Source organism: Sphaeramia orbicularis, chromosome 8 (genome assembly GCF_902148855.1).
Source record: "Sphaeramia orbicularis chromosome 8, fSphaOr1.1, whole genome shotgun sequence".
NCBI lineage: Eukaryota > Metazoa > Chordata > Actinopteri > Kurtiformes > Apogonidae > Sphaeramia > Sphaeramia orbicularis.
The window spans coordinates 39532803-39656173 of record NC_043964.1 but is presented as its reverse complement, the minus strand read 5'-3'; the positions used below and the strand labels follow the sequence as shown (position 1 = coordinate 39656173).

The following is a 123371-nucleotide window of genomic DNA, read 5'->3' as shown; positions in this document are numbered from 1 at the left end:
CCCGGATACCAGAGGGTTAAAATTGTACTTACTTCTCTGAAGACATTTCAGGTTGTTCATATTTGTTCAGGTTATTCAATTTTTTTGTGAACTTACACTTTATTTTAGTGTAAATACATGAAAATATTTACATTTACAAAAAGAAAAATTTGGAGTTGTCATTATTTATATTTTTTTATGATAGTATTTTACTGGTCCTGCCCACTTGAGATTGAATTAGTCTGAATGTGGAACCTGAACTAAAAGGATTGTTAACGTCTTAATGTAATTTTTGCATTTCACAAGTTCATCCCAAGGGCCGGACTGGTCCCTTTGGGGGGCCGGATTTGGCCCCCAGGCTGCATGTTTGACACCTGTGCATTAATTCCATCAAAATGTGGAAATAAATAAGATAAAATGCAGTTTCTCGGCTTTTCAGTAAAATCAGATGTGTCTTATTTGGATGTTCAGAGGCTTCAGAGTGAACATGGAAACGCTCAACTTTCTTAACAGTTTAACAAATGGCAGTGGATGCAAATGCTCATCTTTATGTTCAATTAATGCTATATTTTGCTGAAAAATTCACTTTTTCCTACACATTTTGCTGTTTTGAAATAATACCCGTTGAAGTTACTATATAATCATAAATTAAATATTAAAAAAATGTCAAATACAGTGGATGACATACACTGAAAGTAGAAATATCACATAGGAAAGGTAAAATGTTGAGAAAAATTCATTCGGAAGTTGCTGCTGAAAGTGTTTCTATGTCTTTAAAGGATTAAAAAGTTTTAACGCAACATCACAAATTCAGAAAAATATGTTATAAATATATCAGAAATATAAAAACAGCAATGCTCAAAGACCTTAACAGCCAACAATGACCAAAAGCTTCGACTGGAATCATCTGGAATTTCCCCTTGTGGGACAAATAAAGGCATATTTTATCTTACTGATCTAAAATGTCTAATAACTTTTGATCCATTAATTCCATCAATATGTGAAAATAAATAAGATAAAATGCAGTTTCTCAGCTTTTGAGTAAAATCAGATTTGGATGTTCAGAGGCTTCGGAGTGAACATAGAAACACTCAACTTTCACTGTTCGATGTAAACATTCATTTTTATGTTCAGTTAATGACAAATTTTGCTGAAAAATTCACTTTGTCCTTCACATTTCGCTGTTTTGAAATAACTAATGAAGTTACTACACAATCGTCAATTAAATAATGGAAATGACCTGATTTTCACTGAAAAAATGTAAAATACAGCAGTTGACATTGCGCTGAAAACTTAGAAAAGGTCCAAGTGAGAAATTCATTCAGAAGTTGCTGAAGTTTTTCTAGGTCTTTAAGGATTAAAAGGTTTTAATGCAACGTCACAAATTCAGAAAAAATCCTGAGACCCACAACCTTATTTTTCAGGGTGATTTACTTATAACTTCAGCAGGAAAACAGTTTGAGTTGTTATATGACATCATAAAAGCAGGGCTACAATCTGATCTGATCTATAAAATATCAAAAAACTGTGAAAAAAAAGCAGTGTATGTCCTTGACTGGCCTGTTTGGTCCATCAGCCAAAAATGGAGTTTATTGTCTGAAGAATAAAGAATCAAGAAACTACTCAGATTGAAGAGGCTGGAGTCAGAGTATTGACTTACCATATTTTAAAAAAAAAACAAAAAACTGAAACACATAACAGATGTCAATGTTGGAATTGACAAGTTATTGATTAATAATGACAGGTCTACATGTGTATATCGTGTAGAAAAAGCAAGACCGTTTGTTCTTGTTACCTCTCAATCACTCGTACACACACACACACACACACACACACGGGACTAAACAAAAATACAGGAACATACAGAGCTGACAGCAGCAGTTTTATTAGAGCGGGACAAAAAATAGAGTCAGCTGCTGTAAGATGTATAGACACCTCATTCACAAACATACACACAGGGCATACGGTGTGGGCACCCTGGTGGGCAGCAGTGCAAGCGAAGGGTCCTGAGAGAGAAGATCAACAGACAGAACCAGCCCCCATAACAAACAGTAAACATGCCCAGTGTGTAGCAGGGGTCAGAGAGGTCATTGCTTTTTGTTTTCCTAACATCATTACAGACACTGGAGTGTTTTTTTAACCTGTAATTCTGTACAACATAATGAATGAAATGAAAACAGAGCTACCGGTAACATGAGGTGTCTGGATTTTCAACTGTCCTTTAATAAGTGCATGAACGGAAATATGGAGAATTAAAAAAGAAAAAAAAACAAACAAACTTGATGGTCCAAAGGGAATCAACCAGACATTCAAATGCAAGTAAGTTGTGTGAACAGAATGTGGAATACATTAGGAAATATTCAAAGTAGAAATCTATCCTTTTTACTTCTTTGTGTCACTCATCCTCCAACCTGGCATCTCTGACAGGGAACATTCCACTCGATGCAACAAAACAAACTGCTAACATTCAAATAAACATGGAGCTAAATAGCTGAACCGTGAACATGTTTGTGTTTATTTATGATTGATGATAGCCAAGCAGCCCTCTGGGGACTCGTACACATTTCTATCACGTCTGATGTTAACAAAGGACATTTTTGTTATCTTCTGTTAAAGTTAAAAGCAAAATAAGTAAAAAAAAAAAAAAAAAAAAAAAAAAAAAAAAGTAAATTAAGTTTTGTACTGGGAAGCAATGTAAATTTCGAGTAAAGCCATAGCTTGTCTCTCACATCTTTAAATAAATTACTGAATGGGGTTAGCCAGTGCCAGCTGGAGACGCCACTAAGTGACATGACTGAAAGTAGAGCTGAAATGGAGCAACCCTGTGTGTCTAACCACACACACAAAACTATCAGTATAATCATCTTCAGAAAGTAAATAAACCTTTTTTAAAGTCACCTTCAATATGAGATATAAGCCTAAAACTCCTCTGGGATGTGGCTGCCCAGGAAACAGGCTGCAGGGCTTTGACAGGGCTGTGAGAGCCACGGAAAACCCACCCCATAAGTACCAACGGCAGGCAGAGCAGGAGAAGAGCCACGGGCTAGCTGATGATACGACTAATTGACTGCAAGGAGGGGAACTCCTCGCTCTCCCTGATGTGGAGGGTCTTGTGGGAGTTGAAGTCTTTGGGGGCCAGCACCTGTCTACAAGTGGGACACACCTGGCAGTCCAGCTCAGCAGCAGCATTAGTGATATTAGTAGGACTCTGCCAGGCATTCTTCTTGTTCTTGTTTTTCTTTCCTCCTCCAGCTCCTGACTGTTTCTCCAGTGCCTTGCAGTCTCCGTGGGCAGTCAGGAGCTCCTGCTGCTTCCCAGTGTCCGGCAACAGCACCAGCAGCTCGTTGAAGATGCGGTTGAAGTCCTCTCCTAGTAGGTCCTTGCAGCTGCGGTGGTACTGGGCGGCTGATATGACACCCTGGAAACAATGAACAGCGGGAGATTGCAACCCGTGAACCCCCTCTGTTCTGGTCTTAGCTGTCCACAGAGAATAATAACACATGGATAGTGGTGTGGTGAATACCTGTCTGAACTGTGCAGAGTAGTTTTTGAACTGGTTGAACTTCGACTCATCGTTGTGGAGGTACTTTCTAATTGACTGGATCAGTGCCAAGTTCCTCTGCTGGAAGTCCTCTGGTACTCGGTAACCCCCTAACAGCTCAGAGGACCTGAAGACAAAACATTTCACTCATTGATCAATAAATACTCAGGATGTACCAATCACAAAAATACAGATACTGTCATTTTAAATAACCTGACAAAAGATGCCAATGTATTTTGCTTATTATATTTTTGTTGTTAAATAATTTGTCTTTTCGCAGGGAAACAAAGTAGCCTTCATTATAGCAAATGTAATAAAATAAAGATTTTTTTTTATCATGATCTAAGAGTGCCTGTTGATGGATGTACAGTCACAAGTAAATGCTTATCTGATGACTGACGCTGGTCAGACACTGACTGAGCAGACAGTGAATGAGTTAATGTTCACCAGTTCATCTTCAGATATGCATTAACTCTGCAGTCCTGAAAATACTCTCCTTTACTAAAATAAGGTGAAAACCTGGCTAAAATTGTTACATGCTCCTTGTACATTAATCTAGAATAATAAGCATTAATAATTCTGGTTGTGGTCAAACAGTCTAGTCCTGCATCACATTGTCATTGAATAACAGACACAGAGGCACAGGAAGTTATCCCTGCATTGCTGATGACCTCTGCTACCAGGCACTAAAAACAAGGGAAGATGCAACAATAGCCACATCAACTAATCAGTTTGTTATAATATGACCATCTTAGAAATGTGACCGACAGTATTGACACTTAGATCAACAAATCCTGTTCCAGACAAACTGAGAAGAGATGCATGCATAAAATTAGAGAAAAGCTAACATGTTCATCCCAGACGGCGGAGGTTCCACCACATTGCTGTTGAGAGGGATCCCGGTGAAGCCTGGTGGAGGCTTTGTGGCTGAGACCCCCAGACCGGGTGGAGGTGGGGGCACGGTGGCGGGTGGAGAAGGAGCTGAGGTCTTCATTGGGAAGGAAGTCTTGAAGCCTGAAACATTAAAGAGTGGTGATTGCACAGATCACGTCAACAAACTGAATCTACTCAGTTCCTGTATGGCAGCTCATTCCCATAGCAACATGCACAACAGACATTACACTTTACCTACAGTTTACCTGAGATGTTTTAATAAGGGTCAAATTAAGCTGGCAGCACATTACAAACACAATAAAACTGTCCTGCTTGGACTAACACTGGACTAAGTGTTACCAAAGGGCTACGTATCTGCACCAGCAAATTCCCCAAAATATCAAAAACTTTTCATGATGCAATTCTGAATACTCTATATAGATATATATAACTCTTTCGGTGCCAGACAGTTAAGGGGCTAATAAGCCTTAAAAGTGCAACAGAATTTGGCCGTTTGTCAGTATTTCGTGTCGTTTTTATAATATCTGAAGAATCCTGCAGGAAACCGCTCAGTAACATCCGACCGATTGCTGATTAGATTCAAAACGCACCGGACGCAGCCGATTCATTATTGATCGTAATTTGCATAATTTATTCGGTCGCGTGACCTCAAATTCCCATCTGATTGGTCTCAAAAGGGGGACACAGAAAGAACGTCATCGAAATGTGAGAAAGAAATGGGGGTGGATGGTTTGTTTGTACACAAATATGGCGTGTTCTCCAAAGCCGATCTGATCGGCCTGTGGCACTTTAAAGGTTGTATTCGTAAAGCCGATTTAATCGGCCCATGGCACTGAAAGTGTTAATAATATGTGAGTATTATAATAATATATATATATATATAATAATATGCAATATAAAACCCTATATATACTAGTCTACAAACTGTAGAAAATTTCAAATGTTTTCATTAGAATGTCCCTTTTCACAGTTTCCACCATGTGTGTTCATTGCTATCATGACAGCTGTGTTGAAGCAATAAAATTACAATAGGCAACAGGATATTAATATTGACACACATCACACTACATAGAAGCATAGTTATCTTTCTATGGCAATACTTTAAGGACTGGTCAAACTTAAAAAAAAAAAAAAATATATATATATATATTTTGCTGATGTTATTCTGCTGTTACGTACCTGGTGGTGGGTTCTTGGTCATGAGGGCAGGAAACTCTTCCTCCTGTTCAAATGGAGGATCTGTGTTTTCAACAACAGTCTTCTTGCTAATGGATGGTGATTTCTCAGAGTAGCCATTAGCTAATCCACTACTAGAGGCTGCTGTCACAACACCAGACAGAGGTTTGTTCCAAGTTTTCTCAGGAACATTCTCCTTTTGTGCTGTTGTTTCCGCTGGAATCGTTTTTGCGATTTGTGCCGTATCTGTCACCGAAGACACAAATGTGGAAGGAGTTGTTGTGTTCTTCTGCTGTTTTTTCTTCTTGCTGGCTTTAGAGGTAAGGAGGTCAATGTTGGTGGTCGAGTTTATGGGGGGTGGGGCTGCGGTGGAGGGTTTGCTGCTGCTGCTGCTTCCTTTAACAGTAAGTAGAGAGGAGATATCTAACATGGTTGGCACTGAGCGGAACTCCTGTTGTGTCAGTCCTCCAACATCATCGTCAGATGAAGGAGGAGACCGGGTTGGTGCAGATTTCCCATTCTCCCCTACTTTCTTTTTTCTCCTGGAGGATGATGAGGTGGAGGAGGAGGAGAGGAGCTGAGGGACTGATGATGAAGATGAGAGGGGAGGGGTAGGTCTGGAGGAAGCTGGGGGATTGGGGTTGGGTTTAGCTGCAGCAGTATGGCTGGTCCAAGCAGAGTTTGTGCCTGCTGTAGGTTTGAGGGGGCGGACTTTGGAAACAAGAGCAGGGAAATCCTCGTCCTGGAAAGAGGAGCTCTTCTTGGGTTGGGCAGAGTAAGCTGGGGTCATGGGGGTTGAAACAGCAGCAACTGTCAAACTGGGGAAGTCGTCTTCCTTCAGAGCACCACGAGCTGCTGCTCCCATCGCAGGAGCTGGCTTTACACTGGAAGAACACATGCCATAAACATGTAAATCATATTGCAGACACCACAGTGAATGATGTTTTCAGGTTGTAGTGTTACCTGGATGCAGCGGCAGTGGCTCCCAATGCTGGGAAGTCATCTTCTTCCCCTGGATTTGTGCTCTTCATGGTTCTTACTGTTTAAGAAGACAACAAACAAATCAGCACCAACTCTGTTTAATGTCACACTACTGATACTGCATCTGCAGAGCCTTTCCAAAACCCTGCAGCTAAATTACTGACATGATATGTAACAAAGCTGTTTTACAGTTGTATAACTTTGCTTTAGGCAACGTGAAGTGGAATTTGGGTTTGTCTTCCCCCCTTGCAGTGAACACAGTAATCACACAGAGGTAAGGACCAAAACAAGTTTGTTTTGTGGGCCTCAGTGAAGTTATGGACTTTAACTTAAATATTATGCACATTCTGTCATGTTATGGTTTTCTGTTTTGTCATTTTCATATTCACACTGATCATGGTACATGCTTTTTAGTCAAGTATTCAGGTTTTAAGATTAAGCACTAAAAGAGTCCATGTGTAAGATAACAGTCTGTTCAGTATATGACAGATGACTGAAGAACACTGATCCAACACTATAACCAGCTCCTCTTTGAAATGTCCTATGTACTATGACAGCTCCCTCAAAGAAACAACACACTATGACTGACAAATGGGCTGAGGTCCTAATTTGTAAACCTTACCTAAATTCATTAAAACACAAGTGACATTAGCTCACTTCTTTCTATTGTTTTAAACTTTAACCAGTGTATTTTTAAACATGACTACCTGTAGGACAAGCAGGATAGAGGCATATGGACCAAGTTTAATCTTTGCATAACATGATTTTTGCATTTGTACCATTAACTCATGTAACTCTTCTCTTCTTATTTCACGTAGTGTCAGCCTAAACATAGGCGGACATATTACTGACAATATATTTGAGTTTAAGTCTTGTTTTTTGTTTTGTTAATGTATAACTCATTAGTTCTTTAGTTAGTTCTTCTTGGAATAAAAAAAGTTTTGGACTTAGTCTGGTAATACTGTTAACAATATCAAATAAGGTTAGTTCCACAGTACATGTTGGTTAAGTACAGAGCACAATGTTTCTCTGATACAAATATTCACTAGTGCAGAGCACCACACGTGCTTCCTATATTTATCCTCTTGATCAGACTCCACATACACCTGAACATTAAGTGGAGTTTATGTTCTAACATGGACATGTCATGCATTTGGACATAAATTTGTTGACAACCAATTTGGACAAGAACAACAGGCACAAAAGTACATTAAAATCATAAACCAGAAACCATCTGAGAAGTCCAGAGTTTCTATATTTACCTGGAGGTTTGCTGGACATTGGTCCTGTCCTGTGTCTGGGCTCTTCTGGTTCTGCTCTCTCTGTTCTCTCTTCTCGGCAGTGTTTGGGAGCGCTTCTCTCCTGCACTGCTCCTCTCTCCTCTTGTCTACGCATGGCCATAGATGCTCTCATTGCAGCAGCCACATCCCTGTCCTCTTCCTCTCTGTGTTTTCATATGAAAGCATCCAAAAATCAGAACCAACAAACACTTTTTCCCCATCAGGCATGATTTCAGAAGTATTTGTTGAATGGACACCAATGAAATCCTGCCTTTTAAATCCCACCATCATTTATACCTACCGGGAATACCTCCAGCTCTTCTGTCCCCCCTGAGGCCTCCCTCTTCCTCCCCGATTCTGACGTACCTCCTCATAGTCCTCACCTGTTACCAAACCTGTGGACACAACACATTTTTCACTTTACTGTATCCAAGCTACAAATAGCAGTGTTACAATGAAAGATGAGGCCGATAGACATCTTCCCCCACCTTCATTTCTCCTCTGTTGTCTTGGGGCATAGTTGAACTGCAGATCGATGTGGCGATTTTGACGAGCCTCTGCTCGGTTTTTGCTGTGTGCTGCAGCCTTGTGAGCTTTGTAGTCGATCTCAGTGCGGAATGCATGAGTAAACTGTTCTGTGGCACAACGGCCTTCCTCGCACAAATAGTGACTTTCTCTGAAGTGCTCACTCAGGTATTTGTAATCACTGTTGATGACAGGGTGAAACATAGATTGTGAACAAAATAAGTAGTATTTTTGTGTGTAGGACCAAAGCCAGTGATGACTGAGTATTTGCAGAAGTGCAACAGAAGCCTATAACCAAACAACAGCTAAGGTAGAGCTAACCTGTAATATTCCTGGGAACCATCTGCATCACAGAAATGGCAGAAGTAGTGGTCTCTGCGCAAGTGTTTAAGCAGCTCATCATTGTCAAGGTAACGTTCATCACAGAACTTGCAGAGCGGGTGTCCTCTGTGACTGGTGTCGTCTGGGTCCCCATGTGCTCTGTGACGTGCCAGTTCCTTTCGGTTGTACCACTTACGCTCGTGTGAGAAAATCTGATACAAGAAAAAAAAAAAAAAAAGAAGACCTTAAACCTTAATTTTTTTCACATCCTAATATTGTTTAGAAGAGTAACAGGGTAAATAGCTTTACTCCTCTGCATAAAATTATTAATGAATATTTTCACTACACTGCTTGAATTTAAAAAGATTTCCAGCCACATAAAATATTTTAAATGAAAAACACTGGTATTTTAATATATGAAAACTACATACTGTGTTAGACACAGGAAAAATTCAGACCCTCAAAGTAAACCTGGTATTTTCTTCACAACATAGTTTGAAAAACACAATCAACAGTGTGCTCATTTTGAAGGGACCAAATATTAAACTATATGGTGTAAGATCTTGAAATGACAAGTTCTGGAGTCTATGGTTAACCGCTGCTTGTTAATGCTTCAATAGTAGAAAATGTTACCATCAATGCCACTATTTTATTACTGATCCTTTATTACTCATCATATATGTTCATACTTAAATACATAAAACTATATGTGTAAAAACTATTTTGTGTCATGTCCAAGACATGTCATATGGGTTCAAACAGGCTTCCAGCCGACTTGTTCAAGACGGCAGACATTATTATATAACTTGTTTGACAACAGTTGAACGTATGCAATATGCTGTTGGAATGTGCTGCAAGCACTATGTCTCTGTGGTGTTACAGTAGCAGTCATTTACAATTAGATCCCTGAACACTAAGTGATCTGCCTCTGGACAGAGTATAGTACATACCTTCAAATGTTTTGTGCAGAGTTTGCAACAGAAAAGCTCGTGCTGCTTCCTCATGTGCTGCTCCAGCTCCTCGAACCTGGAGAAGACCTTAGGCTCTGAACAGCGGAGGCACTCAGGCAACAGAAGATGCCTGTAAAGCACACACAAATACAAAAGGTAAGTAAGGCAAAAATAAACTCTGGCACATTATACAGACTTTGTTAAATACATTTTCAAAGGCCAAACAAGTCACAAATGCAGTGGAAAATTGTGATTAAAAAATGTGACCATTAAACACAGAAGCTCAAACACTGGTATGAAATTAAATTTGACACTTGGAGCAAAATCTCTCAATGACATTGAGTTGTCCCTCAAGTGGGTTACATTTCTATTGGTAGTCTATTGTCTACGGACATGGAGAACAGAAAATAAATTGAAGCAGTACCTGTACTGGGCATAGGTTCTCTCATCACAAAAATAGATGTCATGCTTCTTCTCACAGGGGAACTGTTGGTAGGGAAGAGCTGAGAAGGCCTCAAGCTTTTTCACGAAGATCACCTGAGGATGAAAAGGCAGAAAATGCTGAACACCTCAAATACTCTTAATACTGACATGATTAAAAGAAATGAAAACAAAAGATGTTCAGAGACAACACGATGTATCTGGAACACTGTATACCTATAGTTGATTAAGATGAATATTTAAGCTCATGTACAAATGCTGTCTGACAAAAGATTACTGTGTTCATTGTAGAAACCGCCATATCACTAGCAAAATATATCAATTCACAGTATCTGCAGTCTATATTTGCTAACAGTCAGCTCTGAAGGGAGTGGTATATATAGAGGCCTACAGTGGCATGACACTGTCCAGCTGAGTTGACATGTTGATTAAAGTCCATTTAAGCCACCTGAGTGAAAGAGCTTCCACAATGACTGGGGTGCATGACAAACACAGATCAGCGTTATTAAAAACACTTACAGACAAAACAACCAAGAAGTCACAAGTAATAAACAGAAGCAGGTAAATCATGTAACTAATATGATGGTAATGGTGGGTGAACTTGACAGCTCACATGTTTTGAGACGTGTACTTACAGCCGGCTTTATCACAAGCTCATTCATATAGAGTAAACAAAACAGAGTCGAGTGAAAAGTCACACAAGTGTCTTACAGGTCTTACAGTTTGTTAGCCAACACTGTCTACTTACCTCTTAGGTGGAGCCGACTACACTAAGCTATGCTAACAGAATGCTAGCTTAGCCAACTTAGCTCAACCTGTCGCTAATGGCGGCTAGGTGGAGGAAAAAAAGTGCCCTGAGCTGTTGACAGACTCTGTGGGCTTGTGTATATTTTAATCTTTACTCAAAATGACACAAGTGGGAAAGATATCAGGCTCATTTTTCACATATTTCCAACAATAAAACCATAAGGACGATGAGGCCTAGTTAGCACCGCCCGCCGTCAGCACCGAGGCACAGTAGCGGAGGACGCCGTACCTTGTCGAGCTCCTCCCGGCAGACGGCACAGTACTTCTGCTCGCACAGCACCCTCATCTTGGTGGAGCAGCGGTAGCACACCGGGTGGTCGCATTTTCCCAAGGCGAAGATGTCGACGTCTTGGCAGCACAGGACGCAGTGCTTCTCAGTTTCCTTTGTGACTGTAGTATCCATTGTAATATAAAAGGCACAGGTCTCTGTTATTAGGCAGCCACAGCGTTCAAGTGCTTACGTAATTGTGAAAGTCGGAGTCACTGCCGCGTCTAGTAAGTGTGCGACCTGCGATTTGTATAACATGAGGATGGACCAATCCCACAGCAGACACACTCCACGCACACCTATCACACGTGTGTCAGTCAGTGCTGGCAATCAGGACTTTTCCACGTGTGGACCATGGTGGCTGCCAGTGTCTGTACTGCTGAGGTTTTACATACTTGAACAAATCATGACATGCCTTAAAAATAAATGCAAAACAGTTAACCCTTTCATGCATAGTGGTCACTACAGTGGACAGCTGTTCAAAAGTGTTGTTCTCTTGTATATTTATGGATTTTGTCGGTTTATTTCCATATCAGCCAACACAGTGGACACTTATGCATCATCCCATACACTGTGGTTGATTGATTGATGTATTTATTTCAAATATAAATGTCAAACAGAAGAAAATAAATAAACAAAACACTTAAACATAAGACATATAATACATATTCGAAAAGGAGTGAGACGAAGTACAACTTATAAACTCCCACCCCTTCTCCTTATATAATTAATAACAACAATAACTTTCCTAGTCTAAGCAGATCTATACACTATGCCATAATATGACTGATACTTACTAGTAAATAATTAGGTTTCTGGCTTTATATTATTATAAACATATATGATTTACATAAACACATAATACAATAACACATATATGTAAATACATATTCATACACAGATCTATACACACATATACAGAATGGGGAAGCAAAATTTACAATATTTTGAGGCAGGGATTGAAAGACAGTGTATGACCAATTAGTTTATTGAAAGTCATGAGAATTTATTTGCCACAAGAAAATGTACATAATAGAAAATGTTTTTATTCTATGTGTCCTCCTTCTTTCTCAATAACTTCCTTCACACTCTTCCTGAAACTTGTGCAAGTGTTCCTCAAATATTCGGGTGACAACTTCTCCCATTCTTCTTTAATAGTATCTTCCAGAGTTTCTCGTAATAGTTTTGCTCATAGTCATTCTCTTCTTTCCATTATAAACAGTCTTTATGGACACTCCAACTATTTTTGAAATCTCCTTTGGTGTGACGAGTGCATTCAGCAAATCACACACTCTTTGACGTTTGCTTTCCTGATTACTCATCTGGGCAAAAGTTTCTGAAAAGGTATGGATAATAGTGTTAGGTATGATTATGACATCGATATATGTTTGGTTTCAAAACAATTGCCGTAGTGCCTGCTGAGGAAAAGCAACTAATTGTTCATTGTAAATTTTGCTTCCCCACCCTGTACACCCTCATATATACACACACACATACACACCTATACATACATTTACACACACTTACCACATACTTGTACATCTTTAGAACACCCAGTGATCCCCAACACCTCCCTCATCCCTGTACCTCTGAAAAATTGTGTCTTTGTACCTCTTTTTAAATTCTTTCATGCTTGGACATTGCTTTAACTCTGTATTAAATCTGTTCCACAGTCTCACCCCGCTGACAGAAACACAAAAACACACTGAACTGAACTGTAATTCACACCATTACTGTAAATGTGCTGTTCTAGAAAAACCTGATGTGCAGAAACATGTTTGAGTGTAAACCTGATGTGCAGAAACATGTTTGAGTGTAAAACAAATTCAAATTGTTATTAGACTATAATTAACCTTTTTTTTTTTTTTTTTTTTTTTTTTTTTTTGTAACAAAAAGGTTGTTTTTTTTTTTGGCAAATTATCTCCATGCAGGTAGGTTAAAATGTGAGAAAACATCAGATTAGCAGTATTAATGTTTTTATTTCATAGTTTTTATGCAGTATATCAATAAATACATGTTTCTTTGCTTCTAAAATTAAATGCATGGTGTCCAGCTGAGTGGATATTTTTGTAATGCCATGAAAAATAGGTTCATAAAAAAATTCAATCACATTGTTTGTTTGTTTTTTCATGCCTAAAGAGGAATTAAAATCTTGATTAAGCTTCTCATAATTAATGCATGAAAGGGTTAACACACTCCACTAATAAAACATAAAACAATCTAATACAGTGGTTTATCTTTGTCTGGGGTGGAAGAGATAGTTATAAAATAGACATAACAGTGTAAAAAACAGTCCTGCATTCAAATATTACTTATCAGGCAGGTTCCACAGATCACACAAATGCATTATTTTTACAGTCAAAGTTACCAAAACTCAAAGACATCATAGAACTACAAACAACACAAATCATATTCAAAGCCAAAAATAATCTACTACCAGGAAACATACAGAAATTATTCACTGAGAGGGAAGGGAGTTATAATTTAAGGCACAGGTGTCAAACATGGGGCCCAGGGGCCAAATCTGGCCCACCGAAAGGTCCAGTCCGGCCCTTGGAATGAAATTGTGAAATGCAAAAATTACACTGAAGATATAAACAATCCTTTTAGTTCAGGTTCCACATTCAAACCAATTCAATCTCAAGTGGGTCAAAGTGGTAAAATACTATCAAAATAATATATAAATAATGACAGCTCCAAATTTTTCTCTTTGTAAATGTAAATATTTTCATGCATTTACACTAAAAGTATAATTTCGTAAAAAAAAATTAAATAACCTGAACAAATATGAACAACCTGAAATGTCTTAAGAGAAGTAAGTACAATTTCAACAAGATTCTGCTGTTACTAAATGTTTTGTGTATTTGTAGATCCACTGTGATCTGTAAGTTTAATGTACGTATGCAAATGATAAACTGAAGCAGAATATTGTTAAAATTACACTTATTTTTTTCAGTTTGTTCATGTTATTCACATCTTTTGAAAGGATAGTTTGTCGATGTAAACCTTTTCATAATTTAAATTGACTTTTTTTGCTCTAAAATATGAGAAAAGTTTGGAGTTGAGATTATTTATATATCATTATGTTATTATTTTACTGGTTCGGCCCACTGCAGATCAAATTTAGCTGAATGTGGCCCCTGAACTAAAATGAGTTTGACACCCCTGATTTAAGGGTAGATTTAACCCTTTCATGCATAGGTCACTACAGTGGACAGTTATTCTCCAGCTGTTCTCTTGTATATTCATGGGTTTTGATGTTTTAGTTCCATATCAGCCAACACAGTGGACACTTATGCACCATCCCATACACTGACATTTATACCATTACTGTAACTTTGCTGTTCTTGATAAACCTGATCTGCAGTAACATGTTTGAGTGTAAATCAATTGTTATTTGTTAGACAAGAAGGTTTTTTTTGGATATTATCTCCATGAAGTGAGTAATTACTAGCATTAGAATATGTTAAAATGTGAGAAGACATCAGATTAGCAGCATTAAAAATGTTTTTATTTCATTGTTTTCATATCACTTTCTGATATTGGGTTTTAAACACGTCTTTACTTCAAAAATTAAATGCATGGATATTTTTGTAACTCCATAGAAAAAAAAACTCGATCGCATTGTTTTTTTTCATGCCTAAGGAGGAATAAAAACACTGAAGAAAAAAATCTTGACTAAGGTTCCCACAATTCATGCATGAAAGGGTTCATTTCAAAATTCATAGGGTGCGCACTACTAGGAAAACTTTTAGTATATCTGTGTGTGGTGTTAAAGTGTGGAATAGACTGAGGGAGGAGCACAAGGAATGTTCAAACATAAGACAATTCAAAAACATTTAGAAGAACATGTTTTTCACAAGATATAGGGAAGAGGGTTATTAATTGTCACCATGTGTTCACTGTTGTTTATGTATATATTTCCTTCCTTGAGTTAGTTATTATTTGTTTATTTATTCGCTAGCACAACTAAGAAAGGCATTGGTAAAAGATTATATGTGTATTTGTATGTGTGTATATGTATAAACGTATACATGTGTGTATATGGATGAATGAGTGTGTGTGTATGTGTGTGTTTGTGTGTGTGTGGATAAATATATAAATATAGAAGAGTAATGTAAAAGGAAGAGGGACATATATTATTAATAATATTGTAGGGAGAGGGGGTGGGATTAAATAAGTTATACTTCTTCCCACCCCTTTTCGGGCATGTAAATGAAATTATTGTGCTTTTCTTCTGACTAAGATTGTTATGATTCTTGATATTTGTATTATTATGTATGTTTTGCAAGTGCATATATGTTAAATTTCATTGCATGTTCGGAATAAATCACTCAATCACTAAATCAGCAAAGTGTGTCCTAACAAATACATGTAAGTAGGGGTGCGTATTGGCAAGAATCTGGCGATACTATAGAAATCACAATACTATGATGACGATACGATATATCACGATATATCATGATACTGTTAAAAAGGCAATTTTTTGTTTGTTTCTTTTTTTTTAAATTATTATTTCCTGGAAGAATTGAATTACACCAGAAATATGCACAAATACTAAACACATTGTCATTTGATCACAACAGGATCTAATGCAGTGGTTCTTAACCTGGGTTCGATCGAACCCTAGGGGTTCGGTGAGTCAGTCTCAGGGGTTCGGCGGAGGTCAAGACACACACTCGACAACAGCAGAAGTCACACTGATTTGCAGTAAATATTCATTATTATTGTAGCCTGATGGAAATTAGGTGATGGGTGTGTGTTAAAATGTTAAAAATGATAAATAGCATAAATACAATAAGTTCATTATTGGAATACATAAGGTTAAAAATTAAAACCATTTCAGTGTGGTAGTATTAAAAAAGGTCATGTCTTTGTGAAAAGGTATGGAATTTGTTGTGAGTTCATGCACTGTACTGGTTTTGTTCTTTGAACACAGTGATGTTAATGCACGGTTCATTTTGTGCACCAGTAAAACATACCTGTGTCTTGAATTTGAAAAAAATCATATTTTATTTTTTAATAAAGAAAGGTTCGGTGAATGCGCATATGAAACTAGTGGGGTTCAGTACCTCCAACAAGGTTAAGAACCACTGATCTAATGTTATATCACAAAATTTTCCCCTGTTAAAACTTAAATAATGTTTTACAGACATTACAGTTTAAGATCCTGTTTAAATGTTCATATTCTATTAGTTCATACCTAACATCAAAACATTATTTTTGTGCAATCCCAACAAAGGAACGAACATCTGCCTCTCAGACAGTAAAAAGTGCTTTTAGGATGCTTCAAATAACCATTATTTAACAAAACAGTGTTAAATAATGATAAATAAGAGATAAACAAAAACAAGAATGAACCTCCACCATATCTGAATTTGAATAAATACCTAAAAATATCAATACAACACTTTTTAATATCGATATAGTATTGTGAAATGAAATATCGCAATATATTGCTGAACCGATATTTTCTAACACCCCTACACGTAAGAGTATTTGAATGTTTTAGTTTAATAAATTTAGAGGTGATTCTAAGTTTTTAATATTTTCTGAGTATATTAGTAGTATACTGTTGCATCTTACTATATAGACATATTACAGGTCTATGCTTTTTGATATAAGAAACAAAACCACAACAAAAACTGACTTACGGTTGTTCCAAAAGGTGCAAATCATGTAGCATAATCTTTCTGTAAGAATTTGTAATCTTAGATTAAGTTCTTAATTTAAGAAACAAAAGCACAATATTTCTCTCTGAACTGTAATGGAGTAAAAGTATAAATTAGTAGAAACTGTAAGTAGTGGCTCTAATTTGTGTATAGGTATAAAGTCCTACTCAAATATGTCTAATTTAACCTCACATTAAAATATGTATTTATCTTTTCCTGTGTGATTGTGGTCAACTGAACTCTGGTGTACTTACTTTGTGATATGAAACAGATCCAGTCATACTCAGCTTATCATCCTAGCAGGATTTAAGGCCGGGTGTAATTCATCATCTTCAAGTGTAAAGGAAGCATTGTCCTTGGTGCATATATTTATGCAGATTTATATCTAATCTTGGTATTTTTGGTGACATTTGCAGGCAAAAACCTGGTGCGCAGAGTGCTATGAAATAGACTGATTAGTGATGTTCATACCCCCGTCTCCTTAACAAACAGAGCTCAGCTTATCAAACTCAAACACACTATAGTTATCCCTAAATTTTTGGGTCAAAACTTAAAGGTTACAGGATCAAATTTCAATCCCTACGGAGTCTTCTATACAGGAATAGTACATCACTTCTGTGATTCTGTTTATAAGGATATATAAAAAGAAATATTTCATACAGAGTGAAGTTAACTTAGATGGGTACCAGGTGTCAGTCAGCACCTCATTTGTGTGTTGTTTATTTAGACTATGTGAAATATGTTTACTAGAATGGAACATCAGCTCATTCCATTCTTGTAAATAAAGCAAAATATCTGCAGATTCTGGTTCTTAACAAGCAAAGTCATATTTTAAAGCTTATACACTTTAAGTACAATCAAGCAGCATAATAGTGTAGCATGTAGAGTACAGTGAGAGGGGAAACTTAAGTTCATAGTGTTTATTTGGTGACATATTTGCTATGTGAGATCATTAAAGATGTACTGTTTTCATAAAAAGTCACAGATATCAAGGACATGTAAGCCAGGTGGACGGTGAGAAAAGCAAACAACAGTCACTCAGTGCAGGTGTCCACGTTTATGAAGTGTTTCTCTAGTTAGCGGTTCTTGTAGTGGGAGTTTTTCAGACCCATGACTCTGAAGGTGCAGCTGGCAATCTTCTCATAGAGAAGGAACATGAGGGCAGCGGTCAACACTGTCTGCAGCAGCTTGGCTTCAAGGCCTTTGAAAAGACCCAACATGCCAAACCTCCTACAGCAGAAACAAGCATTAACATGAGAAAATGATCAAGATTTACTGATATTATATTATTTTGCGCATGCTAAATCTTGTGTAAACACCAAAAAAAGTTATTTGTCATACATGTGTGTACTCACCTCGCTCTATTGACCAGCAGACACTTGATAGTCCTTAGACTGGACAGAAGTTTGGACTTGTCTGTTGACTCATTAAACTGACCAAACTGTGATAAATAAAAAATCAGAGGTGTCAAAATTCACATTCATTACTCAGGTAGAAATATAAATACTAGGGTTTAAAAAGACTTCTGTAGAAGATGAAGTATCAACTCAAGCATTTTACTCAAGTAAAAGTGTAAAAGTACTGGTTTCAAAACTACTTAAAGTATGAAAGTAAGGGGAAAAAATGCCATTAGGACATAAGCTTATGCGGCACCACAGGGGCCTTTAGTGCACTACCCCACCTTCACAAAAAACATTTTTCTAAAGGTCATAATGAGTATATGTTATATTAAAATGTTAATGTTGAAACATTTGGGATGCACTAGGCTACCTGTTTCAGCCGCATATATGCCCATTGAAAATGAATGCATTTTAGTACAATGCAAATTAAAGAACCACATATGTGTACTACTGAGCATTAACATGTGTTTTATGGAGCAGAAGATAAGATGACTAGTTGAATATAAGTACTGGAATGGTGCAAAAAGTCAGGTGTGATGGATCGCATACAAACCAATAGGATGTCGGAATGGTATATGTTTATACTCCTCATCCAACCACAATCAAATTCTCTCTATTTGGATGGTACCATTTATTTGGATAGTTTTTTTTTTTTATTTGAACGATGTCAAGCCAGAATGAAAACAAGCCGAAATGAAAGAGGAGTAACGAGGCTATTTTTAAAACGTAAGGAGTAGAAGGTACAACTAATTGCTTGAAAATGTAAGGAGTAGAAGTAAAAAGTCAGCTGAAAAATAATTACTACAATAAAGTATAGTTAATCAAAATTTCTACTTAAGTAATGTAATGAAGTATTTGTACTTTGTTACTTGACACCTCCGAAAAAAAAAAATATATTAGGCTATAAAGTTTGTCTTATTTATTGACCTCCCATATTTACTTTTTTTTTTAATAGCAGCTCAGTATTTTTCAGACAATATGCAGTTTTTTTCCTAGAAGCATAAGATAATATCAAAGAAATCAGCTATTCTGCAACATTTTGCACATTTAACACAAGACATACAGAAATATAAAGAAAACCTACCCTAAGAATGGACTGTATTGTTTGTAGTGGGTATGTAACCGTGGTGGCAACAGCTTTGGCCACAGCACCGATGATGAAGACCTCAAGAGATGACAGCTTGAAAACAGAAAGATGGAAAATTCACAATTTGTGAAATAATTAACATTAGATCTATATTGGTGCAGTTTCTTGGCCCTTTCTATTCCACTTTTTAGATAAATAAGAGGAAACTGGAGTCTTTCTGGGAAATTCTCAAATGAACAAATGTCAAATGTTCATGGTGTGAAATCATGCAGGCACACATGCTCGGTCAAAGTGTCTGGTTATGTCAGTCTCACTTTTCCCTCTCTTCTGTGCTCAAGCCCAGAGAAATCATGTGAACAGAATTACCAAGTCTCTGGATATTAGGAGTCTACTCATCCGGATGACAGGATGACTAAAGAAACCCTTCATCACACTCCACTGATTAATTAATTACACATGTTTAATTATGTATCCTGTCTGTTTTCCTGTAACATACTGTATGACTTCTGTAAATGTCAGTTTCACAAGTTAACACATTTTCCATGCTTCATCGGGAACAGAAATAATAGAGGAATCTGTGAATAGTGGCTGTTATATCATATATGTCTTATATTTAAAGTGAACTACTCTGTGTGTTTATGGTTAGATCTTACCTCCCTAGGGACTCCTCTCCTTAGCTGCCTTTTCAGACCCTCATAAATCATGAACTGGATGGCAGGGTTCATCACAAGCAGCAGTGATGGAAAGGTCCCGTTCCACAGAGCTCCCACTCCTTCATCACGGATGATTTGAACAAACGCATCTATGAAAACAACGGAGAAAACAGAAAGACTAGTACGCCTTTAGGAGAATATTGTGTGTGGTGAATAAATACTGACAGATGTATTTATAACAATGACTATTTACCCAGGATGCCAGAGTAGTTGGTGGATCGTATGTCTGCATTACGAAACTTGGAACCCTGAAGCTTCAGCCTGGTGTTGACCACCCACAAAGGAGTAGTAACTAAAACATTTACAACACCTAAAAAAAATGAGGAAAAAGGAAGGTTTAGTGGCTGACAGGCACGAAACCAAAACAGAAACTCATAATTATTCATTCTAACATTTACATATCTTTTAGTATAGTGTTTCTAGTCCTTGAGAAAGATAAATGTGAACTCTAAACAGAAATTAATATAGGGAGACTGATATTAAATGAGACGAGAGTGTAAAACAGAAAAGATCAGAGGTCGTGCTGTTCAGTCATGCAGAAAAAAGACATGGAATCCAACTGAAAATTGGATTAGACATAGTTTCAGTGTGTCTACAGAAGAAAAAAACAAGCCTTTTAGACTACAGTGAATGGCCATTTCACCTGCAGCAATGCCTATGATTAAGTCAGAGCCGGGTGTTGACTTCTGTCCCTTCAGCCAGCCTGCCTTCAGACTGTGGAAGCAGTAGAAGTAGACAAAGTTGGAGCAGCACAGGCTGCAGATGACAGGGAACCAACCTCTGTAAGGAGCCAGACTAAAGAGAAACCAAAACATAGGAATACATGAGACACAAGTGGATGTTTCCACTTCCAATGAACAGAATCTCTGTGCCTGATTAAGTGTAGTATACGTATATTAACACAGGCAGGTTTGCCATACATAAAATAAAATATCTGATTTACTAAGGTTATTTACTCACAGTCCTTCCTCTTTTATAATTTCTGCTAGAATTGCTGGAGTAGATTTGGCTTTCCTGTTATCATCAACTGAGTACAAACAAGATAAGGGTGTTACACATAGTACAGTTACACATTATATCAGTTACTGCTTACTGCTCCAAAATCAGACCATTTATTACCTTGAAGTCTCAGTCTGGCAGTGTCAAGTGGGAAGAACACAGTCATCGCAGTCACACTTCCCTAAAAAAGGCTATAGTCAGTACACAGTAAAACCCCATTGGAAAGACTGCATCAGACAATTATAAACCGAAACCATACAATTTAGGTCATTTAAGTGTTTCACTGTATAAAAAAAATATAAAATATCATATGATAGCGCTGGTTACATGTTGTTCTAGCTGCTACTGAGTTAAAACCTTTAGAAATTTGCGCATATTGGGCGATTTAATGCAGCATCTGTGCAGTAACGTCACATCCAAAACCAGCTTTATAAATATAATGTTGATATAAATACGAACATAAAACACAAACACAGAAATGAAACTGTTCGGCTCACCATTGCTCCTGACACTGCATGGACCAAACTCTCATACGAAAACACCTCAGAACTCATTGTCACCAAGGTTTTTATTCCCTTTTTCTTCCACTGTATTAGTCGTAAATAATAAATTTAATGGGTCTTTTCCCCCGAGTCTTTCTTAAAAATGAAACTACTGTTACCGCCTCACTCTGTTTTGATACCTCGCTTCCGCTGACGTAATTTACGTAGAACACCGGGTTGTTCTGGGTAATGAAGTCCGATTTTACAAAACGTATATCCCTCCATCGCTATTTTATCTAGATTTTCTGACAGTGAAGAAATATGTAACTTTTGTAATTCTTATCCTGAAACTACTTTACACTTATTCTTTCTTTGTGTACATTCTTCTGACTTCTGGTCTAAATTGAAAACAATCTTATATCTAAATGTAATGAAAATATAGTCAGAACATCTGAAAATGTACTTACATATTTTGAACATGACATACCTAATTTTGAATTTATTGTTAATTTGATCATTTTTTTGGGAAAACTTCACATACACAAAAGTAAATATGCCAAAACACACCCAAATGTTAAAGTCTTTATGACTGAATTTGAAAAATATATTAATTCAATGAGATTTATCTTTAACAACAAAAGCACAATCTGACAATATATAAATAATTCTTTAAAATGGACTGAATTTACTCTCTGACGTATATATATATATTTTTTTCTTAGATATTTATGTTTTAAATTTGCTTTTTTTTTTTCTTGTGTCTGTAAGCCTGTGCATTATGTTAATTTATTAGTCTAGATGATTTTTCCTTTTGACATCTTGATGTTTATTCAAATTTCTTGATGTTTTGTATGCACATTTATTTTTAATAAAATTGGGAAAAAAAAAAAAAAATCTGGGTAAGGCAGTCCTCTTCATACTGTTACACAGGAACTTCCAACATGATGCTAACATGATGGAACAAATATTTTATTGGCACTGTATACTTAACTTAATAAAATCCTTAAGTATAACAGGTTACATAAAACATTTTACTTGGATTTCTTCAAGTATGCCACAGACATGAAACATGCAGTCAAAATGATTAGACCACCCTTGTTTTCTTCAATTTCTTGTTCAATTTAATGCCTGGTACCACTAAAGGTACATTTGTTTGGACAAATATAATGATAACAACAAAAATAGTTCATAAGAGTTTAACGTCAGAGCTGATATCTAGTCATTTTTCATGGTTTTCTTGATAATAACCAAAATCACTTCAGTTCCTACATCAATATCTATGGCATTGTACTGCCAAAAACAGTCTTTTTAAGCATTCCATGCTTTCTTTTCTGTCTGTTTTAATCACATGATACACACAGGAGTTAGTACTTGATTGCATAACCTTTGTTTGTGATAACTTTTGATGGTCTAATCATTTATTTCGTGAAAAACCAGGTTCACCAGACAAAACACAGATCAAATGTTTTTCAAGTCAGAGGCAGACGTATTGTAGCTGTTGCACATAAAAGTCAAAATTAACCACTTGGCTTGAAATTGCAGGTATGTGTATACAGGTTAATTCAGATAACCAGATAACTACACAGCATAGATTGATTACTTATTGAGTTATTTCACTAGAACCAACCCCTGAACAAGTCACTTCCTGTCATCAGCTTCAGTGGAAAAGCTTAGTGAACAGCAATAAGCCCGGATATTGTCAGAAGTCGGACCTGTCAGAGTTATTAGTGCGGGGCAGTGGCATTTGCTGTAACCTGTGTAGTTACTCCAACTTCCACAGGGTGTCTACAGGTGTTAGTATATTATTATTGTATTGTAGCTTCAAGATGCTTCAATAACAGAACGTAAGAATTTGAGTGTCTGTGTAAGTCACCTTTTTTTTTTTTATTACCCTAGCATAACGGATAAATACATATGCATGAGTTATTATGGCTTTGTATTATTATATGGTCCCATGAAGAGGTAGATTTTATGCATGAATGTGGTTGTTATAGTGAGTTGGGTTGATCCATATTAGTAAAATGATCATATTTAGCTTTATTGATCAATTGGTTAATGATTTATAACATCAGAAATACAGACTTTCCTTTCACAGACCATGCTGCTTAATGAAATTCACAAGAATGTTCATGGATATTAAGGCCCCGCAATTTCAAGTTCAAGCCTATTCAATGACTTGTAAGGCTCAATAGAATTTTTTAAGACCTGCAGATATCCTGCTTCCATTTCATTTTTTATAGAGTGCAGGTGATCAGCGGATTTGAGCACACATGCTTAACAGGCATCATACGTAAACAGCTAAAATAAATAAAAAAATAAATAAAAAACATCCTTAGAGGCCCCCATTAATCTCCAGCCCACTGACTCAGCCACTCTTGACACTGCCTCCTCTGCTCCTCACTCTCCTCCTCAAATCTCTCTTTCTTGTTCGCTTTCCTTCTTTCCTCCTCCCTCCTTGCTTTCTCTTTCGCCTCCTCTTCGACCTTCCTCTCCTCCTCCAGTCTGTGCTCCAGCAGAACCTCCACAGTGTCTTTAAGTGTTCGTAATGAGCGCTGCGGGAGCCACTTGGGATCTACAGTAGGAACAAAAGGGTCTTCAGCTGAGACCAGTAGGGGCTGGGGTTGCAGGGGAATGTGGAGCAGGTGGGCATGCAGCATCATGCGATACGGCGAGTCGTCTGCTCCGGAGCTGTAGGTGAAGTCCCCGACGATGGGGTGACCTATTGCACTGCAGTGGACCCTTAACTGATGGGTCCGACCTGTAGGAAAAGCAAAACCTTTTCACAGCAGGAATTATAATATCAAAATTTCTTTAAACCTTCATAAAGAGGATGGTATACTCAATTTAATTATTTAACCAAGTATTTATTATATTATAACTTACATATGCAAATGTCAAAACACATGAAAGCAAATCAAAGCAAAAGACAGATGACATGTCCTTTACTTGGGTTTATACTGTATGCTGATGTTTTTCCCTCTCAGATGAAACACTGTTTAGGGAAAACATAAATGAGAATTGTTATCAGAGTTATTATATTGAGTATTTTTTACTTTTAATTTTTTACTGACGTTTTTATTTTTACTAAACATTTTAGTTTGTGATTTCAGTTCAGCTTCAGATATTTTTACAGATGCATATAAAGATTTATTTTTATGGACTGACTAATACTAAATTAGTTTGAGTGTCATTTTAAGTTATTCAGCTATTATGAGAAAAGTCTTGACTGGTTGAAGCTGAAATATGGAAATATGATTTTTACTTAAGGTCTTATCTTGTAATAATCTGTTTTATTATTACATAACATGAACTATGAATTTGTTGATTTTACCAGCAATTTTGTTTTGCTTTACTTTGTACAGCATTGTTTAATTACTTTATGTTGATGTTGTTTTGTGTCATTACCTGTGAGTGGCTGCAGCAGCACCTTAGTCACAGGGTCTCCATCATACAACCCATACTCCAACACTGTCAGCTCAGTCCGGCAGGGCTTCGGGTTCTCACAACCTGAAGAGAGAAGATGAGCCACAAGAATTACATGTATTTATTTGTGTGTCTTTTATAATGTCTAGTAATGAAAAAGTGCCTGTGGGCAGACCTTAGAATATCTGTAATAGATGTTGAAACAGGCTTATAAATGTACCTTCTGTTCCTTCAACACACATCATGTGTGTTTTGCCCTCGGTGGAGTTTTTCCCAATGGAGAAGTCCAGTGTTTGTGTTTCTTCCTCCACCCAGCCACGTAACTATAGAGCAGAAAAACAGAAACTAATACCATTTCCTAACAATTGTTATTAATTGGGAAAAATCCTCAATTTCAAATATAACTTTGAATAAAGCTAAAAAAAATTTTAAAATAAAGTTTATACAGGGTGGGGAAGCAAAATTTACAATATTTTGAGGCAGGGATTGAAAGACAGTGTATGACCAATTAGTTTATTGAAAGTCAGGAGAATTTATTTGCCACAAGAAAATGTAAATCATAGAAAATGTTTTTATTCTATGTGACCTTCTTTCTCAATAACTGCCTTCACACGCTTCCTGAAACTTGCGCAAGTGTTCCTCAAATATTGGGGTGACAACTTCTCCCATTCTTCTTTAATAGTATCTTCCAGACTTTCTCCTAATAGTTTTGCTCATAGTCATTCTCTTCTTTCCATTATAAACAGTCTTTATGGACACTCCAACTATTTTTGAAATCTCCTTTGGTGTGACGAGTGCATTCAGCAAATCACACACTCTTTGACGTTTGCTTTCCTGATTACTCATCTGGGCAAAAGTTTCTGAAAAGGTATGGATAATAGTGTTAGGTATGATTATGACATCAATATATGTTTGGTTTCAAAACAATTGACGTAGTGCCTGCTGAGAAAAAACAACTAAATGTTCATTGTAAATTTTGCTTCCCCACCCTGTATATAAAAAAAACATGAAAAATATTCACACATTCACACACAAATGGGACAGTCACTGCGAGGAGAGGCGCCAGTGATCAAACCACCAGCTTTCAGGTTTATGGATGACTCTCTACACCCTGAGCTACCGCCACCCTTTAATGTTGTGTAACATGAGCTAAACCACAGGTGTCAAACATGCGGCCCGGGGGCCAAAATCGGCCTGCCAAAGGATCCAATCCGGGATGATGCAATTTTTGAAATGCAAAAATTATACTGAAGATATTATCAATCAAGGATGTTCAAATCATTTTAGGTCAATTCAATCTAAAGTGGGTCAGACCAGTAGAATACTATCATAATAACCTATAAATAATGAAAAAAGCTCATTTTTCTCTTTGTTTTAGTGTATAAATAAATAAATAAATAAATGAATGAATGAATAAATAAATACAATTCTGCCAAAATGTTTACATTTACAGACTAGTATGTGGAATTGTACCAATATTCTGCCTGTTACTGAATGTTTTGTGTATTTGAAAATCCACTGTGATCTGTAAGTTGTGATAAAAATGATAAACTAAGGCATAATATTGTTAAAATTGCACTTTTTTTTCAGGTTGTTCATATTTGTTCATGTTATGTTCAAATACAGTTCCTAGATGTAAACATTTTTATTACAGAATTTTATTTATTTTTCAGAAAACATTGGAGTTGACATTATTTATCAGGTCTTGTCCTATTATTTATATTATTTTACTGGTCCGGCCCACTTTAGATCATATCAGGCTGTATGTGGCCCCTGAACTAAAATGAGTTTGACATCCCTGAGCTAAACTATTGAACTGTTTTTTTTGCTGAAATATATTATTGGCATTTTTAGATGTACATGCACATTTGAGTGATATTGTTTATGATTCTCACCAGAGCGAGGTAGGCTTTGGTGACAGTGCGGTCCTTGAAGCAGCGATAAGCCTGGCCAGCAGCAGCCTTATTGAGGGCAACACAAAGAGCTCCACTGGTGGAAAAATCCAGCTGATGACAGAACCTAGTTGGAGGTGAGAAACAAAACGACAAAATTACTCTCAATTAAAAAAACCATTGAAGTCATCACAAAATCTTACACCAGTCACCAAAGAATTACACACCACTACATTGTCCTTTGAATGAGCAAGAAAACACATAAGAAAAAAAAGATCCTTATTTCCATGCAGCAGGGGGATGTGACAGCCCATCAACTGTTTCATATCAAGACTCATTCATTCATTCTTGGGTTGATGTGAATTTCATTCTGACCTGAATCCATAGTAGGTGCTGGGGTCTGCCAGTTTGGGGAAGTGGTGTCGAAGTTGTGCCTGCACAGTGAGTTTTTCATACCACATCTTGCTGTCAATGCGAATGTCCCAGTGTTTGTCTACCACGATGTAGTCATCACTTTGGTACAGAACCCGAAGGCTCTCCAGACTGGCAGGCTCTGTGGTCATCACCTGTTCTGACATAATTCATGCAGCCCTGTGGAAATAAGGCGATTTTCGTAATATTTCACCTTGAACATTTATTAGGGTGTAGGTTTTGTTGTGTCGAATTCTATTCCCTGCCGAAAACTGCTCCCCCTTCCTAAGTCAGCCATGAAGAGGACAATGTGCACCGAATTCATCCTGTCCCAACTTTTTCTCCTTTCTGACTGTAGGGTATGAAATTAACTGTGAATTATTCAACCTCTTAACACCATCATACCTGTGTAGCAATTAAATAATTAATAAAATTGTAAGACATTGCAGTTTTGTTTTTTTTTTATCTGTTTAATATTAAAGAATGTGCAAACTGTAAGGTATGTAAAACTTTCTAAAGTTAAATCTTAACATAACACACAAAATATAGAACAATATAAACAGATATAGCCGAAAACTACATCACCCGCAGCTGGGGATGCAGTTTTCGGCATGGAGCAGAATTCGGCATCAGATATTGCCAAAAAAACGCATCCCCCATCAGAATTAGCTTGTGAAGCTAAAGGAGTGAAATTACTTTAGCAGCTCACATTTGGAGCTATTCAGGTGTGACTGGGTGAATTTGGTGCACTTTGTCCTCTTTATGGCTGACTTAGGAAGGGGGAGCTGTTTTCGGCAGCTGCTGGCGATGCAGTTTTAGTGATTTATTCTGAACATGCAATGAAATTTAACATATATGCACTTGCAAAACATACATAATAATACAAATATCAAGAATCATAACAATCTTAGTCAGAAGACAAGCACAATAATTTCATTTACATGCCCGAAAAGGGGTGGGAAGAAGTATAACTTACTTAATCCCACCCCCTCTCCCTACAATATTATTAATAATATATGTCCCTCTTCCTTTTACATTACTCTTCTATATTTATATATCTATTCACACACACACACACACACACACATACACACACAAACACACACACTCATTCATCCATATACACATATATATGTTTATAATCACATATAACCTTTTACCAATGCCTTTCTTAGTTGTGGCAGCGAATAAATAAACAAATAACTAACTCAAGGAAGTAAATATAGACATAAACAACAGTGAACATATGGTGACAATTAATAACCCTCTTCCCTATATCTTGTGAAAAACATGTTCTTATAAATGTTTTTGAATTGTCTTATGTTTGAACATTCCTTGTGCTCCTCCCTCAGTCTATTCCATACTTTAACACCACACACAGATATGCTTAAACTTTTCCTAGTAGTGCGCACCATCTGAATTTTGAAATTAAATCTACCCCTTAAATTATAACTCCCTTCCCCCTCAGAGAATAATTTCTGTATGTTTCCTGGTAGTAGATTATTTTTGGCTTTGAATATGATTTGTGTTGTTTGTAGTTCTATGATGTCTTTGAGTTTTAGTAACTTTGACTGTAAAAATAATGCATATGTGTGATCTGTGTAACCTGCCCTGTGAATGATCCTTACTGCTTTCTTTTGTAGAATGATTAGTGGATGGATTGTACTGTTGTAGTTATTGCCCCAAACCTCTGCACAGTAACTTATATATGGAAGAACTATGGAACAGTAGAGAATGAGGAGTGATTTGTGATCCAGAACCTGTTTTGCTTTATTTATTTGTTTGTTTTATTTGCTTTAATATTTTTTTAGATCTTTTTTGGATGGTTTTTATATCGATAATGAAAATATACAGGCTGTAAACAATAACATGACCGATAGTTAGGTATAAACAAATGCAAATGCCTAAAAAGCTTGTTCGGTCTGACAGTTTTTCCCCTTAAAAATACGTTCCTTCATATTAAATTACGCCAACAAACGTGTCCTCTAAATACAAATAGTAATAGTTTGGTTTAGAAGTTGCATGTTTTCGTCTCATTCCGGACTGATCAGCACGTTTGCTCTGCTAGCTACAAATGCTAACTAGCCGGCTGTTAAACTATCTTTTGGAGTCATAATTCTGCGACTGTGTGTGTATCTGTCTGGAATAACTTTACCAACTAATGAGTGATGATTTCTTTCTGTAACATACCATAAGAAAGTGAATATCTCCATGAAATCACACAGATGTAAACAAACCACAAGTGGTACCAGAAGATGCGCGGAAGTTGCTTCTTCTTCTACTGTTTAATAATGTGCAGAATAATGTGTGGTGCACTGTGTAGAGCAATAGCACCATCTACTGGTTCAAAGAATCACAGACTCCCATAGCGTGAAGTGAGTTCATCTTATGATTATTCATTACATGCTTAATTATATCACGAGCTGTGATTAGTGTCATTTGTTCAGAACAGACACATGAATAATATAGACATAAGCATGTGCATTTTTATTATTTTACTTAGGATTTTATTTAGGATGTTATATGAACATTTGAATTATTTGTCCTTTGTTCCGGCTTGAAGTCCAAGGACAGGAGTGAGTATTTAAATGTTATTATGTTGAGTTATTTGATGATGAGAATGGGAGAGGGATTTAAATAAGTTTTTCTACTTCCAACTCCTTTTCCAGTATAGATGAATGATTTTGGAATTTTGAATTTGCATGTATTCTATAAATGTTCGAAATAAACAAACAAACAAACAAAAAAACAAAAAAAAATGATAAAATTTTTTTGTGAGGAACGGTAAAGTTGGAAATATTTGGTTCACAGTTTTGTAGAGGCATTGAAGATCTTAACCCATAAAGACCCAGTGCTACTTGTGTGGCCATTCCCAAATGAAATTTTCTGTATATTTAACCTTTCTTAAGTGATTTATCACCATTTATTGTAATATTTATCCTCTTTGCTTTGCATTTTTTTCAGTGAGAATCATGTATTTTCCTTCATGTAATTCACTGACCATGTAGATCACAGGTGTCAAACATGCGGCCCGGGGGCCAAATCTGGCCCACCAAAGGGTCCAATCTGGCCCATGGGATGAATTACACTGAAGATATTAACAATCAATGGTGTAAAAATCATTTTAATTCAGGTTCCACATACAGAACAATTAAATCTCAATTGGGTCAAACCAGTATAATATTATCATCCCAATAACCTATAAATAATGAAAACTGCAGCTTTTATCTTTGTTTTAGTGAAAAAAAAGTAAAATTACATGAAAATGTTTACATTAATAAACTATCCTTTCGCAAAAAATGTGAATAACCTGAACGAATATGAACAACCTGAAATGTCTTAACAGAAGTAAATGCAATTTTACCAATATTCTGCCTGATACTAAATGTTTTGTGTATTTGTAATTGTAATGTAAGTTGTAATGCACATGTGTAAATGATAAACTGAAGCAAAAATATTGTTAAAATTGCACTTGTTTTTCTTAAGACATTTCAAGTTGTTCATGTTATTCAGATTTTTAAAGAAACATTGTAGATGTAAAAATAATCATTATGTAATTTTACTTTTTTCACTGGTGTTATTTTACTGGTCAGGCCCACTTGAGATCATACTGTGGTGAATGTGGCCCCTGAACTAACATGAGTTTGACACCCCTGATGTAGATGTTTGTAAAAGCTCAGATTAAAGCGGAGGGTTATAATATCAGAAACAGAGAAAACTGAAGAAAAAGTGACATTTTCAGTCAAATCTATCATTAACAGAGCACAAACCCAGTGTGTTCATTCACTGTCATTGATCCAACTCCATGGGTTTTACCGGTAAATCAATGTTGTAGAAGATGACAGTGTTTCCATGGTAACTATGGAACCTATGAAAGTCCAAATGGCTCATATCTGATGACCATGAAAAGATGAATAACTGTATTTTACACCAATTATTTACATGGATTGATAGACTGATTGATTAGTGGATTAGGTATTTAACAGTTTAGATCAGTAGATGATTTTGGTCGATGGTGGATGTTTAGGTCTTTAAGGGTTAAAAACATGAAAAAGAAAAGAATAATTACGTTCCCACCAATGACCAAAGTGAACTGTTAACTCAAAGGAAACAATGAGACCAGAATCAAAGAAGTCAATGAACTGGACTGCTGTAATCACATTTGAAACAAAAGCCGATATTTAATTTTACAACAGAAACATTTCTCAAGATAAGACAAGGTAATGTATTAAATGGATGGGGATTTAAACCCTCATTATTATACATGCTGGTTAACTGATAGTTTAATCCTTAACCTTCTAAGACCCAGCTAGGGGTTTTCTGTCCACATTTGTCCACAAGATTTTCACAACTTTATAAAAAAAAAAGAAGAAAAGAAAACTGTCCACCACAAAGGACATGCCATAAAAAATTTAAAAACTATATTTGAAAAAACTGTTGCATCGTTATGTTTCCAATATAGGCACTTATTTAATAAAAAACAAAAAAAAACTTGTACTTTACTGATATTCCCTGGGTCTCAGGAGGTTAAAGACCTAGAGGCATTCTTGTGATGACGTCCATATACATTTCCGTCTACAATGAAACTTTCCTAAGTGATTTATCATAAGTGAGCCACACCAGTAAAATAATAACAGTGAAAAAAGTAAAATTAAGCTACTGCGTGTAATATACCAAGTTTTCCTAATCTGTTTACTATTGGTTATTTACATTATTAGGACTTGTAATGGCAAAATTACTTATATCCATATGTATTCATATATATTTTCATATATTTCATATATCATATAGGCTTCTAACTGTGTTTCAGATATATTCATGTCACTGTGTATTATAGAGCATTTTTGACCTCTTTTGTGTTGTGTCCAGAGTAGATGGCCAAACCAACATTTCTCACAGGGGTCTTATCTCTAAGTTCCTGACACTAACCAAAACACTTTCGACACATCATAATTTTCTCATGGGAGACAGAAGACCACATTGTGATTTGTATTTTTGGGTTCAGACCATCTCAGTCTTTTGTCTGAGTGGTATCTCTTTCTATGGAGCTCCAAATAAAGGGATTTCTTTGACACTGAACATTTGAACTTATCCTTCTTTATTGAAGACGAATTAGTAGAGTAATATTTTTTCCATAACAGACTCTAAACAGGTGTATCTTTATCATTAAAGAAGCAAAAGTGATGACTTATGTTGTATAAATGAGAGATCGGGGTGGGATTTAATAAGTTTTCTTCTTCCCACTCCTTTTTGAGCTTATTGAATTTATTTTGTTATTACTAGTGTACCCAGCAGTTGCTATATTGTCTTGATCATTTCTATTTATTAATGTATTTGGTCTGATATTAGTTCCGTGTACACAAATGTTTATTTTTTTCTTCTGCTCAAAACAAATAAATGAATGCATAGATGAAATGAATGAATGAATGAATGAATGAATATTATAAATGCATGATTGTATGTTGGAGCCACTTATATTATTTATTAACTCTTTCCCCGCCAGAGCATTTTCCAGTGAGTTGGTAGCCAGCGCCAGCCGTTTTGGTCATTTTCACTAATTTTGGAGGCTCACTGAAAATGTTGTGTTTGGAGTATGTGAAACACTGAATATATCAAAAGAAAGAACAGAACTTCAACTTTTAAACACAAAAAACGATTTTATTCTATCTTTATTTGTTCGTGAGATATGAACATTTGAATATTGGTCATTTTCAGGAAAAAACTGAATTGTGAGCAAAAAGCTGAGAAAATTGCATTTTTTTCAAAGATATTGATTTTCAAGATAAAACTGATTTCCTATTTACATTGTTGACTCTTTCTCATTTACCAACAGTAACACTGTCTTCAAAATCACAAAATAAAATAATAACAGCAATAATAGTAAGAAACAGCTCTAAGATATCCCATCATTCCACAAAATGTTAGTGGAATCCACACCAAACTTTAGACCAAACATCTTCTAAAGCACCAGGTTCCTTCTAAACTTATCACATTTACATACAGCAGTTATGAGTTTTTCTCATATTAATTTAGTTTTTTTGATATAAACACTTCCATGTTCCTAATTTTCAAGAAAAAAAGAAACAAATTCACTAAATACTGTAGATTTCTGGCCTTTCCTTGGCTGCACCAGGTCCTCCTGTTGGACCACCTGCTGTGTTTGATCTGGAAATAATTATATGGACATCTAGTTATTTATCTATGTATGAATATATGTATTTATTTATTTCCTACTAAAGCCAAATCCAACAGTGTCTTCCCTGTGTCCTGCTGACATTCTACAGCTGAATCTGTTCTGTGTCCACAGTCTGAATCTGAACTCACTCTAACAGATGAACACTAGCTGTCCTTTGTCTTGTCCCATGTGTGTGTGTCTGTCTTCTCCTTGAATGTCCTCTAGAAATGTCTCTTTTCTCTTCCTCCTGTCTGTCATTTTCTCCGTGTCGCTCTGCCCCCCCCCCCCCCCGCGCACCTCCGTGCCGGACCTGAGCCGCTCCGTGTTTCCCGTGTCGGTCTCCCTCACCTTCTATTTCTCCGTTCCTGTCTCTAAATCAGGCATGTCCAAAGTCCGGCCCGGGGGCCAATCACGGCCCGCGGTCAGATTTAATACGGCCCACAGCTTGGGTTTTATATTATATTATTTATGGCCCGCTTGGACTGTTGATCCGAGTCCATGAATCATAAAAGGTTCCAAATGCAGTTTCTCCTTTCACCTCATGGTGGCAGCACCACTCTAACTCTATCTGGCTCTGTGACTTTGCCGTGAACCCTTTTCGCTCATTTCTAACCATGGCGCCTGTAAATAAAAAAAGGAAAGTTGACAGTGAGGGCCGCCGCTTCCAGGAGAGATGGGAATTGCAATTTTTTTTCACTGAAAATCGAGGTGATTGTGTTTGCCTAATTTGTCGAGAGCTTGTTGTCTTGTTTAAGGAATTCAATGTAAAGACACACTAGCAGACAAAACATGCTAACGCATAGGACAAGCTAGCAGGGAGTGAGCGTTCTGAAAAAGTGAAGCAGATTCAAGCTGCTTTAAACTCACAACAGTGACTCTTCATGTGAATCTGTGAGGTCAATGAATTCGCCACCAAAGCAGGCTACCAAGTTGCCAGGTTAGTTGCCTCTAACTGCTGGTGTTATGTACTTGTAGATGTGACACAAATATTACTTTCTGAATGATTTTGTGAAAGACAAGAGTAAGAGTCATATGTTTTCATCTTAAACGTTAACAGACTTTACATTACTGAGTAATATATGAGTAATGATTACTCATATAAGTCATGTTTAAAATGAATGTGGGGTTAAGATTTTTATCAACTTTTTGGAAGTTTAAGATACTCTATACAGTTTGTTCTATGTAATCTGACTCCAGATGTGAAAGGAAGGCAGAATTGTTTTTTTTTTTTTTTTTTTTTTTTTTTAAATTTGTTCACACCTGAGTGGCGTAGATCTGGTTACATTGCCATTAAAAAAAATTATATTGTGACAATGAAAAATAAAATTATTGTAGAACAGCTCATTTATATGTAATTTTTACTGTTTAAAAAATGTCTGAAGGGACCACTGGCCCCTGGCAATGTCCACATTATCAGATCTGGCCCTCTTTAAAAAAAGTTTGGACACCCCTGCTCTAAATGGTTCTTCTGTGGCTCCATCATATATTGAACTGTCAGACTCTGTCTCCATAATCATCTTTAAGGCTTTTGAAACTGCGCGCGGTTCCTGCACAGTCTGCATTTCCTCATTCAGTGACTGCCGCTGGATGCGTTGCCATGGGATACGGAGACTCCAGTGAGAAAACGTTAAACCCGGTCTGTCATTTTTCCGAAAAACCTGCTTAATTGTTTGTTTTTGGACTAAGGAAAGTAATTCACACGATCCGCAACACCTCCAACAACAGCATAATAGTGAAAACACGGATTGACGGAAAATCTCGTCATTGGCGGAGAAAGAGTTAATATTTTGGATAATGGTAAATCAAAATAAGGCAAATGGTCATATTGATTAATGAATTATGATTGATTTCATATTGTTTTCTGCTGCTCACGCCCTCCTCCTGATCGGACCGTCCTCCTCCTGTGATTAGGGAGAGAGGACAGCTGGTTCAGGCCTTTTGTCTGACTGTCATGAGGAAGGAGTGAGGAGTGAGACAGTTTATCTACCACTAAATATATTATATCTGCTTAAGAAGTTTTTTGTTTGACTATTATGAAGTTGAAGTCAACCACGGAGAATATTTTTGTTGGTGAAAATAAATTTTGATCATTTTTGAATATAGAAATATCTCCGCGAGTGCTTATGAAGGAATTTAATGAGTCATAGACCTCCTCCTCAGACTACTCTGCTATTTTTTTTTTTATTTTTTACCCTTTTTCTTTTTGAATGCAAGAGTAGCCGTATCATTGTATCTACAGCTCATCTGAGGACACATCCTTTGTCCATGCTTCATAACCCACTGTGACCCCTGTGGAGTTCTCCTGTGACCACACACTTCCATCACTAATAGTACTACACTTATACCAGGCTTTATACCACACCCACGTGGCTACACTCTGGTCTCCTCACGCAAACTTTGTATAAATTTAACCTGCAGTGCTGGCATTCTTCAGTTTGACACAGGGGATGACTTTCATTGCATTTGTTTCATCTGTTTCTGCACCGTCAGTAAATACTGTTCCAGGTCACTCACCCATTACTGGTGACATCTATAATCCCTCACCTCAGTTTCACCTTGACATTTTTACCCGAGTGCATGAGTGTTTTACTCAGCACGTATTATTCCTGTCAGCTACAGCACAGAACCCAGAGCTTTGTTTTTATTTTGCATTCTTATTTTAATTTGTGTTTCTTATTAGATTAACTTCAAAAATTGCTGGACTCCATTCAGATATTGATTTTTTTTTTGTCCTGTTGGTTTATTTTATCCATCATTTACTCCTTGGTTTGTGTTTGATCATTTGGCGATGATCTTCTAACTTTATCATATCAGTGACAATAGTTCAGGAACAACCTATAGTCAGCTATTAAAAATATATGTGATCTACCCAAGTATTTAAGTGTATTTTTCAGGTTTTAAAAGCAGTATTTTCTCCTCTTTCTGTGTCTGTCTGTCCCTGACAACTCAACAACAAAGACAAATAAGTGTGAAGCTATTTCCTCATTTCTCTGAGCATGTATTCTCATGGTCCCAGAGATAATAACACTGGTCTACAGTTATTTAGAAATGCTTCAGAGATGAAAGTGGCAAAATTTTACAGACTTTAATAAGAATAATTGGTAAACAACTGACGAAAGTGCTAGCTGGCTGATATGTTTAATCTATATGATAAAGTGCTTTTACATGTATATAGGTTTTTGTACATTTACACAATAGATTTATAAATATTCCACTAGTTTAACCAGAAAAGTGAATGTGTTTTTATTTGTAGACAGTGTTTAATTTTCAAAAATTCCTCATTTTGACCCAAAATTGTATCTTAAACTACAGCCAAGCAGCCTTTTTTAACTTAATATTTCTTTATTTGAGTGCCAAACTTGGTAAACTTTCACTACTTTTATTCTGGAGTCTTTTTACTCATAGACCAGTGTAATAAATAAACAGATGATGGTTTAGAACAAACTGTGCTGAAGTTAAATCAAGTCCAGACTCTCCTTGTAATCCTTGAACACAGTCAGGTTGGACCGTGTCAGCTAAGAAGATCAAGAATTATATCATTGTCATTTCATAAGCTCATCTAGCCCCAGCATCTGTACGTGTTAGTGCACATGTGTAAGTGTGAAAGGAGTCCCTACAGCGCCCCAGCACCCTGTCTGTACTGTTGTATTTCTGGTAATTGTTGTATAATATCTGAGAGCATCTCAGAGCTGATTGGTAGATTCCTATGTTTACCTGTGTATACTAACCTCTCTCTCTCTTTCTCTCTCTCTCTCTCTCACACTCACACACACACTCAACCCATCACTCATGCATGTGACACTACGTAGTTGCACTGGTAATCGCAAACTTTTCGGTCAGATGACGATGAGAGCGGAGAAAAGCAGATGAGACTCTAACGGATCTGGAAAACACCATGAAGATCCATTATTTGCTGTGGACATGAATGATGAATGTTGTGTTTTTGTGACTGATCAGCTTTATTTTTAAGTATTCCATCATGATCCAAACCATATTTCAAGAGGAGCCTCATACTTAACCTCAGACTCCACCTGGACTTTAACATCTCCCTGGATTTAGTAGTTCTGTGTCCTGATCCTGTTCTACTTTGGATTTGATCTTTGTACTCTTTAGGAACCAAACTGATACATTTTTCTTTAGTTCAAGCTTTGACTCAAACTACTCTTTCCTCCAAAGGTGAGTGGACAGAAGAGACTGTGTTGAATCTTTCCTGTGTTTTTTTTATTTTATCTTCATTCTGTGCACCATGCCTAAGTCATATCTCCAGGCTCGCTGCGATGAGCCTATCATGACGTCGGACTGGGGTGTTCCTCTGCTGCTGGCTCTCCTGTTGCTGGCGCTGATCTACGCCTTCATATACCTGCCCTCCACAGCCCAGAGAGCCCTGCTGGAGCAGACGCTTCGCAGCAACAACACCACCGCCATGACCACACCTGGCAAAGAGGAATGAACCGACAAGATGAATAAACTGAGGAAACATGACGGAGGGATTCATGTGTGACACGCAGACATGTTTCACAAACATCCTCTGCAGATTCTGTGCATTTATTTGCACTCATGTTGGACAGCGTCACTAAATGAAGCCGAATAAGTCATATCACATTAATGCCTGTAAATGCAAAATCACCACTACTGTATCTATACTGTATTCTCATCTTTATGTGGAATGATTTGTTTAAAATGATATGTATATACTTTTTTTTTTCTGTTAAATTAATGGACTTCTTATTAGAGTTGAATTGTTTTTGTTCTGACAAATATTTAAGTTTGGTATTTTGTCAATTTTACATTTTTGAATGAACATAACTGGTAAATACCTTATTTTAACCCTTTCATGCATGAATTATGAGAACCTTCATCAACATTTTTTGCCTAGAGTGTTTTTATTCCTCCATAGGCATGACAAAAAAAAACAATGTGATCGAGTTTTTTTTTTTTTTTTTTTCATGTAGTTACAAAAATGTCCACTCAGCTACACCATGCATTTAATTTTTGAAGCAAAGAAAGATATAATTAAAACCCAATAGGGTCAAAGCACAGTGATGTCCCGTCAGAGAGTGAACATTAATTGATTGCCATTCCAACATTTATGTCAGTATAAAGTAACTCCTTGTTTTGTATAATCCCTTACGGTCCAACTAAAGCAAAAACAAATTTAAAAGGAAAAACGTGGGTGATTTAGTAACACTAATCTGTCAGACTGTCTCTAAAATGTCCCATCAGAGAGATTTCGAACACCGTGTTTTGACCCAATAGCAGAAAGTGAAATGAAAAGAATGAAATTCAAACATTGCTAACTGCTGCTAATGTGATGTTTTTTTCCCCCACATTTTAGCATATTCTAATACTAGTTATTACTCACTTCATGGAGGTAATATACAAAAAAAAAATTTGTTTAAAAAAAAAAAGAAAAAAAAAAAAGGTAATTACAGTCTAACAATTAACAAATGATTTACACTAAAATATGTTACTGCAGATCAGGTTTATCTAGAACAGCAAGGTTATAATAATAGTATGAATTGTAGTGTATGGGATGATGCATAAGCAGCTGATATGGAACTAAAACAACAACAAAACCCATGAATATACAAGAGAACAGCTGCAGAATAACTGTCCACTGTAGTGACCGCGATGCATGAAAGGGTTAATAACACACTTCATCCCTAGATATTAAAACAAAACATAAAAATCTTCAGTAAATGTAAAATTAGGGTGATATGTTCGAAGTCCCATTATAACATTTTGTTTTTGTGGTTTTTTTAAACATTAAGATCTTATCAGTCATCGTTGTAATTGATGTATAAGCGCCAATACCTGTTGTGTTACTATTATTATTTATTACATTTTAATGCCCTCAGAAACCAATTAGAAAACAGATGAATGTCTAAATGAATCATCTATGGACCTTTTTTTGGCTCATGGTAAATGGAAAAATGATGTGTTTGTATTCTACATTAAACATCTGTTGGGAAAACAATCACATCATGTATTTGGTAAGGTTGGGACATTTTTAAAAATGCATTAAAAACTAAAATAAGGTATTTGATTTATTAATTAGTTTGACCATTCATTTAACTGATGAAAGAAAATGGTTGTAGTTTGTAAATACATGCACATTTAGATCTTAATGCTCATATTCACCTCAGTGTTACATGACCTTTACTTTACTGTTGAATCATTTGGGAACTGAAGACAGTAGTTGTTGCACTTGCGAATTTTTTGTGCATTTTTGATGTTTACAAGACTCTATCTGTGCAAAACAAAATAACCACTGACTGAAGGGAAAATATGTCAATACTCTTTTTATGTTCAATCGTCATCCTGTTACTTGATACCTATTAAACTGCTACTCATTAAATGTGACAGAACAGTGTTACTTTTTACATTCTATACACACACAAGGCTTAGTGAGTGTGCTGTAGTCATCAAAATCTAAATTTCTTCATATCTATATTAACCCTCCGGTATCCCGTCCAGCGAGGCCCTTACTAAGCATCAAGTGTGCCTTTTTGGCACACTTGTGGAATAATGTCAAAAAAAATGTTATACAGTTTGTTTTTAATTCTTTTACACTTTTTTTCTATTTCATCAACTTGAGCTGTAAATAAAAATACCAAATACTCAATAATTGTCACATTTTTACCCCTTTAAATGCCGTGTTTGTAATGTAAACAAACCATTTTTTTAAATGCAAAAAAATACAAAAAATTAATTTTTTTTCCATATACTACATAAAAAGTGGATCACATATTATTTGATTTTTGCAGCCTGGCATATGTCAATGATTAACTCCAACATTGGTTAATTTGCATTATTATTTTTGGTGCTAGGTCAAATGTTCAAAAATACTAGCATCTGTCACCAAGTGTGCGTAAAATGCACACCTATAAATCAAACTATTAGATATTATATATTGATTTATTTTTCTGCTCTAATTTGATTTTATTTTTGTAAATCAAGGTCAACCCTAATCATACATATCAAATAATCATTCATTTTAGATTTTTTTAGCCCTTTAAATGATCTCTTTTCATCATGATGTCACTACATTTTTTATGCAAAAAACACAAAATATGTTTTGTTTTATTTTTTTCAAAATACAACATAAAAATTGGATTACATATTATTTGATTTTTGCAGCCTGGCATATGACAATGATTAACAGCAACATTAACAACGTTAATAGATTAATTCAGACCCTCACCTCTCAAATGAAGCCCAGATATCAGTAAAAGCAGGATTTATGCTGTAATGGCTTACAGATAAAAAAAAACAAAACAAAAAAAAAACAGTGGTTATAATGGAAGAAATAGTGCATTTTAGGCACACTTGGGAGACAGATGCTAGTCTTGAAATTTTCTTTTGTTTACAATGTGCACATTTTAGTTTGTGGCCAGAATTTTAAAGATCATGCTCAAATGAACAACTTTTGAATTCTAACCTTATTTAAATTGTGAAAAATAATATGAAGTTTTTTAACACGAAGTGCAAAGTGTGCCTAAAAAGTACACCCGGATACCAGAGGGTTAAATCTACTGATTATATTTTTTACCACACTGGAAGAAAAATCCAAGGCATTCTCTTTAAACATTAAAATGCCTTTATTGCCATGGCATGGTCATATCAAATGTTTGACTTCCTGATGAAGGCTTGAAGCTGAAACACGTTGAAGTGTTTTTTAGGTCTAGATATGACCATGCCGTGGTAATAAAAGCATTTTAATGTTTAAAGAGAGTGCCTTGGATTTTTCTTCCAGTGTGGTAAATACTTTTTGAATCCCTTTTTCCAAAGAGCACCTCTTTTTTGGTCCGAGAAGCATTCCTTCCCAAACATTTTTTGAACTGATTATATGTTTTCACTTAAATGAAGGTTCAAGCAAAATAAAATGTCACAGATTTACATTTTTATGGCATTTGAGAAAATTTTGCAAACTTTTGGGACATTTGCAGTTGGTAAAATTGTTTGAACACATATTAAAGGAACTATATATTATATAGTTCCTTTATATTTCTGCTTTAGAATATAAACAAATTAAAAATAAACCAAGTGGTGCCAGTCACAACAAACCCCACCCCTTGCACATATTTTGCCCATTATAAGTAAATGGGAAGATTTTAAAAATTCACACAAAATTTGAACTTTGACCTACTGTTCCTAAAATCTAATGAGATCCATTCTGGGTCACTGGCAGTTTATAAAGTCAATTTGATATGAATTCAACCAATAATTTTGCTGCTACCAACATGTGAAATTTTGCCCATTTTAATCCTTTCATGCATAATGGTCACTCCAGTGGACAGCTATTCAACAGCTGTTCTCTTGTATATTCATGGATTTTGTTGTTCTTTTTTTTTTTTTTTTTTTGCACATATCTTTATTAAAGTTTTAAGACAATACATATCTTTTCTGGCATGAATTGGTAACATTATGTAGCATAAACCCCCAGAATCACAAGCCCTCCCCATAGTTTTCACACAATTTATCAGAAAATTCATGTTTCTGTGCGTCAAAAATTAAACGTGTGGTGTCCAGCTGGGTGGACATTTTTGCAACTTCATGAAAAATACGCTCATAAGAAATTTTTTTCATTATTATTATTATTATTTTTATTTTTATTTTTATTTTTTTTTAAATTATTATTATTTTTATTTTATTTATTTTATTTTTGTATTTATTTTTCAGAGGAAAATTTTCAATCACATTGTTTTTTCATGCCTAAAGAGGAATAAAAACACTCAGGAAAAAAATTTGATTAAGGTTCTCATAATTCGTGCATGAAAGGGTTAAGCAAACTAGCTTGTTGACCCGTAGGGATCCACGGGTTCTAGATGAGGCAGTTTATAAACTGTTGTGTATTTGTGCATGCTGTACCGCATTTGTCTAGCAATCACTGCCAAAGCGTTGTGAGTACAGCAACATATTCCAAAATTCCTAATATCTCCCAAAATACTGGTCCTATCAACTTGCCATTTTCACAAGTCTGTTCCTTGACCAAAAATACAAGTATGACAAATCGCAGCAGTCAGCTCTGTATGAATTTTGTGTGATTTGATGTATGATGTATGTGTGCACACATACATGCACGCACGTACACAGAGGTCACTTGGTTTTTATAATATAGATGGGGAAAAAAAAGATTAAAAAGATTCATAAAAAATGGAAACTCGGATGTACTTTTCCCAAAATGTAATGACATCTATTCTGGGTCACTGGCAATCTATAAACCAAATGTGATATGAATTCACCAATAATTTTGCTGTTATAGAATGTTAACAAACAAACAAGTATTCGGGGGGCAGGGTAATAATCAGAATATGTGTTAAGAATAAACAAAATTCCTCTGTTATGCCAAAGACACCACTGGTTTGGATTGCAGTTACACACTGAACGTATTCACATCAACAGGGAGAAGGATTTATGTGACCACTAGAGGGAGTAGTGAGTCATTCTGCCAGACTGCTGTGACACTGAAAACTGATGCCAGCTTCCACAGCCCAAAAAAGTGACTCAATTATTAAAAGAAAGTAGAAGCATTGCTATTGTTTTCCTAATTGGACACAGCTCTAAAGAAAAAGAGTGGAGTTTGATGCTAAAGTCAGTGTTTCTTCTACACAGGTGAGTTTGATTATGAAGCTTATGAAGGTATAAAATTATTATGTGATGCATTTTTATTTGTTTAGTTATCGTTCGTTGAGTTCTGACCTCATTTGGACATTTCAAAATGGATCTTTAATGCAGCTATTGACAACACAACCAATGCTAAAAAAAACAGAGATGATTCATAGTTTTACTGTGGCTCTTTGTCTAAAAACAGAATGAACAGAGCTATAATGTCAACTATCAGCTGACACGGCACATGACGATAGTAAGAGATGGTGTTATGTTGATCTTGGTGATACACTGCAAATTATTTGGTTCTTACCAAGATAAAAAAAAAGTGTTAGATAATTTATCTTGTTTTAAGAGTTAATTTCTTATTTTATTTCTTTTTTTATTTGGGGCAGCTGTGGCTCAGGTGGTAGAGTGGGTCGTCCAATAACTGAAGGGTTGGCAGTTCAAATCCCGCTCTGTACTAGTCAGTCTGTTGTGTCCTTGGGCAAGACACTTCACCCTCCCTGCCTCCAGTGCCACCCACACTGGTGTATGAGTAGTGGTCAGAGGGGGCTGTAGGTGCAAATTGGCAGCCACACTTTTGTCAGTCTGCTCCTCAGCAGCTGTGGCTACAGGTGTAGTTTACCACCACCAGAGGGAGAATGTGAGAGCGAATGAATAATGGATCAATAATGTAAAGCGCTTTGGGTGTCTAGAAAAGCGCTATATAAATCCAATCCATTATTATTATTATTATTATTATTATTATTATTATTATTATTATTATTATTATTATTATTATTATTTAGTATTCAAACATCTGTAGACATGCTTATTTCTAGATTTAACAATCTAATTCAAGAAATCTTATCAAGTGGAATTATCTCTCTGCACAGACAGATATTTCACTTATTTTGAGTGCCTTTTTTCCTCATATTTAATGTTTTTACCAGGGGTGTGTATTGGCAAGAATCTGGAGATACAAAACAAATCACAATACTAGGATCACGATACATCATGATACTGTTAAAAAGGCAATTTTTAAAAAAATGATTATTTCCTTGAAGAATTGAATTACACCAGAAATATGCACAAATATTAAACATATTTTTATTTGATCACAACAGGATCTAATGCTATATCACAAAAATTTCCTGTGTTCAAACTTAAATTATGTTTTACAGACATTACAGTTTAAGATCCTGCTCAAATGTTCATATCCTATTAGTTGATAACTAACATCATAACATTTTTGTGCAACCCCAACAAAGGAACTGACATTATTTAATAAAAGTGTGTTAAATTATAATAATAAATCAAATATAAACAAAAAAGAAAAACAAAAAAACAAAAATGAACTTCCACTATATCTGCATTTGAATAAATACCTAAAAATATCAATACAGTACTTTTTAATACCGATACAGTATTGTGAAATGAAATATCGCAATATATTGCAGAACCAATATTTTCTAACACCCGTAGTTTTTACCTTATTTAAGACACCCCTTTTTTTTTGCAGTGTAGCGTAATAAAGATGAGTATGAACTGTAATCTTTTTATTTTATTCAGTGAGTGATACAGTGTGTGCATACAAAACATTGATCCGTTGGCAACCATGGATGTCTTCATTTACATGACATCCACATGTTAAAGTACAAATACTGCATATAAACCCTGTTATAGGTCAGTTACTGGAAAACTACACTGCAAAAATTAAAATCTTACCAAGTATGTTTTTCTCATTTCTTGTCAAAATATCTCATCACACTTAAAATAAGACAATCACCTAAAGAGTAACTTTTCAGTGAGATATAAGAACTTATTTATACACAATAGCTCTGGAAAATTTTATTTCAAGAAATTTCTCACTGAAAAGTTACTCTTAAAGTGATTATGTCTTATTTTAACCTTTTCATTCATGAATTATGAGAACTTTAGTAAAGATTTTTTTCTTGTGTGTTTTTATTCCTCCTCACACATGAAAAAAACCCACAACAATACAATCTTTTTTTTTTTTTCATGGAGTTACAAAAATGTCCATGCATTTAATTTTTGAAATAAAGAAACATGTGTTTAAAACCCAATATCAGAAAGTACAGAAGAGGATTAGGGCCACTGGAAAAAAATACAACTAGAAGCACTCGGAGAGCGCAGACCTCCGCCAAGGCTGATCAGCGGCCCCCCCCCCGTGGGCCCCCCCCACCCCCGATCACCACCAAAATTTGATCATTTCTTCCTTATCCCATTTCCAACAAACCCTGAAAATTTCATCAAAATCTGTCCATAACTTTTTGAGTTATGTTGCACACTAACGGACAGACAAACAAACCCTGGCAAAAACATAACCTCCTTGGCGGAGGTAATAAATTAAAATAAGGAACAATATATATTTTTTATTATTATTATGAGAAAAAAGTCAGGATTCTGAAATTAAAGTCAGAATTCTGAGAAAAAAGTCAGAATTCTGAGTTTAAAGTCAGAATTCTGAGATTAAAGTCCAGTTGTCCTAATCCCGTTCTGTAATAAAGTAATATGAAAGCAATGAAATAAAAACATTTTTATTGCTGCAAATCTGATGTTTTCTCACATTTTTAACACATTCTAGTCTTAGTTATTACTCACTTCATGGAGATAACATGCAAAAAAAAAAACCTTTGTGTCTAACATAAAACATGTTAGTGCAGTTCAGGTTTATGTAGTTACAGTATCAGTTCTATCAGTGACAGTGTATGGGATGGTGCATGAGCGTCCACTGTGTCGGCTGCTATGGAACTAAAACAATCAAACCCATGAATATACCAGAGAACAGCTGGAGAAGAACTGTCCACTGCAGTGACCACTATGCATGAAAGGGTTAAGTGTGATGAGATATTTTGACTAGAAATGAGAAAACTACACTTGGTAAGATTTGATTTTTGCGGTGTATGATTACTCAGTGCAAAACAAACATGTTAACTCAGACACCTTACTGGTTTGTTTGAGTTGCCTTTATTAAAAGATACAGGATACATGACTAGCTTTGACATTAACATTGAAGATGCAGCGCTTCGTCGTTACAGGTTGAGGCGTGAGACACAGACATCTGTTTCCAGTTTTCTGCGCCTTCAGAAGTTTCCCTGTAAATACTGAATCTGCATGAAATGGCAACCGATGACATCTGGATTTTGTGCCAGTATCTTTTCTTTTAATCACATTAAACTTTACAATAAAAAAAAAAGAAAGAGAGAATCTTGCTAAACCATGCAACACCCAACAAGCCAACATCTACAGTTAGTCTTAGATCACAATGAATTCAAATGTTATTTCAATGTTCGATATGTTCAGCAACAATGACAATATCATATCCAAAGATTTAACACAGTACAGATCTTTTTATTATTATTATTATTATTGTTTATTTAAGGGGAGAATAATCAATCCCTTAACATGTTTCTCTGTTTCCATCTCATTATCTTTGAGCTAAATGCTGACTTTTATTCACATAATGTGTCCTATACCAGAGAGGTTTAAAAAGGGCTAATTTTGTTCATTTTTTTGCTGAATGAATAGTATCAAATCCTAAAGAACATACATGCATGTCTTTCTACAATATACACAGTCCAGTTACAGTCTTTAGTTGGTCTGCTTTTTCCAAAAGCTCCACAAAGACTCAGTTGAAATGCAAACAGAACTTTTAACACAAGAAAAGCTGGAGTTTAGGGAACATCTTGCAAAGAATACGTGATTCTGATTTTATATCCTCACATCCCAGAGTTTTATTATTCTTTTACGTCTTGAACTGAAACTGTAGTTGAAAGTGATACTGTTTGTGTATGTGTGTGCTTTTGTTTTTTAAGTAATGTAACTTAAAGATAAAACCATTGACAGAAAAGCAAACAGTTGTATAATCAATAAACAAATCCAACAATTTGTGACTTTTGACAATACATAACTCAAGAATACAGACATAATATATAAACTGCCTTTAGCAGTTACATTTTTGACCTGATAAAATACAGAAGTATGGAAAAGCAAACAAAAACTCAGCCTTTTGAACCATATTTCTTCATTGCTTTTCTCCATTTTTCCACACCCTGCAACTGACTTCTCTGTCTCATCTCTTTGGGAAAGTCTGTTAAACAGATTAAATGTTGTAAATTTACTGCACACATTTCAGTCCATCTCTCAATTAACTGAACAATGTTGCAGTTTATAATGGCTTTACATTACAGACAGTAAACTGATCTTTCAGGCTAATGTTGACGGTCACTACAGCCGCTTTGCAGTTTGCTGTTATGTGAATTATATTTCACTAACTTATTCTAAGGCTGTGCCATGTACAGCATATGCATGTGTCCATTTTTATAGATCTGTGCCCCAACTGGCTTCCTTTAACCATCATCCTCTGCTGCTGCATGAAAGTCGGACAGGAATGAAAAGGACAGTGGGAAAACCTGAAACTGACAGGACAGTTTTAACCCAAAAACTTCAGAACACACAGACAGATGTAGAAGAAGGAGGGATATAATGCCGATATTACAGACAAAGAGAGGTTGTTTTCTCTTGTCTAAACGTCCCGGTTGCTTAAGGGTTTTATAAGACCTGCATTAAATACACAAGGAGGAGCAGAGAGGGATGAGGCGGAACAAAGAGCAGGAGAAAAAAAAAGACTGGAGTGAAAGTCGGGAAAGGAAAAGTGTCTTTCCCTCTCATGATCTCTGCTTCTATTCATCCCAGTCCTTGCTGATGTTCAGGTTCCACTCCCAATCCAAGTGGACCGTCTTATCGTCATCGATGAAGCGGGACCTGATCTGATAGCAGCCACGTGATAATATGCCTTTGGGCGCCTCATCGAGGGGGGATACATATTCATGCTCCTCCACCCGGGGACCGTAACTTCCAACCATGTACGACTCCTTGTCCACTGCAGGAAAACACACATGGTTTATGTTTAGTTAGTTTCTAATGTGCACATATAGTTTATATAAGAAGTGTGAAGACTGTGTAGGGGAGTCATTCCCTTAACCCAGGGGTGTCAAACTCATTTTAGTTCAGGGGCCACATTCAGCCCAATTCGATCTTAACCAGGCAAAACCATTAAAATTATAGCATAAAAACCTATAAATAATGACAACTCCAAGTTTTTCCTCTTCATTTTAGTGCACTAAAAACATTAAATTATGAAAATGTTTACATTTACAAACTATGTTTCCACAAAAAAAGATGTGAATAACCAGAAAAAATTGGAATTTCTTAAGAAAAATAAGCTAAATTTTAACAATATTATGCCTCAACTCATCACTTGTACATGTGCATTACACACAATGTGATACAAAGATAATATTGTTGAAATTTTGAAGTTTGGAATGTGTAACTAAAACAAGAATAACGTCTACAATATTATCTGTCAACCTATTAACACAACTTACAAATCGGATCTACAAATCCACAAAACATTTAGTAACAGACAGAATATTGTTAAACTTGTACGTAATTTTCAGGTTGTTCACATTTTATTGTAAGGGTTATTAGACTATTATTTTACTTTAGATCACATTGGGCTAAAACCAGTTCAACAACTTTGACTGTTAACATCTTCAGTGTAATTTTTGCACTCCATAAAATCATCCCGCGGGCTGGATTGGAACCTTTGGAGGGCCGCATATTTGACACCTGTGGCTTAACCCAATGGTTTCCAACCTTTTTTGGCTCGTGACCTCATTTTAACATCACAAATTTCTGGCGACCCCAGACATTCAAAACAGAGACATTTTTTTGTTGCTAAAATGAATTTGTTTTTGATCATGTAATAGTTTGCTATACTATGTTGCAAATAAACATTAATTTTAGACAACATTTAGTCTATATAATGTATATTATTATGGACGGAGGCAGAAAAGCCAGGTGTAGATCAAAGTTATAATAGTTTTGGATTTTTCATTATAGTTTAGTTTTATTTAGTTTGACTTTTTTTTCCCTCTAATTCAGTTAGTTTTAATTAGTTTTTAGAGCAGGTTTGCTAGTTTTTATTAGTTTCCGTTATTTTCTAAATGCTTTGTTTTAGTTTAGTTTTAGTTTCTTGATATCTTTTATCTTCTTCACTGTCATATTCAAATAAATCCCAGACAGGACTCTGCTTTCTCCCAACTTTAGTCTCCATGTTTCCAGGTAGAGTGGGGATGAGAAGACGACTGTAAACCACAAATGACGAGAAGTGACGGACCGTTAAATATCATACGGTGCCATATCATATGAGGGAAATGAATCGATTTTATATCAATCCGACATTGACAAAGACGAAAACAAAGGAAATTTTATCCAGAATTTTTATACGTTTTAGTTAGTTTTGTAAGCACATGGTACAGTTTCAGTTAGTTATTGTTTTTTTCTTTTAATTATAGTTTTTATTTATTTCAGTTAGCAAAAATGTTTTTACAATTCTAGTTTTCGTCATTTCGTTAGTTTTCGTTAACGATAATAACCTTGGTGTAGATTACTGCACAAAGTGAGAATTTGATTTTCCTTGGTCAGGATATGTACAGTCAGTCCAGCTTGGATTTACAAGGCTGACAATTAATACTGAACAAACAAGAACTCAAACTATAAGCACACGGTCACATGACTGGGTCAATCAACATATGCCCTCTCAGATATTATATCCTGCATTTTAAGTGAACTTGATTTTTGTTAGGAAAAGTGTGTGATGTTTTAATTATAATGAAATATATATTGAATCATTCAAAAATAGATTCTATAAGTATTTTTTTTTCATCAATTACTAGAAATTTCAGGCAACCTCATTTGAATTCCTGGCGACCCCATGTGGGGTCCCACCCCCAAGGTTAAAAAACACTGCCTCAACCAATAAAAACCCAGTGTTACTTTTATGACAGTTCCCAAATGAATTTTTATCTCTATTTAACTTTTCTTAAATGATTTTTCACCATTTATTATAATATCCTCAGTATTTTGCATTTTTTCCAGTGAATATCAGGTATTTTCCTATATTTAATATACTGATTGTGTAGATGTCCAAAAAAGCTCAGATTAAAGTGGAGGGTTATTATATCAGAAACAGAAAAAACTGACTTTTTCGGCAAATATATCATTAATTGAACATAAATCAAGTGTCGCCAACCGATGTTGTTTATCAAACTCTATGGTTTTTACTGGTGAATCAATGTTATAGAAGATGACAGTGTTTCCATGATAACTACAGAGCCTCTGAAAGTCCAAATGGGTCATATCTGATGACCATGAAAAGATGACAAACTGTATTTTACACCAATTAATTACATGGATTGATAGAATTAGTGGATCAACAGGTATTAAACATTTTTGATCAGTTAACAATTTTGTTCGATGGTGGATGTTTGGTCTTTATGGGTTAAATAAATACAAATAAAAACAAAAAAATCAAAGGTTGATTCCTTCTAAACAACCAATTCTACATTGAAAGGTAAACGTAGATACATGACATGAGGAAAATGTTCGCATTAAAATGTGATCTGGACTATGAATATGTTTTTGAGATAAGTGGGACATGTGATGACCCAAACAGCATCTAAACAGATGATGTCAGGATAAATTAAGCTGCAACAAAAAGTAAAAATACAGGATTAATTAATGACCAAATAACCTCCTTTCAGGAAACAAACAGACTTCACAGTGGTTTAGATAATTATAAGACTTTCAGCCACTGAAGAACACTGTTCTTTTGTCCACTGTACTAATTGATGCTTAGCTCTGCACAGTGAAACACTAGGCTTCTGTGGACACTGTGTGGGCTATGAAAGCTTTTCTACCACAGAATCACAAAAGATGGGTGTAACATTTATAATGAGCTGTGGGGAAGTGTATTCGTTTGCTCTGTGTTTCATGTCACACACTGTGTAGATAGGATTTGTGATGTTTGGTGTGTTGTTGTGAAGTCTGAACCCAGTTTACCTCGTACTCCTTTTCTTGAGGTCACTTGGTGGTACTTCAAACCAGGGACGATATCTCTGTTCACCTGTAGAGATAAGATAAGATAAGATAAGATAAGATAAGATAAGATAAGATAAGATAAGATAAGATAAGATAAGATAAGACAAGACAAGACAAGACAAGATAACATAACATAACATAACATAACATGAGGAAAAAATAAGATAAGATTAGATAAGATTAGATTAGATAACATAACATAACATAACATGAGGAAAAAATAAGATAAGATTAGATAAGATTAGATAACATAACATGAGAAAAAATAAGATAAGATAAGATAAGATAAGATAAGATAACATAACATAACATAAGACAAGGCAAGATAAGATAAGATAACATAATATAACATAACATAACATAACAAGAGAAAAAATAAGATTAGATAAGATAAGATAACATCAGATAAGATAAGATAAGATAACATAACATAACATAACATAATATGACATGACATGACATGACATAAGACAAGACAAGACAAGATAAGACAAGATAAGATAAGATAAGATAAGATAAGATAAGATTATTTAATATAATATTTAATATTTATTAGTCCCACAAGGGGAAATTCGAAGTTTACAGCAGCAAAGTACAAAAGCACACAAGAGCAAAAGAAGTGCAAAATCAAAATAAAGACAAATCAAAAATCAAAAAAGCTATATACAGTTTACAGCTGTACATATGCTGATCATGACACAGGTTGGGTAGGGATATGGTTTATTGCACAGAATTATTTAGAGCAGTTTCTGTTGTGGAGCCTAACAGCTGCAGGAAGGAAAGACGTGCGATACCTCTCCTTCATACACTTTGGGTGTTTCCTCCTGTCACTATAGGAGCTCCTCAATACACAAATATCACATGATGGTAAGACTGTGTGTTAAAGCCCTTGTTATAAGAATTAGTTAAATAATGTAACTGGAACAAACTACCAGTGGAGCTTATTATGTCTTCAGACTGCAGCTTAACCCTTTAACCCCTGAGGCATTATTCCAGGTAAATGTGCTGCTGTGAAATGTCGTCTGTTTCAGGTTCATAAAAGCTGCTGTTAGTATGGGTTTGTGTTCCTTTTCTTCCATCGTTTTGTTTTACTGTGTAATTTAGGGTCAAAACAGAGTGGAATAACAGAAAAAGACAAAGAGAGGAATTGAAGTTTGACAGATTTTTACTCAATAAAGCACTCAGACTGTACATCAATAAGAGATTTAGGACGTTGAACTTGAACTGTGAACTGGAACACACTGAACAAGTTTTTGAATTTTGGCCCAGTAGTTTTTGTTTTGGGGCTTTTTTTTTTTTTTTTCTAAATCAGTCCAGCTACATTTTGGCACCTGGTTGAACTCCAAAAAGCACTTACACAACCAAAACTCAGTAAAAACACAGTAAAAAAATGTAAAGGAAAATCACCACAACACTGTAAACAACAGTAAAAAAAAAAAAAAAAAAAAAGACGATAATTTTTTAGTCTCTACTGTTTTTAATCACAGTTATTTATTTATTTATATATAGTATTATTGTCTTGTATCTTTTTTATTATTATCATGTGGTGCAGAGTAGTAGCCCCACCCAACAGCAATTTCGTTGTAACTTTTGTGCAATAACAATAAAGGCTATTCTATTCTATTCTATTCTATTCTATTCTATTCTATTCTATTCTATTCTATTCTATGTAAAAAGAAAAAAAAAAAGAAAAAAAAAAGCCGAAATTCACTCCTCTGTGTTTTGCCACCCATTACACAGGTGGTGGTGGTGGGACACTGAGCATGCTCGATATCTCTGGAAAGACCAAGGTCTATTCTATCAGCATGTTTTGAAATTTTTCCTATTGAGCAAATGGTTGAGTTTTTATGAATATTTTAAATAAATCATACATTCAGAGCGCTCACCATAGACACATTTGGGTTTACAGTCTGTTTTTTTAATGACAGTGTAAACAGCACATATCACATGGTGTCTGCTCTTTTCAGTTCTAATCTATGCTACTTCTACATGTGGTCCTGACCAGAGACAAATGCATTATTCATCTAGATTCTAGACTGCGATTCATTACAGCTTTTTACTAGTGAGTCACTTACATGCTGTCAAGTGGCTTAAATGAGCTCAACTTTAAACATGTACAGTAGTAAAAACATCACGCACATGAATATATCATTAAGATGAATCTAAAAACACATAAGTAATTGAAAAATGATTTTTCTGCACAATGGCTGTTGATCATATTTATATATTTTAGCTAAAAGTTTTGTTTTTTTTTTTTTCCTTCTGCTATTAAGTTTTTAAACACACACCACCTACTTTAGATTAAATTGAATTTTTAGAGGTTTTATTTACTGGATTTTAGGTAAGAATCTTTATTTGTTGAATTTTATCATGGATTTTTAGCAATTTGATGATTTTATGGGCCCATATGTTTCTGAATGTTTCCTGTCTTCTATTGATTGTTGTTGTTGCATGTGAGAAAGCGTCTAATGAAGAAATGATCTGAACATATTTATCTCCACTAACTGTTTGAATGTTTGTACTTTTTAGACTTTGACTTGTTCACATTGGAATCTGATAATGACATTTAAAAAATGTAAGTAATAAATAAAAATTAAGCACTGATGCTGGCAGTGGGAACATACCCTTAGATTTGAACCCTAACACAATAACTTACACCTGTTTCTTATCACTAAGTCAGATTGCAGTGTTAATTCTTTCTTTCTTTCTTTCACCTGGTTTTTATATTATTATTTTATGTAGAACACACTGAATTGCCTGTCTATATAATCTTGTCTTAACCCTTTCATGCACGAATTATGAGAACCTTAGTCAAGATTTTTTTCTTCACTGTTTAGCCATGAAAAAAACAATGCGATCGAGTTTTTTTTCTCTATGGAGTTACAAAAATATCCATGCATTTCATTTTTGAAGTAAAGAAACATGTGTTTAAAACCCAATACCAGACAGTGATATGAAAACAATGAAATAAAAACATTTTTAATGCTGCTAATCTGATGTCTTCTCACAGTTTAACATATTCTAATGCTAGTAATTACTCACTTCATGGAGATAATATGCAAAAAAAAAAAGAAAACCTTCTTGTCTAACAAATAACAACTGATTTACACTCAAACATGTTAGTGCAGATCAGGTTTATCAAGAACAGTAAGGTTACAGTAATGATCTGAATTACAGTGTATGGGATGGTGCATAAGCGTCCACTGTGTTGGCTGATATGGAACTACAACAACAAAACCCATTAATATACAAGAGAACAGCTGGAGAAGAACTTCCCACTGGAGTGGACAGTGCATGAAAGGGTTAATATGGATATCTTTATTATCAGTATGATTATTATGTATTAATCAGACAATAGTAAATGTTAATAATAGAATAATAAACACATTTTCTGTTAGATTATGAGACATTTACATGCACTAATAACAAATCTGTAAATAAAGCCAAACAAACACATTTTCTGATTCAGGTAAATTACATATTATGCCATTGTTAAATCTTTACTGAGCTCTTTGCTTGTTCTATTAAGATAACTACTTCTTGTTATTGTATTTAATAGGGGTTATTAAAAGATGAAATGAGAATACCTCATTATCAGGAATAAATATTTTAATAAATAGACTGCATTTATATAGCACCTTACTTTAGCATATACGAATATATTTTGCATGCACTTAGTAGAATAACCTAAGCATTAGATAAAACCAGCTACCCTGCAGTGTGTGGACTTTGATTCATATGCAACAAAATGTTCAGCCCAAAGTTAACATAAACCCAGACTTCATGCATTTATCATCCACTCATATCATTCCTTGTTCGTCCAGCAGGTGTCCTCGCAGCTGTACTGGAGTCAGTTTTTCTCTGAGCTGTTTGGTCATTCTCTGCACATCTGCATTTCCCTTCAGGGCCATGGAATACTACCACTAACCGACACTCTGACCTCTTTTCTTATTGTAACCATGCTCACTACACAAATCTGTGTGTTATAGCAGAGACACAGATAACTCTAAGGAGGTTCAAGAAGATGAGAAAGAGTAAAGCAAAAAAAAAAAAAAAAAGAGCAACAAGACAAAGCAAGAGAGGAACAGAACAAAGAGAAAGACAAAAGTCCAACATCGATGGGGAGTGAGAGGCTGAGAACAGTGGCATTATGTAGTGCACAGGTGTCAAACATGTGGCCCGGGGGCTAAATCTGGCCCACCAAAGGGTCCAGTCCGGCCCTTGGGATGAATTTGAGAAATGCAAAAATGATACTAAGATATTAACAGTCCTTTTAGTTCAGGTTCCACATTCAGACTAATTCAATCAGAAGTGGGCAGGATTCAGTAAAATATGATCATAATAACATATAAATAATAACAACTCCAAATTTTTCTCTTAGTAAATGTAAATATTTTCATGTATTTACACTAAAAAAAAGTTTAATTTCACAAAAAATGTGGATATCCTGAACAAATATGAACAACCTGAAATGCCTTAAGAGTTGTTTTTTTTTCTTCTCAATTTTAACAATATTGTGCCTGTTATTAAATGTTTTGTGTGTTTGTAGATCCACTGTGATCTATAAGTTATAATGTACATGTGTAAATGATCAACTGAAGCATAATATTGTTAAAATTATACTTATTTTTTTCAGTTTTTTCATGTTATTCACATTTTTTGAAAGGATAGTTTGTAGATGTAAACCTTTTCATAATATAAATTAACTTTTTTCACTCTAAAACAGAGAAAAGTTGGGAGTTGACATTATTTATGTTATTATGTTATTATTTTACTGGTTCGTCCCACTTCAGATCAAATTTAGCTGAATGTGGCCCCTGAACTAAAATGAGTTTGACACCCCTGCATTAGAGGAAACAGTAAATGGGATACTGGTGAGAGGAGTGGAAGGAGGCAGCCAGCAGCAGTGAGCGATGGGAACACAGCACTTGTTTCTTCAGTAGAAAATAGTAGTGCCTTCATCTAAAAGGTATTCTCAGTAATGTCACACCACCTTTAAAACTATAGCTCACAATCTACATGTTAGCTGAGCTTTTAGGGACTAGAAAATGCTGTCCAAGATAAGGACGCTCCATGATGCGCTGGTCAGTCACAGGAAAACACCACCCAAATGTACCACTGAACGACACAGGAAATCATCCCTGCTCAAGGCCATCAGGCTGTATAATTCCTCCTTAAAACCACATAATTACTCATAACAATATTTTGCACATTTCCCAAATTTGTACATCCGTACAGATAATAAGTAATATTCATATCCTGCTGAGACCCAGCAATGCATTTTTGTCCTCTGTAGGGGACAGAAGTTTCACAGTTTTACTTTTAAAATGCTGTCCATTGCAAACGACATTCCATTAAAAATAAAAATAAAAATAAAAATAAAAATAAAAATAAAAATAAAAATAAAAATAAATAAATAAATAAATTTAAAATGTATCTGAAATAATAATAATAATAATAATAATAATAATAATAATAATAATAATAATAATAATAATAATAATAATAATAATGGATTAGATTTCTATAGTGCTTTTTTGGTCACTCAAAGCGCTTTACATTATTGACCCATTATTCATTCACTCTCACATTGTCCCTCTGGTGGTGGTAAACTACATTTGTAGCCACAGTTGCCCTGGGGCAGACTGACAGAAGCTGTTGCATTCTGCAGTTTCTAATAAAGATAACTGTTTAATGTAAAAAAGCTCAAACTTTCACTTTGCTGGGTCTCAGGAGGATATGTCTTTCACTTATCATATTGATAATACTTGTCTAGTACATAATACATACGGTGTTCGCTCTAAAAGTGTTTAATCTTCGTCTTGTGTTTGTTTCTATTACCATCTCATATATCAACAGGTTGGTTTTGACCCATGTCTTAAATCAACTACACTAAAAACAATTATCTACCATCCAATTTGTTTCTCATCTCTTGGTTACCTTGTTAGACTCATATCCATGAAAATATTGGTTTTAATATTTTTTGGTGTGAGCCTCTGGGCCTTTTTTTTTTTTTTTGTCAGTATACCCCTTAATGTGCACTCTGCAAGTCACCAACTCTATACTGAACTGACCTCACATGTGTGGACATGCCCGTCTTTGCTGTTTTGTGTTTGTGCAGGTAAACTGGATAAAAAGGCAAAATGACAATCCCCAAAAGCTCACATGATTGTTAGAGGAGCTGACTGTCAGAGTGTTGGCTGACAGTGCACTTAGGATTTCAGTTTGGCCTCTAAATTTGCTTTATAATCTTATTTTAATAACTGGGTCAAAACCAACCTTAACAACACAAAGGTTATAATGTCAACCAGAGCATTTCATAATTTAGTGAAAAAAAAAAAGGTTTTTGTATTACTTTGTTGAAATAGAGGTCCCTGACAAAGTCAAAAAGCCTCAATGCAATAAACAAATTGTATGTGGTTCTTTTATGCATTTAAAATCTAAAATGGGTTGGTGCCAACCCTAACAGAAGAGGAAGGTTAAATATGTATATTCAGGTACATATATTTAGAACCATACATATATGTGCATATTTAGAGCTTTCTATAGATATACACTCAAAAGTTTTAGAACACCCCAATTTTTCCAGAATTTCATTGAAAATGATGCAGTTTAATATCTCAGTGTACTCTGAAATTAAAGCATAGAACAAATAAACAACTGAAGTTAAAAAAGAAATCATGGAATCAGTTTAGAAACCAAAATGTATTCTAAACGTTTGACTCATCAAAGTAGCCACTTTTGCCAGCTGTTGATTGGACTTGAACTGCTTGAATTTCAATACAAAACTGGAAAAATTAGGGTGTTCTAAAACTTTTGACCAGTAGTGTATATATACATACAGGGTGGGGAAGCAAAATTTACAATATTTTGAGGCAGGGATTGAAAGACAGTGTATGACCAATTAGTTTATTGAAAGTCATGAGAATTTATTTGCCACAAGAAAATTGACATAATAGAAAATGTTTTTATTCTATGTGTCCTCCTTCTTTCTCAATAACTGCCTTTACACGCTTCCTGAAACTTGCGCAAGTGTTCCTCAAATATTGGGGTGACAACTTCTCCCATTCTTCTTTAATAGTATCTTCCAGACTTTCTCGTAATAGTTTTGCTCATAGTCATTCTCTTCTTTACATTATAAACAGTCTTTATGGACACTCCAACTATTTTTGAAATCTCCTTTGGTGTGACGAGTGCATTCAGCAAATCACACACTCTTTGACGTTTGCTTTCCTGATTACTCATATGGGCAAAAGTTTCTGAAAAGGTATGGATAATAGTGTTAGGTATGATTATGACATCAATATATGTTTGGTTTCAAAACAATTGACGTAGTGCCTGCTGAGAAAAAACAACTAAATGTTCATTGTAAATTTTGCTTCCCCACCCTGTACATACAGGCAGCTATGGCCTAGAAGGCTGAAGAATTGGGTTCTGACTGAAGTGTCATTGATTCGATTCCTTGGTGAATTGTTGACTGTTTTGCCTTTGAGCAAGGCACTTAAGCCCCCATTCGCTCCGCAGGTGCCTTATATGGCGAGCCCACTGCTCCTAGTCTACAGTGTGTGGTGTGTTCCTACATGTTCTGGTGACGGGTTCGATGCAGAAGGTCAATTTTGGTGTGTGGTGTGTGTCTACATGTGTAAACTATTATACTGACAAAATAAAGATTGTTAATTAATCAATAACTGTAATATTGTCAATTTCTTCCCTGCTACTTTTTCTTATATTTCCAAGGAACAACTGTAACCACATATCTTCCTTTGGGAGTAATAAAGTATTCTGAGTCTGAAAAAGAATACGGAGCTGTACATTTTCAATCATCAATCAGGTTACAACTTACTGACTGGTTTCATTTCAGATTTGATCAAAAATAAAGCCATCGGAGGAGGGAAACATGCACCAATAATGATTACTGGGAATGTAAGATCAAATGGAGCCTAAAAGACTCATTAAATATGATAATGGTCATGTTTAATGGTGTGGTTGGAGCGTATTCTACACAGTGGCTTACTCAGCTCCTGTTCATTACTTACTGTAAATACCTGGTCATATGTTATTCTCTTCAGTCCATCCATCTCATCCATTTCTAATCTACAAACATGAGTGGGTACTTTTATTTTACCTTGAAGTGTATCTTTGTTCTGTATTGCACTCCCTCCTTTAAGGTGAAGCTCTTCTTCTTCAGGGCAGCGAGATCTCCTGCACAGACAACAAAAAGATGACACTCAAGGTTACTGTGACACTGTGGACGTTACCTGCTACATCAGCATCCTGCACACAGGGATGAATACATGTATAATGACTCATGATGTGACTCACTGCAGCTGGTTTACATTAAAAAAAAAAAAAAAAAAATCAGTACTGAAAAACAGCATGTAGAAGAGTTCAGTGGGTAGACTCCATTACAAGGAAAAATAATGCATGAAAAGGACAGAGGTACCAGCAGCACACTGTAGTGGTAGTGTTGGAGTAAAAGAAACGGTTTGGTCCCTGGATTATTGATGCTGAAGCTCCAGAATGAGAGCAGTGTGTTACAACTGGAGCTGCAGAAGAAGGAGCTGGTGTGAACTTTATAATTTATATAGAGTTTTATGGAGAGGGACTGGAGAGGCCAGGTGACCCCCTTTGGATTGGAGTCCACAGTGGTTTTACACCTCATGCCCACATCCCACATACTGAGACCGTGTCCCATATTATTTAGACCCATACATGAGCTCAACAAAAGTCACATCCATGTGTCACAAATTTAAACCATGTGTTTTGAAACGACACACTTTACAACACTGATCTGATTCCAAAAGGTTCAAACCATGAGATTAGTTTCTGTATTTTTGCCTATTTTGTCAGGTTTTTTTTTTTTTTTTTCCACGTTTTTTTTTTTTTTTTTTTTCGGGTTGTTTGTTGTGTTGATTATTTTGTAAGTTTTTGTTCATTTTGTCAATTCATTTTTTCATTTGTGTTCATGTACTGATTATTTTGCTCATCTCTGTTCATTTTGTTGATTACATCCTTCAGCGTTGTCTGTTTTGTAGCATATTTTGTTAATTGTTCATCAATTTATTATTTTGCTCATTTTTGTTCATTTTATTTTTTTAAATTTTTGTTCATTATCTAGATTGCATCTTTTAGACTTGTCTGTTTCTTGCTTATTTTCTTCATTTTTCTTTATTTTATTGAATATTTTGTTCATTTTTGTACATTTTGTTGATTCTTTTGTTTGCTTTTTTGTTCATTTCATTGATTACATCTTTCAGTTTTGTCAATTTTTTTGCTTATTTTATTAATTATTCAACACTTTATTGATTATTTTGTTCAATATTTGTTACAGTGTTGGATATTTTGTTGCTTATCTAATCACTTTAGTTCTAGTGCTAATGTTTCTCTTTACATCATGCCTTTTACAACACTGAATGACACTTCAATATATATGACTCCTCAGCCACTTACTTTTAGCTTGTGAACCATCCCTTAAAGTTCCCAAAGTCAGCTTCTCAAGCGATGTGCGCTTGACTAACGGCTGCACGTGTGTTAGGCTAAATGTCATGTGGTCATTTCTCACTGGGGGCTGTGAGATTTGCTATAATTAGTTCCGAATTTCAATATAAATTGTCAGGTTGGAACAGGTGGAACTGAGTAGACTAACATTACTTTGTTTTCAGCTTGGACATTTCCTAGACACATTTATAAATAGCCCAGTGGCTTAGCTCCAAATTTGGCCATGTTTGTGCACTTTTGGAAACAAATTTGATATTTGGCACAGTTATACATATGACCATTGCGAATCATTCTGGATATGGAAACACCTCGACAGCTCCCCCTGGTGGCAGGTGGCACCACCTACATATACAAAATTGCCCCTAGTGGCCAGTAGGAATGTCGTACAGACATGAAACAAATGCCAAAATGTTGGTGTCATCGAGCCCGACAAATCATACATTTACACCCATGAGCTAACTCCAACAGGAAGTTGGCAATCTGCCCCTGAATGTATTCCAAAATCAAAGAATTAACAAGATAAGACTCTTTTCATCATCACTGCTTATTCATTTCAAACTTTAATGTCACATTTTATATATTAAAATGTTCAGGAGACTCTCTGCTTTCCTGCGATTAATCCATAACCGTACATCCTATCTCAAAAATTCTTGGACTAGAGGAAAGCGGAGAGTCTCCTGAACATATAAAGTGTGTCATAAAGGTTTGAAATGAATAAGCAGTGATGGTGGAAAGAGTCTTGTCTTGTTTATTATTTGATTTTAGAATACATTCAGAGGCAGATTGCCAACTTCCTGTTGGAGTTAGCTCATGGGTGTAAATGTATGATTTGTCGGGCTCGATGAGACCAACATTTTGGCATCTGTTTCATGTCTGTACGACATTCCTACTGGCCACTAGGGGCAATTTTGTATATGTAGGTGGTGCCACCTGCCACCAGGGGGGGGTGTCAAGGTGTTTTCATATCCAGAATGATTCGCAGTGGCCATATGTATAACTGTGCCAAATATCAAATTTGTTTCCAAAAGTGCACAAACATTCAGCTAAGTCACTGGGCTAAAACAAGTGGTGCCAGGTACAACAAACCCCACCCCTCGCACATATTGAAGCTTATTTTGGCATCGATCTAGCTGATGTCATCTGTGTGTGCTGATGTCAGCATAAACATATACAGCACAGACACATTTCAGCCATTATAAATAATTGGGGAAAAAAAAGATTTTAAAAATTCATAAAAAAAACTTACTTTTCCCAAAATGTAACCACATCTATTCTGGGTCACTGGCAATCTATAAACTCAATTTGGTTTGAATTCAACCAATAGTTTTGCTGCTAAAGTGCTAACAAACAAAGAAACAAACCAAACCAAAAACAATACCCTCTGCCTCCCCTTCGTGGGGCAGAGTAACAACAGAACAAAAAAGTTTATGGCAGCATAACTTAAGACCTACCATATAAAATTGAACACATTTTAAAGACCCTTTAAGGTATTAAATGCAGATTTGTAAATTCAAGACTTTTAAGACTTTTTAAGACCATGTGGGAACCCTGTGTAAGTCTATGTCTGAGGATTGGTATCATGAGTAAATGCACATAATTATCTTCCACAACTGTAATAGAGCATCAGTAAAAACAAAAATATCATGTCTTGTTAGTGTTTAACCCTTTCATGCACAAATTATGAGAACCTTAATCAAATTTTTTTCCTGAGTGTTTTTATTCCTCTTTAGGCATTAAAAAAACAATGCGATTGAAAATTTTCTTCTGAAAAATAAATAAAAAAAATAGAATAAAATTAAAATAATTTTTAAAAATTTAAAAAATACATTAAAAAAAACTAATAATGAAAAAAAAAAATTCTTATGAACCTATTTTTCATGAAGTTGCAAAAATGTTCACTCAGCTGGACACCACACGTTTAATTTTTGACGCACAGAAACATGTATTTACTGATAAATTGTGTGAAAAGTATGGGAAGGACTTGTGATTCTGGAGGTTTATGTTCAGGAGAGATCTACATAAAGTTACTAATTCATGTCAGAAACGATATGTAGTGTCTTAAAACTTCAATAAAGATCTGTGTAAAAAACAAAAAAAAACAAAAAAACAACAACGAAAAGAAGAACAAAATCCATGAATATACAAGAGAACAGCTGTAGAATAGCTGTCTACAGTAGTGACCAGTGTGCATGAAAGGGTTAATATAGTATTTGCTGCATATTTTCTGAGAACTTTGCATAGTAACTATATAAAAACAAACATTTAGAAAAACTATTAATGTAAATCATACTTAACAGTGATCAGCCTTCTGCGTTCAGACACTGAGACCAGTAGTGTTTTCTAGAGTTACTGCTAAAAACCAGAGCTGCTTCTTTGTTTGACATAACTGTCTCTGTTGCACTGTGGGTGAAATGGGTTCATCCTGAAGGGCGGAGAAGCATCCCGGGCCGTTGTAAAACCACAGCAATCAGAAATGCATTCACTACCTAATCACTTTATATCTCAATTTAAACCCGAGCATCAGCCCTGAGTGCTTCCTAATGGACGGAGGAAGGAGGAGATGAAGGGGAGATAGCGGGATAGGGTGAATAAAAGCAGACAGTGGTGATGTGTTGAGATAGAGGAAGAGAGGCAGAAGACAGACGGGCAAGGGAAGGAAGTGACCTGCAGATAAGACACGCATGTAAACACAGCAGAGATGGACGTCTGATTCCCACCGGCTATAGGAACACATGTGCTTTTTGCACATTAGGCCATTTTAAGTAAACCATAACTCATATCAGTGTTTCTGCAAAAAGAGCTCCCAACTCTGCTTATGTTCACTGTCATGTTCTCGCTTTAATTGAGAATCTACATCTTTCCCCTGTGGGCTCAGAGCTTTTCCAAGCACACAAAACACTTCAAAAACCCCTATTAGATACAATCAAAAATGTATGTCACTGAGTTAATAAAGATGTTCCCCTGTAACTGACATTTTGGAGGTTTTTTTTTTTTTTTTTTGCCTGGTTCTTCTTCACTTTCTGTTTCTCCCTCTAGGAATCATGATATATAACTCTTGTCTACCTCTTCTTCCCCCCTGATTCTGATTCTGTTCCATTCTCTCGTCCCAGGAGATAGAGAGGAGAGAAAAGATGTGGGCCCCCCCCCCTCGGGAGCGTCTGACTGAGAAAATAGGTCAGTGTGGAGAGCTGCCTACCTGTTCTCCTCAGACACACACTCAGAAACACACATGTAATATGCACTCACGCAAGAATGCACGCAGCGTAGACATGTTAAGGCAGTTTACTTTCACTGTCAGATAATAAATGTCAGAAACCAATGTGAAGGTAACAGGGTATAATCAACATGACAAGATTTATAGGTAAGGTTGGATTAAGGTTAGTTTAAGTGCCTTTAAAATCAGCTACAAGGATAAATAGACGTCCGCATCTCCTGTTCCACAAACAAATCGTAATTTATGACATATTTTCCTCCTTTTTTGTCTGTCATTCTCATTAGATTGTTAATGTTTTATACTCTAAATTAGCCTGGGGTTCTCCATATTTAAAAAAAAAAAAAAAAAAAAAAAAAAAAAAGAAAAACAATATAATCATCCTTACAATTTTAACCCTCGAAGACCCAAACAACCACCGGCAACTAAAATCATCTACTGATCTAAAATGTTTAATATATTTAATTTTTTTATTTTTTTATTTTTTTTGTAGTTTTGTTTGTTTTGTTTTTTTTCTCTCTTCTGTCCAGTTTACTCAGTTCTGGTTGTAGTTATTGGTACCATTATAATTGTCTCCATGGTTGTTACTGTTTGTATTGTTGGTACTTTCTTGTGAGGGTCTTCGCCACCTTCTTCTCTCTTGTTCTCTCCCCTTCTTCTACCCCCACCCCCATGTCGGGTCCGGCATCGAAGTGTGGTTCAGCAGAACTCATAGAAGACACAGTGGAATATCGAAGGGCGCTTCGTGTGCTTTGTGAAGTTGCCCTTGGAAAAGCAAATTTATTCAGCATCAAAAGGAACCAGACTACCATTCTGCTGTTGGGACGCTGGACGACAAGTAGGAAAAAAAAAAAAAAAGTAGTGAGATACTCCCTGGTAAAATGTCCAAATAAAAGAGGATACACAAGCAAAGGTGTCAGAAAAATGGGCAATGATGACTGGGAGTACAGTTGGTGTCGGCTGCTGCCTTACCGGTACAGACAGCTGCCTGTCAGCCAGCTGAGCCCATAAAAAAATGAGAAATAAATAAATAAATAAGTAAACTAAAATGTTTAATATATTTTGAACCACTAAACCTATCAATTTGTTGAAATAATTCATTTAAAATGCAATTTCTCAGCTTTCCTGCTTATCAGATATGACCCATTTGGACATTCAGAGACTCCATAGTGAACGTGGACTTATTGGCATCTTTTGTAAAATTAACCCATAAAGACCCAAACAACTACCATCTACCAAAACCAACTACTGATATGAACTGTTTAATCCCTGCTGATCCACTAATCCATGCAAATAATTGGTGTAAAATACAGTTTGTCATCCTTTCATGGTCATCAGATATGACCCATTTGGACGTTCAGAGGCTCCGTAGTGAACATGGAAACACTGTCATCTTCTATAACGTTGATTCGCCAGTAAAACCCATGCAGTTGGATCAATGACAGTGGATGGACACACTGGGTTTATGTTCAGTTAATGATAGATTTTACAGAAAAAGACACCTTTTCTTCAGTTTACTTAATTTTTTATATAATAATCCTCAACTTTACTCTTTACTTATGAACATCTGCATGATTAGTAAATTAAATGTAGGAAAATACCTGATATTTACTGAAAAAACCCCCACAAAATACAGAAGATATATTACAATAAATGGTGATAAATTACTTAACCCTTTCATGCATAGTGGTCACCACAGTGGACAGTTATTCTCCAGCTGTTTTCTTGTAAATTCATGGGTTTTTGTTATTTTAGTTCCATATCAGCCAACACAGTGGACACTTATGCATCATCTCATCCACTAACATTCAGACCATTACTGTAACTTTGCTGTTCTAGATAAACCTGATCTACACTAACATATTTGAGTGTAAATCAACTGTTATTTGTAAGACAAAAAGGGTTGTTTTTTTTTTTTTGGTTTTTTTTTGCATATTATCTACATGAAGTGAGTAATAACTAGCATTAGAATATGTTAAAATGTGAGAAAATATCAGATTAGCAGCATTAAAATGTTTTTACTTCATTGTTTTTATCTCACTTTCTGATATTGGGTTTTAAACACGTTTCTTTACTTCAAAAATTAAATGCATGGACATTTTTGTAACTACATGAAAAAAAAAAAAAACTTAATCGCAATTTTTTTTTTTCATGCATAAGGAAGAATAAAAACACTCAAGAAAAAAATCTTGACAAAGGCTCTCATAATTCATGCATGAAAGGGTTAATGACAGTTAAATACAGAGAAAAATTCATTTGGGAACTGCCACAAATGTAACACTGGGTCCTTATGGGACAATTCATCAGTAAAACCCATGGAGTTCAACACTGTGGTCATAGACACTTATTTTTATGGTCAAGTAACAATATATTTTGCTGAAAAATTCCCTTTTTCTTCAGTCTTAGTTGTTTTGATATAATAACCATCTAGTTTACACTGACCTTTTATGTACATCAGGGGTGTCAAACTCATTTTAGTTCAGGGGTCACATTCGGCAAAATTTGATCTGAAGTGGGCCGAACCAGTAAAATAATAACATAATAATAAATAAATAATGTCAACTCCAAACTTTTCTCTGTTTTAGAGTGAAAAAAGTTAATTTATATTATGAAAAGGTTTACATCTACAAACTATCCTTTCAAAAGATGTGAATAATATTATCAACTGAAAAAATAAGTATAATTTTCAGTTGATCATTTACACATATACATTATAACTTATAGATCACAGTGGATCTATAAATACACAGAACATTTAGTAACAAACAGGATCTTGATAAAATTGTACTTCTCTAAGACATTTCAGCTTGTTCATATTTGTTCAGGTTATTCACATTTTTTGCAAAATTATACTTTGTTTTTGTGTAAATATATAAAAAGTATTTACATTTACAAAGAGAAAAATTTGGAGTTGTCATTATTTATATGTTATTATGATAGTATTTTACTGGTCCGGCCCACTGGAGACTGAATTGGTCTGAATGTGGAATCTGAACTAAAAGGATTGTTAATATCGTAGTGTAATTTTTGCATTTCTCAAATTCATCCCAAGGGCCAGACTGGACCCTTTGGATTTGGCCCCCGAGCCACATGTTTGACACCTGTGATCTACATCAGCATGATCTGAAAATTGAATATCACAGAATACCCAATTTTCACTGAAAAATGCTAAATGTAGAGAACAACATTCTGTGAAATGATGATAAATTGTATACGAAGGGTAGACGTGGAGAAAATTTAATTTAGAAGTTGCCACCAAAAGGAATGACAGTGGTTGTATACACTTATTTTTACGTTCAGTTTGATATCTTAGCTAAAAAAGTCACTCTTTCTTTAGTTATCTCTGTTTTTAATGTAATAATCTAAATTTATTCTGAGCTTTTTTGAACATCTACATGATCAGTAAATTAAATATAAGAAAATACATGATTTTCATGGAAAAATGCAAAATTCAGAGAATGATATTATAATAAATGGTTATGAATTACTTAAAAAGGGTTAAAAAGAGAGAAAAAATAATTTGGGAACTACCACAAAAGCAACACTGTGTCTTTATGGGTTAAGAATCTGTTCCAAAATTGAAGGGTTTGTCAGTGACTCATGGCCGAAGCGTCCACTAACTCTCATGAAAACTGGTCCCATAGTATTCATAAAATCCTGCTGGAAGGCAGGTGCATTTACACATTGTCTGGATATGAAGATATAAATTAATGACATCTATGAAATAACCATAGTAGAATATATTTTGTATTGGATAAACACATGTCAATATATGAAAAATCTAATAGGCTTCAAGTAAAGTTTGTACATATTTTCTCATCATATTGTTCATACTGTGTATTCCACTGTTTTCAAATTCAGTGTATGTGGATACAGTACATTACATTTGTGTGTTATCACTTATCTAAATATTTCTTTAATAATTTTATTAGAATATGGAAGTAAATCTGCAGCAGAAAGATGATAGAGAGCTGAGATAATTACTGGAACAAGTTCAGTTTTACGATGATTCGACCTAATAGTAAAAACTAATCAGAAAGATTATTGCATGATAAATGTTCAGTAGGTTACCTTGGAGATGGTCTTTATTACATTAAGATATAAAACAGATTTTAAATTGTCCTGCAATCACGACATTCATCCTCCTCTTCCTCCCCTCCCCCTCTTCCTCTTCCTCTGCTTCCTGTTTCATTGTCAGAAGACATAACAGAGAGGTCCATCTTTTCTGGATTTGTTCTCATGTTTGCGTTTCACCCTCTGCTCACTTTGAAAATATCCCTCTGCAAATTATATAGACGCCCTGCTGAGTAAATGTTAGGAAATCATATATGCGTGTGGTAAAGATTAGATGCTGAGAGTGAAGGGAGTGTGTTTGACTGAATGAATGTGTGGCCGTGTGCGTGCTCAGCAAAATGGGAACATAAAAGTTTAACAAAGCCCGTCCTTGCATTTAGGGCATCAAAGCAGTGAACAGCTGTATCCAGGGATATTTCCTTATGTGGTGTGAACTCAGAGCAGACCAACAACCTGCAGTGGCACAACGTACATCATCCTCTAGTGTGTGTTATATGATGATATGTTATTATTTTGGATTATACCCACTTAAATAATGATAAGATTTCTGCTGAATATATCAGAATGTTATTATTTTGTGAGTAAAAGAATTAAGTGGCAGTAGTTATTCCAGGCGACATCTGTAGAGGAGTATAGCCTATACCATAATCAAACTAGGTCACATCTCTGTGCTTATGTTATTCTGTATGACAGGCCTTATTGGAAATGATTCCCTGTCTCTGGATTTCTTTGTGGAGCTAAACAGAAGCATATTAAATGTTGTTTCTGTGCTGCCGGCTCAGCCAGACAAACAACCTTTTTCATGTTTCACTTCATAAATGTTTGGGCCAGTGATCTGAACAACAGCAGCAAAAAGAAGTTGAATAATAAAGAGAGAGAAATGAGAAGTTTAACACCAAAAACACACAATTATTGTTCCCCAAGAGGCAAATGTTCATAATACATCATCATTGTAACATCTGCATTTATTAACTACTATTAAGGAGCACAACAAACCATGAATTTAAGATGGAGTCTATATAAAATGTGTTTTATTATAAAAGTATATCACACTAATAATCAGACTTGAATGAATCTGGAGATAGTGTTGTATTATATAAAGAATGCTAGTAATTATTTTAAGATATTAAGTCATTATTTTGACTCACAGGATCCTTTTTCATCACAGCTTTTAAAATCGTGGAAACATAGAAATGAATAGGATATTGTTAAAATTGTAGTTTAGTTTCTTGTTTATTTGTCAGGGACAATGTACAAATACATTAATCTCAAAGAGAAGAGATGCTTTGCACCAGAGTTAACTAAAAGCTACTTTCCATCTGATGTCCTCAGGCAGGTGTGCACTCAATATAGAACATTTATGTGACATGCAATACAAGACTAAGCTTAGCTCATAATTACAATAGTTAAAAATGTATATATTCATTTCAATTTCATAAATTTCACATGTTTTTTTAAAAAAAAAGGAATTTAATCATATTTCATTCCTAAAAACGCAGGTTTTAAAGTCATACTTAACAAGTCATTTTCTGTTAATTCATCAACCATTAAACATACATTAACCCTATAATGCCAAACATGTCATACTTGATACTTGAGTTTTGAAACCCTCTACATGATCAACGTGATATTTTTTTCATGAAAAACCTGATGTATACCATGAAATACATGCAATACACAGATAATACAACAGGGGGGAGGAATTCGTTCACCAGAGGCCTTTCCAGTGACACTACAAGACTGTCATTAATGAGGAAGGAGGCAGAACTTTGCCAATGTGTTAGACATGTTTGTGCTATATTATGTTTTTGTTTGTTCAACAATTAGAATATTTGAGCATTGAGACCCAATGTATCAAATATGATACAAAATTGAAACTCTAAAATGGCAATTGATATTTGAAAAAAACAATTGGGGGGTTCTTCAGAAGGACCAATAAAGGCTCCAGTTTCAAAGAAGTGGAATTTTCTGTCACTGATTTAATAGTTCAGGCTTTACAGGGTTAAAAATATTTACCAGCGAATATATGACACTACTCTATATTAAAAACATGTCAGTGCATTTCATGTTGGCACAGTTGGGAACAGAGGACATGTTTTTTTTTTTTTTGTTTTTTAATAACTATTCAGATCAATAGACAACTTCAGACTGTCCAGCAGCTGGTTCCATTGTTTGATGGTTTGAAAAGATTAGCATCTTATCTTTAAAGAGTGAAATAATAATAATAATGGATTAGATTTCTATAGCTTTTTTGGTCGCTCAAAGTGCTTTACATTACTGACCCATTATTCATTTGCTCTCACATTCTCCCTCTGGTGGTGGTAAACTACATATGTAGCCACAGCTGCCCTGGGGCAGACTGACAGAAGCATGGCTGCCAATTCACACCAATGGCCCCTCCGACCACCACCAAACATTCATAAGCATTCATACACTAGTGTGAGTGAAAGTGAAAGAACAAAAAAATGATGATGACAGGTTTGGGGCCATTTCTCTGTTATTTTCCTTTGAAAATAACAGAGAAAAAAAACAAAACAACACAAACTTAAATCTGTTTTTCACATCCTTTAGAGCCATTTACAGCTATAGATTTTAGAGTTTCCAAGGTGCAACTGAATGCACCATGAGGTCCCTGTTCCTGTGTGTCCCAGATACAGAAGACAGAAGCAGTTCATCTGTAAATGTTTTTTTTGTTTGTTTTTAAATTCAAGGACTATTTTGTTACAAACATTTACTTTTTACAACTAGAAGCACTCGGAGAGCGCAGACCTCCGCCAAGGCTGATCAGTGGCCCCCCCCCGTGGGCCCCCCCACGCCAAGGAGGTTATGTTTTTGCCAGGGTTTGTTTGTTTGTTTGTCTGTCTGTTTGTCTGTCCGTTAGTGTGCAACATAACTCAAAAAGTTATGGACAGATTTTGATGAAATTTTCAGGGTTTGTTGGAAATGGGCCCCCCCACCCCCGATCACCACCAAAATTTAATCATTTCTTCCTTATCCCATTTCCAACAAACCCTGAAAATTTCATCAAAATCTGTCCATAACTTTTTGAGTTATGTTGCACACTAACGGACAAACAAAAACAGACAGACAGACAAACAAACGAACCCTGGCAAAAACATAACCTCCTTGGCGGAGGTAATAATTGATAACCCAGTAAAAAATAGATCCACAACCCATATTGCTCCATAACCCCAAGTTTGAGAAATGCAGACTTAAAGGGGTCATATTTTGCTAAACCCACTTTTATTAGTCTTTGGTACATTTATTTATGTATTTTGACCCTAATAGTTTAAACAGTTTGAATTTGAACCCTCCAGGTGCTGCAAAGCTGTCTTTATATCCATTCTGGCAAAAACCGAGTGGATTTATACGACCTGTTTTAATTCCTGCTTAATTTGTTACGTCTATAACTAGTTATGTTATGTCATTTGCACATGTAAGGTCAAGACTTCTGATGAACATTTCTCATAGTACGCCATAACTGTTTGTCAGCAGCAGTGGTTGTAGTAAAAACTGAAAATATGTCCAAACTTCTGGTCAATCACCTTAAATGTTCAGTTGTTAGTTGTATTAACGAACACAAGTGGCTGAACAAGACATGGTCATGGTCATGGTCAACAACCTGAAGGGGGCGGGGCATGAAGTGGCTCATTTGCATTTAAAGGGCCAGCGCTCAAAACCACCTTTCTGGTGTCATCACTCAAAAATAGGGTGGAAGATGGACCTGTGGAGTTGAATTAATGTAGAATTCAGACCCAAGCAGAGCATTTACAGTTTATGTAGACCACAGGGAAATGTTTTAAAATATATAATTCCATTTAAAAAGCAAAATATCACTCCATTAACCCTTTCATGCATGAATTATGAGAACCTTAATCATGATTTTTTTCCCCCCTGTTTTTATTCCTCTTTAGGCATGAAAAAAATGCAATTGACAGCTTTTTATGAACCTATTTTTCATGGAGCTGCAAAAATATTCACTCAAATGGATACGATGTGTTGAATTTTTGAAGCAAAGAAACATATATTTACTGATATACAGTGAAAACTATGAAATATAAATACTTTTAATGCTGCTAATCTGAGGTTTTCTCATATTTACAGGGTGGGGAAGCAAAATTTACAATATTTTGAGGCAGGGATTGAAAGACAGTGTATGACCAATTAGTTTATTGAAAGTCATGAGAATTTATTTGCCACAAGAAAATTGACATAATAGAAAATATTTTTATTCTATGTGTCCTCCTTCTTTCTCAATAACTGCCTTCACACGCTTCCTGAAACTTGTGCAAGTGTTCCTCAAATATTCAGGTGACAACTTCTCCCATTCTTCTTTAATAGTATCTTCCAGACTTTCTCGTAATAGTTTTGCTCAGAGTCATTCTCTTCTTTCCATTATAAACAGTCTTTATGGACACTCCAACTATTTTTGAAATCTCCTTTGGTGTGACGAGTGCATTCAGCAAATCACACACTCTTTGACATTTGCTTTCCTGATTACTCATATGGGCAAAAGTTTCTGAAAAGGTATGGATAATAGTGTTAGGTATGATTATGACATCAATATATGTTTGGTTTCAAAACAATTGACGTAGAAAAAACAACTAAATGTTCATTGTAAATTTTGCTTCCCCACCCTGTAAACATACTCTAATACTAGTTATTACTCATTTCATGGAGATAATATACAAAAAAAAAACCATTTTGTTAAAGAAAAAATGATAATTACACTCTAATAACAACTGATTTACACTCAAACATGTTACTGCAGATCAGGTTTATCAAGAACAGCAAAGTTACATATGCATAAGTGTCCGCTGTATTGGCTGATATGGAACTAAAACAACAAAGCCCATGAATATACAAGAGAACAGCTGTAGAATAACTGTCCACTGTGGTGACCGCTATGCATGAAAGGGTTAAAGTAAAGCTATAATATGTCCTATTTACAGTTACAAAATGTGTTAATTTTATGTTTGTTTGTTTCTTTTTTAATATGTAGGTGTTTTGTTTTGTTGTCTTTTTTATATGTGTGTGTTTTGTATCTTGTATTTAACTGAAATAAACATTCATTCATTCATTCATTCATTCATATTTGAAGGATGCTGATAAAAGATACGAAGCAAAAAACAGCTTGAAATAAAAAAAAAATAACCAAAACAACTCAAATGCAACCATGTTAGGGTTAGTTCATTATATCAACAGTGCCATATATTAAAGGTTCTGACCGATATAGTATAATGTAGAGGAGGTTGTATTCCTCAAAGGTAAGAAATGCTGTAAAAACTCCACATTTAGTGAGTGTAACAGGGACTAGCTATGATGTTAAAAGTTAGACAGAGACTCTAACAACCTCACACAAGTGAAAGGTCATGTCCAATGTGTAGTTAAAGGGAACATCTCCTCTGTTTTCTCCACCTATAATGCATCTCATCCCCCTGTTTTTCCACACACACACACACACACACACACACACACACATGCATAAGCAGAGTAGTAAATACCAGACATTACTTAGGGCACCATGCCGCACTGGTAACAGCCTATAGTGTATAATGAGGTCTCTAATGCATTCAGCCACCAATGGAAAGTCCATTTCACATCCAGTCTGGTGCCGGCTGGACTATCTGACGGCAACCTGATCCACCGGCAGAACGGATTAGTACATCTCCTCTTAGTGTATAGATTTATGATACTACATCTTTTTCTCTCACGCTGCAGTTTCTCTTTTCCTCTTCACACAAACACGCACAATTATCCTGATTTAAATGAGTCTGATTTTGTGCTGCTACCAGGGAAAATATGCAAAAGACTAATATTATTGTTTTGCAGCAACTAGATTTTTTTTGTGTGTACTCTCAGTAAATGACAATGCATGAAGCAGTGCATTAGATATTCAAATTTTTACACACAAAAACAACACACAGCGCCTGCAAGACACTTTCAATCCTTCTGTTTTAAGAAGACGGGACTGCATTTTGAGACGTTGCTATCGCCTAGCAACCAGGTGACCTTCTCTATTAGTCTTTACAGTCAGCGCTTGTGTGTTTTTGTGTGAGCATACATGGGTAATTGGGAGTTTTGCAGGTAGGGAAATCCTCAGACAAGGAAAAATGATAGTAAAATGTGCAAGCACAAGGTAGCACACACACACACACGCACACGCACACACACACTTACATACAGTGCATACATAGATACAGAAAGACACACAGTAGTTGTTTGCCGTCTCATTTGTCAGACACACCCCAGCACACGAGTCAACAGTACGTGAACCTTCACACACACATCGATTTTATTCCTCAACTTTGTCTCCTGTAGGGAATGACATAATCTCTTTGCTGCCACCTGATTAGCATGTACCACACACACACGCACAAACACACACAGCCACACAGCTCACAGACACCTCTCTCTCCTTTTCCTGCCTGACATTTTCGCTGCACCCGGGGGAAAATGTCAATACTGCCCACTAAGCAAACATTTAGCTGTCTCTCTCTCTCTCTCTCTCTCTCTCTCTCATCCTGTCTTTCTCCTTCTCCCCTCTTTCAGGCATAGACACACCCAATGCAGTGTTTCTGCACATAAAAAGAGGCTGGTGGTGTGAGGAGACTCGCTCTGGGGTGTATCAGTGATTTTTTTTCCCCACACAGAACATCCACATCCACAAGTTTTAGGATGAGAAGTCAATATGCAGGGTGGCGAAGGATGGACAGAAATGGCGGTGTACCTGTCAGGTCCATGGTGATTGGTCCAGGCGTGTCGTCACACAACAGGGTCAGTCTGGTCACCTGCACATTTTGCAACGACGCATCTGTGGAGGTAAAATAGTTCAGTTACCACTGATGTATTTCATTACTTAGAACTTACAGTGGTTTATTTGGGGTGTCAAACTCATTTTAGTTCAGGTGCCACACACAGCCCAGTATAGATATAGATGTAGATGTAGATGTAGATATAAACATAGATATAGATATAGATATAGATATAGATATAGATATAGATACAGTTATAGATATAAATGCAGATATAAATATAAATATAAATATAAATACAGATATAGATATAGATATAGATATGGATATAGATATAGATATAAATGCAGATATAAATATAAATATAAATACAGATATAGATATAAATACAGATATAGATATAGATGTAAATACAGATATAGATACTGATATAAATGCAGATATAGATATAGATATAGATATAGATATAGATATAGATATAGATGCAGATATAAATACAGATATAAATATAAATACAGATATAGATATGGATATAAATACAGATATAGATTAAATACAGATATAGATATAAATATAAATATAGATATAGATATAAATACAGATATAGATATAGATTTAGATATAGATAGACTTTATTTCAAACATAAGTAGGCAAATTATGAATTTAAACAGGATACACCAATAAACGGAAATAAATCAACCAAAAAAGAAAAGCAAATGCCACACAAATGTATAACTATCTCATATAATCTCAAGTGGGCCAGACCAGTAAAATAATAGAAAAATAGTCTATAAATACTGACAACTCAAAAGTTTTGTCTTTGTTTTAGTGCAAAAAAGTAAAATTAAATTATGAAAATGATAAAATGCCTAAATTTGCAAACATTCCTTTCACAAAAAATAATTAATAACCTGAACAACCTGAAATTTCTTAAGAAAAATACATGCAATTTTAACAATATTATATCTTAACGTATCATTTATAAATGTGCATTACAGATGGATCTATAAAGGCACAACACATTTAGTAACAGCATTATATTGGTAACATTTTGCAGTTTGGAATTTGGAGATGTCAATATTTATAGGTTATTCAGCTTTTATTTTACTGGTCTGACCCACTTGAGATCAAATTAGATGAAGATGAGTTTGACACCCTGGACTGTTAATATCGCGAGCGTAAATTTGCACTTTGCAAATTCATCCCACAGACTGGATTGGAATCTGTGGTGGGCCCTTTTTTGGTCCACAGGCCATATGTTTGACATCCCTGGTTTATAAAGCCGGGCCAACATTTGAGAAATTCTTTCTAAGAGATCAATACCTGTCTTAGATCAGTAAATATGGAGTTCCACAGTTTATCAAGGAAGCAGTGAGTCCCTTTAAGCTCAACATAGAGAATATTTTACATTAAGATTCATATCCACCAATAACTAGAGGCTAATTAGCATAAATATTCATAGAATAATGGCTCCAAGGAAAGGGATGTTTATTTATAAAGTGCATTTTATACAAAAAGACAATTCAGTGTCTTTTACAAAGACAAAAAGAACATCCAGAGGAAAATAAGAACAAAGCGCATAAATGATCAAAGATAGAAATGTGTAAATTACATTCCATGAAAAGAAAGCAGTGCACATAAAATAATAATGCAAGTGAATATTATGATTGAAGGATTATTAAGATTAAGATTCTTTATTTGTCAGTATATAGACACGCACCACATACCGAAATTAACCTTCTGCTTTTGACCCATCACGAGAATGTATTATTACTATGCACTGTTTGACACTTAATTTTATTGTACATGTTACATGTTACAATGACAATAAAGGACGGTTCTATTCTATTCTATTCAATTCTATTCTATTCTATTCTACACCACACACACTGCAGACTAGGAGCAGTGGGCTTGCCATATCAAGTGCCCGAGGAGCAAATGGGGGGTTGAGTGCATTGCTCAAGAGCACATCAGCCAACAACTTTTTTCTACCAGTTCTACCAGTTTCTACCGGGGAATCGAATTGGCAATCCTTCAGTCATATGGTTAAATAAAGTACAGACAGTGTTTAAGTTTCATTTGGACTTTATTCACAGAATCAATAGATGTAAGAGATACTTTATAATATATCACAGATTCTGGTCCTATGTCATTTAGTGATTTGTGGACAATTAACAGCAGGATTATTACCACTAACTATCCTGTACCTATAGTCAGTGTAAAAAAAAAATGAACAAATATAATACCTTGCTTAATTCTTAAGGCCACCATTAGATTTGTTGTTTTAACAAAGATTATAATGACCATATGTATGCGTTTCTGCGTCTACAACTGGAATATGCAGGATATATGTAAACATATATGTGTAAAACAGAAATAGATTTAAGATAAAAAAAGGAATATTAAAGAAGCTGTATGGAATCATCTAGGCAGAGGAAAGAATTAAAGACAGCCCAAATGTGAAGAAGACTCTGGGATGTTTTGCATATGGTATGATAAAACACAAGCTTCTTTAAAAAGCTTTCAGATCCTAAACTTGAACAAATCCAAGTGGAGGTCACACTAAACACTGACTTCTACCTATAAAAGCCACTTAGATGTGATTTTATTGTGTTTTAATACTGTGTATGTATTTCCTGCATTTTCTTCTTGTATTTTAATAAAATGACTGAGATATAAAGATGAATGCTCTTTACAATCCTACAAAAACAGTAAAGCTCAAGGCGGTCTGAGACTTCAGCTCAGTCCTTTAGGCTGTGTTCTCTTTATTCAGGTTAAAACTGCTGCAGCAGCGTTCTGAGACGCTGCCTCACCCTCACAGACTCGCATACATTTTCTAAGGTGTACATACAATATTTGACACAGAGCGCTGCAGCCTGGGTTAGTTTTTTAGCATTAATGCATTTATTAATGTGTTTAAGGAGTCGGCACTAGTATTCAGTGAGTCCACTTAAACTGGCAGGATTTTGAATAATATGCTTTTCTAACACTGTAAACATAATGCATGGCTTTGGCAAAACAACTGAAAATTTAAATCATATCACAATAAATATCTCTCTTAAAGAAACTATTAACATTTTCTTCATTGCTTATAATTTTCCTGATTAATCACTTAATTATTTGTTCTATAAAATGTGAGAAGATGGTGAAAAAACATTTCCCCAGTGTCCAAGATCATGTCCTGAAATATCTTTTTTATCACAACACAAATGTATTCAGTTTACTCTCACAGATGGAGGATGAAAGAAAGCAGAAAATATTCACAGATGTGAAACTGCAACCAGAAAATTTAGATTTTACCTTTACACCGATCTGCCGTAACATTATGACCACTGACACAAGAGGTAATAAAAAATTTCATAACAAATGTACGTTTCAGGCAGAAAGTGAACATTTAGTCCCCGAAGCTGATATGTTGGAAAAAGCAAAATGAGCAACGAAAGGAACTGAGAGACTTTGACCAGGGTCCATATTGCAACGGTGATGACTGGTCAGAGCATCTCCACAACTGCAGGTCTTGTTGTTTGTTCCTGGTCTGCAGCGGTTAGTACAGACCAAAAATATGTGTTGCAATCACTCTGCAAAACAAATCTGCCAAACAAATCTACCCATGGGTATAAATAAAGTAACCTTGAACCTTGGACTAAGGAAGGACATCCCAGTCTCAGGAAAATTGATCATCTGTGGGAGGTGTTGGACAAATAAATCTGATCCATGCAGGTCCACTTCTCTACCTCCAGGACTTCAGGGATCTGCTGTTAACGTCTTGGTCCAGATACCACAGCACACCTTCAGAGGTCTGGTGGAGTTTAGGCCTCAGGTCAGAGCTGTTTTAGTGGGAGAAGGGGAACCTGCATAATATTAGACAGGTGGTAATAATGTTGAACTCCCATAGATGTTCGACTGGTTGAAATCCAGTTGTTGTTCTTTAGATACTTTTGGTAGGTACTAACCACTTTACACTAGGAATGAACAACAAGATGTGGAGATGCTCTGACCCAGTGATTTGACCATCACTATTTCTCCCTCGTCAAAGTTACTCAGATCCCGACTGCTGACAATTTTGCTTTTTTTAAAAACACATTAACTTTGTCTAAATCTTCCCCTTGCTGCTTAATATATTCCACCCACCGACAGGCCCCATTGTAATGAGATCATCAACATTAATACCACTTTGCCTGTCAGTGTCATAATGTTATGGCTGATTGGTGTAATAGTCAACAGCTCATTGATTAATCGATGCAGCTCTAATCCAGATACATATTATTTGTTGCAATCAGGTATTACCTGCAGATTCTATATAATTTTCTTTTGTCCATTTAGGAATGCTTCACAATTATTGCATTCCATCTTTATGCAAGTGACCATGCTAATCTACTCTGTATCATTCTCATTTAGGTGCATGTGTTAGTGTCCTAACACTACATATTCATATATATACAGTCGTGGAAAAAATTATTAGACCACTCCTTGTTTTCCTTCAATTTCTTATTCATTTTAATGCCTGGTACAACTAAAGGTACATTTGTTTGGACAAATATAATGATAACAACAAAAATAGCTCATAACAGTTTAATTTCAGAGCTGATATCTATCCATTTTCCATGTTTTTCTTCATAATAACCAAAATCACTTCAGTTCTTACATCAGTATCTATGGCATTGTACTGACAAAAAACAGTACTTTTAGGCATTCTGTGTTTTCTTTTCTGTCTGTTTTAGTCACATGATACACACAGGAGTTAGTATTTGATTGTATAACCATTGTTTTTGATTACTTTTGATGGTCTAATAATTTTTTTTTCGTGACTATATATGGAGTAAAATCATTCTTGGCCTTGAAGAATATAAAAATCTCTAAGATGGTCAATTAAGTTAATTTTGTTCTTCTGTTACTGAATAGAACCTGTGTATCTATGTATGTAGCTTATTCAAAGTGTGGCCAATCACATAAAAACGAAGCATTTTAATTGCAATAACCTCAAATACAAAGAGGAGGAGTCTTCAGAATATGGAGGCTGAGTGGGTTGGTGAGTGTCAAACTACTTGTCAATAAGTTATGAGAAGACCTAACATTTAGAACGTGCTATTAAGAGACAATAATTACCACCTTATGAAGCCCATACTGAGCAAAGCCTATCAAAATCATAAATAATGTCCAACAACTTCCTCACTTAGAATTAATTAACAGTTATTAGGAAGTAATTTAGGGAAAACTGTTAGTTAATGGCCTATCAGCTGTAAAAGATGGTCACTCATAAGTGCTTGAATGATTAAAGAAGAGTGAGTGTGGTTCTAATATGTTCGTTAATATGAGGTGAACATACAGTATGTGTACTTTAATGTATACATGTGGTCTGTAAGAGCTAGAGGGATTTGATTGGACCTAAGTGAGGGGGTGGGATTTAAATGATATATTCACTGGTGTACATTTAAGGAGGAAGCAAGGGGTATTGTTATTATTAGAATTGGAATGAGTCCACTATGTCACACCAGCATCTTTATTTTATAGTATTTCAGAATGAACATCCTCTTATTTTTTGTTTTGTTCCATTTTATAGGAAATGGATCCAACATTAACATGCATTATCATCACATGTCAGAGTATGGACCATACAGTAGTTACAGCTGCAGTGCTTGATCGTATCATGGTAAAAAATATCCACAATTACCTTCCATCATATCATCAGCATATCATCTAAAATAATTTCCATCCTTTTTGCTTAACTCATCAAATGCTCAGTTTCTGGTTACATTTTTTTGTGCTTCCTAAAAATATGAAACTTGGACAATTATTTTAGAAAGGTGACGATATTGTAATTAAAGAACATGAGGCTTCTGAATCTACTTCTTCTCTGTGTTTTTAGGCTGTAGAGCACAGGTGTCAAACATGCGGCCTGGGGACCAAATCCAGCCCGCCAAAGGGTTCAATCTGGCCCACAGGATGAATCTGTGAAATGCAAAAATTACACTGAAAATATTAACAATCAATGGTGTCAAAATCATTTTCATTCAGGGTCCACATACAGACACATACAGTCCAATTAGATTTCAAGTGGGTCAGACCAGTAAAATATTATCATAATAACCTATAAATAATGACAACCCCAAATTCTCTCTTTGTGTTTTTTGGTGTAAAAATGAACAAATGGAAATGTCTTAAGAAAAGTAAATGGAATTTTACCAATATTCTGCCTGTTACTAAATGTTTTGTGCGATTGTAATGCACATGTGTAAATGATAAACTGATAAACCAAGGCAGAATATTGTAAAAATTGCACTTGTTTTTCTTAAGAATTCAAGTTGGTCATGTTATTCAAATGTTTAAGGAAACTTTGTAGATGTAAACCTGATCATAATGGAATTGTACTTTTTCCACTGTTATTATTTTACTGGTCCGGCCCACTGGGCTGAATGTGGCCTCTGAACTAAAATGAGTTTGACACCCCTGCTGTAGAGGATCTGCTCTCTGATGTCCAATCACAGGTGTTTTCAGACAAGTGGGAGGGTGAAATATGTGATTGACAGATGTGACCTTGACACTCAAAATAGACAATAGCTACAATGAAGGTCCTGTATGTTCAATGGCTAAGGGTACAGAGTATTGGGGTAACTGCTGTCTGCAAGTTTACCTCCAGATGTCAATGAATATTAAAGAGTGAGCATTTAATTTACTGCCAAAATATACTAGTCAACACAGCTAGGGATCAGGATCTCCGGGATCAGGATCTCCGGGATCAGGATCTCCGGACCTCAATCCCATTGAACACATTTGGGATATGCTTCAGGTCTGTGTTCGTGCCAGACAGGACCCTCCAACTACGGCACGGGAGCTGGAAAATGCCCTTCTGGAGGAGTGGACCCTTATCCCTCTGCACCAGATTTCCCGCCTCATCCTTAGCATGCGTAGAAGGTGCATGTCTGTTATCGATGCGGATGGTGGCCACACACATTATTGCCATCACACCGTATGTGTTTCAAAACATTCTGAGTGGTTTCAGTGAAAATAAAATTGGAAGAGTAATTGTTGTGAACTCTAATTTCTAGGGTTGTATCACCCTTTTGCCTGAAAGTGCAATAAAAATTTATGTTTTTTTACCTTTTGGTCCATTTTTCTTTACATGACTAGCCAAAGTACACACATAATATATGAAGTCACCCAAAATATTATACAACATCAATTATTGTGCAAATATAAAACTGATCCCTAGCAAATGTTGACTTGTATATTTAACCAAACGAGTAGTTAAGAGTCATCCATTGGATAATTACTGCAGCAATTAATATGTTGCAGTTCTTTAACTTCAGCTGATGGGGTGAGTAGCTGCTCATTTTTTTTAACAATCATCAGTTTGATAGAGAGCATAAAGATTGGTCTGTGTTTCAATGGAAAAAGATCGTGTGATCCGATGAGTCCAGATCAGTGGTGATTTCTCATAGACTGCAAGGGAAGCCCGGCTTCCCCTAAAATTATGAAAATTAAATGGTTAAATATGTACAGTTGTGTTGACAGTTCATTGACTACAAATGTGTTAGAACACGTTCATCTCAAAGACGAGTTCGTTCAGAATCAGCTTTATCACAAATCAACGGACACGATGTTGTTCACTTCTCATACATTCCCGTTGTGCTGTTTTCTCATTCGATCTCTGCTCAGTGCATTTGTCCGTAGACTGCGGGCGTCTCTGGGCTTCAGTGGGACTGAGTGGAACAGTTTTTTCGTTGCCTCAAAACTGGACGGTAATTGGATAAATGCCACGATGCTGTCCCACCCCCGGACGCTGGGCGTCTCTGGGGGTGAATGGAGCTGTGGGCGGAGCTCAGCTGGGCTGGACGCCAGAATCCCATGTGTTGATTGGAGGATCAGTCGAAAGGCTGAATCTCGTTTGATTGACAGCTGTTTTCAGATCTACTCCTTCACTGACACAGTTCAGTTTAATACGGTCACACATTCTGCTGTGAAATCAGAGAAACCACTACGAAATTACTCGTTCATTTCTTGCACTGTAAATAAAACACTCTCATTGTACTTCCTTGTTTCAATTTCACATAATTTCAGCGTTTTCTTGTTTCAGTTATATAATTTAATCATTTCTTGTTCGAGTTTAATATCGTTTTGTAGATAGTTAAATCAATCAAACTGTCAGCTAGGTCGGAGTGAAAGGAGCATCTGTTGTTTAAAAAGGCTGAAATCTTACACCCGCAACACAATGGGCCAAGACAGTCTAAGCAGAGAGGACACTGGTCCAGTCCCTGGAAAAGACGCCTACTTGGTACAATAAGGTCACTGACCATTTTCTTAAAAAGGAACGCCGGGCTGAATGTATGTTTAAATAACTTCACAATTTTTTATTTATTTATTTTTTTTGATGTAAGCTGACAATGAGCTTCCCCTGTCTGAAAGACAAGCAGCCGCCACTGGTCCAGATCCACCCTGTTCCAGAGGGATGAACTGATTACCCATCATGCCTAGTGCCTACAGTACATATTTGTGGGGGCAATGTTATGATCTGTGGTTAATTCAGTTGGTTGTGTCTAAATGAAAATGACAGAAATAAAAGCTGTGACATTGCATAAGCTTATTAAAATGATGCCGTGGTGAATGTGTGCTGTAATCAAAGCTAAAGGTTAAATATAATATTAGAGTGTGGGTTTTTATTGTCCCGGCTTTGTATAAACTGTTACCAGCTCATTTAGTTACACATTAAACATTTGTTTGTTTAATCCTGTGGTTTTGGAGAGTTTATTTCTTCATTTCTCCATGGCATAAAATCATCAGAGAGTAATAGAGATTAAAAGATCTGAGTAAAGGTGGAAATGATTAAAAATCCATGATTGTCCTCGCCTCGTTTCTCCTCTCCTTTCTCCTCACACTGTAAGCCCGGACTTTGTATTTACTAAAATTAACAATTACAGTGTACTTAGATGATTTAAGTTTTATTACATTAGTATAAAATGTTAAGTATATTCTACTAATTTGTAGACATAGTCGCAAGTATAAAAAAGTTTAAGTTGAATGGATTTAGATCACTAAGTTTTTGCCATGACCACACCTTTTTATCTCCGCATTGCATTGTGGGTATTGGGCATGTTGTTGAAAATGTGTTATTCTTATGTGCAGGGGTTCAGTGGGGTTGTGGTGTTAGTGTTCATTTTGACTTAATGCGTGTATGGCAATGTTTATTGGCCTTTTGTGTGTATTTTTGTAGAGCTGCACCATGAGTGAGAGACATAGGCCAAACAATGGCTTTACTGTTCAGCTGTAAACATTTAATTTAATGTAAATCTTGATCCCTTACCAAGTTAGAAGTACTTCCAAATCAAGCAAAATACACTGAGTAACTTTGATGTTTAATTTCTGACCACACTATAATATAATAAGTTGAATAACTACACAAAGCAGTTTATGTCACAGTAGATTTTAATTTAAATCAACATGGAATTGAGTACAAGAACTCAATCCTAGTGATGGGACTTTTGGCTCTTTGAAGGGAGCCGTTCAATCAGGAGCCGTTCACTGAAAAGAGCCGTTCAAAAGACTGGCTCTTTTATGTTTTTTGCATTATTTTGAAACACCAATGTTTTAATGACTAAATAGGCTACATGTGATGATTGACATTACATTTTAAAGGTGTTTAATTGGCGCGGCAGTAAATATTATCTTACCGTAAAAAAGACTAGTTAGTTCAAATGTGTGGGCTAAATCCATGACATGAGAGGTGACATTAGGCAAATGCTGGAATTTGACCAAAAACTTCACAGTACATTATGTGGACTAGTCTGTAGCCTAAAACTGAAGAAGAAAATAAAACATTTTCTTATGAAATAACATTTTATTCTCCTCAAAACAAGAACAATAAATGTGTGTAAACATATGGAAAAAATTGCACAAAACACAACAGTGATTAATCACTGCAATTAATTAAATACCAGAACTATAGTGCAATTCTCAGAGCAAGAACAGTATGTTGGTAAATTGACAGGATATTGGACACTCCCTCCTTAAAAAACAAAAAAACAAACAAACAAAAAAAAAAGAACGGCTCTTTACAAAGACCCGGTTCTCATTGTTCATTTCAAAGAGCCGTTCAAAAGATACGATTCGTTCATGACTGTCACATCACTAGAAATTAATACAATGAACTGACGATTTTAAGTCTAATGATTAAACATAGCAATTGACATTGCAACAATTTTTTTTTTTTCTCTTTATGGGCTCAGCTGGCTGACAGGCAGCTGTCTGTACCGATAAGGCAGCAGCCGACACCAACTGTACTCCCAGTCATCATTGCCCATTTTTGTAACACCTTTGCTTGTGTATCCTCTTTTATTTGGACATTCTACCAGGGAGTATCTCACACTACTCTTTTTTTTTTCCTACTTGTCCAGCGTTCTAACAGCAGAATGGTAGTCTGGTTCCTTTTGGTGCTAAACAAATTTGCTTTGCCAAGGGTAACTTCATAAAGTATATGAAGCGCCCTTTGATATTCTACTGTGTTTATTATGAGTTTTGTTGAACCACATTTTGATGCCGGACCTGACATGGGGGGTGGGGGGTAGAAGAAGGGGAGAGAACAAGAGAGAAGAAGGTGGAGAAGACCCTCACAAGAAAGTATCAACAATACAAACAGCAACAACCATGGAGACAATTATAATGGTGACAATAACTACAACCAGAACTGAGTAAACTGGGCAGAAGAGAGAGAAAAAAAAATAAACCAAAAAAAAAAAAAAAAACACAACAATGAGATACATAAGACCTATGAAATGAAGAATATAAGAAAGCATGAACAAAATGTCGTATACCACATTCGCACAAATAATACCTATAACAAATAATACCAGAAACAAATTGCAACAAATTTTAAGTTAAATTAACTTGGCATTTAGTGTGTTGTACTTAAAATAGCAATTCCATTCAAATCAAGCATTTAAGTTTAATACACTCAAGTTTTCATTACTCATTACTTAAATTTTTAAGGCAACCGGTTTCCTCAAATTTTTTAAGTAAACTCAACTTATAGTATCTGGTCTTACAGTGCATGGTTTCTCATCCTGGATTTGATGTTCCTGCTGTACATGTGCTGGTGTTGACTTACAGCAAGGGGGGAGTCAGAGCTCCTCTACTGAGATCAGCTGTCATGGTCCTTCTGTTAGATTAGAGATGCTGAGGCAAGCAGGCCTGTTAATGTGTATGTATGTGTGTGTGCGTGTGTGGGTGTGGGGGTGGGGTGTTTTGTGTGTTTAATCAGAAGTTGATGACTGTGAGGATCTATGCAACGAGTCGTTACACTGAGTCAATAGTGTTATTAAAGCTGCAGCGACACAGCGTGAATCACCACTTCTCGTATCAACTCAGATCAACATTACACACACACACACACACACACACACACACACACACACACACACACACTCACCTGTCCCGACTGGCAGGATCCCCAGCAGGGTGTTCTTGTATTTCACCAAACTCTCGTCATCTTTGTCCAATTCCTGAATCTCCCCCAAAGACTTCTGGGCCGGAGGATTGTAGTTGAGGTTTCTTTCATCCTCGTCATCCTCAATAGGTAAATCCTCCTTTTCAGACATCAGACCTTTGCAGAAAAGACATAAAAATAAAGCATTAACAGGATACTCGTACACATTAGGAGGCTGGTTCCTGCAGTGACGATAAAAAGACTCTATAATGGGTTCTCAGCTTAAAATTTTCTTCTCTGTACCTTCATCAAGTCAAACTAAAAACACATGTTTATCTGACTTCTCTCTAACAGTCACCTGGAAAGTGCAAAGAGGGAAAAGCAAACAACATTTTCAGCCGAGCTCATCTGCAGTAAACATTTCTGTTATATTTCAGCGGTTCATAACGGCCTGAAAACTGAGCCGGCACAGGCGAGATTGCTTACTGTCTGTCTGCATATTCATCTATGTAGGTCAGCTCCAGCACTGGGAGCTTTGATTTCATCAGGGAATTTGGTTCAATATTGGATTTAACAGACATTTGATAGTGTGTTCGGGAAGGTAGAATTTCATTTCAGCTTCACCTTTAGAGCAGGAAGACATGCGCTACTGAAGCCAGTCAAAGCAATATACAAAATAAGTCATTCATTCCAAGAAAAGGGAACACAATTTGTTATTTAGAGAAGATGCACTAGTGTCGTGAGCTTTTATCATGTCATAGACAGAAAAGCGATGATGTAGTAAAATATTTTTTAATGCTTTAACCCCTGAGACGTTATTCCAGCTAAAATGTTGCTGTGAATTTGCGTGTGTTTCAGTGTCATGAAAGCTTCTGTGAGTATGTGTTTGTGTTCCTTTTCCTCAGTGGTTTTTCTTTACTGTGTGTTTTAGGGTCAAAACAGGGTGAAACAGAAAAAGACAGCGAGGAATTGAAGTTTGACAGGTTTTTACTAAATAAGCAGTGTTGGGGAAACTTTAACTGTACGTAGCTGAACTATGTAGTTCAACTATCCATCCATCCATCCATCCATCCATTATCTGCCGCTTATCCAGGGCCGGGTCCCGGGGGCAACAGTCTAAGCAGGGACGCCCAGACTTCCCTCTCCCCAGACACCTCCTCCAGCTCCTATGGGGGGACCCCAAGGCGTTCCCGGGCCAGCCAAGAGACATAGTCTCTCCAACATGTCCTAGGTCTTCCCCGAGGTCTCCTCCCGGCAGGACACGCCCAGAACCCCTCCCCAGGGAGGCGTCCAGGAGGCATCCGAATCAGATGACCGAGCCACCTCAGCTGGCCCCTCTCGATGTGGAGGAGCAGCGGCTCTACTCCGAGCTCCTCCCTGGTGACTGAGCTCCTCACCCTATCCCTATGGAGGAAAAACATTTCGACCGCTTGTATCTGGGATCTTGTCCTTTCAGTCATGACCCAAAGCTCATGACCATAGGTGAGGGTAGGAACGTAGATTGACCGGTAAATCAAGAACTTCACCTTTCGGCTCAGCTCCTTCTTCACCAAGACAGACCGATACAGCGACTGCTGTAGTTCAACTACATTTTGCTATAACTTGCTGGTAGTTAAACCACATTCATATTTTATGCCGCGTCAAGTAATTCAAGTACTTTTTGGGTAATTTTTTTTAGTTTATCTATTCAATTTACAAACTACAATTTTTGGCAACAACATAAAATTAAGGGTTTTTTTTAATGTATTTTTTGTAATGTAAATTGTATTTCACCATTGAACGCAAGACAGTCCCTTTTTCTTTCATCCTGAATTGTTTTGTAGGCATGATCATGTCATGACATCACAGCCAAGGCTGCCTCTGAATGGTTTGCCCTGGCAGCACTCGAATGCTTCGTAGATGTACAATTATTATTAACGTTGTGTGGTCGTCACCACCATGGACAACCCTCCTGCAAGCACCAACCCTGATAGCGATGTGCCACCCCAACCATGGCCATATTTTGTTTCATATACACTACATGTACAATGCTGAAAATAAAAAGTAGTCACTAAAACTACTTTTTCTAGCCGTAGTTTTACAAGCTACATTTCTCCAGGGGTAGAAATGTAGTTTGTCTGAACTACTGCCATCCAGAACTACTTGCAAAATAGCTTCCCAAACACTATAACTAAGGCACTCAGAATGTACATCAGTAAGAGATTTAGGATGTTGAACATGAACTGTGAACTGGAACACACTGAACAACAACACATATTTGAATTTTGGCCCAGTAGTTTTTGTTTTGCAGCTCTTTTTTTTTCCAAATCAGTCCAGCTGCTTATTATGGTCAGACAGTCATCCCGATTATGATTCATTTAGATACATATGGATGGAGTGACCATTCCCAGTGTGACACCAATTTTATTTTATTTATGCAACAAATCAATTATATTATTTTAAATTAAACTCTAGCCTTGATATAAAGCAGTGTTATTGCCCACATTGTGTTTAAGATGTGGTTTTAGTCCTCCATCTTCAGATCATTGTAGTCTCTCTGTCTTTGCATAGTTCTGTAGATCAGTGTAAGTGCACCTGGCTTCTTTTAACACTGCAGTTATCTTTTCATAAGTCTTGATGAAATCTCATTATGTTCTGCATCGAGGTCAAGGAAAAGCATACAAGAAAAGTCAAGAACCATAGCGCTGACCAAAGATACTCCAACAAATACGATGCACTGAGAGCTTTACCGATTGAGACTGTCGTGTGGATGGATGAAAGTAAAAAGGGACAAATACAATAATAATGCACTAGAATCATGTTTTTCTGGTGGTAACTGGGACTGTTTCATAATTTGCTTCATTTTCCTGCTTGTTTTTACCTCCTTTAGATGAGATTTGGGTTGCAGATCTTGTGAAAGCATGCCTCAAAATCAATGTTCCCATTATCAATATGGCTGAAAAAATGCCATTCTAGTGAAGGAATGTTATGAAGATATGTTGCTTATGAATTCAGTGTTTATGTGTATCTTTGTTTACATTCACTTCTCCCACTGGAGTGAAGGGAACAGGATCTACTGCTTGTCTCCTAAAGTGAGAAACCTACATGACAGACACAGGAAATCACTACAGTGCACCATCTAGTTTCTTAACCCACAAAGAACCCGCACAACTTTTACATCAGTTCCTAAATGAAATTTTCTCTGTATCTAACTTTTCTTAAGTGATTTATCTCCATGTATTAGGCCCGAACCCAGGCATATATTCCAGCGAGGGCCTATTAAAATTGCATGGTTCTGTTATTATTATTCTCTCACCTCTTTGAACGCAAATTTGACCCCCTGAATGTTAACGAAAAGTCAATTTTATTTGACCAAAAATTCAAGCTCCGTGAAAATTTTTTTATTTGAAGTCGCCAAGAAAAAATATCGCAAAATGACTCGGCAGCGCCCCCTCAAAAATCAAAATACATTACGCAGATGGGAGGCCTCCCCAAATTTTTTTCCACATACAAACATGAAACTTGGTACAGACATAGCCTATGGTAGGACAAGTAAAAAATTACATTATGGCCCCACCCTAAACCCAACAGGAAGTCGGCCATAATGGATGGAAGCGTGGACCTCTAAAATCCCACCCCTCATACTTTCATCATCTCCTGCTAGGGTTTACATCCAATTTGGACCAAACTTGGTGAAAATCACCTACACACGTGTGATCAAAAGTTATCCTTAACATTTTTGATCAAATGATGAGCGTGGCTGTGACGAGCTCGTGATGAAGCGTTCATTTTCAGAAGTATAAAACTGTGTATATCTCGCAGAATGTCGGATCAAGCCCACGATATGGTGTCCTCTCACTGTCGGTGGCCTCGGTGGTTGCGTGGGGAGGCGGTTGCGCGGGAGGGCGAGGGCCTTAACACCGCTTGTGGTTTTAATTTATATTATTTTGCTCTGCATCTTGCATTTTTTTCTGTGAAAATCTTATATTTTTCTGTATTTAACTTACTTATCATATAAGTGTTCATAAAAGCTTAGATTAAAGTTGAAGGTTATTATATCAGAAACAGAGGAAACTGCAGAAAAAGTGACTTTTTCAGTAAAATATATCATTAACTGAACACAAACCAAGCATCTCCATCCACTGTCGTTTATCAAACTCTCTGGGTTTTACTGGTGAATCAGTGTTGTTGAAGATGACAGTGTTTCCATGGTAACTACAGAGCCTCTGATCGTCCAAATGGGTCATATCTGATGACCATGAAAAGATGACAAACTGTATTTTACACCAATTATTTACATGTATTGATAGGATTAATGGATCAATAGTTATTAAATGCCGTAGATCAGTAGATGCTTTTAGTCGGGGATGGATGTTTGGGTTTTTGGCTTTATAAGATGCTTCAGAATGGACAGAGGTGGAGATGTTCTTTGTCAAAGTTAGAATGTTTTTCTGTGAAAGGCTCTTGTCCACACATAATCACAACCTTAACCTCCTGACCTTAACCTCTCCATCACATCTGAACACTTTACCATAGCTCTGAGTCTAAAACCAAGTCAAACCCCCCCCAAAAAGGCATATAAAGTTGTATTTAATCATTTCCCAACACACACACAAGCACTTACAATCATCTTTATGCATACCGATGGAGTCCAATTATCTGGAGTACAGGGCACACACACACACAAACTCTGTTGCAAGCATCTGTTTACTGTGCTGTAACAGCCTGGTGTAATAGCCTCTGGTTGTGTTTTTACTGTTCATAATGAGAATGGCTCAGCATCAGTACATCGGAACTGCGTATGAAGGTAATTGGATGACACAGGAGGTTCGCAAAACACACATACAAACACACACGCTCTTTGGTTACACACGTCCACAGTGTTACCGCTTCTGAAAACATACGGAAAAACAAGTGTCAACAACACACATGCACGAATGCACGCACATACGGACGCACACTGTTACTTACAGCAGCACCCCGCCTAATCACGACTGCCTTTACCCGTTACTATGGCAACGGTTTGAACTCCCCACCACCACCAAGTCACCCCTCCAACAGCAGTGACATCACCTTTACTGTGGATCTGTTATATGATGACATAGTGGAGCATTTACTTTCAGTTGAAGCAAGACACACACACACACACACACACACACACACACATACACAAAATGCCACTACACAAAATCAACCACAGTTTTAAGATGGAATTCAGGGAACAAAGGATGCGCTCCATAAACTCAACCTTGTCTTTGTATTTTATAAGCTTGTCTTTGTCAAACCACCACTTACCTTGTGTCTCTGTGGATTTTCCTTTGATAATCTTATTTCTCTACACTTAACTGAGTACATACAGTATAAGTACTGCATAGGATAATACAGTATATACTCTATACAGGGAGTCATTGTTAGACCACTTGCACGTGTCTGCATGTATTCAACACACCAACTTCTCAGTGTGGACTTTTGAAATTCTGTTTTTATATTATTAATTGTTTTTCACTATGTGGTGATTAAGAAATTTGTCAGTATTTTAACCCTGTAAAGCCTGAACCATGAAATCATTGACAGAAAATTCCAGTTCTTTGAAACTGGAGAACTTTATTGGTCCTTCTGAACAACCCCCAATTTTATTTTATTTTTTTCCAAATATCAATTTCCAGGTATGAGTTTCAATTTAGAATCATATTTGATAGAGTAGGTCTCAATGCTCAAATATTAGAGTTATTATTTTTTTTAACACATATCTTTATTAAAGTTTTAACACATTACAAAAGATTCAAAGAAGTTTATCATTACATCACAGAGAAAGAACGAAACTAGTTACTGAGGACCCATATTAGCCATAGCAATATAGAATAAATAACTAATACATAAATGAATACATTAAAATCGACTAAAATCTAAGGCTAATTTAAAAAATTAAGTAAAATATACGTCTAAAATTTAGCTTTAAAATACCTACATAGACATCTTTTCTGACATGAATTGGTAACATTGTGTAGGTCTCCCTTGAACATAAACCCCCAGGAACGCCCCCTCCAAGACCACCTCTGAATTTTGAAATAGCAGTGAAAGTAAATAACAGAATAATTATTGACAGACAATATAAGTAATAGTGACTTCAATACTTCTCAACATCCATTTTTGTATATCTGATACATAATCAAACATCATTGAAAAAAAAATAATTAAAAAAAAGGTATGGTCTCATTTTGTAAGTTATGATGATGAGATATCAGGCTTTGATTCTACAAATTTTAGACATTAATTCCATATCCTGTGGAAGATATGAGTTTTCTGTTAAACCCTTTCATGCACGAATTATAAGAACCTTAATCAAAATTTTTTCCTAAATGTTTTTATTCCTCTTTAGGCATGAAAAAAAACAATGCGATTGGAAAATTTTCTTCTGAAAAATAAATAAATAAAATAAAAATTAAAAAAAAAAATTAAAAAAAAAAAATTAAAAAATACATTAAAAAAAATAATGAAAAAAAAAATTCTTATGAACCTATTTTTCATGAAGTTGCAAAAATGTCCACTCAGCTGGACACCACATGGTTAATTTTTGACGCACAGAAACATGAATTTAGTGATAAATTGTGTGAAAACTATGGGAAGGGCTTGTGATTCTGGGGGTTTATGCTCAGGAGAGATCTACATAATATTACCAATTCATGTCAGAAAGATATGTAGTGTCTTAAAACTTTAATAAAGATATGTGCTAAAAAAAAAAAAAAAACAATGAAAAGAACAACAAAATCCATGAATATACAAGAGAACAGCTGTAGAATAACTGTCCACTGTAGTGACCAGTATGCATGAAAGGGTTAATTGTGTACGGGAGCCTTTCAATAGCTCTGCGGGATGAAAGTTCCGCAAAACACTTCTCATGTATTAGATGGGTTCACCAGCCTACTTTCATGAGTTCTAAGTGCGAAAGTTTCTGGAATAAGACCTAGAATACAGATCTCCAGGCACATTGGGACTTCTTTGTCTGTAACATTAGAAATTGTGTGAATTATCCTTCTCCAAAATTTTTGCACATGTTCACATTTCCAAATACAGTGATACAAGGTACCTCTCTCGGTTCCACATTTTATAAGGTGTCTGGGATATTAGGGTTAAATTTGTGAAGTTTTTCAGGAGTTACATAGGTTCGCATAAGCCAGGTATATCAAATCAATTAAAATCTGCTATTAATGGATATTGTTTGCGCCTGGGAACAATATCTGTCTGGAGGTAAAAATTATTATTTTTGAACAAACAAAAACATAATACAGGGTGGGGAAGCAAAATTTACAATATTTTGAGGCAGGGATTGAAAGACAGTGTATGACCAATTAGTTTATTGAAAGTCATGGGAATTTATTTGCCACAAGAAAATTGACATAATAGAAAATGTTTTTATTCTATGTGTCCTCCTTCTTTCTCAATAACTGCCTTCACACGCTTCCTGAAACTTGTGCAAGTGTTCCTCAAATATTTGGGTGACAACTTCTCCCATTCTTCTTTAATAGTATCTTCCAGACTTTCTCGTAATAGTTTTGCTCATAGTCATTCTCTTCTTTCCATTATAAACAGTCTTTATGGACACTCCAACTATTTTTGAAATCTCCTTTGGTGTGACGAGTGCATTCAGCAAATCACACACTCTTTGACGTTTGCTTTCCTGATTACTCATATGGGCAAAAGTTTCTGAAAAGGTATGGATAATAGTGTTAGGTATGATTATGACATCAATATATGTTTGGTTTCAAAACAACTGACGTAGTGCCTGCTGAGAAAAAACAACTAAATGTTCATTGTAAATTTTGCTTCCCCACCCTGTATAACTCAAACATGTCTAACAAACTGGTGATTCCTTTTCAAAACTGGCAAAGCTCCGCCCCCTGTCAATCTTGTAGTGTCACTGGAAAGGCCTCTGGTGAATGAATTCCTCCCCCCTGGTGGATTATCTGTGTATTGCATTTATCTTGTTGTATACATCAGGTTTTTCAAGAAAAAAATATCCCGCTAATCATGTAGATGTGTTCAAAACTCATGTATCAAATATGATACGTTTGACGTTATAGGGTTAAATCAGGGGTGTCAAACTCATTTTAGTTTAGGAGCCACATACAGCCCAATATGATGACAAATGGGCCGGACCAGTAAAATAATAAGACTGAAAAAAGTAAAATTATGTTATGAAAATGTTTACATCGACAAAGTTTTCTTAAAAATCAGAATAACATGAACAACCTGAAATGTCTTCAGAAAATAAGTGCATTTGTATCAAATACGATACGTCTGGTGTTATAGGGTTAAAACAGCCTATCTCTTCATTAAATTCATGTAGTAAACATTTCTTGTCTTTTCCCATATTCCTACACACACATTTGTCAGGATCATCCAAAATTACTTCTAAAGCTGTATATTTCTCATTAAAGTGGTTTTCAAAATATGCAATACTGTGGCAGCACCAATAAATCCAAGAAACCAAGAGATCAAACACTCAAGCCGCATTATTTGCTGGCGTTAACACCCACATTAAACCCTATAACATGACAAATGCAGGGCATGACTATATAAATGATTCACCCTGATGTATTTACATATCAAACTCACCCCCACATGAGCGTGCACACGCTCCTATGTACACACTGCAACGTGAACGTGTTTCTGCTCTGCTATTAAACCCAGATCCTCTCTGACATCTAAAAGCTCGGCTTCTGTTTGATCTGCAGACTGCTGACCTGTCACAGTATCCATATCAATTAGCATTTTTTTAAAGGCAGGGTTTAGTCCTCAGAGATTCAGGATCTTGTACTACTCGTTATTTTAATATGGATTTCTCAAGACATTTTGCTTCAGTTTTCAGGAAGTAAGATGCATTTTCTCATCAATTACCTTCAGCCTGTGCCTATTAATCTGATCTAAATGCAGATGAATATGCAATATCAAGTGGAAATTGCATTTATGTGATAAAAATCTGCTATGAGGAAGGTCCTTTCCTTGGTTAGAGTCCAAAATTATCATTTGTACATGAACACGCCTGAAAAAGAATTTATTATCATCACAAAACTACTGTATTTGGCAAGTCTTCTCATGTTAAACCTAATGCAGATTGTCTAAAGCCTGTGGAAATTCTCTTTCCATGTCGCATTATTCAAGCAATCCAATTATTTAACAATGGAAACTATATAATTCTGTCATTTCCAGCCAAAAGTAACTGAATTCTGCCCGAGCTTGCAGGCGTAAAAGCCCACATATTGAAAGAGTCTGAGGTTTGAAACAAGCTAACACTACAGTAGTATATGTGTGTGGTCTTCCAACTGTTTTAGCCCCCCATCTGTGATCTGATATTATGTGGTGGATTTTCTTTGATGCCTGTAAAACGGCCTCATTACCCCAGTGGATTTTGAAATCATCGGCTGCATCATTACACACATGATTGCTGTAAAATATGCAAACAAATGAAAGTCAGTATTCCTGGACAATGCTGGGTTTAATTAATTTATATACTGTTTTTTTTGTTTGTTTGTTTGTTTTAACCCTTTCATGCATAGTGGTCACTCCAGTGGACAGTTCTTCTCCAGCTGTTCTCTTGTATATTCATGGATTTTGTTGTTTTAGTTCCATATCAACCAACACAGTGGACACTTATGCATCATCCCATACACTACAATTCATACCATTACTGTTCTTGATCAACCTGATCTGCAGTAACATATTCGAGTGTAAATCAATTGCTAATGTTTATTAAACTGTAATTAACAGTTTTTTGTTTGTTTGTTTGTTTGTTTGTTTGTTTTTTTACTTTTTTTTTTTGGCATATCTGAGTAATGACTACAGACCCAGAAAAGGAAAAGTTTTGGCTTTTTTACATTTAATAATTGTCTTGATTGGAAACAGCATGATGCAACAGTTTTTTCAGATAGATTTTTTTTTTTTTTTTATTTTGGAATGTCCTTTGTAGTGGACAGCATTTGTTTTGTTGTTTTATTTTTGTTTTGTTTTTTTTTTTAATAATAAAGCTGTAAAACTCTTGTCCCCTACAGAGGACAAAAATGCATTGCTGGGTCCCAGGAGGGACTAAAATGTGAGAACAGATTAACAGCATTTTAAAAATGTATTTCATAGTTTTCACACAGTTTGTCAGTAAATGCATGATGTCCAGCTGACTGGACATTTTTGTAACCCCATGAAAAATAGGTTCATAAGAAAAACAAACAAACAAAAAAATTCAATCACATTGTTTTTTTCATGCCTAAAAAGAAAAAAAAAAAAACACAGGAAAAAATCTTGATTAAAGTTCTCATAATTCATGCATGAAAGGGTTAAACCAGTGGAAAGTGTGCAAAAATAATATGATGAGGAAATAAAACAAAACAAGAATTCCTTACTGTGAGATCATGTTTAAGAAGTTATTGTTATTATGACTTTTAGCATCAGATGTGTAGACACTCAACTGATTTCAGAGCCAAAAAGAACAGTTTGTGCAAAATGACAGAATATTAATCACCTGTTTGGGTGTATGTAATATGACTAGAGGCAGTAACTGTGTTCTTCTGCTGGTATTTACCGCTGAACCAACACATTTAGATAAAATCCACACAGCAATCTGTTTGGCAGAAGAGAGGGAGCTTCAGGGAAAGAAGGAAAGATAGATGGGGGACTTCAGAAAACACACAGATACACAGCACGAACATGAAACAGTCACACACTTCCACTGGTTCATTGTAAACACGTACCTTTCAGACATGTCTCCATGGCTGGGGCTTAATTTATCTGCTGTTATGACATTTTATGAATATGCTACAGTAGCTTTCCTACAAACTGGAGACTCATTTTAATGTGCATTTAAAAAGAAAAAGATGTAATACATTCTGTTGGGTTTCTGTAAATTGGCTTAGAGTCTGGTTTTGACCAACACTATATATAAAGTGTCATGAGATAACTTTTGTTGTGATCTGGTGCTATATAAATAAAATTTGATTGATTGATTTGATTGGTTTTCCCCTGTAAGTCACTTTAGAAAAAAGCATCTGCCAAATGCATAAATGTAAATGTAAATGTAATGTAATAGTGCACAGGTGTCAAACATGCGGCCCGGGGGCCAAATCCGGCCCGCCAAAGGGTCCAGTCCGTCCCTTGGGATGAATTTGTGAAATGCAAAAATTACATTAGGATGTCAATCATTTTAGTTCAGGTTCCACATTCAGACCAATTCAATCTCAGGTAGGTCTTAATAAAGTATAAATACTCACAACTCCAAATTTTTCTATTTGTAAATGTAAATGTTTTCATGTATTTACACTAAAACAAAGCATAATAGTCCAAAAATATCTGAATAACCTGAACAAATATGAACAACCTGAAATGTCTGAAGAGAAATAAGTGCAATTTTACTAAGATTCCACCTGTTACAAAATGTTTTGTGTATTTGTAGATCCACTATGACCTGTAAGTAGTAATGTCCATGTGTAAAATGATAAACTGAAGCATAATATTGTTTAAATTACACATTTTTTTCAGTTTGTTCACATTATTCACATTGTTTGAGAGGATAGTTTGTAGATGCAAAATTTTCATAATGTAATTTTCCTTTTTTCACTCTAAAACAGAGAAAAATTTGGAGTTGACATAATTTAAATATTATATTATAATTTTACTGATTTGACCCACCACAGATCAAATTTAGCTGAATGTGGCCCCTGAACCAAAATGAGTTTGACACCCATGTAATAGTGAAATGGATGACTTTATAAAACGTTATCACAATAGAAATAAGAGAGCCCCCCCCCCCCATGTCAGGTCCAGCATCGAAATGTGGTTCAACAAAACTCATAATAAAGACAGTAGAATATCAAGGGGAGCCTCATATAGTTTATGAAGTTACCTTTGGCAAAGCACATTTGTTCAGCACCAAAAGGCAGCCAGACTACCATTCTGCTGTTAGGATGCTGGACAAGACAAGTAAAATAAATAAATAAATAAATAGATAGATAGAAAGATAGATAGATATATAGATAGACAGACAGACAGACAGACAGACAGACAGACAGACAGACAGACAGACAGACAGACAGATAGATAGATAGATAGATAGATAGATAGATAGATAGATAGACAAATAAATAAATAAATAGATAGATAGATAGATAGATAGATAGATAGATAGATAGATAGATAGATAGATAGATAGATAGATAGATAGATAGATAGATAGATAGATAGATAGATAGATAGATAGATAGATAGATAGATAGACAAATAAATAAATAAATAAGTTTGAAAAAAACAAACAAAAGAAACAAACCAATAGAAATAAGAGTCACGCACTAAACTGTACATGAAATCTCACTTAATCAAAGTGGATCTCTCCTCCTGTTTATCATCCTCTGCTGTCTGTATCCTCTTTCCTTAACCCAGATAACTGTTCACCATGACAGGAAAACACTCCCTCTCCCACTCTGTGTGTTTGTGAGTGAGTAGAAGCTGGTGCATGTGTGCGCCCTGAGCGTTGATTTGCTGTTTTTATAGTCCTTTGTGGCCCGCTGTCACCGCTCTGTTCTAATACTATAACGAGACCTCTGGGACGCTGAAACACACATATATACAAAAAGAGACACCCAGCGGAAGATAAAAGCGAATCTTTCAGGGCTCTGTAAAACCAATAACAGCTTTTACAATGAAGGGGAAGGAAGGCGGTGAAAGAGGAATGATCAGCGGAGCATCCACAGGAGGACACGCCGAGCACAGTTGGAGGCTGCTGTCAGCGCGTGGCCTTTACCACATCGAAAACACAACCACAATCTGTCACCCAGAAGATTTAAGACGCCCAGTTCAGACAGAGACGTATAGAGGATGGACTAGATTTACACTCATGTCAAACAGGATTAAATTACAAACACAAAAGAACTACAGTTGTGGGAAAAAATATTAAACCACCCCTTGTTTTCTTCTATTTCTTGTTTTAGTGCCTGGTACAACTAAATGTACAAAGATAGAGGGTCCTAATACTTTTGTTACATTAATATTCTGTCTTGTCTTTTTTTTGTCTGTTTTAGCTGTGTTTATGTTTTGTATCTGTCTGTTGTTGTCATATCTTTACTTTTTCTTCAGGCTCCTTTTCTGACTCTGGGAAACGCACAAGAATTCCAGTGTGCCTGTACTGTATGTATCTGTGCAAATGGCAAATAAAGACTATTCTATTCTATTCTATTCTATTCTATTCTATTCTATTCTATTCTATTCTATTCTGTTTGTTCCTTGTTTTTTGTTTGTTGATTATGTTTTGTTTAATTGCTGTTGTTGTTTACTTCGTCTTATTGTTTACTTACTTGTGCATCCATTTGTGTTGCCTTCAAGGATTTATGCATGTAAGTATGTACTTATTTATTTATTACTTTCCTGATATGTCAATATAGGTGTGTATGTATGTGTATGTGAGGATGATAAGTGAGGTTAATTACTTACAAAAGATCTAAGAGACTTGATTTTTCATATATTCTGCTGATAGGAAGCTAAAGGATAGACTGTTGTGTGGAGAAAGGGTGGGATTAAATAAAATTATACTTCCTCCCACTCCTTTTCCAATGTGCAAATGAAATCATGTATAAGTTTTGTTTTTGTTTTGTTGTTTTCTTCCTTGACTTTTTACTACCTGTTTTATTTCTAAGGACTATGTAAGATTACTTTGTCTTGTTGCATATTTGAAATAAACTAAACTAAAAAAAATAAAAAATAAAAAAATAAAATTTGTTTGGACAAATATAATAATAACAACAAAAATAGCTCATAAGAGTTTAATTTCAGAGCTGATATCTAGCCATTTTCCCTGTTTTCTTGATAATAACCAAAATCACTGAATTTCTTACATCAGTATCTATGACATTGTACTGACAAAAACAGTGCTTTTAGGTATTTCATGTTTTCTTTTCTGTCTGTTTTATTCACATGATACACACAGGAGTTACTACTTGATCACATAACCATTGTTTTTGATGACTTTTGATGGTCTAATAATTTTTTCCGCAACGGTACATACATATTACTACATAAATATTGTCTAAGCAGATCTGGGACATAAGGCCCAGTGTACACACTGTGAAAAAAAAAAACAAAACCATAAAAACACGATAATATTCCGGCAGTTGGGGTGCAGAAAAAATACTGTAAAATAATGGAAAAAAAATATCTCATAAAAGTATGGTAATTTTTCATAATTAAAATACAGTTTTTTGCCCTAACTTTACATGAGATTTTGCTTTTTTTTTTTGACTTTTTAATGTTTTATAAAGAATATTTACATGTATTAAAACAATCAAATTACCCATATATGTATGTATATATATATATATATATATATATATATATATATATATATATATATATATATATACACACACACACACACACACACACACACACTTTTCAGTGACACTAAGTTGTACAATCCACTGATAAAAACTGTATTTGGACAGTTTATCAGTGCTTACACATGTTATTCATTCACAAAAATACACCTAATCAACCTTTTTGTTGTGAAACCTCCCATAATAACACAAGATATTTGACAATTAAGAAACAAGTCTTGTTAAACTTACAGAACAAATACTTCTTTTACGGTTAATTGTCAGTAATTTTTTCTCTTTTTTTTTTTTTTTTTAAATGGTATTAAACTTTAAATTAACAGTTTAATCTCATAAATAGAAAAGAAATATTTGTGAAATTATGATACATTTGCAAATGGATTTTAACTGTATTTTTCTGTGAAAAAAAGAAAAAAATTCTTTCAAAAAATGGAAATTTTTTGGTTATTCACAGTTACAGTTTTTTTTGTGTTTTACATGTTCACATGTAAAATCACAGTCTAGTTTTGTAATTTCATTGATATTTTCCTGTATCTTAAAAATACAGGAAAAATCTGTAAAATACACAGTGAAAATTCTGCTAAACTACAGATTTTTTTTTACAGTGCAACATGCGTTTGATTGATTTGAGTGATTAATTTCTTTATATATGAACTTTTTCAAAATTAGTTTGTACTAAGATTTAACATTGTGAGTGCACAATATCAAATAAAAACAATGAAAGATTTGGACTTACAAAGGTGAGACAGTGTATTAGTGATTAAAAAGTAAAAATAATAAAGCCTGTGAATGTGCAATGACCGGAGAAACATTTTAATAACAATTATATTACAACAAACAGGTTATAGTTTGGAATTTGTGTTGACAAAGAAATTTCTATTGTGCTTTTTAGGCATTTTGTATAAACTAACTACCGGTAAATTAATTAAATGGATTCGATATATTGTCCAGACCTGCACCCAAGACATGTAAATAATGTCACTGGTACCAGCTATTACAATTTTTCTTTATATATTTCTGCCATTATGGGTCTCTCAATCAATTTATCAGCAAAATGTATAAAATCAGTAAGACGTCACATTTACAGCTGGTAGGACTTCCCATTCCAGCTGATTTAAAATGTCAGTTGTTGTCAGTAATTATCATCATAAATGTCAAATCAATATTTCATTGTTGTGAGTGAGTGAGATTTGAACAAACCAGATGGCTACTCATGGTGTAAATGGAGTATTTACGGTCAGAATGTGACAAATATTTCACGTGTGGAGGCAGAAAACACACATAATCATAAAAAAAGAAAGAAAATTGTTGAGCAAAGTATATAAAAATCAACTCAAATCATTTTGTAGGGGTAGAAAACAATGTGAACAAAATAAACTCTAAAAATGAATGAAAAACAATGATATTTATGGTTATATAAAATATACTATGATGCTTTTGAATTCAATCAAATCTATACAAGATAATGTTGTGAAGCAACATTCAATCCAATCCAACTTTATTTGTAAAGCACTTTAAAACAACTGCAGTGGACCAAAGTGCTGCAAAGAATAAAATACAGAATAGATTTAAAAAATAAATAAATAAAACTGTAGTAAAAAAGAAAACAGTGCTGTACAGAAGAATAAATAAAACCCAAATAAAAGAACAAAATACAAGAATAGACAGAAAAATATAAAAATCCATACAATTAAAAACAAACAAACAAACAAAATAAATAAAAAATAAAACAAATAAGAATAAACCACTGCCAAAGCATGGAATCATGGGAGATGTAGTTCATCTAATGTGAGTCTGGCATGAATCATATTTAAAGGTTATATAATACATAGGTTTAATATCATATATTCACATTTTGTTATCATATTCTAATAAAAGAGCCACAAGAAATACAACACCTAGTATTTTTAGCTGGTGATGTGACACTATTGACAAGTGATGAAATGAAATAGGACAAATAAGTACAATGAAATGTTTATCTAAAATTGGACATTTTTGCTCAAAGTTATTATAATGTAATAATAAGCTTTGTCATTTTAGATGTTTTTTTTCTTATTGCTCTTTAAGTATAAATTAGTACGTTTGAAACAGTAGAAATCTTCCATCTGTTTGGGTGTGGATGTGAGACAGGAGTAGTTCAGGGACATCCAGTATGACAGGGAATCAGCAGATGTGTATGTAGAACCGTATGAGGCTCTGAAAGGGTTCGTTTTATATGGGTTTTGTACTGGACTTACCTAAAGAGATAATGTCCATTTAAGTGTGTGATGCTTTTAGAATATTTTGTTGACTTCATACAGTCTTTTCTCACAGGAAACCAAAGACCTAAAGTGATCTGAACCTACCGAATTTCCCAGACAAAACCAGCCTGTGTTGTTGTGTGACTGGTGTTTTAATATGGTATTCCTGCTTCAAACTGACAAACTGATGAACCAATGGAGGCAGCACTTATACAAGGTGAAAGCACTATCCTGTGTGAATCAAACAGAATGATACAGCAGCTTCAGCTCCACCCATCACGTAACTGACTCAAGGACATTTGAACACCCCTATTCGGGGGCTTTAGACAATGATTTTTTTTAAGTTCAAATTCCACGACATAGAGGCTAAATCCGCTTAGCTTCATCACAAACATGAACTTCATCAAGTGACAAACTGCTGTTTTCATCTATAAATTGCAGAATTTTACATATTTACATACATATAATTTTACATTTGTGTATTATCACCAAAACCGATGTGTTTCATCACAATTTACCTTTAAAGACCCACAACTATTTTTGTCACTTCCAAATGACTTTTTTTTTGTCTTCCCCAACAAGGTTATAATAGTTTTGGATTTTTAATTATAGTTTAGTTTTAATTAGTTTTGACTTTTTTTTTCTCTTATTTAGTTAGTTTTAATTAGTTTTTAGAGCAGGTTTGTTAGTTTTTATTAGTTATCGTTTTTTTTCTGAATGCTTAGTTTTAGTTTAGTTTAGTTTAGTTTTAGTATTAGTTTTAGTTATTTCATATATTTTATCTTCCTCATCATCCTATTCAAAGAAATTAGTGAGGCGTGGATATGGGCTACCCTGGACACTTTATTTGGGGGTAGGGTTAGGGCGGCTCATGGACTGAGCAGAGACACAATGTACCGTACAATGTATAAATTCCCTGTAGCAGGTTGAGGGGGGGTGCAATCCATACACAACGTCACTTACGTGAAACAATGCGAAGATGTGCAAAGCATGAGAGGAGATGAACAAAGCAGCCAGCAGTTAAACCAGATAGAAACATATATAACCAGCTAACCAGCAGTTAAAGCAGATAGGAACCTATTATAAACCAGCTAACCAGCAGTTAAAGCAGATAGGAACATATTATAAACCAGCTAACCAGCAGTTAAAGCAGATAGGAACATATTATAAACCAGCTAACCAGCAGTTAAAGCAGATAGGAACATATTATAAACCAGCTAACCAGCAGTTAAAGCAGATAGGAACCTATTATAAACCAGCTAACCAGCAGTTAAAGCAGATAGGAACCTATTATAAACCAGCTAACCAGCAGTGAAAGCAGATAGGAACATATATAAACCACTTATAAACATATATAACCCAGTTCATCATCAGTAAACCACACCTTAGCAGATATCTCATCTCTTAATCATCTCCAGTTCCATTATTAGCTAACTTTGCTTCAGTTCAGTTCAGCTAGCTGTAGCTAGTAACATCAAACGTTTTTTAACATTCTAACAGGTTCCATACCTCTGTAATTGGATTAGTTTTCATCCTCCTCTTTCCTCCTCTTCTAAACTGTGCAGTTCAGGGCTTGGAAAGGCCTTTTCATGGTGATAAACTCTCCAGTTTTAACCTGGATGCTAGTTCAACACTGACTGTCCTTTAGCTCTGCTCTGTCTCTGTCACTCACGCGCACACACACGGTACGCCAAAAAAAAAAAATAAATAAAATAAACCAACCCCACTCATCACTACAGTAAACCCCAGACAGGACTGTGCTGCTGTGTCCCAGCTTTAGTCTGTATGTTCCAGGTAGAGTGCGGACCAGAAGACGACTGGAAACCACCAGTGACCACACATGACAGACTGTGAAGTGTCGTATGGTGTCACCAGCTCAAACTGCTGGAGCGGAATAAATTAATTTCATATCAATCCGACATTGACAGAGACGAAAACGAAGGGAATTGTATCCATAATTTTTTATACGTTTTAGTTAGTTTTGTAAGCTCACAATACAGTTTCAGTTAGTTATCGTCTTTTTCTTTTAATTAGAGTTTTTATTAATTTCAGTTAACGAAAATGTTTTTTCAATTTTAGTTTTCGTCATTTCGTTCGTTTTCGTTAACGATAATAGCCTTGTTCCCCAAGCAGTTTATTACCATTTATTAAAACATTATCCTCTGCATTTTGCATTTTTTAGTGAAAATAAGGCATTGTCTTATATTTACTTTACTGATCGTGTAGATGTTCATAAAAGCTCAGACTAAATTCAAAGGTTATTATATCAAAACAGAAATGATGAAAAAATGACTTTTTCAACACCTGGCAATACACCACATAAAAATATTAGTCTCTCCAAGATGTTACAATCATAGGAACTCATGCACATTCAATAAATCAATAAATATATCATTAAAGGCTCATAAAACAACCACTATCATTTGTCAAAACACATGTGTTTTACTGGTGAATCAATATTCAATAAGCTGATGCTGTTTACATGTTCACTATGGAGCTGTATAGGTCTGAATGGGTCATATGTGATGACAATGAACAGATGAAAACTGCCTTTTACTTAAATTATTTACTTGTTTTGATAGGATTAGTGGATCAACAGATATTGAAGAATTTAGATGGTAAATGTTTTTGGTTAGTGGTGGATGTTTGGGTCTTTATGGGTTAATTATTGGTCGTATTGCTGTATTTTTGTGCTGCGTTAAATGGTTTGTGCATGCCGTATTGCATTTTTTGGCTCTCATTGCTGCACAGCTAATCACACAAATGGGAACAAATAAAGTGATTGATTCTGAGAATTTTGACAATTTGATTGACAATGAGAATTTTATATTGTTCACTTATTCTGCCATATTTGAGTTATTGTATTGAAGTATGGGGCAACACATATATGAGTAACACAAAGCCATTGTTTTTATTACAGAACAGAGCAATAAGAATCATGTACAATGTTCATTTCAGGGAACATACAAATGAGTTGTTTATTAAATCAGGTTTGTTTAAGTTTAAAGAGTTAGCTGAATTAAGGACGTTGTTGATTGTGTTTAGAGCGAGAAACAGACTTTTGCCTGCAAATTTACTGAGACTATTTGTTTTAGTATCACAGGATGAAAAACATAGAAGGAGGTTTAATTTTAAACAGCAAAGGGTACAGACTAATGTGAAGAAAATGTGTATTTCTGTTTTGGGTGTCAGAATGTGGAATTCTTTGGCAATGGAAGAGAAGAGCTGTACAAATATTTTTCAGTTTATGAGTTTGTATAAGGAGAAAATAGAGAAGATTTATAAAAACGTAATGAAATAAATTTTCTTTTGGATTTTGGATTTGTTCATTTTCATTGACGTAAACTGTTTCTTCTAATAGTTGTAACAGCAACTTATCTGATGTAAGCACATGTTTCACGAAAGGGGCATGTATTATTATAAGTTTTCTTCATCCTACTCCTTTCCAATCATTTAGATTGGAATGAATATATAAAATGAAATGAAAATTATGATATATCATCAGGGGTGTAAGAAAATATCGGTATCGCAATATATCGTGACATTTCACTTCGCGATACTGTATCGATATTAAAAAGTGCTGTATCAATATTTTTTTAGATATTTAGTCAAATGTAGATATGGCAGAGGTTCTTTTTGTTTTTGATTTTCAGGCTCTTTTATTTCTATATTCACATGGGTATTTGTTCTGTTGTTTGTATACGACAAAAGTACTATTGTGATATTGCAGGTCATAAATATAGTTTTTTGAAATTGATAATGCTTTTTTATTAAATAATAGATAATTCAAGCACCCTAAAAGCCCTTTTTACTGTCTGAAAGAGGCAATGTTTGGGTTTTTTTTTTCATTGGGAATGCACAAAAATAATGTTCTGATGTTGGATGATTCAGGGACTGAACACGATGTATTCTTTTCGCAACAGAATACGAACATTTAAGCAGGATCTGTAACTGTAATGTCTGTAAAACATTATAAATTTTTTGATTTATTTGTGTGGTTTTTTTGTAGTGGTAAAGCTGCATGTTAAAAATGTATTTATCCAAATGCGGCACTATAAGTTTTTCCAGGAAATAATTTTTTAAAAAGTAACAAAACAAAAACATCGCCTTGTTAACAGTATCATGATATATCGCAATATATCGTATTGTGATCCTAGTATTGTGATTTGTATCGTTTTGCCAGATTCTTGCCGATACACAGCCCTATATATCATATAGTTTGATTAATTAGTAAGATTTAGTGGCATCTAGTGGTGAAAATACAGACTGAGCTTAATATCCCTGTCTCCATCATCTACAGTGGCCAGAAAAAACATGTTTAATTGGTGTAACTAGTAGTCTACTCTTAGGTTTGCACTGTAACAAAAAAGAAGTCTGGTTCTCATGGTTCTCATTATTTAGATAACGATTTTATTCCATTTCCACAATAAGATCCTCCTAAAATTCTTTAAATCTTACACACTGGATCTTTAATTATCTACATCAGGGTGTCAAACTCATTTTAGTTCAGGGGCCACATTCAGCCTGATTTGATCTCCAGTGGGCCGGACCAGTAAAATAATAACAGAATAACCCATAAATAATGACAACTCCAAATTTTTGTTGTTTGTTTTAGTGTAAAAAACAAAACAAAACATTAAATTATGAAAATACTTACTTTTATAAACTATCCAAAAAAAAAACAACATTGAAAAAACTGAAATTTAAATTAAAAAATGGAAGAAAATTTAGTGCAATTTTAACAGTATTATGCCTCAACTTATCATTTCTACATGTGCACTATGGATCAGATCTACAAAGACACTAAACACTGAGGAACAGGCAGAAAACTGTTAAAATTGGGCTTAATTTTCTTTAGACATTTCAGGTTGTTCATATTTGTTCAGGTTATTCACATTTAATTGTTTCAGGATAGTTTGTAAATGTAAATATTTTCATAATTTAATGTTATTTTCTGCATCAAAACAAAGAAAAAAAATTTAAGTTGTTAATTCTAGATTTTTTGGGGGCTTAATTCAAGATTTTTTTACTTAATTGAAGATTTTTTTTTCTTAATTCAAGATTTTTTTTACTTAATTGAAGATTTTTTTTTGCTTACTTCAAGATTTTTTTTTTTTTACTTAATTGAAGATTTTTTTTGCTTAATTCAAGTTTGTTTGTTTTTTTTAAACTTAATTGAAGATTTTTTTTTTGCTTACTTCAAGATTTTTTTTTCTTTTTACTTAATTGAAGATTTTTTTTTACTTAATTGAAGATTTTTTTTTTTTTGCTTAATTCAAGTTTGTTCGATTTTTTTAACTTAATTGAAGATTTTTTTTTTGCTTACTTCAAGTTTTTTTTTTTTTTTTTACTTAATTGAAGATTTTTTTTTGGCTTAATTCAAGATTTTTATTTTTTTTTTACTTAATTGAAGTTTTTTTTTTTTTTTGCTTAATTCAAGATTTTTTGCCAAATTTGAGATTTTTTTTTTTTTTTTTTTTTTTGGCTTAACTGAAGATTTTTTTTTTTTTTTTTTCTTAATTCAAGTTTGTTTGGTTTTTTTAAACTTAATTAAAGATTTTTTTTTTTTGCTTACTTCAAGATTTTTTTTTTCTTTTTACTTAATTGAAGTTTTTTTTTTTTTACTTAATTGAAGATTTTTTTTTGCTTAACTCAAGTTTGTTTGATTTTTTTTTAAACTTAATTGAAGATTTTTTTTTGCTTACTTCAAGTTTTTTTTCTTTACTTAATTGAAGATTTTTTTTGGCTTAATTGAAGATTTATTATTTTTTTTTACTTAATTGAAGATTTTTTTTTTTTTTGCTTAATTCAAGATTTTTTGCTAAATTTGAGATTTTTTATTTTTTTTATTTTTTGTTGGGGCTTAATTGAAGATTTTTTTTTTGGCCTAATTCAAATCAAGACTGTGGAATTTTTGCACTTGGCAAAAACATCCCACAGGCTGGACTGGAACCTTTGGGGGGCCGCATTTGGCCCCCGGGCCGCATGTTTGACACCCCTGATCTACATGGACATAGTCCTCTGAAACACTATTACATAACAACATAATGTGTCCCTGTATGTAATATCTAAGTGTCTTCATTTTAATGCCAGTGATTAAAATGTAAGTGTTCAGACATGCACATACAGAGACAGTAATACGTCCCCAGCTGCTCTGTCAGCCCTGTTGAGACAGCAGGTTGTCTAATTGACTGACTTGATTGGTCTCGTCTGTGTCTGCTCACCCGCTCAACCTCATTTATCACCACTGGGACCAAAAAAAAGAAAAAAAAAAAAAAAAAGGAACAAGAAGGGATGAAGTAGATACAGTATGGTTTCTTAAAGACTCCCATCTGACAAACTGACGGAGTGGAGAAGATGGAAGCAAGAGCAGAGGGAGGAAGGAAATCTGCAAGTGAAGAAGGGGATTAAGGAGTGTGGAGGTCAGAGTGGGAGAAAGAGAGGAAGTGGGGGAGTGGAGTGGAAACAAAGGGCTGAATGAGGATGGAAAAAAGGTAGAGAATGAGAGACAAAGCATAAGCAGCAAATGAAAATGAGAGACTGTAGGAAGGAGGTGGAAAATGAACGTGTTTAATTGCTCGCCGCCTGCTCTTGTGTTTGCTGACTGACAGCTCACAAAGTGTGTTCTGCCACATGGGCCTCACCCACTCACCCACTCGCTCGCCTTCTCCCTCTCCACCACACACACACTTTGTAAAATATCCTCTTCTCTCCTCCGTGGTAACAGCTGCTGACAGAAACACGTCAACTGGCAACACTTTCCCTTTGTTTCCCTTCCTCCTATACCTCCTAGAAGCACTTCCTCTTATCTTCTCATTCCACTTTCCCACCCCCATCCTCCCATCACTTCACCTACACTCAATGTTCTTCTTTCCCTTCATTTCCTCCAAACCTCTTTAATGCTCCTCTGCCTGTATCCACCTCGCTCCGTCATTTTGCTCCCTTATCCTCTTGCCATTTATCTTCCACTCAGTTCCATCCCACGTTCCTCTGAAATTTCCCTCCTCCTCATCTTTCAGAATTCAATCCGAGCTAAGTGGTTTAGACAAGATTTGATGTGTCACATCCATAAAAGCCTATACTTGAAGAAACATTTTTGCATTTTGTTGATAAGAAATCACACACAAATTGCAAATATATTAGTTTTTAATGATATATGATATTGACTTTTCAGCGAATAACACATGAGTAGAGGTTTATACACTTAAATGTTGGATTATAATAAAGATTAAAGATACTTATATGGACTGAAACATATATTTTCACATACATTTCTTCAATACATCCTCTCATCTCAATCAACTGTTGAAAGCAAACTTGATGTTAACTTCATGTCTATTGTACTCTCCTTTTCTGTGTCCATTTGTTTGTTGTTGCTTGTTTTTTTTAACTGTCTATAGCAGGGGTGTCAAACTCATTTTCTTCCGGGGGCAACATTCAGCCCATTTTAATCTGCAGTGGGCCGGACCAGTAAAATAATAGCATGATAGCCAATAAATAATGACAACTCCAAATTGTTTTAGTGCAAAAAATAACATCCAGTTATGCCAATATATACATTTACAAACTATCCAAACAAAAAGGATGCGAATAACCTGAAAAAAAAAGTAATTTGATTAGAAATCAATATCAATATTATGCCTCGACTTATCATTTATATATATGCATTACAGATCAGATCTACAAAGGCACAAAACATGTACACTACCAGGCAAAAGTTTGGACTCACCTGGCTTTTCTTTATTTTTATGACTATTTCCATTGAAGATTCTCACTGAAGGCATCAAAACTATGAATGAACACATATGGAATTATGTAGTTTAAAAAGGTGGGACAAAACTCAAAGCATGTTTTATATTTTAGATTCTTCAAAATAGCCACATTTTGCTTTTATTACTGCTTTGTGCATTCTTGGCATTCTCTTGATGAGCTTCATGAGGTAATCACCTGAAATGTTTTCCAAAAGTCTGGAAGGAATTCCAAATGATGCTGAGCACTTGTTGACCATCTGTGGTCCATCTCATGTCATTTAAATAAGAAGGTGAGTCCAAACTTTTGCCTGGTAGTTTAGTAACAGGCAGAATATTGTTAAAATTGCACTTATCTCTCTTTAGACATTTCAGGTTGTTCAAATTTGTTCAGGTTATTCATATTTTACTGTTAAAGGACAGTTTCTTAATGTAAACATTATCATAATTTAATGTTTTTTGCACTAAATCAAAGGGAAAAAATGGTGTTGTCATTATTTATAGGTTGTTATGATATTATTTTTGAGTTTGATGCCCTAACTTTCACTTTGTAAATTCATCCCACGGTCCAATTTGGAACCTTTGGCGGGCCAGTTTTGGCCCCCGGGCCACATGTTTGACACCTGTGGTCTATAGGAATTAGGGTTATAATTATGATTTTTGCCAAAAATAGGACATGTGTACATCTTGTTTTACTCTTATCTGAATGTTCATTAATGTGAACTGTGCCTACTAATTTGACAAATAAAGTAATCTATTACCTTAAGGCCATATTAGGCATAGACTTAAGGTTTAGTTTGGAGTATGTCTTATAGAAATGTTCTAATTGTATACATTTTTTTCAAACAAAAGACTTAAGTCAGTGTATATTTTTAATGTTATTTCAGCTACAGCTTATTTAACATTTCTCCATTACATCTTAGATTGTTGAAGTTGCTTGTGATTGACGTGCAGAAGGAGGCAGAGGAGTTGTGTTAAGTTGAGGATAAAGCGAATGGCTGAACCTTAAATCCACAGCAGAAACAGATTTGAGGCTGCAACACAAAGATCTACGACTTGAGACTCTTTAGATCCTGACTGGAGCAGAGCCATCCACTCAAATCGCTGTTAGTAATGCACAAAGCTAATGGCACAGGGGATTCTCAGGCTCCTTAGATGTTAAATCACATTTTACTCGCACTTCCAGGACCTTAACTTAAACAGGACATTTCTTATTCCGCTCTAATCATCAGTATGATCTTCCCCTTCCACACACACACACACGTTTCTATACACACCTGTGTGAGGGGAAACCCCTGGACTGTTCCACCATCTGGAGCTGCTCAGCACTACTGCAGTGTAGCACACACACACACACACACACACACACACACACACACACACACACACGCAAACACACACGCACAGGTGCATGGCAAATAGAGTACAGTGGCAAACGCATGATGAAGTGGACATGGGTGACATCATTTGGCTCCTACATAAGCTGTGTCATCATTCACACAGAGCCGCTTCTCACAGACACACACCCTTTTGCATATGTGTGTGTGTGAATGGAAACATAATTACAAAAGCTATGCACAAACACACACACATACACACACACACACACATGAGATAGCAGATAGTGTAGGATGTGATCAATAGCTATTGATCTGCCACCTTTGGCTTGTCTTGGCATCGCCTCATGTTAGACATAAAAACGTCCACACCCGCAAGGATAGAGACATATGGCACACACACACACACACACACACACACACACACACACACATACAGAGAGCACATACACAGAGCTTTAAAGCAGTCACACGTGTGCATAATTTTTATTTTCTTTCTATATCTCAGGCAGCACAAATCAAGCACCATAAAATCCAGATTTCACAGACAGTATATAACTTGGATCACTAAGTTGTGAATCACACACACATTCACACTCTATCTCCTCACCTCTGTAGCACATAGTTATCCACAGCAGCTCCAGCACCTGACCCCCGAACTCACACACATCCATCCCCAGCATGCTGCCTCTCCGCGGGGCTGCTCTCTGCACGACGGCCGGCTGAAGAAGAACCAGGGACCCTCCTCCTCCACAGGTAGTAACAAAGTAGTAGAGCAGATGAAAGAGGAGAGCATCCACAAAAAGTCTCAGATTGGGAAGAGAGAAAGGAGGAAGGGGAAGGGGAGGGGGGGTCAGGCAAGCATCTCCTCACCAGAGGGGATTTTGTTTTTTGGGGTTGTTTTGGGTTTTTTTTTTTTTTTGGAAAGAAAAGGCAGGGGTTGATTAGGGGAAGAGGAGAAGGACTGGTGTGAGAGAGACGGAGGCAGAGAGGCAGGGAGGGTATCCTTGGGTGTGGGTGTGGATGAGATGTGTGTGAGGTAGACGGAGAGAGAGAGAGAGAGAGAGAGAGAGAGAGAGAGGATGGAGGGAGAGAGAGAGGATGGAGGGAGAGAGAGAGGATGGAGGGAGGGAGCGATAAGCAGCAGCAGCAGACACCAGCCGGCTTTCTGCACTTTTTCTCTCTCTCTCTCTCTCTCTCTCTCCCCCCCCCTTTTTTTTTTAAAGTACAGCTCCAAATAGCAGGAAATCTACAATGCTAGCTGTCAGTTGTTAGTGGATGCTAACATGCTAGCCGGCAGAGCTGCAGCAGCATGTGTGAGTGTGAGTCTATGTATGTGTATATGCATGCATGTGTGTGTGTGTGTGTGTGTGTGTGTGTGTGTGTGTGTGTGTGCTACTCAGTGTGCAGACTCTGGCTATCGATTCGCAGACGAGCGCTGGACCCCTCCCCTCTTCTCCACTCCTCTCCTCCCCTCCTCCCCCCTGCATCCCTCCCCTCCCCTCCCCTCCTCGTGCCTCTGTCATCAGCCCAGAGACTGCAATGAGCTCATCCTTTACCCCCCCTTTTTTTTTTCTCTCCCCTCCCCTCTTTTTCTACACCTCATTCCTTCTCACGCACCTCCAACTCTTTCATTTTTTCCTCCCTCCTCTCCATTTTTCCTCACTTTTACCAATCCTCCCGTGTCCACTCTCTCCCTCCACCTATTCATCACCGTGTCACGCCATCTCTCTGTGTCTCTATTTATCTTTTTTCACTGACACCACCCACCACCCCCTACCCCTCCGTCTTCATCTTTTTCTTTATCTCTCTGTCTTTTAGTGACCACACCCTGTCAGCAGTACGCTTCAGTCATGCCTCTCACTGTTTTCCTCTCATCTTTTTTTTTTTATCTTCCTCTCCACCTGCAAACAATGCTCCCTCTTTTCTTTCACTTCCCTGTTTGTGCTTTCCTCTCTTCTCTTCTGATCTGATCTTCCCCGAAGGATAGAAAGAGGCTGTAGAACTGTAGAATACAAAAGGGGTTGTTTCTCCCTCATGACAACACACACTCCTTCACACACATCCCTTGTTAATCTGTTGTTCACAGCTTGTCCAACTGTCATGTAATGTGTTAAAGGAGGCAACTCTTTCACTTTCCCCGACTCCTCATGAACTATACCTGATGTTTCCTACTTGATCTCAAAAAAATTCTAATTGCAAAAAACTGACATAAATCTGGTTGTTTTGATGCAAGTTAAATAAGAACCAACAAAGTAAGAATCTTACATTAATGGAAACAAATAAATTTCAGGAAAATCTCAAAAATTAATCATAAACAGGCCCATTTTTGTTAACAGCCACAAAAAAACTGTCTATTGATCTAAAATGCTTAATATCTTTTCCATTTATTCTAGCAATACATTTTAATAATTCAGTTAAAATGCAGTTTCTCAGCTTTTCATTGGCATCAGATGTATCTTATTTGTCATATGTGTCATATTTAAAACCCATGGACTTCAATAATGTGATGTTCAAGTAACGATTCCCTTTTTCTTCAGTCTTAGTTGTTTTGATATATTACCATCTAGTTTACGCTGACCTTTTATGTACATTAACATGATCTGAAAAAGAAATATCGGCGAATACCCCATTTACACTGAAAAATATTAAATGTAGAGGATAACATTCCATGAAATGATAATAAATTGCAAACAAAAGGTTAGATGTGGAGAAATTTTAATTTAGAAGTTGCCACTAAAATAGTTCTAGGTCTTAAGGAGTTAAATCTTTAGACTGGCACAACACAAGATTTTATTAGTGAAATGTTCCATGTTTGACAAATGAGGTATGGATTATTAGTTTACTGTTGTCCCCCTTTGCACTCATGGAAGGCCTTTATGTGGGTCAATACTGGTTATTCACTGAATAATACATTACAGAAATGGTTCACTAGGTGGGAAGGAATTCTGTATAAATACATCATTCCTGGTATGATTTCAGGTATCTGTATTTATTTGTAATTTTTAATTTACTTTTTGCATACTTTCTATTCTCAGACCCGTTACATTTATTTTAATGCATTTATTATTACTTTCATTCTATATCGCAATGTGCCTTCACAACATTTAAAGTGGAATAGTAATAAATAGAAAAGATAATGTATTTGGTGTATATTACACACATCAAATGTACCAAGACAAAGTAATCCAACTTTTGATTTGATTTTTTTTTTTTTTTAATTTAATCTAATTTAATCTAGTTTTATTTTATTTTATTTTATTTTATCTATTTATTTATACACTGGTTCACTATATTTAATCCAATGACATAAATGATGTAACCAAAAACTAAACAAACATGAGTATCTGGACTCTGGAGAAAAGGTGACATACCATTTTTTATATCAGTCGCTGACAGTGAAAACTCATTTACTTAGAAGTGAATGTAACATTCATTATTTTCAGTATATATCTCTTTTTTATTTTAAAGGTTAATAGTCACCTCACCTCATTATATCATTATGACATGAGTTGAGCTGGTTTTGCAAAGAAATAGATGCTAAATATGTCACTCAAATTCCCACGTTTGACTCTTATGCTTTTCATACATTTCAGAGCCTGTACTTTGTTCTGCCTTGCCTTTGTTTGCCTGTATTTCTGAAAAGAAAGCACATATTTGTATCAACTCTGTTCTTTCGTGCAGTAACGTAAGGAAACATTCTTATCATACTTGTTCTACACTATGTATGGTATTTGTACATGTCACTACATTATCTGTAAAAATAGACCCAGTGTTTGAATTGACATAAATGAGTATTAAAACAGAAAAAAGCTCAGATACCAAGGAAAATCTAGTTCAGTTCAGTGTGAGTTCAGTCAATATGAGCTCAGCTGTTAATGTGAAGCAGAGCTGGAGGATAAATTTGTTTCATAACCAGTGAGATCCGTGTAATGATATAATGATGAGACAAGATAATAGTTGAGACAGCACATTTGTTTTTGCATTTAACCCTTTTACTGCTGACATGTCCGATGCTGTAGCTCTTTATTTCAGAATGAAAATGTGATATGTTTTATATATTATGTATTATAATGTATATAATTATGATGGGAAAAAAATACCTCTCCTACTTTCATATCTTAATTCTTCTTGGAGTGAAAATTGTTCTGTGTTTGGAAAGTTTCACAAATGAAAATGCAGATTCTGTGCTAAAATGTTTAAGAACTTTTGCAATAATTTTATCACTCCTCCTTGAATCACCACCTTACTGTGGTGGAGGAGTTTGAGTACTTGAATGATCATTGGAGCTATATTGTCGGGGGCGTTAGCCCTTGGTAGGGCCTCCCAGGACAAACTGGTCCTAGGTGACAGGTCAGACCAAGAGCGATTCTAAAATCTGTATGAATGTCACACCAAAGGATCATCAGAGCCCCACCCTGGAGCCAGGCCTGGGGGGGGCTCTTTGGCAAATGCCTGGTAGCCGGGTCTTAACTCATGGGGCCCAGCCGGCCTCGGCCCAGATGAGCTGCATGGGTCCATCCTCCTGCTGGCCCACCACCAGCAGGAGGATTCGGTGCTATGTGGGTTGGGTGTCAGCCAGGTACGGGGGGCCTGGTGATCCAATCCTTGTTTACCAAAACTGATTACCAGGAACACTAGACCAGCTCTTTACCCTCCACAGGCTCCTAAAGGGTTCATGGGAGTTTGCTCATCCAATCTGCATTGCTGGTAGTAAGTCAGATTCATTCCTGGTGTGGGTTGGACTCCACTAGGACTGCCCTTTGTCACCAATTCTCTACATAATTTTATGAACAGAATTACTAGGTGCAGCCAGTGGGAGGAGGGGATTCAGTTTGGGGACCTCAGGATCGCATTTCTGCTTTTTGCAGATGATGCAGTCTCGTTGGCTGCTTAAAGCTATGACCTTCAACTTGCACTAGGATGGTTCACAGCCGAATTTGAAGCAGCTAGGATGAAGATTGGCACCACCAAGTCCGAGGCCATGGTCTTCAGCTGGAAAAGGGTGGATCAAGTGAGTTTTTGCCCTTCTGCTCCAGATCTGCTCCAGAACCAGAGATCGACAGGTGGATCAGTGCAGTGTTGGCAGTTTTGCAGACTCTGTACCTGTCTGTTGTGGTAAAGACAGAGCTGAGCCAAAAGGCAAAGTTCTCAATTTACCGATCGATCTACATTCCTACTCTCACCTACGGTCGCGAGCTGTGGGTAGTGACCGAAAGGACAATATCGTGGATCCAAGCAGTGAAAATGAGTTTCCTTCACAGGGTGACTGGCTTCTCCCTTGGAGACAGGGTGAGGAGTTCAGCCATCAGGGAGGGGCTCAGACTAGAGCCGCTGCTCCTCCACACTGAGAGAAGCCAGCTGAGGTGGTTCGGGGACCTGCTCAGGATGCCTCCCAGACACCTCCGTGGTGAGGTGTTCGGGGCATGTCCAACTGGGAGGAGACCTGGGGCAGACCCAGGTCACGCTGGAGGGATTACATCTCTCGGCAGGCCTGGAAATGCCTTGGAATCCCCTCGGAGGAACTAGAAGAGGTGGCCAGGGAGAGGGAAGTCTGGGCCTCTCTATTCAGGCCGATGCCCCGTGACCGGGACCCGGTGTGTAAAGTGGAAGAAGATGGATGAATGAATAATTCTATCAATAAATCTAAATAATTCAGATAAAATATAATCTCTCAGCTGTTCATCATCATCAGATTTGTCTTATTTGAACGTTCAGAGGCTCCTTTGCATAAATGAAAATGCAGATAATGTGCTTTTTCATAAACCATTCAGGTGTGCATACTCCCGACTGTGTTGCATCATCAGCAGGTGGTGCTGTACACTACATTACACAGGCTCTAATAAACAGATTAGAAGAAATAAAATACTGAGTTAAAAAAAAACAGCTGTGATGTCTTTTTTCATATGACATGTTTTTACACTTCTGTTTATCAGAATATCTAGGAAGGCTGTAGAGTGTATATAATTAGTTAAAAGAGAAATAGTAGTTTGTTATTTCACAATTTTGGCTTTTTGGAGCCAGAAGTGACCATTTTAGCCCCTTTTAGACAAAAGGGGCAGAACCACAGGAGTCTGAGGGATCAGAGATATTCTAAAATTAAGTACTAAATTACTCTGGAAAACTGTAAACTTCATTAAGAACTGCTTAACAAACTCATTCTATGGTCTTGTTAGTGGAAGGTGTTAACTGTAGTCAAGCTGTCGAGAAAAAAAATCAGTTCTATTAAATATCACGAAACAGCCCAAATAAGCAAACAAGCTGTCATACAGACCTGCCAATCAAAGTCCTACATGACAGATATCAAAACATCCATTTGAACTGCGATTTGATTAACCGAGGAACATCTACAGATTATTAGAATGTGCAAATAAAACATGGTTTTGATTCATTCAAACTGATTCCTTATTTTTAGAGGAACGTGTAATTATTTTATTTTATTTTTTTTTAATTTAACCTTTATTTAACCAGGAAAAAAAAATCCCATTGAGATTAAGAACATGTTTTTCAAAAGTCCTGGCCAAGAGGCAGCATGAAATACAACACACAGTTACAGTATATGCACACAGTAACGTATGCCTGGGCTTTTTGGAGAAACCCCCAGTGGCTGTTGATGGTATTACAACTATTTGGTACCTCCACTTTGGCTTCCCTTTTGAGCTAAGGTTCATCAATCAGCTGATCAATAACATCAGCTAAATGTAAAATTCTGCTGTTGATACATCAGAATGCACATTTATTCTACGCAAAAAAAAATTTATACCGCCTCATGACAGCAAATTTATTTTGCAGTTTTATATGCATATTAAATACATTCATGGAAACACACTGAGTCTTCAAACATTCAAGGACACTGTGCACAGTCTCAAATTGGAGTCACCCACAGAGCATTTTTTTTTTTTTTAATTCAGAGATGATTCCACTTTTTTTTTTTTTTTTTACACCCATTCTTTTTTGTATTCTGGGCTTGGTTTTGCAAGGTCATACTGTGCAAATATTGTCTCTGTCTATCTCTTTAATCCAGCTTTAAGGAGACTCTTAGGAAACACAGTCACATAACAATTAAATGACGACGTAACAGAGGTTATTTAAACAGATGCTTGTACATGGCCCCAGTACAAACACTGTTCATTTAGCAGTGTAAAGGTGTTTCTACCATTTCAGACATCATCCTATATGTTCTTATATGTTTTTTTTTATTGTCTCAGTTGTTGAAATTGTTCCATCCATCAAATAATGCCCTCATAGCAGTAAAAATCCTGAGGCTCCACTGTATGAATCCATCATTGTAAAACGGTTAAAGACTGTAAGGGCTAAATGAATATGGCCATCCTGCCCTACCAGTCACCCCTGTCAGTGTCAGTGGTGGATCTTTTCCCTGTCTGTCCTAAAGCAAGCAGTGCTATAAACCCATTATATTTATATTGCTTTATGGAAATATAAATCAGCCGCAGCATTGGTCCCCAGTGGGGTGAGTGGCATCTATAAAATGTGTGCTTGAACATGTTCGCCTTGGATGGTGTCATAAAATGTGTCTGGGTATAAAAAGTCCCCCAAGGGTTCAGCCATGCATACACACTTTTTTTGGCTTGAAAACCTGATAAAATGCACAGCAAGCACCTGTCACGGTAAAACCTGCTGAGCTGTATTATCCGCATAACATGAAGGTAATGAGTCGAACCTCAATGGAACTCCTCTGTTTAGGATAATACAGACTTAGTGCAGTAGGTAATGTTTTACACTATGGTTGGGAGATATGATGGAAAGTATCAAGGTTATAATAGTTTTAGATTTTTTCACTATAGTTTAGTTTTATTTAGTTTGGACTTTTTTTCTCTAATTCAGTTAGTTTTATTTAGTTTTTAGAGCAGGTTTTGCTAGTTTTTATTAGTTTTTGTTTTTTTCTAAATGCTTAGTTTTAGTTTATTTTTTTTTTATGTATATCTTTTATCTTCTTCGCCGTCGAATTCAAATAAATCCCAGACAGGACTCTGCTGCTTTCTCCCAACTTTAGTTTCCATGTTTCCAGGTAGAGTGGGGACCAGAAGACAACTCTAAACCACAAGTGACAAGAAGTGATGGACTGCTAAATATCATATGGTGCCAGCAGCTAAAATTGCTTGAGGGAAATAAATCGATTTCGTATCAATCCAACTTTGACAAAGATGAAAACGAAGGGAATTTTATCCAGAATTTTAATACGTTTTAGTTAGTTTTGTAAACACACAATACAGTTTCAGTTAGTTATTGTTTTTTTCTTTTAATTATAGTTTTTATTTATTTCAGTTAATGAAAATGTTTTTACAATTCTAGTTTTCGGCATTTCATTAGTTTTCATTAACGATAATAACCTCGGAAAGCATTACAGTGATAAAAATGTTCAGATCTGTTGATATTCATAATTATGGTGATAAATGTCAGATTGTTATTTCTGTCATGTTTGAAGGCAGTTTTTGGGTTTTGAGTGGAAGCTTTTCGTGAAAGACTGAACAAAAGGGAAAATTACATAAAAGGTGTAACAAGGTGATATCCATGTAAGACATAAAAACACAAATGTGATGCAAGAGGTGAAACATGAGGAAAACAAAATGGAAGATATGACAAGAAAAAAAATAAGGAGAAAATTTTTTTTTTTTTTTAAATGACACAAGAAAAGCAACATGAATACCATTCCAAAAAGTTTACACTGTGTAAAATGTAATTAAAACAGAGTGCATCATGAAATGAAAAAAAATCAAAAAACAAATAAGACCTAGGACTGTTGAACAACTACAATTCTATATCAGACCAGAACGGGACAACACCCCTCTCCAAAAATTCTAGAAACTGGTCTCCTTAGTTCTCACATGTTGAAAGACTAGTGTTAAAATAGGAGGGGATGCCCCACAGTGGTAAATATGGCCCTGTCCTGAGTTTTTAGAGATGTGTTGCTGCCATTAACTGCAAAATTATCTTTTCTTATATTTTCCTTTCTATTTTTTCTTAAAATTCATTCATCAAGTTCATTTTTTCAATGTAAACATTTGTTTTCTATCACGTATCATATGTCATGTAAAAGACAAAACAAGACAAAAATAACAGTAGATAACAGACAGGAAGAGTGAAGAGGAAAAGTGAAGTAAAATATGAAAGAATGATGGAGGAGACAGACCAAGATGAAATATGTAAAAGATGACAAAACAAGAAGAAAATTACTTAAATGAGGTGAAGATGAAAACAAAGCAAAAGATCAAATCAGACAACAACATTATAAGAGATGTAACAAGATGAAAAGTATGCAAATTATATAAAAAGATGAAAATTATATTTAAAATAAAAAACACAAAAAAGACAATAAATCAAAAATGCACTTGTAGTCTCAGTCTAATATTTAGGCTAGTTTTGTTATTGCAACTTTATGTAACACATGAAAATGAGCTCAATCTGATGTTCTTTGTGTTTATCAGCAAAATTAAACCAATGTTTATGGTGAAGTAATTTTTGGTTTTCAACTTTTTTTATGGTTAGAGCATGACAAACATGAGCCAAAAAGCAGAAAGCTTCACTAAGCTAGAGGTAGAACACTGAAAACACTGAAAACAGATATAACAAATGGTGCCAGGCACAACAAACCCCACTCCTCGCATGTATTGTAGCTTATTTTGGCATCAATCCAGCTGATGTTATCATGTCTATGTATATGTTGATGTCAGCATATCAATTGCCTCTATATATGTGGCAAGCTTGACGTAAATGGAAACAAAATTGATGTTTTTATAGACACTTGTAATTTCATCCATTATAAGTAAATAGGGGAAAAAAAATTACAAAAATTCATAAAAAATTTGAACTTTGACCTACTTTTCCCAAAATGTAATCAGATCTATTCTGGGTCACTGACAATCTATAAATCCAATTTGGTATGAATTCAATCAATAGTTTTGCTGCTATAGACATTTGAAATTTTGCCCATTACAAGTAAATGGGGAAAAAAAGAATTTAAAAAAAATTAATAAAATATTAAACTATGACCTACTTTTCTCAAAATGTAATGACATCTATTTTGGGTCACTGGTAATATATAAACCCAGTCTGGTACGAATTCAACCAATAGTTTTGCTGCTACAGACATTTGAAATTTTGCCCATTATAAGTAAATGGAAAAAAAGATTTAAAAATTCATTAAAAAAAATTAACTTTGACCTATTTTTCCCAAAATATAATCAGATCTATTCTGGGTCACTGGCAATCTGATAAACCCAATTTGGTATGAATTCAACCAATAGATTAACAAACAAACAAACAAACAAACAAAAACAATACCCCTTACCTCCCCTTCAGGGAGCAGGGTAATAAGGAAATGATGAAACTAAATCCAAGCAAAAAAAAAAAAAAAAAAACAGTGGAACTAGTGCAATTATTGTAGCTGAGTATGTAAACAACATAAACCCTGAAGCCAAAAAAAAAATACACATCATGATCAAACACATTATATTGCAATAAATGTCATTGTTGATTTTATTCACACGAACACATGAAGCTGCCGTTTTCCATGTACTAAATATACAAGTACTCCAGTTAGCTGTTTATAAAATACTTGTCAGAAGTCATTTAAGATAAAAGTCCCGTGATCGTCGTTCCAATAAGGCATCCGAGTGCTGCCGACAACAATCATGTAACGTTAACACACCTCAAATTGAATTCCCAGACTGATATCACACGGATTTGCAAGTGTAATCTGCATTGATTTGGCAAGTTATTCCATTAAGCTGCGGGTACATGAGCTGTGGTAATTGCTTTCTCTCACACACACACACACACACACACACACAGATACAGTATGTATATACACTGAGGCTGAGGGGAGGCAGTGTCTAAATGGTTTTCCGACAGCACATTGGGTGGGGAGCATTTATCTCTGCTTAGTGTGGAGAGAATATCCCAGCTCATTTCCAGCTCATTCATCCATAACTGCCTGATTTAGCCGGACAGACAGTGACTGAATGACCCAGATGCTAATAAACGAAGGGAATGAATAATAATATGAAGTGGTAAACGTAGTCGTCGTGTGACAACAGTTGAATAAACGCAAAGAAATGTATTTGTCACATGATGACTGAAGGAGTTATGGAGGTAATCTGTGGTGGTAATCAAGCGCGTCAGGAGATAAAAGAATCAGGTGATCTATGAAATATATTCGACTTCATTTATTAAAAGCAGAGGAGTGACTTCATGAGGTTATAATAGAAGTAATGGAGCACAAGTATTGCTATATGTCATATTTTTTAGGAATATTTGTATGGAAATTGACAAATATTGGTAAACAAGATGCACAAAGGTCAAATGAAACCCCAGGCAGATGTTGGACAAGTTAATGTTAGTGCTGCAAACAGGGATTATTAAAGTATCAATGTCCTATAGATTTTCTTAATGTCCCTGGTCTACAGTGATTTAGAAATAATCTTACTCAGATATTAAATATGCAAAATCTCACATACTTTAATAAGATGAAGTGGAAAACAAATAACAAAAGTGCTGGTTAGCTGATGTTTTCAATGTAAATGATGACGTGTTATTACGTACAGTCCTGTGCAAAAGTTTAAGGCGGCCTTTAGATTTGTTGTTTAACAGCGTTGAAATGAAAATGCATATTTTTTGGATGTAAATATAGAGGGGAATGAATAGGCTAATGCCCCTATGATCATCCTATGTCTGTTGTTTTTTGCTTATTTGTTTGTTTGTTTGTTTGTTTTGATGATGTCTATGTCATCATTATGTGTTTTTTTTTTTT

General features: G+C 35.6%; 4 protein-coding genes, 1 long non-coding RNA gene and 1 other non-coding gene across 6 annotated transcripts; 1 reads left to right on the top strand and 5 right to left on the bottom strand.

The window, feature by feature from the left end:
* Positions 1 to 1848: 1848 nt before the first annotated feature.
* On the bottom strand, positions 1849 to 11386 carry znf598 (zinc finger protein 598). Its single transcript, XM_030140613.1, has 12 exons — positions 11125 to 11386; positions 10072 to 10184; positions 9648 to 9777; positions 8698 to 8909; positions 8340 to 8557; positions 8153 to 8246; positions 7834 to 8015; positions 6554 to 6629; positions 5594 to 6474; positions 4369 to 4534; positions 3503 to 3647; positions 1849 to 3397 (listed from the first exon to the last, which is right to left on the bottom strand). Exons 1-12 carry the CDS (start codon positions 11296 to 11298, stop codon positions 3023 to 3025), a joined length of 2766 nt encoding a protein of 921 aa, XP_029996473.1. The 5' UTR covers positions 11299 to 11386; the 3' UTR covers positions 1849 to 3022.
* A 6354-nt stretch (positions 11387 to 17740) lies between these two features.
* Positions 17741 to 21721, bottom strand: slc25a17 (solute carrier family 25 member 17). Its single transcript, XM_030142419.1, has 9 exons — positions 21532 to 21721; positions 21155 to 21215; positions 20996 to 21062; positions 20679 to 20830; positions 20229 to 20345; positions 19976 to 20124; positions 19320 to 19415; positions 18191 to 18276; positions 17741 to 18065 (listed from the first exon to the last, which is right to left on the bottom strand). The coding sequence occupies exons 1-9, from the start codon at positions 21586 to 21588 to the stop codon at positions 17912 to 17914; spliced, it is 939 nt and encodes a 312-aa protein (XP_029998279.1). The 5' UTR covers positions 21589 to 21721; the 3' UTR covers positions 17741 to 17911.
* A 1613-nt stretch (positions 21722 to 23334) lies between these two features.
* rpusd1 (RNA pseudouridine synthase domain containing 1) lies at positions 23335 to 29524 on the bottom strand. The gene is made up of 6 exons (XM_030142385.1): positions 29433 to 29524; positions 27207 to 27422; positions 26835 to 26958; positions 25160 to 25262; positions 24922 to 25023; positions 23335 to 24274 (listed from the first exon to the last, which is right to left on the bottom strand). Exons 2-6 carry the CDS (start codon positions 27407 to 27409, stop codon positions 23862 to 23864), a joined length of 945 nt encoding a protein of 314 aa, XP_029998245.1. The 5' UTR covers positions 27410 to 27422; positions 29433 to 29524; the 3' UTR covers positions 23335 to 23861.
* A 16459-nt stretch (positions 29525 to 45983) lies between these two features.
* arhgdig (Rho GDP dissociation inhibitor (GDI) gamma) lies at positions 45984 to 112645 on the bottom strand. The gene is made up of 6 exons (XM_030142024.1): positions 112212 to 112645; positions 85935 to 86108; positions 74490 to 74573; positions 59102 to 59178; positions 50938 to 51001; positions 45984 to 47914 (listed from the first exon to the last, which is right to left on the bottom strand). Exons 1-6 carry the CDS (start codon positions 112282 to 112284, stop codon positions 47715 to 47717), a joined length of 672 nt encoding a protein of 223 aa, XP_029997884.1. The 5' UTR covers positions 112285 to 112645; the 3' UTR covers positions 45984 to 47714.
* LOC115424650 (uncharacterized) lies at positions 64430 to 85371 on the top strand. The gene is made up of 3 exons (XR_003936117.1): positions 64430 to 64546; positions 75295 to 75301; positions 85360 to 85371. It is a non-coding gene; the product is annotated as an uncharacterized LOC115424650 (long non-coding RNA).
* LOC115425042 (U6 spliceosomal RNA) lies at positions 78830 to 78937 on the bottom strand. The gene has a single exon (XR_003936174.1). It is a non-coding gene; the product is annotated as a U6 spliceosomal RNA (small nuclear RNA).
* Positions 112646 to 123371: the final 10726 nt, after the last annotated feature.

Coding starts and splice junctions, on each gene's coding strand:
- znf598 (XM_030140613.1), bottom strand. CDS start 11,298: ATGGATACTACAGTCACAAAGGAAACTGAGAAGCACTGCGTCCTGTGC. Junction 8,910..9,647: donor TCTGCACAAAACATTTGAAG/GTATGTACTATA, acceptor TTCTTGTATCAG/ATTTTCTCACACGAGCGTAA. Junction 3,398..3,502: donor ACTCTGCACAGTTCAGACAG/GTATTCACCACA, acceptor CATTGTTTCCAG/GGTGTCATATCAGCCGCCCA.
- slc25a17 (XM_030142419.1), bottom strand. CDS start 21,588: ATGAGTTCTGAGGTGTTTTCGTATGAGAGTTTGGTCCATGCAGTGTCA. Junction 19,416..19,975: donor GGAGAGGAGTCCCTAGGGAG/GTAAGATCTAAC, acceptor TCTGTTTTCAAG/CTGTCATCTCTTGAGGTCTT. Junction 18,066..18,190: donor CTGCTGGTCAATAGAGCGAG/GTGAGTACACAC, acceptor TTTCTGCTGTAG/GAGGTTTGGCATGTTGGGTC.
- rpusd1 (XM_030142385.1), bottom strand. CDS start 27,409: ATGTCAGAACAGGTGATGACCACAGAGCCTGCCAGTCTGGAGAGCCTT. Junction 25,263..26,834: donor CCAAAGCCTACCTCGCTCTG/GTGAGAATCATA, acceptor TCTGCTCTATAG/TTACGTGGCTGGGTGGAGGA. Junction 24,275..24,921: donor GCTGCTGCAGCCACTCACAG/GTAATGACACAA, acceptor CTTTTCCTACAG/GTCGGACCCATCAGTTAAGG.
- arhgdig (XM_030142024.1), bottom strand. CDS start 112,284: ATGCTGGGGATGGATGTGTGTGAGTTCGGGGGTCAGGTGCTGGAGCTG. Junction 86,109..112,211: donor GATAACTATGTGCTACAGAG/GTGAGGAGATAG, acceptor TTTTCTGCAAAG/GTCTGATGTCTGAAAAGGAG. Junction 47,915..50,937: donor CTCAAGAAAAGGAGTACGAG/GTAAACTGGGTT, acceptor GTTTTCCTGCAG/TGGACAAGGAGTCGTACATG.